The sequence below is a fragment of the Anas platyrhynchos genome, chromosome 14 (assembly GCF_047663525.1).
Source record: "Anas platyrhynchos isolate ZD024472 breed Pekin duck chromosome 14, IASCAAS_PekinDuck_T2T, whole genome shotgun sequence".
Taxonomy (NCBI): Eukaryota; Metazoa; Chordata; class Aves; order Anseriformes; family Anatidae; genus Anas; species Anas platyrhynchos.
The window spans coordinates 3,758,648-3,880,543 of record NC_092600.1 but is presented as its reverse complement, the minus strand read 5'-3'; the positions used below and the strand labels follow the sequence as shown (position 1 = coordinate 3,880,543).

Here is a 121,896-nt window from a genome sequence, read left to right as displayed (position 1 = left end):
AGGGGTTAATAAGGCAATTGTAAGCATGTAGCCTTTCACAGACTTCTGCTGAGATATGTTTAACAAGGATACAGCTGCTGTTGTATAAATGAAAATGAAAGAAAAGTTGTTGCACTCTGATATTTCTGACTCCTAGCATGACCCTGACCTGCAGAATCAACAGAATTCAGACTGTAAAGAACAGATGACAGTACAGACGACAGCTCTATTCTTCATATTTGTGATACAGTCACATGCATGCATGTGTGGCTTTGGATATGTGCTCAAAGTAATATAGTGAATAAGTATGGGTTTGAGCAGGTGCTTAAAGTTAAGTATACATTCAGTTGTGTTGAATGAGAGTCTAAGCTAACATGGAGAAATTTAAACTTTTTTTTAAACATATATCTGAAATTTGCTGAAGTTTATCATCACAATTTGATGTGGAACAGGACATACCACGTGAGGTGGGCTGGTTTATGTGGTAATTTCACTGGAGTGTATTAGGTGATGGGGATACTTGTGTCTCTGTAGCAAGGGTCAGATGGGAACAGCACTGATGGGGAAGGACAATAAATGTCATGGCCTTGGATAGACCCATATGGCTGGCATTAAATGGGAGATGGTGGAAATATCCTGGGAGGGGTTCCAGTGAACATGTCGGCTCTTACCATTCAGGAGAGAGTCCAGAAGGCTGCTTTACACAGGGATCCTGGGTACAGTCTGAAGCTGTTGTTCTGGTGGCCCTCCTCTGTCAGGGGAGAGAGGGGATTGATTGCATTGATTGTTTTGTTTGTTTGTTGGTTTCACTTTCTCCCTCCTCCCTTACTTCCCCCCATCACATACACACGCTTCCTTGGGCGGCCCCCCTAAGAGACAAGCTGTCTAAAGACAGAAAACCGATCTCAACCTGTGCCCGGGAGACGGAGAAGCAGAGGGGGTGGCACAGTCAAATGAGGCAGACGTGCAGCGTGTGAGAGGGAGAGACCCCAGCAGAGCCCCCCGCCCAGCTGGGCGGCCCAGAGGCAGCTCTGCCCTCTCCAGGAGGACTCTCTCGCCACGCCTCCTCTAGGGCAGCCCTTGGAAGGGCGCGAGGGCACTTGCTGAGCTCCGGACGAGGAGGGGGCTCCCTGAAAAAAAAACAAACAAAAAAAACCAACACACTGAATCCACACCTACAAGAGGAGGACGGCGTGGGAAGGGAGGGAGGGCGGGGAGGACAACGCAACCCACATGCCAACCTCGCAGCAGCAGGCTCTTCCACCGGGAAGCGAATCCACGGCTCTCCCGGGGAGCTCTGCCCCAGCCGCGCGGAGGGGATGAGGATGAGGAGCCGCCTTCATCGAGCCGCCGGCGGCTGCAGCAGCGTGGACAGCTCCCGCCCCGTCCGGCACGGCTGAGCTCTGCTCCAGCACCACGGACAGCTCCAGTTCAGCACCACGGACAGGTCCCTTTCAGCACCACGGACAGCGCGGCCATGGGGGGCCGCGCCCGCGCAGCGCCGCGCAGCGCCCCGTGCCTCTAGGGTGAAGCGGACCCGGCCCCGACGCGCACATGTAAGCTGCTGCACATAAGCCGAGAGGCTAGGAGCCCCCGGGCTCTGCCTCATCCAGAGCCGGCTCGATTTTCGGTTCGTCTGAGAAGCGCCCTGGCTCCAGTGCCGGCCCCTAGTTGTGCTCCGGGAAGTTTTGTTGGGGTTGGACATGTCTCGGTGCAGCTTGGTTTCCTACGAGCCTGGGTCTGGGCTGGTGCTGAGCGGGGTGGGTGGCTGTGGATAAAATCGGTTCGGCTTTCTAGCCTTGGAATTTGTGCAAATCTGTTTGGTCTTGGTGTACCTCGAAAGGGCTTGGTGTTTATTGCTGGCCACATGGTTTGGAGCCATGCTGTTGTCATCTCTTGTAGCTGGGTGATTTTTTTAAAAGGGTTTATTCTTCCTGGAAATAGTTTGACCAATACAAAAGGAGGAAAAATGACAGGTGTTAATTTTGGACATTGTATCATGCCTGTTTCAGCTTGCTGGGTCTGAGTGTCAGGAGTCTTTCTCTCTATATTTTTTTCCAGTCATATTAAGTATCAAGCAAATAAATATCAAGTAAAAAGGGTGCAGCAATAGGGGAAAATGAAATACACTGACAACTGAGATTTTCATTTCTTTTCAGACCCTTTTCTTTCTCTTTTTAATGGAAGAATTTGTTGAAATTCAGCATTACAGTGCCCCCTGCTTGCACAATTAGAAACAATTTTCGTTGCTGTCATCAGTAGTAAAAAATTATGAATGAACAGGTATTCCTCTGTTGTGTTCTGGGTGTGATCTAAGACTGACTTTTAAAGTGCTTCAACAGTGAAGATAAATCATTCCTAGTTCAACTAGCCAGATTTTTGTTTTAAAGGACAGATTCTCTTCATGATAGTTCATTTGGTGGCTAAAAATGTTAATGAATGGACAGCTGGAGGTAATGTAATAGTAGACTTGATTTTGATATATCTCATAAGAGGTATATTATACCTTTGCAATAATCAGTCATTTTCACTACTCTATATGAAGGAAAAATAAGGAAGGGGAAAAAAAAAAAAAAGTACACAGTAAATAGATTATAAAAACAAGAGGAAAATTAACACAAGAACCAAGGTGATTATTTCACAATCTCTTTTGATGTAAAAGACTTGTGTTGGTGAGTGACTTTGCTTTGGAAAGGGAAAGAACATGCTTATTTTTAGTTTGTGAGGAGAAAACAGCTAAGAAGTGGTGGGTGTTTTTGTTTATTTTGTTGTGGTTTATTATTATTATTATTATTATTATTATTATTATTATTTATTATTTTGGTTTCATTTTTGTTTTTCTGTGAAAGATGTCTGGTAAGAGTCAAATTCCATTTCCTTTTTTTTCAAGCCACAGGGAAGAGTTGGCTCCCTTCTACTAGACTTCAGAGAGGACATGAAAATTTACTTGTCAATAAAGCTTTAGTTCTCTCTCAATGTTTTGGGGGTATTAGCCTCAGACCTCATGCTTCATGACAAGAAGATTATGAGAGTGTTAGTGTGTGTCATTCATCTGTGTCCTTTAATGATGTGAAAGACTTTTTTTTTTTCTCTGCCTGAATGTATCTCACCATAGCATTTATCAAAGGGATTTCAGAAGGTGTGGCTTTGCTGTCTGCACCTGTACTTCCACAAGTAAAGAGGCCTCTTTTCAGAGACTGACCTTGAAATATCATTTTCCTTTATCTATAGGAGCTGTTGGGAATACAGCTTCCTGCAACTGCTTTGTAGGACTACTCTGCAAAGGAATGAATATCTGCAATATTTATTGGGTATGTGCACACCACCCACCCCCACAACCCCCAGCCTGAATAGAACTAAAATAGTCTATTAATTATCCTTGGATATGTATGCAGAATGACCAAGTTTTTAATAGTACTGTAACAGTTCTAGCTATCTCAAGACTAAATAGAAAGGTACTTCTGCATTTCAAAGCATAAAAAGCTTCAGAATAAACTGTTCTAAAACCACGCCAGCTATCCCAAATGATATTCAGCTGTATACATAGTAAGTCAGCAATAAGTAAAAAACAACACTTAAAACTTTTGTCTTAAAGGAAAATGTCCTGACTTAAAGTAAGACTTAGAGAGTTTATTTAAGATACTAGAGAAAATAAAGATCTCAGAAAGATCTGATAACATATGCCTACACAGCACTTGGAACTCCAGAGTACCCTGTTGCATATACTATAATAAATATTTGCAGTTTGCGTTCAGTCTGCGCTCCTCACCTGAAGTCTGGAGTCTCCTACAAAATATGTTGTCAATTTTTTAACCAAAAGGTACAACATCTTACTATTTTTGCTCAGAGCAATTTTATTTACTGTTTTAAATGTGTTAATTTCTATATATAGATTTGTGTCTATTTGTAGAGCTTTGTTCCCTTATTTTTATTTCATGGTTATAGCATGGCTTCAGTGATCAGATTTTCTTTGTGGAAGGGCTAATAGGGAAAAAATGTTCCATTTGATATATAATAGCTGTGGCAATTCCAAAGAGGCCTCAGGGATTCTACAGCCTTTCTGTGCCCAGATTCTTTTTATAAACATTGGTGTAAGTAGAAAGAAAAAGAACAAGTAAAATTTCATTCTGACAGTTTCTGAGGCTGCACAAGAACCAAGGGTTATGTTCTGAGAATGGCTTTCCAAAGCTAAAATTTACTTTTCACCATGACAGAGTCAATGTTTTATCAAACCCTCCCCTCATGGTTGTTTTACCAAGCGTGGCTCATAGTAATGGTTACTTACCCTAGTTTTCTGTAGTAGTTTCTAGACAAAGAGGCCAATTGAAAGGGAACAAGGGAGAATCCTGTCAGCCTCTCTTCACAAAAATGAAATTCAAAGACTAGTCAGAGTCCTTAAGTACCTAAAGGCACCTTTGTGAATGCCCTGCTCAATTTTCAGGCTTTTGGTCATTTTAAAGGTGACATCACTTGAGAATTCCAGAATTACTATAGACCCTAATACCCATTCATTTCAATACCTATTCAGACTTCAGATATATCTACTCAACCAGATATCATTCAGTCTGTCCTACATGCTTTTAAAGTTCTGGTTCAAAGCCCTGTTGTAAAAACTCCAATTTAACCTCTTAAGGTTATTGGAGGTTAAGGTGTCTTTGAACATTTTCTCCAAGCCTGATGTCGAGATGGAAGTTTTGCTGATCCAGAGTTGCTTTTGCTGTGTGGGAACATGCTGTATGGGAATATGCTGCGTGGGACCTGAGAGGTGACAAAAGACCCTACATGGTGTAGACTAGAGCACTGTGGAAGGGAGGACCAAGGAGAAAAAGCATTTTTTAGGGTAGGCTCAAAATGAAGCAGCCCAGTTTCTTCTCTGTGTTTCCCTTGTCCTACATGTATGGCACTCAACCAAGAGAGTTTTGTTGCCAGAGTAAGATTTTCAGCTTCAACAGTGTTTTCAAGTGACAACACACCAAGAACAAACCTCATGTTATGCCATGTTCCCATGTGAGATGTTGAGTGTCTCAGCTCCTAGTAACTTCAGTGCAAGTTCTAAGTATTTATTCTTAGTCACTTTAATTAAGAGCTGAGATACTCCCAGATGATGATTTGTTAAGAGCTAAATCACCTTTCAGAAATGGCTATTCTTCTTCACTTACCACAGGAGTCCAGATGTATTATGGCTCAGTTGGCTTTATAAAGCTGGATGCACATTGCTGTAAGCAGTATTTAGGCCCTGAAATTTTTGGTTTCCTTTTCCCAGAACATTTTCTCTCCAACAACACCGCATACATTGGCATTCTTTCCTAGAAAAACACAATATTTAATTGCAGTGCCTGATGAGTTTGATCGCTAGCTGTCTCAATAAAATATGCAAATGCAGAGTCATTTCAATGCAAACCACCTTTAAATAAAAATGGTAAGATAAATGCAATCAAGTTACAATTACTTTTTTAAGAGAGCACATTACACACATTCAGTAAATATAATTATTTCTGAAACTGCCTGCATATAACTGAAAAGCAGAGTAGAAAATGTGCCGAGTACAGTCATGACATTAGAGAAGACTTGGGTTTCCAAGATTCTCAGCTACTGCATATATTACTCTTTGCACTGCCACTTCTCTATCACGATTCAGTGTTCAGGTCAAAGAGTAATTATAACTTTATTTTCAGAACAAGAGTTGATAGCTGAGCATTTCTCATGAAATCATTCGAAGTTAAAAGTATAAATTTTTATTCTTCTCCTGCTCTCTAGAAAGACAATAAAGTGCAGTGCTGAGATATTGATCTTCCCTGCACATGAGCAAGACTGGGGGTCATAATTCCCCTGAGTTGAAGCCCTCTGATTTACGGTGCTCTTGCCCCTGTCTGTAAGCAGTGGAGATTAACTCTGTGCTGTGGGAAATCCCTGCAGAACATTTATTATAAGCACAATGTTGTATATTAATTATCTTTTTGGAGGGCAGGTATGCTATTCTGTTTCCTTTTTTTTTTTTTCTGACACAATTTCTGTTGCTAGAAACAGTGTTTGAAACCAGCATTGTCTCTGGATTGAAGAAAGTGAAATGAAGGTTCTTTTTTGAAGGAAAAGGATTAACTTCCAGCAGTTGTTTGAACCATTGCCAGATCATCCTTATAAGGTTCTTAACATTTTAAGATATTTCTTTTATTTCTTTTAACATCCAGGAAATCCCAAGACTGAAAATGTGTAAAGTGTTTTGGGGTACTGTATGTCCTCAATGAACAAAACCACAATTCAGATGGAAAGCATTTATTTATACGTAAAGATCTTGCTTGAACTCAGAAAGTCTTCAATTTTCTGTTTCTTAACCTTTACAGGTTTCTTAAGTGCTGTCCTGAATAGCTATGGACAAGGGCTCCAGTTTACACAAGCACTTTAGCATATGGTTCATAATAGTTCATTTTAAGCACACTAGTCTTCTTGACCTCACTGAGACTGGCTGTGAGATGAAAGCTAATTGCTGTTTGTAATATTTGGGCTCCACTGCAATCCATGGAACCTGTTTAGTCAACTTCAAAGAGGTCCCAGTTTTACTCCAGGCATTTTGCTGCTTTAGAGACCCCTGTCTTCTTCTCAATGTTAGGTATGTTAGTAGCACAGTATATTTTATTTTATTTTATTTTATTTTATTTTATTTTATTTTATTTTATTTTATTTTATTTTATTTTATTTTACCTTCTGCTGTTTTCTCCTGTAAAAAAATTTGTGCACTCTTGAGGATTAATTTATTTAACTCTTTGTCCTCCGTTATTCTGCCCCTCGTCTTTGTGTACTTCCTCAACTTTTATTAATACTGGAAGGGATTAATTTTAAGATTCATGTAGAATTTTATGTCCCAGTGGAGCATGGAATGTTACGTTCAGTTCCTTTCAGTTTTCAAGTTGTTCTACTGATGTATTAAAGCCTACGGGGAATGGTTCTTACTTAATTATGAACCTCATTTTCAACCTTGTATAGTCAGAAGAAAAAAAAAAAAAGCTTTATTAGGATTTGTTTGAATTTTAATGCAGCTGTTAAACAATACTGTAAAATTTATATATAAATATAAACCTCTCTTCAATACTAGTTTTCTCACCTGGATCAGCTGAAAAAAAAAAAAAAAGAGTTAAAATGACAGGTATATATGTGTATATCTTAATTCCATAAGAACAGCTATCTGAAGAATTTCTGTGTCTGGACACTGGTATTTGGGGGTTCATATATTCTCTCTCTCTCTCTCTTTTTTTTTTTTTTTTTTCAATCTTCCTTCCTTTGCTTTTTTCTTCTCCCAAAGAACACATTACTGAAAGTGATGTTTCTACTCCACTTTGTCTCTTTGTCTCTTGGTACCTTTTCTTCTCATCATTCATGACAGCACTTTAAAACTCCAGTAGTAATTTTTTTTTCAGAGCACCACATGAACTTTTCATTGAGTGAAGGTCAAAACTGAGTTGGAGAACAGATGGAGCATGGAAAGATGAACCTTTGCCACCCACTGAGCATTAACACCTGCTTATTTGTTACATCTGCCTGCTACAGCTTAGATGCTCCTGAAAATTTTACCCAAGTGATTTAGGACTTGCTATTGGACTGAGTGCAAATGCCATTTGTGAAAGTGTTTTTGTTTTTATCTTTTTACTCAAGCTGTGCATTCTTTGGGGGTGTCAATTAACATCATGTGTTTAGAGTCTAACAAAGGGATTTTGTTGAGATGTTATTGAAGTAAAATGTAAAGATTAACAGCAAGACAGCACTAAATGTAAAGTGTGAATTTTAAGAAGGTAGGGAGATTCAGGATCTCTTTTGATTTTGTACAATGGGGGAGTCTACATCCCCTTGGAGCCCAGTTGCACATAACAGTTTTCTCTGAAGATTTCAGTGGAGATGGAATAAGAGTAGTTTGTCTTCACCCGTCTACTCCAAGTGAAGGCTTCTCCACCACATAATCAGTGGGGAAACTAATGATCCTTTCTGATCAGTTCATTCTTTTATCTTGTTTGTAGTCTTGCTGTTTTTCAGTACTAACTCTCAGAAAACTGCTTATTGGGAAGAGACATGATCCTAGATCAGGAATTTTACCTGTGTTTTACAGTAGTGGGCCCTAGATTTGAGTACTTATATTTAGAGTAACTACCAACTGTATTTTAGCATGAAAATTTAAGCAGTCATACATTGAACTACTCTAGATCAGGAAACAGAAAAATGATATAATGTCACACTAAAGCAAGCAGTATTGGGTATTCTTGTTCAAATCTAGAAGGGTGTATGTCAGAAGAAAACTTGCCTGTTGTCCGGAAAACTGTTATTTATTCCACAGGTATCCTAAACAATTTTAAACATCTGTTTTATATCATAAAAATCCAGTAAGATCAAATAGTAATGAGGTATTTCTAACCTTACTTCAAGTTATGTGAAATTCTAAATCTCCAAGAATAAAACCAACATTCTTTTCTGTTCTTCTGCAGGTTGAGAAACACTAATTATAAAAACATGCATCGAAGGCACACAACCCTTCGGGAGAAGGGCCGGAGGCAGGCCATTCGGGGTCCAGCCTACATGTTCAATGAGAAAGGCACCAGCCTGACTGCAGAAGAGGAACGTTTTCTCGATTCTGCAGAATATGGCAACATTCCAGTTGTCCGAAAAATGCTGGAGGAATCCAAAACCTTGAACTTTAATTGTGTTGATTATATGGGACAAAATGCCCTACAGTTAGCTGTAGGGAATGAGCATCTGGAAGTGACGGAGCTCCTCCTCAAAAAGGAGAATCTAGCTCGAGTTGGGGATGCACTTTTGTTAGCCATCAGTAAAGGATATGTGCGCATAGTCGAAGCAATATTGAATCATCCAGCCTTTGCACAAGGGCAACGTCTCACACTCAGCCCCCTTGAGCAGGAACTGAGAGATGATGATTTTTATGCCTATGATGAAGATGGAACTAGGTTCTCCCATGACATTACCCCCATCATACTTGCTGCCCACTGCCAGGAGTATGAAATTGTTCACATCTTACTACTAAAAGGCGCACGGATTGAAAGGCCACATGACTATTTTTGCAAGTGCAACGAATGTATTGAGAAACAGAGGAAAGACTCCTTTAGTCACTCTCGATCAAGAATGAATGCCTACAAAGGATTAGCCAGTGCTGCTTATTTGTCTCTTTCCAGTGAAGACCCTGTCCTTACCGCTTTAGAATTAAGCAATGAATTGGCCAGACTAGCCAACATTGAAACTGAATTTAAGGTAATTTACTACCATGGCTTTATCCTTGGTTTGAATGTGTTCAGAGTACTGTATATTTCATATGTCTGATCAAGTCTTGGCTTGCAGTCTTGGGGGGAGGAAACAAGCAATAAAATCTGTCATATGCATTCTCCAGATAATAAATATTTAGGACTGAATATTGCTTATTTTAACAGAGCCCTCCTTACTTGGAATTTTTATTTTGTTTATTGTGATTACTTAGAATCTTTAGCTTGCAGCAGGAATAAAAATCAAATTATTTTATTCCAAAAATGAAGACCCATTTCCTGTAAGAAAGGTAAGTCTTTCTTAATTGATTTTTAATCTGTTTTAGAGACAAAGATCAACAGATTGTCTTAATTGATTAAGAATTCAGCATATCTAGTTGTGTTACAATGACAAAAAGTGTAAATTCAGCACTTTTGCTTTTCTGCAAAACAATTCAAATTGCGTGAATGATGAATTGATGACTGATGAATATCATGAAAAAGGAGGGGGGAAATGATAAAGAGGTTGTTATGGAGTTTATTATCGTGCCAAACATAACAGTGACACTTGCAGAACTCTTTGACATGTTCTTCAAGATTTGCATTATCATAACAAGTTTGTAAATATCCAATGTCATTTGCATTATTTCACTAAGTCATGTACATGGGATAAATAGTATTGTCTTCCTTTATAACATAAATTAATCATGGAAAAAATCATTTTCAGTGGCACAGTCATCAAGTTAAGACTGTTTTCTGACTTATAACTACTGTGCAGCTACACTCATGATCAATGACTCTGGGGTAATAGAGTCTATGTTGTGGGTAAACTGGGGCAGGATGCCTGTCAGGAATCCATTATTTTCAATTTAGTAAACTATTCAAGCGTTAAAGCATTCCTTTCAAGGTATACAGCTATATGCTCTCTAATTTAAGAGTGACAAGAAGCATGCTCTCAAGCTGTTACACTTGAAACTTTGTAGTAAGTCTGTAATAGGGGAGAAATACCCAAACCACAGACCTTTTTAGGCAACAAAATTAGGAAAGATCTTGCAAACTCTTTTTCGCCTTGTGAATCAGAATTGGAAAGACATAACATTTTAAAAGAAAGTTTTTACCCATGTAACATTCAGTCCTGGAAAAGCAGCTAACAACATTAATATCTCATTAATGTTCCAGCTTCTTTTTAGTAGGAAAGCATATCCTGTGTGAAGCATGAGAAGTCTCCGTATTGCATGTCTGTCATCTCTGAAAAGTGGCTTGTTGCAAAAAAACAAGTCTACCAGAATCCTTCCTTTTGTTCATAGAGCTGCCAACATAGTTGAGACTGGCACTGGCAGATACATGAATCCTCTGGGAGCAAACAAGATCTTGAGTGTTGAATAGTCTCATGGTGGTTAGCCTACAGCTCCCCAGGCTGACAAATAGAATAAATCAATAGAGGAAAATCATTAAAAATCCTTTGCCATTTTTTTTTTTTTTGTATTTCCAGGAAGGTTTTCCAATTTTCATTGCCTTATTAGAAGGTTCTGTATGTTAGTGAGGTACCTCAGCAGTAGTGCACTTCAAAATTTTCATATTCTTTTAATATATTTACATTTCCAGAAATAGGAAACATCTCAATATTATAATGTATTCTCATTGTAGGAAAAGAAATTAAGATGTATGTATTTATTCAAAAATATTTATTCTTATTAATATAATCATTGTGGTACAGAAAAGGGTATTAATACAGCAGTGTTTTTTTATTGTTTTTTTTTTTTTTTTACAGAAAATTATAGGATTTTATTTCTAGAAAATATAACATTTTCGGAAAATGTATTTAAGAAGTTCACAAATGGTGAAAAATTTATGAAACCAGACAAGTTCCAGAGGGCTTCTTTTGTGCTTTTAAAAAAATATTTTCCCCAACCTTTTACTTTTTTCTTTTCTTTTTTTTTTTTTTTTTTTTGAAGTTCTGTAATTACCATCAGCCCAGAGAACTCAACATTTCTCGTGCGGATATCTTCACAGCCAGGTGACTCTTCTAAGACTGAAATGTTAATAGCAGAGATAACAGAACCATTTTTATAGTTTCATTGATCCCCTTGGCAGATTAAATTTCTAGGAAAACATCTGCAGGAAGTGTCCTTGCAACTACTTTTAAGAGCAGCAGCAGGCTTACACGTAATATTACTCTACATGGCCTGAAAACTGACAGAAAGGCAGGATAGCAGCTGTGTTTATTTACTCTTTTCTTAAAGCTGTGACTGTGAACTCCTGGTTCTGATGGGATCCTACTCTACACCCAGGTCTGTGTTACAACCTTCCATGCTCCCAAAATAAACTACATTCTTCAAGATCAGGAGATGTCCTTGTGATGAAGACCATCAGCCAATTCATTCCATTTAGCAATCCAGGCAAATTAAATTACAGAATCACAAAGTAGGCTATGAAAATATCTCACCAATTGTAAGTGGTAAATAAGATCTCAGGTCCTGTTGATTAAAATGTTACTGAAAGCATGATCAAAAACACCACCTGGAAGACATATGGTGTGTGGTCTTTCTTTATCAATCCTACCAATGTTGTCAGTTCATTTACTATAGCATGTGTTTTGTTTCTAAATGATATGCCTCCTGCTGTTCTTTTGCCTGTTGTCCTTTCTTTATAAAATGCTGAGATCCAAAATTGACCATGTATTTGTGGAATGTCCAGGCTGATGGGCTGCAACTGGCTGCTGCCCTATTTTGAGGAACAATGGCTCTTGTGACAGCAAGTCAAGTGTGTAGATGCCTACAGAGATATGCCTGCTAGGAACTGCTTGTCGTTTCAGTGGGGCTGCAGTAATGTGAGACAGCTGAGGCTCAAAATACTAAATCCTCACGGTATCAAAAAAGAGTGGTAAAACAGCCCAGGAGTCTCAATGGCTTGTATCAGTTAGGGATGATCTGGTATCCCCACAATTAAACTCTTTTTCCAGTAACACCACCTTTTTTCTACCTAAATTTTTAACTTCACAAGAAGTACTTGACCTAAACATTTTATGAAAAATGACCTTATAAAGTTGTTCAGGATTTCTGGCTTTAGCTGTGTAAATGAGGAACTTGGATCAGATCCTGTACCACTTTTTATTTATTTATTTATTTTTTCTATATGGAATGTAAAAATAATGTGAAGTTCTAAGAAAACTTGGAAAGAAGAGCTGACTGAAAAGATGAATCTCTGCAGTCCTGAATGGGAAATATTTTGGCATAAAAACATATGGAGTTAGGAAAATAAATAATTATTTATACTATTGCTTTTTGAAATGAATGATAAGAAAATGGAAAAGAGCAGAAAACTTGTGGAGGCAAAATAGCTGGGAGAGGAAGCATTTTGTGAGAAGGGAAATAGCAACAAAAAAAATACTGAAAACCGTCCAGATGATAAACAATAAGATGCTACTTTGAAATTGGAAGGAAGATTATTTGCTGCCTATCCAAACTGAAGAAACCCTTAGACCTTTTTGCTCTCAGAACAGACTGATTGGAGACAGCCCCTGAGATTCATCTTCCATTAAAAAAAAAGACACTGTTGTGGGAACTTTCCTAATTAGCTTCATGAACACTCTTGCAAATCAATTGCTTAATTTTTCTACTCTGACCTGCTCTTCCTTGAGTGATCCTTTTATCCCTCCATAATCCCTTGCCTTGACATACTCTCTGGCAAGCATCTTACTTCAGATATGTTCAGAAACACCTTTTATTAGTCATATTTATTAATTCAGCAAGATGGTTTTTGAGACTTTAGTGTTTTTATGTGGAGTTACTTTAGATTTTCATTTAATTTTCCAGCATTTTTGTTCTTTTTATTATTTTTTTTTTCAGTCAGATGGGACCTGTGCTTTTAAAAAGACATCTTTTCACTTGTGCAGCCTTTTTGCTGCTTCTCTTTGTTGGGTTTTAAGAAGAGAAGACAGAAGAAACTTCTAAAATCTAGTCCCATAGGTGGAATATACTCACTCCCTTTTTCAACAATTTTATTTTTTCCTCCACAAATACAATTAATTTATCTAGTTCGTATTTTGAAAAGTAAGACTTGCCATTATAAATTCTTTCAAGTAAAAATGGTCACAATTCCCAAGTGATTGTTTCTTGCACCAGCTCTGTGCACACTGCAGTGGAATGGTTATTTCTCTTCCTGGGGATTCTCCGGCAACTGCTCCAAAGAGCATCTGCTCAGGAGTGAAAAACACTTCTCACTGCATCCCTTTCCTCTGCTGCCTCTTGTGACTCATTGCTAAATTTCCTATTGAGAGAACAGGCCAGCAGGTTATTCAGCTTTATCCAAAATTAATGCCTGATGACACTGACCTTTGATGTGGCTGGGCCAAAACATCCCTTTCAGATGCCTGTTGATCTGCAGTCTGTGTTGTAATTAGCTTGTTCTGTTGTCTCTGTGCTACATCAATTATCTTTGGCTCCTCTAAGGGAAATCCCTGCTGCCTTAGAGGCCATCTTGGTACCAAAGTCAAAAGGATGACTCACTTTATGATTTATTTTTTTACTCAAGTATGGCCCCTGAGAAAGAAGAAAAATCAATACAAAGCTAAATGCATTTATACTTCTAATACACAAGACTTGTACACTTCTGTAGAAATGATGAAAGCTCTTATGTTTTAAAGTATGCTTGTAACTTATAATCTTTTTTTTCAAGTTTTTTTTTTTGGGGGGGGGGCATTTAAACATTTCAAGGTCAGTCTTTAATGAGAACATTATTTGTTCTTAGAGGTGAGGTTAGGGATGTGGTTTGGTATTTTTTAACTTTAGAAAATAATTGTCCCTTTTCTTTTTCACTCTCACCTAAAAGCCCTTTAACCTTACTGCCTTGAAAACATATATTTAAAAGCTATTGGTCTTTTTTTTTTCTTTCTTTCTTTTTTCATTTTGCAGATGCATAAAAGGTATAACCAATTACTCAGCTCATAGTACAGGAAACAATCAAGTCCCAGTAAAGCAGAAAAAACAAATTTCCTATTATTAAAATTTTAACTTGTTCTTGGAAGAACGTAGGTATTAAAATAAGAGAGGAAATTAAAGACAGTCATGGGAATAACCTGAGAGAAGGAAAATATATTTAAGTCTTGTAGTGAAATTTGTGTTTCACTCACCAAGTGGGATTCTGCACATGAGGAATTCATTCTTCATGCTGTTCTTTATCAAACACCAATCCACTAATAATAGATTGTACACTGCATTTGTCTGAGCTAAATTAATTAACCACAGATATATTTTGCATTGATATATAGCAGGGACTGTGGAAAATTGATGCAGAGAAACCTTCTGACCTTAAAAACAAAGCAACAACAACAACAACAAATATTACTCTTTTATTGTTTTATTTAAATACTTATAAATTAAGAAGTATCCGAAGTATCCTTTTTTTTTTTTTTTTTGAGAGAGCTGTTATTTTAAGTGTTTAAGTGCTTTCTCTATGCCTGTTCTGTGATTAAATCATTTTCTGCCTGGCACATTGCCCAAGCAAAATGGTTTTAAAATGTTGCTTGAGAAGAAAATCTCCAAAGCTTTTCAGCATGGTTTAGAACCAATGCCAAAGCTGTGATGCCTGGAGCTGTCTTGAAAAAATAAATCTGTATCTGTGAATGTGAAGGTATGTTAGCATCTGTCTATGTCTATTCACAGTAAAGCAGAGTAATGGATGCTATGATTCATAGTAAAGGGTATAACTCAGCTATATACAACCCACATCTGCATCTGGAAAAAATAAGACTTATTCATGAAAGTTGTAACTCTAGCAGCAGTACTCACTGCTTACAAGGTCATTTAGCCTACTTTTTGGGTGGTTGAGTGACATTGTCAAAATCTCCCAGCTAATATTGGTAATAAATAAATAAATAAATAAATAAATAAATAAATCTTCTTTAAGAGTCGACTTTTGATAATAAGTAGAAGGGGAGAGTCATTTACTTTTGATATAGATCATCTCTGAATATTTTGTAGTCAGGGTAAAACATAATAATCTTGTAACAAGTTAAGCAGGAATTTAACATATTTTGATAGCAGGGTACAAATAATTTAGAACTAATTTCAAAATTTGATTGCATATAAAAACTTCAGCTTCTCACAATTGTATTAATTTCATATTTTGTAACAGGTTTAATGTGGGAGAAAAGCTCCAGTACTTAGTAAAATCATGGCTTATTTAACCATCCCATCCTCTTGGGATTTGTTGAAACCGGGATTTCATCCCCACCTTTTGAAAGAAATACGTAAAGTTCAACCAGTATGTCTGATCTACAGCTGCTTACTGCTCATAGGTTCCTCTCTTTGTACAAATGAGAAATAATCTGTCACATCTTGGATGGAGAGATCCATCACAGCAAACTAAGCAATCAGCAGTTGTTTTGCTTGATAGGATTTATGCTCCAGCCCAACCTTTACCAAGAGTCTGGGCTATCCCAGAGCAGTTTATTTTTGTCTCTCTGGTCTCTAGACAGGATGGGCGGGGTGAATTTCTCTGTGCTGTCCCTTGCTGCTCTGCCAGGGGACATGGGCTTGTGCAGGCAGATGGAGGTGGCTGCTGCTGCAGTGCTGAGCTGCTCAGGACTGGCTCAGCTGCATCCTCACTGCTGCTGCTGCGGAGAGGAGCACTCCTGTTTCCCTGCTGTTTTGCTGCCAGCTGCTAGTAGCACTGGGATAAATAGGGGGAATGATTTGGCCAGTTGCCTGGGTTTAGTTAACAGTGACGGAGTGTTTTCTTTTCTTACCCACTGAGTGTGCAAGGCCAAATGAGTCCTGGTGTTCAAAACTGGTGCATCTACTCGATGGAAATGCAGACGGGGCTCCTGCCACATGCAGCTGGCCATTTCTAGAGGAGACTTGTTGGCCCTTTCCATGCCAGGTCTCCAACAAAAAGCACAGAGTTTGCATGCCTTTGAGCTTGCCCTTACCAGCACACTCACCATTCATTTTAGAGAGTTTTCTAGGAGCACTTATGGAAATAAAATTGCACAGTAATGCAATTACCCTTTCTCCTCCCCTCAGCAATAAATGGTACCAAGAGGTATACTCTAGAGCACCAAAGATGAAGACATTTTTCAGAAAGATGAAATCAAATTATTGATGGGGAAAACAGATGGAAAATGATTCTACCACTATTGCAATATCTGAGTAACACAGTATTGGTAAGCTTTGTGTTTAATTGGAAACACCAAATGCCCAAGCTTTCAGCTAATACCAGTGCATTGGTTTTTAGGGACTAGTTAGGAGCCAAGCAGTTTGTGATGAACAAGATGACTGGTTTCCAAAGACTGCTGCTTATTATTCACATTGGCCAAGGATATCTACTGGAACTACAAAAGAGCATAATTAGGACTATTGCTCTGAATAGAATAATAACACTAGATCAGCAGATGGGAGAATAGAGTCAGGTACATTTATCCAAGGCACTGTAGGGAATTCATATTGTATTAATGAATGTAAACGAAGTAATACATTCTGAGCATCTCAAGTCCAACATCAAAGTGGATGCAGATGGGAAGTGATTTAGTTTATCGCTCATTGTGTTGTTAATTGTTGTTATTGTAGATAATTATAATGAACCCATCCTCACTGCATCTAGGCAGGCTATCCACTGGATTGTGGATAAACAGGAATGGTATACAAACAATTTTATATTACCACAAAATGGAGCTAGGTACTTTAGTGTCTATGGTTTTTGGCATTTACGTGATAAAAAATACCAATTTCCTGGAATACAATTTGTCGCAGAGAATTTTACACCAGTGCAGTGTAGAAATTGCTCTTTGCCGAGTGTGTCATTTCATTGTCACCATTCGATCATCAGGAACTGGACTCATTTCAGAACAGAGAAATGTAATTATACACTTTCTATATTCATACTTTTACTTAAAAAAAGTGCCACAGCATCATCTCTTAGTGTTCTAAGGGAGAGGATTGATGTCCATACAGCTCAGTGCTCTGCAGTTGGAAAGGTTTTCTGAAGTGCTCAGCTGCTGGTTAGATGCTGTGGGGACCAGTATTTCTTCCACCAGCACTTTGTACACTGGTGCTTGTTTCTAGTTTTCCAAGGAGCTGTTTTTGTTGGACATTGGGAGCTGTGGCTGTTGACTGTTTGAGACCTGAAAGACATACACTTGTTTTAGTAATCAAAGTAGTTGCATTGTGGCTCTCAATTAAGCCAGCATTACTTGCAGGCTCAATTAAAAGGAGTCTGCCTCCTTATATACTGGTGCAGCCTGTAATCAAAACTCTTCTGAGAGATGGGACTTAAGCTGAAAGTGACAAATTTAGGTCATCTTAGGAAAAAAAAAAAAAAAAAGAAAAAAAAAAGAGCATAAGTGTGTTAAGCAATTGATTGATTTAAATTTAAATCCATTATTTTTTCCATCTGGTTATGAGGAAACACAAGGGTTTTAAGCAGCTGATCTGAAATAAGCCATACAATTGAGGAAGAGTAGCTAATGCATTTAGTGCAAACTACCTAATCTGTCTCAAGTTGTATAGGAAATGTTGATTTCTGCCCGTGGAGCTGGTAACAGAAAGGTCAGGGAAGTAATAACCATGGGAAAATCCCACAGAGAAAAAGTATGGAAGGTGTGTGAAATGAGGAGTGTGGCCCAGAGGTAACTTTTACTTTTATATATCTACTGCATCTGATCTGCAGATGTGCTGCACATCCTCTTGTTGTGTGCAAGTGCTCTTGAAGAAAACAAAATAGGTGACAAAAATGTAAGTTAACCCCTGCACTGCACTGGGCTCCTGCTTTTATGAAATACTTATGGGGTAAGAAAAGGAATTATTTCTGCAAGATGACAGAATTAAGGTTGTGATAAACGTTCCTCTAATGCAAGGGATGCTTCCATTTTTTAAAAATAAGAAAAGACATTTCTCAGTGTCATATCCACACAGAAAGAGCAAGCAAATATTTGCGAATAATGCAGAAGGATAGAGCCTTGCACTGTATCATCATGGACTTGATTTTGCAGCTGGTATTAATGGATGTTAAGTTCTTCACCAATAGAATTAGCAGGATATTATTTTGAAATGAGTATTTTGTAATTAATAAAGAGAAGCTGTCAACAAGGCATAGGGAGACAGACCTTCACTGAATGTGTGCATCCCTGCACTTTGAATGCCAAAGCATTTAGCTAATACCCCTGTATAGCCTGTCCTGTTTATGTTACATCCAGGGCTGCTATCTTCTGAAAACAGGTGTTTCAGCATAAACATTCAAATGAGCTTGAGAAAATCTGCAGGAAGGTAAAAAACACCTTTTAATTAGTTGAGCAATCAAAAACACGTGGCTTACTTGTGATGTGGGTTTGAAAACCAGCTGAGATTTTATGAAAGAGAAGCATATCGAGAATCAAAGTTTTTCAGCTTTTTTCTTATGCTAAAAAGCTACTGTGCCAACTCTGAGATTTAAATACTCTAATTTAAAAAAAAATAAAAAATTGTCAACTAACATCATTTATGTTGTAAGTGTATTTAAATATCTAAAGAGACCTGGAATAAAGTGTTAGTTCTCTGCTGAATAAGATTGATTTTATTCTGTGCCCTGGCATGCAATGGAGATGTTCAGTGACAGTATTTGTCAGGATGAAGGTGACATTGTGTGAAAGGAGTGCAGGAGCAGGAGATGTTCTTCAGGTAACTTCTTAGATGCCTTTAAAAAAAAAAAAAAAAAAAGTATTATACTCTGTTCAGCGTGAGAACTTTAAATAAGTCAAATGATCTACCAATTTCAGTATTCACTTGTACAGGAAATATATAAAATTCTCTTATGCCAAGGAATCTAAAGTTTTGGCTAAAGAGTTAGGAATTGTCTTTTTTCTTTTCTTTTTTTTTTTTTTTTTTCTTCCCCATAGGATATTTGAAAAGATTATTGTATTTACTTCCTCAAATAATCCATTTGTACAATCCAAAGTAATTTTAGATTACAATTTATATATATGTGTGTGTGTGTGTGTGTTTTTAAGATCTTTGCATAAAACGAAAGCTTTTAGGATATAAAAGTGAAGTGTTTTCCATGTTCCTATATTTTTATTAATGGAAAGAGTGCATAAAATCTGATAGTTTAGGTCCTACAGAAGCTGTATATATTGATATAGTTGGTAGACATATAAGAGACATGGAGAAAAACAGTAGACATAAAGTGGGGAGGTTTCTGCTGCCTTTGACCATTTAAACTTTATAGTTCTTGGAATATTCAGTGATAAATTTACAGGATCTGTTTCTCATAGTTATCACTTTCAATAATGAACTTTATTCTGCATTCAGTTTTATGAACTGATAATAGATATAAATCGTACTGCATAATGAGATTTTTATTGAGAAAAAGTAGAAGGAAACAGCCTTCTGTTGAACATAATTTATATTTAGTGACATCTGGTGTAACATCAATAATCTATTATTGCAGAAGCTTACTCAATGTTATTCATCTGGATGTTATAAAAGCACAGTCATAAATTTTAAGGGATTTCCTAAGTCCACCACAGAAATCCTTATCACTGTCTTGGCTAGCTTCTTTAATGGTCTGGTGTATCTGTCGGAAAAAACTGCAAGATGACTGCAAGATGAATTGCAGTCAGTGGGTTGTTTTCATACAGCTCCATCCCCTTGTTGAAGGGAGATATCTCAGAGATCAGCTTCAGCAATGCATATGAGGAGATGAATTGCAGCTAGAAAGCCTGATCTATAGAGAAAAAAAGAGGTAAAAAAAAAAAAAAAAACAACTGTGATGAATCAGTCAGTAAAGCTGCCATTGAAATCCCTGTAATAATGCAAGGGATGATATTTTCATGGCTCATTGGAAGGCACGCAATTTTTGGTCCCCACTCAAAGCATACTGTTGTTTTCTGGACTTCTTTTGCCAAAAATAACATGAACACAACACTGTCTGCTTTGTCCTTGGGCTCTTTTACTGCATGCATCTCTTGCTGTCTTCTGACACTCCCTTGCAGGACTTAAAAGCACTTTGCCTTGAGGCACTGCCCCTCTGCACTGCCACACAGCGACCTGGCACTCCTCAGAGAGCAATGCAAGTGCCATGCTTAGCTTGGCTCCATTTAGAAAGGACCAAATTGTTTGGAAAACAACACAGGCACATTTTTGAAATGTCAAACTCTTGTATTTGAACAGCTTGTTTATTATATTATGCTCTTTGGGGGTGAAAAAGTCAAGGTCTGGATCGTTTCAAAATGAACCAGTGGCATCTGTTGCTATCTCCAGACAGACTTAGCAACATGCACCTGAGTAGTGAAATGTTTAAAATGAGCACTTGGCTTTATTTTCAGAGATATGCCCATTGAATGTGACACAGCACACTCAAAGCTCTAAAAAATCACTGATGTGCTGCCACTTAAGAAATAAGAGAACATAAACCAATGAGATGTTGTTCTTTCTGGAAGATTAACTCTATAGCCTTGGCATCATCTGTGCATACAGGCATTCAGTCTGGAAATAATAGAAATGCACTTGGCTGTATTCAAAGATACCAGCAGTTACATGCATAGTCAACAGAGCTCTGAGGAAGGGTTTTCAGTGCCCCTGAGAAGACAACATGGTTACAGGAGCAGGAGCAGTGCTAGGACCTTTCATAGCAACTCCTCTCATCTCCCTTCCTCCCACAGGCCTTGTGCTTTTTTTCCTTCTGAAGCATATGGCCAGTCATAGACAGTGTAAATACCCAGAAGGAAATTGGTCCAACAGCTTCTAAACTGGCTCTTGCATTTTTCATGTGAAATCTAATTGGTAAATATTTATAAGCACTTTGAGTATTTGACATGATTGTTATTTAAAATCTTCATTTCAAATCTGGCATGTAATATTGCTGGCTTCCCCCCTCCTTTCTCTTACCTTTTTTTTCTTTCTACATTCATTTTTATCTGAGGCAGTTTTACAGATTTATTTAACATTTTATTTCCTTTCTGCTGCTTCTCCTCAAAAAGATAATCTCATCAATGCAGTATTTCCCTCCGTGATATATGTGTATGTGTGATGCGGACTAAATGCAAAGAGCCAAGAGCTTCAAGGAGATATCAAGAGTCTCTGTGCTACATGCCTACAGCTTTTATGTGCACTGCAAATTTAATGTTAGGCAGAAATGCCAGATTTACTGCCAAAGAGATACCTCACAGACAAGGTTGGATATAACAGGTCTGTGCCATGCAGTTAACCTATGAATACACTGAGAGCACACAGAGGTTTTCTGGTGCCACGATAGCCCCAGTCACAGGTGCTGGACGTGCATGGTCATGAGTTGTAGACATCCTGGATTTGTGTGGAAACCCTCATATTCCAGAAAGCCAGGTTTATAAGACAGGCAATATAAGATGGACATTATATATACATATATACATATATATGTGTATATATATATATAGTATATAGACCAACCATCCTCTCTGCTCCCCTTTTTATTTGCTGACTTTTGTTTGGACATGAAATGTGTATTGATAAGCAACATTAGGCTGTATTTTTTAATAGAAAAAAGGGTGTAGGTGAAATCATCCTGAGCCAGATACATTGTTGTATATTCAAATGGGTACTCTTCTCTGATATTATCTTTCTTGACCTGACCTTGTAGATTTAGCAGAGGCTAACAGAACAATTAGTGGTTGTGGTGCCTGCCCTGCTTTTTATACATGCTATTTGGAAGAAATTAGAGTGAATTTAATGAAATGCCCTAAATGGTAATGTATGGACTGATTTTCATGAATGGTGCAGGCTGTATTTTACTCATGTATTGTGCACTATCCTGTGGCTCTGTGGCCCATTTACAGCAGCAACTGTGTACTGAGTAGTCTACAACAATTACCACCAAAAAAAATAAACATAATAATTTAAAAAAAAAAAAAGCTGATTGACAAAAAAGACAGTTTCAAGCACATTGCTTGAAAGCATTCATAGAACTAGAGCCTAAAGTGTGCTCTTGAAGCTGGGACTGGGAAGGTAGAAGGCTTGAAAGCAATTTGAGGGACATGGGGGATTTTCATAATTGTATACAAAGTTGTTTGATCCTCTTTGTTTCTGAACCATTGGCACCACTTCAGTTTCTCATCTGCACTGATGGGTTCAGCAAATCTCAGACCTGCTTGCTGCACGTCACAGCATTGACACCAAATTTCTCAACTTGCCATCCAAAAAGCACTTGCAGTGCTGGCATTTCAGAGGTAGGCTCCTCTGGATGAGGATGTTCCTCTTCAATCTTTGATGAGGATTGCTTTTGAAATAGTTATTTTTTCATTAACTAACCAAGACAGGTGACTGGTCTTACTTTTGCCATTTCACTTAACTTTTTTACTCAGACTGTATCCCTCCGACCTGAAACAGCCCTTTTCTGTAGAAGTATGGGTGGTTTTGAACAGATGTAGAGATATGACAGACTTCATTTAGAACATAATCAACAGATAATAATACGGTACTCAGAGAAATTGCAGTGAATGACAAGTACCATTAGCCTTTTCAAAACAGCAAAATCAGACATTTTTAACTCCACATGAACAACAGTGTCAGGAGGAGCAGGAAATGACTGATTTGGATTTTTTTTTTATTATGTTCTAGTTTTAAAAAATTATATTGTAACATTCCCAAGTGTTATCCAGATTTTTCTCTGATCACTGTCTCTATAGGAAATAAAATACTGTGTTATCTGAAGCAGATTGGCACTCTTGTGCCCTTGGTTGCATCCTTCATCTCCCTCCCTGAGGCTTGCCAGCACTCAGGCTGTGAGGATGAGGCCCCAGCATCCCTCATATATGATTTGTGGTTTTCATTACTGTAAAGATTAGTCTGCTTTATGAAACTCCTACTTTTCAGACTTTTCTAATGTGGTGGTTAATCAGAATACTCAGGAAGCGTTGGGTTATAGTCACTGCCTGGGTACAAAACCTGTCTTTTGCATTGCTGCCCAGAGAACTGAGCTGGGTTTCCTCTTGGCTCTACCACCCTTCACAAAGCCATGCCTGGGGCTGGGGACTTTCATCCTTCTCAAAAGCCCATCTCAGCACTCCTTGTGCAGTATCTCAGATGCCCCCAAATGTGTGAACTGCAGGCGGTTGATGCAGCACTGGCATATACACGGATACCATGTGCATACACTTGTAAATCTAGTTTTCTGTCAGATTTTACCCTTTCCTGTGACTCATAACTCAGTATTTTATACACAGGTAGGGCATTTCTGCTTGCGTCATCAAAGCTTTCTGTGCAAGCCTGGGTCAAGAGATGTTTGCCTGGCAGTGTCCTTCTAATCTCAGTTTTTACTAAAGATACAGCCAACAAACTGCTTGCAAAGGGAAAGACACTGACCTCAGGAGAATCACTGAGTGCTGTGTTCTCATCATCAAATGGAGTAAGATTTCTATGCTGACAGTGAGCATCAGGGAAGCAAGAAAAAAAAAATACAATTTTTTTTGTATAAGAGATCTAGTCAGAAGTCACACCACTTGCAGAGATCCTTGATGGAGTTTGCCAGCTGGGAGTATGCCATTTATATCTGCACTTTCCTGGTTGCTAACTAAACTAATTTCCTTAAAAAAAGCAGAAAAGGAAAATTAATCGGAGCTAATGCATACTAGTTGTTCAGATGATGTGGAAATGGTGATGAGAATTACCTAAAATGTGCTGGCTAAGAGATAAGCTTCTGAACTTTCTAAACAGTGTATAAATAGGGAATATTATTACAGCTTAGCAAAGTTTTCACCCTGTTTCTTTTCAATCTGCTGGGCTAATTAAGTGTCTGCATTACCTGGGGCAGTTAGACATTTCATTTCCAGCCTACATCTATTTTTAGATCTATCTATATTTGTTGCTTTTCATGATTCCTGCAGTTATTTCCTTGCCAAAGTGTTTGGTCATCTATTCTCTCAGTGAACAGGCAAGTTTTCTACATACTGAAACATATCTTGGCAGGGTGAAGATTAAAGCACAGAAATGATTAGAGAGGAGTGCTTTGAATCCACACAGTGCAATCTGTCTTTCATTTACATTTCAGACTCTAATTCACACTGTATTTGATAACATTCATTCTACAAACCCTATCTCCACATAATACTTAGGTATTAGATTTAGATGTAAATGTACAATCATTTTCTGCCTGACCTTGAAGACACCTTAAATCTTACTGTCCTAATCTGGCCTTTCGATAGATGTCTTGATGTCAAGGTTACCTCTATGGGCAGGTTCCTGCCCTACAAGAGAAAAAAAATGTGCTTGTGATTATATTAGATCCCCTTTAAATGAAGGAGGAAAAGGGAAACCTTTTCCAGATTTCAAAATTTGGGGCAGATAGGATGTAAACACACGTTTCCCCTCACACAAGATGTCACCACAAAAATACAGGCTATTGTCCAGCTCCTCTCACCAGCCCATTCTCCCAAACACCTATCAGAACTGGCAGCTTCCCATTTCTGCAAGAATGCTCCCATCTCTGAAGCACTTTTGTGCTACCTGTAACTACCGAATTTGTTTGTATTGGGTGAAACAGCTCTTCCATGCTGCAAGAGAGCTGCCTTGGGACAGAATTCCTGTTCTCAAAAGGAGGCCAGGGCTGGGGAACCCTGGAACAGGAACCCTGTTTCCTCCATCACTTCCTTAATGGGCTAATGTGAATCCAAGTTCTGTTGGCAAATCCTTGTGCATGAAACTGGGAAGTAAACTTGATGCTGGTGATTTCCCTAGTCTGAAGACCCCTCAAAGTGGCTGCTGTACAGATAAACACTCATGCATTTAAAAAGGTAGTGTAACAACATCATATTGTGACCTGGGAAAAAATAAAAGCCATAAAAAAATAATCAAACCAACTTTGTTAAGAAAGCATTTATTACCAAGAACATCTCAATTCTAAAGAACAACAACAGCAACAAAAAAATACATTCAAAGACATTTAGTCACCTCTAAGCATAACACCATCTTCTAGCCACTGCTGTGCTGCCCAACTAATATTTGCACAGTGCTTTGAGATCTTTGCCCAACAAGGAAGGCCAACATGTTGCTATGTGTAAATGTAAGAATTAATAATTTAGAAAATATAAGAGTACAAAGCCAGGTTACTCTTATCATTTCATCAAAGTCAGGTTTAACTATCCTCTCTTTTGGCTGTTTGCTTAATTAGATAAGCTGCTGAATTTAATTAACTCATCAAACCTAATTTGAAAAGATCTCTCAAGTCAGTAAGAGCTTGTCTTATGCTTATTATTTCTATTTGTTGCATTGAGTCTTTAATATCACCATTTTGTCAGGATATTAATGGTAGCCTTAATTGTGTTCTAATTTACTGCATTTACTCAGATGGTGGCATTTTCCTCATTTTTAAGTGTCAGCATGTGAAAATCAATCACAATTTAAGGCAGTAAAATTACTCTTCCAGTCAGCTATCAAGTCAGCTACGTACCATCTCTTTTCCCACAAGTGTAATTTGGGTTTGCAAGGTGAAATTATTTCATAGGAAATCATGTTGAGTTTCTGAGGTCCTATTTCCTGGAGAAGAGTTATGACAGAAATTACCCTCTGGATACTCTTCTGGGACAGTTTTGTCAAATTGTTAGGTAATACATTTGAAACTGAAATTGATGTTACAACCATATCATTTATTTGAACACATCTGGGTGTGATGCTGCAGTTAGATGTAGCAATCTGTTTCTCAAAAGTTATTAAAGAAAATTATTAGTAAAGGATCTAAATAGTAAAATTTGATATAAATTCAAACCCAGTAGGAAGACCTTGTGATATTTCTAGAAGATAGTCATGTAAAAAGAAGAGGTTGTATGATTGATAAAATAAAAATTCCTTTTTACATTATTTGTTTATTTTTATTTATTTTTGTTAATTTATTATTTATTACACAGAGGGTTTTTTTTTTTTTGGTAATGCAAAATATGCTGCTGATAAGACCATTGCTGATTAATTGTGGAAGGATTTCATATATATATTTCATATATATTTCCAAAAGGTTAGCTGTATGTTGGCTGAAATCAAGTGCTTTCTTACTATTCCAGCCAGCAGGTTTTGCAAAAGTAATCTTTCTCACAGTTGCTCGCTCTGGCTTTTTCTGTTGGTTTATTTGAGGCATGCTCTTAAGTGCACAGCTGAATATCTTGTGTTTCTCTCTTTTGCCTTAGAATGACTATAGGAAGCTATCTATGCAATGCAAGGACTTTGTAGTGGGGGTACTGGACCTCTGCAGAGACACTGAAGAAGTAGAAGCAATCCTGAATGGAGATGTGAACATACATCTCTGCCCTGATCACCATCGGCCAAGTCTGAGCAGAATTAAACTGGCTATTAAATACGAGGTCAAAAAGGTAAGCTATTTATTTGATTGTCTGCTAGATATGTATTCACATTTAAATTATGATTCTTTGAAGTCACCTGGAAAATAATAATTGAAAGATGGATTTCAGTGGAACCAGAACTGTCCCTCAGGTTTTAGCATTTTATGGCATGATTTGCTCACATACTTTTATGTGCAGAGGGATATTTGCAAAGGACATGTTATAGAAGGTGCAACATTTCTGTTAATGTGATAGACATGGATATATAGATGAGGTCTGAGAAGTCTTCAGCAGGGATCAGGGTGTGTTGCTGTAGCAGACTGTGAGGGTATTGCTTCCTTCACTGCAACTTACAGGGAGGTGAGTGTTGAACCTACCAGATGCTGCGGCAGCTTTAGCCTAAAATTATAAAAGTGAAGGATATAAATCAGCTGCTCACTGGTCCCAGACTATCTGTCTTTCCTTCAAACTAGATCTCTGTTTAGACTGGGGATGACTTTATAGCCTGATTGAAGTTAGCAGACCAAGTCTCTGGTTGCCTCAGTCTTCTCTCAAATGCTCCCTGATCACTTTGCTTTGATCCGCAGCTCCGGTTAGTTACTCTCCAAAAGCACTTGCAACCATCAAAAATGTTCCCTTTTCTGTAATGTTACTGAACTAACATATACAAAAAGTACCAATTTCTTCACAGTCAAGACCCTTTATAGCAGTCCACAGGAAAGTGGAATTTGAATTAAATATATATGTATATATAACTTGAGGATTTTTGATCAGAGTTAGATTAAAATCTTAAAAAAATTAATCTGATGAACTCATTCTTTATTTTTTGGAAACTTGTTAAAACAGATAAAGATTGCTTAAAAGTGATAGTTTTGCAACTTCCACTCCCCTAAAACTCCCATCCATATTCTAAGTGTGCAGATTTCCATCAAATCTAGTAAATAGAAGGGACATATATATTGTAAATTTATTGGGGAAAAAAAAAAGACTTCTAGAAGTTTTATAAAAATAATAATAATAATTTTATGGAATTATGTTCTGTGAGTGGAAAATTTGATTCTGGCAAATCCTGGGTCTGCATGGTCCCAATTAATTGCTTCTTCAACATGCATTGATGGGAACTGGGCTCCTGCAACAGATCTGGAAGAGTGTTCCAAATTTGTGTGCTAACATCTGCTCTCTCTCCCCCTTGCAAACCCATCACCTGCTCCAGTTTTCCTCTTGACTTTGTTACTGTGCTGGCCGGAGAAGGTCTTTTCCTATTACGAAAGCCATTAGTTAGAGAATCTTAAAACTTATTTCAAATGAATTGCTTTCACGCAGGAGCTCATGGTAAGGAGTGAGATATTTCCTCTTAGGGTGTTGTCTGTCTGCATCGTTCCATCACTAAAACTGAGCATAACATCTCAGGCTGTGCTTAGTAAGATGCTTTTCAACAAGCTGGGTCAAATTCAGCTATTAAAGCTGTTGCTTTGGTGACAGGGGACCAAACTTGTTCTGATGCTCATGAACTCGCCTAAAAGACACTCACAGCACATCATCAAGGAGCAGCCCCCAGTTACCCACGGTCCGACAGTTACCACAAAGCTGGTCAGAACATCAAGCCCTTTCAATGTATGAAGTTTTCTATACCATTTTCCTTGTTTATTCTTCTAAATATTTGTGTCATACTTTAGACACCAAGATCGTTAGCCAGGGCTGAATTCTACAGTGCTGCTTTGAGCACATTTGTCCTAAGAGCCTGTTTCAAAGGAACATTTCCTCCATTTCTTGCATTTTATAGTAGTGTATCATTTCTTAACGCATGGCCACTAATCTAAAGCATCTGTGGTAGGTCATATGCAGTTGGTCTCTTTATATATAAATAACTTCCCATGCCCAGGAAAGCTGATTATCCTTTCTGGATCAGAAACTTGTTGTTCACAGATAATAACTGTTAAACTAATTACAAAACATAAACATGAGCATTAGTCAATCTCATGGTGACTCTCAGCTTAGCATTTTTCAGAATAGTCATTTCAGCAGGCAGTATATGTCTGTGTAAGATGAGCGTTTAACTGCTAACTCGAAAATAAGATAGTTTCATTTGTGGGAGGCAGAGATACAGATGAATATTCAGATAAATGGCTTTGGTTATTGGCAGTGACTTATGATAATAGACTGATATTTATTACACATACTTGCTGAACAAAGAAATTGTGTTATGATAACACAGAAATGATTTCCTGAAGAGGCAATAGAATTCAGATACAAATTTTGTAACCATTGGAGAGGCATTTAGGCTTAAGTATACAAAACCTGTGCTGTAAAATCTATTTCATTTTATGAAAAATCATATAATAGAGAAGGGTAAGATGGAGAGTGAATTATAATACAAATTTACTAAATTCTTGGACTGATGCTGTAAATTTCAAGTCACATTTCCTAAGCTAATGCAATGACTCACAGGCATCATCTGGCCCTCCAAGTGTGAAATGCAGACAGAGGTGCTCTGGGTGACTTCCACCTACAGCACGCAGACCCCCAGACCTCATCAACTTGTCTGACAGCACTGCCTGCCCTGGCCAAGTCTGGGTGCTGAGACAGGGCTGTCTGCAACTCACCCAGAAACAGCCCCAGAGAAGTCTGATTGAGGAAAACAAAAAATAAATGTTGTTCAATGTTATGTGGTGGGGTTTATTATTAAGTTAATCTCTGGATTAAATATTTGCATTTTCAAATGAAATTTTAAGAAATATTTTATTATTTTTTTTAATTTATCTCTACCACTAGCTTCTTATTTCACATTTTCTTATGGCTTTGAACTGAATAGGAGGTCAGAGCTGCTTAGCCATCACACCCTGATGGTGCAGGAAATATCTTGAATGCTAAAAGGAGGACAGAAGCCTCCTTACCTCCTCCATCTTGTAAACCTGCAGCTGGAAACTTCAACACTCAACTCATTCAAGAAAGCATCAGAAGCTCCAGACATTGGAGCTCTGTCTGTCTCTCCTTTTTTTTTTTTTTTTTTTTTTTTTTTTTCTGACAAACAACCTCCTAGCATATATGGCACACTGGCTAGAAAGCAAGTTTAACTCTGTAACATAATTGAAATACTTTATATTGAAGGTCACTGAAGAATTAAGAGACTCTGCTTGTACATATTTCACAGCAAGGAAAAGCCAAAACTACAATAGTTTAAAAGCCGTCCTTAAAAACCATATTACTCTAATTCTATACCTGAAAGAACTAAATCATTTTGTACCCCAGGATTCTTGGAAAACTGCGCTCAAATGTCCTCTGTTCAAGTTTTTCAGAGTTATTGCTCCCTTCAAATTAGGTATCTTAATGAGTCATGATTCCTTGAAAATTATTACAATCAGAACAGTTTGTCAGGAGTGAGGTAAACAATTTGCAAACATTTGGGCATGTATTAAATTCTGGATGCTTTTCAAGAAATGGACTTTTAGCCCATGTTCTGGAACTGTTGCAAATTTACTGTTGTCACCCCAAAGCATAATTATTTAATTATGCTTTGCATGTGCATACCCCAGTCAAGGACAGATTTCTTTCTCCTCCAGCTGTACAGGGCTGCTGGCAAAGGGAGGAGAAAGGCTGGGTGCTGGACAAGCAGCAGAGCCCTTTGTGTTGCTGCTGTGCACATGAGTCCTTTGGGCTGCCATGGCTCCCAGCCCTCTCCTACGCTGCATGAGAGCAAACCCCGTGGAAGAGTCCAGCAGCTACTCATGGAAATGGCAAAATTAAAAAGTAGCATTAAGGTGAAACAGTAATTATTTAGATTGGCTGTTTCAGATGGATTATAACCAAAAGTTTGAGATGCTGAATTTGAGTTCTGGTTCCAATGAAAGAAAATAAAATTACTCTCAACAACCAAGCCAGTTTCTCTTCTACGCTTTTTCATGTGGGCTCTACAAGAACCAGATTAGCCCCAAACTAAGTGAATTCCAGCAGAATTTTGATACCTTAAAAGTTCATCTGCACTGAAGCACCGGGCCATTCCCCATCTCCATAGCTGGTTAGCAATAGGCTCATAAGATCTAAGTGAGAGTTAACTTCATGTTCTTGATTGGAAATTGCACAAAAGTGTTGTTTGTTTGTTTTTTTTGATTTTGTTTTTTCTTTTATTGAAACAATTGAAGAATTCCAGTCAGGTACTGGAAATATAAAGGTGAGTCAAGTTTCCCTTGTGTGTGAATTAATTTCTAATTAAGCCAGGGTGTGATTTTTGCTAGTGAGAAGTATAGCTATAGAAGCTGGGATAGCACTCTCTTGGACTCTTCCCTTAGACCACCAATAGTGTAGAAACATGGTTTATGGATGGAGCCCAAGAAAACCATTTTACTAGTGTACATCAGCTTTACAGAGCACTCTGTGCTTTCTGTTCTCATTTTTGTCCATGTTGCTATGCTCCTTTCTTGTCATCCTTTAATACTGGCAGGGGGCTTCCATGTTGACATTTACCTTTCTGTCTAAAGCTGTTGTTTCTCTGTAGGAGGTGACATTCATTCTCTTCTTCCCCAAAGTCAGACTCATTGTTGCTGTATTCTTTTAAATGCAAATGTTGAGTGCCCATCTCTATTTTCTCAGCAGTTCAGTTCATATTTATCACAAAGCCAGAGCACCTCTCTCTTTCACGAGTTTTAAATTAATTAACAGTAAGACACACAAATTGGGTTTAAAAAAAAATTAATAAGAGTTAAACAGAACACCAGATGGCTGTTTAAATCCTATTTAATGGAGAGCTGGAACAGGAACTTTTCTCATAAATGTATTATTAATAATTAACATATGGAGGATGCTCCAAACAGAATACTCATGGCTGCATTAGATTATAATTTTTTCACTGCCTTGGTCACGCGACTCAGGTACTCAAGGACATGAGCAGTCCTAGCTATTGTACACTGCTGCAACAACCTGTGCTCCCCGTTCGCTTGCTCAGAAGATGCAGTTTCACCTTGCACAATGTCTTGTACACAAACTGCCTTCCAGGGTGCTCCTCCCCATTGAGTGGGGCACCAGCTGCAGTATTTCCATGCTGCAGGGAAGCCTCAGGTTTGGAATGGGCAAAAGAGGCAGCCCTTGCTCCTGTTGAGGGGCCAGGTCTTCCTCTCAAAGTGTGTGATACCAACCACTTCCCCAAGCACAGGCTGGAGCAGAGCTCAGCTAGCAAGCTGGACTGGGAAAGCTCAGGGTTTGCAAGAGGGACACAAGGAAATATGTTGGAGAATGGATGGCAGAGGAAGCGCAGGGCCAACAAAAAGTACTGCAGCTCCTCTCTTCAGAGAGCAATGAGCATATCTGTGCCATGCACCATCGTGGGCGAGTTCTGAGTGCTCTTAGTTTGCAGTTATCCTGCAAATTCCTGCAAGGCTGTGCCCTGGGGAGCACGCTGCAGGGCAGAGGTGGAGAGGGCACACCACCCACAGCCTCGCTCACAGCCTGTGTGCTCTTCTTAACACCAATGGAAATTGGCATTTCAGTAACCCAAATGAAGAGTTTCACCTCCACAGCTTTCAGAGCTGTCTAGGTCACAGAAAATGTCTCTTGTGGCTGTTTGTCCCTCTTTGGAACAGGATGAAAGTTAGGAGTTTCCCATGGGATGAGCACTGATTTTCTGTACTCCTATGGCTGTAAAGTGCACAGATGAAAGCTTGAAGCAGGACAGGGCTGGGCTCTGTTTTACCATCCAAATGTGAGGTCTCAAGGAGAACTCCCTGAGAAAAAAAGCTTTAAGAAATTGGCTTTTTGTTTTTGTTTTCTGCAATTCCTCGTCTATTTTTTTCAACTCTTTGGTTTCAGGAATGTTTAACTGAGGTCATTCATTAATGGTTGGGACTGTGGTGGGGAATGAAAAGTGCCTCTTGCCTCCATCACTGGAGCCAGCTGATACTGTATAAATGTCATTAGTTTCTACATGAACAGTCCTGTGTTCAATAGTTTCTATGTGACTAGGGTAAACACCCAGGTTATTGTGGACTCTTAAGTTTATCCATGTAACTACTCTTTTTATATTTTTATTTGTGTATTAATTATTTTTTTTAGAGATAGGAAAGGGAAGAAGTTATCTCCCTTCCTCACAGAAGCAGTTTCTATGTCTGAGTATTTCATTAGCAAGGTTCCTTCCTCCCACTAAAATTCATGGCTCTGATGATTTTCTTTTGCCCAGATGTTTTAATTTCTTTTCTATTCCAAGATGAATCTCATTTTGTTATTTCCTGCCCATACATACATCCTCTCAAGACTTGAATGAATCATTTCTCCATCCTGAGTGGTGTTTGCAATATTCCCAATTTACTGTAATATGCAGACTTAATTACTTTCATTTGCAAAGTGTCACAGGGTCTTAGATGTTCATCAAGACATTGACAAGAGAGCAGAGGAATACATCGAATCTTTTGCATGTATCTCCATCATAGACAAAAGGACTTAAAAATATCTTTATTAATATTAAAAACCTCTTAGAAAAGAACAATTTATATTGTCTGCTATAAACCTGACCTTAGGTGCCCCCAATTTGGGCTTCATCTATCTCCCCATAGGCAGTAGGCATGTAAATGTGTATTTGGGATGGAAAATCAGATGGGGATGGATACCAACCCTCAGGAAAAGAATAAGATTCAATATTTCAAATTGAAGAAATTTTCCTAAGTGGTTTTTAAATTTGGATGTTTCCATGGGTAGTTACCTAAGCTGCATCTATCCTATTCTTGTCATACACCTGTAGATGGCTACATTTAATAATTTTGGGAAGACTGCCTACCTCATAGTGAGGAGTCTTATCTTACAAGCAAGTCTTGTAGCCTTGGGAGTGGAGTTCTCTATACCGCGAAGGCATGCTCAGAGTATGAGCAACAGCCCAGCCTTTCTTCATCACGCAGCCAAGGAAAAGAAGTTGGCACATTTGCTGGGGAGAGGAAGAGGCAAGGAACTTGTTTTTTGGTAGCTTTTTATTGTGGCATATTTTCAGATGAATAATTAAATAATAAGGATTTCCAAGGGGATTTGATTCTGCAGAGATATGAAAAACCTGGAGGCTGGGATTGCTAATTCATTTGCTTGTTTTCAGATAAATAATTCAATGATAAGACTTATTCATACATGTAAAAAGACATACTAGACATTAGCAACAAATCTCGTCTTAAAACATGCAACTCATTAGATTGTGAAACTGGAGTTTTCTCAGGAGCCAACCACCATATTCACTACTCTAGAGAAAAATGCCTAGCACTAAAAAAGAGCCCCCATTCTTGTCTCAACAAATTATTAAGAAAATTCAGACAGAACAACATTTAAACTGAAATAATTAAAGATTTTTTGTAAACATTTTCTAGTTATGTATCTAAAATTTATCAGACTAAATTTTACATAACATGAATTGAAAATATGAGAGAACATCAACAATTAAAAAAAAAAAAAAAGAAGAAGAAGAAGAATCCATTACTAAAAGGATTATTAACTTTGTGTTTTCACTTGGCACTAGAGAGCATTTCTGTCAATAGGCAAATTGCATTTGAAATGGTCCTGGCAGCTTTATTTACCCCATTATTTTTGTTTTATATTAGGCTAATCTGTTTTTATTTGAGTTTATTCTGTGCCTGTTTAATATGTTGTTCCCATTTCATATTTTGTGCCTAGTCAAATCCTGTTTCTATTCGCATTGCTCATTCACATGGGACCAGGCTGCCTCCTTTAAAGCTCTGCACTGCATGGGTAGTTTAGGCAATTACACCAGCATTGGGATGCTGGGCTGACCTTTGTCGCTTTAGCCCTAGCTTCTTGTCACTTTTACGAAGTGAGATCCCAACCCTGTTAATGTGCTCGCTGATTTAGCAGAACATCTATCCCAAACAACATGCATGCTTTTATAGAGCAGACTGAGTCACAGGAAAGCTATATGGTTGCAGACAGTATCTATGCTAAAGTTTGAAGTGTACAAAACCAACATTTTGTACTAGAGAACTCAGGTTAACCAGCAAGTGGATCCAGATATTAGATAAAACTGCACAGGTGTCTTGGGATCTGACGCAAGCATGTATTTCCCCATTGCCAAATTGCTCCAATAAGAAAGATTTCTTAGTTAAGAAATGCACATGTGAGAGATTTTACAAAAGGCTTAGTTTATTACTAAAAGTGTAATAAATACCTTTAAAAAAAATAATAATAATAAATAACTCAGAGATCAAGGTAGCACAATTAGTTTTTATTTTGTCCTGATAATTTCAGGTCATCTGGGTTCTGAATGCAAATAAAATCTTTTCCCCTTTACCACAAAGTTTATAAATGCTGATGTTTAACTCCAGATAGCAGGTCTGAATATTCACCAAGGCTGTCATAAAGATCATCTACAGGATGAGCAAGAACCTCATGAATATTTGTGCGATGACATTAGACAGTCAAATGAACCCCAGGGAGAGAGGAAAAGCTGCAGAAATCCTCAGGGCAGGGACATTTCCTTGCTTCATGTTTTCTGTGTGTCTCTCCAGCAACTGCAACAGCCCAGGGGACCCTTCCTCATGCATGGTTTATTGTTATGCTGTGGTCAGATCCCACTGAAGCTGGTTTGATCTGCTGAATTTTCTTTCATCTAAGTTGAACAGGGATCCATTAAACTCTTTTTTGCTCCCCTGGATGAAGGAATTTGGGCCAGCTGATGTGCTTTCCCTTGTAAGGCTACTCTGGTGCAAAGGGTTTTAAAAACTGGGCCTGTGGCCATGGATAGCATTTAACTGTAATTGAAGCAGATCTTATTTGTGAAGAGGTCACAGTCCCACAGCATGGATATTTGGGTTGGAACTTCACTTATTTTTTTTAAATTAATAAGTAAAGGGATAATGATTTGAGTCCAAGTACTTTTCTATTTCTTTCTTAAAATTTCTACAGTGTTCCTTGCACTCCTTATCAGGCCCAACAGAAAGTGGAGAGTCAAGCTCCCACAATATTTACCCTCTGACAACCATGTTTGTTGCAGTTTAGCAACACAAGCACTGCTGAAGGCAGATTTTTTTTTTCCCTACTCTGGATCATGAAATAAATATGTCCTATCTTGTTTTGTTAAGGTATCTCAAAATAGTTTATTCAAAACAAAGCGCTCTCTGTTCATTTGGAAGTTCAGAGAACACAGAGTACAAGGTGAGATTAAGAAAAGGCTTAACTGTATATATGTATTGGCCTTTTCCTCTACTGTGTATTTCTTAGAAAGCTTCAGTAATTTTCACCGTGCTCTTTCATCTCCTGTTCTGCATTGGTGAAAAAGCACTGCAAGTATTGGGGGTCTTTTACTAGATCAAAAGCTGTTTTCCTTTTTTCTTTTTTTCTTTTTATTTCCAAGATTTTTGAAAAAAAAAAAAAAAAAAGAAATGCTTCAGTTCAGACAAAAGCTTTTATTCAGCATAAATGCAGATATTTAGGTCCCAAACCTTAAAAATGCTTTAACTATCAAATGAATCCTCAGAAGTAATAAGTGCTTTGAAAGCAATATATATATATATTTGTTTTTAATTTCTTTAAGTTATGTGCATGTGGGCACCTGTTTAACCCTTTGATTCAGCTCATCCTCTTTGGTGAAATGGCAGTAAATTTGTTACCCTTCAGGGAAGCAGCAGTAATATCCTGCTTTCTAAGCTTCATCCACCTCTACCTATGTTTCTGATACTCCCAGAATATCTCCAGCAGCCCACTGAAAAAGGATGATTTCATATCTCCTTTGATGAAGGATTTGGTGCAAGAAACATGACATGTTCTACACAGAGGTGGAGGAGGGCAAGTCTTGCTTTCCAGCCCTCTCTGCCTCTGTTTTTGCTGCTGCCTGGATCAGGGCTGGCCTCCACCCTGCTGGAAGCAGCAGAACAGCAACTCTGTGAGGTATAACAAGAAATTCTCTAATAACAGTAAGGTACTTTCATCATCTCAGAGCACATGATGCATGTGGTTCAGGTCCCACCTGGGTTTTGGTATGAGTGGATTCCAGCTGCACCATTGTTTCTTAGTTCCCTGCTGACATCCCTGGCAAAACAGGAGAAGCCGCGTGTAAACACCATGCTATGCTCACCTCATTTTCCCTTGTACACGGTGGCACAGAGAGGCAAGGTGGTACAGAGGCACAGGGTGATTATGTTTGACTCAAATGAGTCACAGGATTACTTCTGGTGTTTTCTCTCGGATCTCCAGTGTTGGAAGCATCATGCAGCCAAGTCAGGGTTCCCATGAGCAGGTGCTGCAGTTTTAAGCCTGTTAGGGAAGGTTTGCAGAAGCAACAAACTACATCAAAAGACAAACGTTTAATAACTCAGAAAACTGGTTCAAAGGAGATGAACACAGTTACATGATTGAAAGAAAAATGGCCCACCTCTGCCTCTTGCAGTGTCTGCTGACATTCCAAATGTTCTCCTGCAAATCTGTTGATGCGGCTTCTTTTCTAGCTCTCACTTGCTGATTAAACACACCACTGCTCCTCTGAATTGCAGCAGGATGTGAAAGCAGGATGTTGAAGTGTCTGGTTTGCATTGTTGGTTCTGGCATGAAGTTCTTGAACTGTTTGCACTGCCCCACTGAGGAGTTTTTCCTTCCTGCCTCAGCCCTAGGCTATTTAGCATCATGTGCCTGAGCGGAGCAGATAAACCTATCTGAGTGGTTAATTTTTTTGCCTTGATGGTGGATTTCTGCACTCATAAGTTAATTACAATTATTTCAGTAATAAAAACATGTTTGTTTGTGTTTTTTTCCCCCGTGTGATTAATTCCAATCACCTGAGGCCAATCTCTGCCTTATACCTATCTTGCCGTAAGTTTTCTTATTCCTGCTGATAGATTTGCAGCATTTTTTCTGAGATAGATATTTTTCCTGTTTGATGTCTCAACATGGGCTGGTGCTCTCAAGAATTTCCTATCTTTCTGTCACCTGCTTAGTTTAAACTGCTGTAGTTTATCCAGTACTTGGATGATGGAGAGATGCCCTTCACTTAAGGGCTGTGGTGGGTGGTGCTGAATGGAGTGTTTGCAGGGTGCCTAACCACTGCCAGCTCAGGCACCAGCAGTGTTAATACTGACCAGCAGAAGTATCTGGGTCCTCATCACAGGTCTCTGTATAATATACTAGAAAAAAAAAAAAAAAAGAAAAAAAAAAAAAGGACAGAAATTCCTCTATTTTACAGTGTTCTGGATCTGAAGGAACTTTATAGGGATATAAAGATTTTTTATTGTCTGTGTAGTGAAACTCATGCATTTTAGAACACAGATGCTGAGGAAATAGTCTTGCTCTCTGTCATGAGAGCTGTAAAGTGCTTTCCCACAACACGTATGCATGATAAGCTACAAGAATGAGCTGTCATGCATCAGATTAGACAGCAATGTGGAAAAGATATCATCCAATGAGTTATATACAGTCATCTCTAAAACATCCTCTTTATTTCTCTGTGCAAAACAGTTCTTTTGGACTCTCAATTCACACTAAAGGCTTTGAGATTTTTTTCCATGTTTTATTCAAAGCCACATCTCATCCAGAGCTTGCTTACCTGTGGCACAGAACATTGACTTTTGGAGCTGTCAATGTGGCTGTGTCTTTCAGCAGCTCTCAAAAATGTCACGCCGGTAAATTTGTTATTTAAGCTGTCTTTTCACATTGGCATGTGATTTTTTATTTATTTTTTTAAGCCTTTTTAACTTAAAAAATACATGTAACTGATAGGCTGGAGAGAAGTGTTATATTTTAGTAAATCATATAGGCATATATGGCATAAGGAAAAAAATGTGACCATCTACCAGCATGTGTATGGCATGGGATCAGAAAAGCTGCTGCAGCCACTTCTGAAACCAGAAACATTGGAAAGCAGTCTGCTTGAGCTCACAGATCCTGATGGATCATCCTTATTAGCTTGGAGGACTTCTGACCAGGAGGTAAAGCACTTAATGTTTTTAAATGGCCACTTTTTGTGACCCTTGCAGTCCTCCCTACTGCTAGTGCTTCCACTTCAACTAAAGAACCTATCAAATTCCTTCACTCGGAAAGTTTTATTCAGTGAGAGGTAGTCATTTTTTCCTTTTCTTTTTCTTTTTGAGAAACATAGCTCCCCTACCACGAAGCTTATCAAATTCATCTGAAGAAGTGTATTTTAAATGGTCATTAATGTGCTGTTAAAGAGGAAATGCAGTATTCCACAGCCATCTTAATTGCTGTGCAACTGTATTTCATTCAGCACTAGCAATGAACTGGTCATTAAAAATCAAGTAACTGTTTTGTTATTATACAATCATCTAGAAAATAGTCCATTAGATTTCTGATGTGATCATCTTTGCAAAGACAATGAAGATGAAAACGCGGTTGGAATTTTCTGGTTGATGAAATTTGGATGAACAGTGTTTTTTCTAAGATGTCTGGACTGACAGATTTTTGGGGACAGCTGAAATACCTCCATCCGGTTGCAGGGAAAAGGGCTGGAGTGTGGCAACAGCTGGCAGACCTGGTGCATGTCCACAATACAACGCACCCCTGTGTGGGGCCACAAAAGTCACAGAAGCCTCCAGTAGCCTCCAGAGGCCCCAGTAGCCTCCACAGAGGCCCCAGTAGCCTCCTCTTTTCTCCTATTTCTGTGTTCTTCCAACCTCTCTCTCCCTCAAGAAAGTTTTTCTTTTTGAAATAGTGGAGGGTTTTATATTTCCCTTCTAAGAACTTTTACTCACCCATCAAACTCATAAATGAAACAATCAGTTCTCCAAATGTAATCAGCTGCATTAGCAACATATTTATTTTTCATCTTTTCTTCCAGTTATTTTCCTTTTAATTATCTTTCTTTGTTATTAAAAACAGTCATATGCTAAATTCAATCACTCTGAAGAATAATATGAAATAGAGAAGCTTAATCTTTTATTATAAAAATCTTCCAAGGGATCCAGTGGGGCTGTCATTTTCCCATTAAGAAATTGCCCTTTTCGGTTGTTTGCTTCTTGCCTTTTCTTCTTCCTCTGAACAATAAGCTGATGAAGAATCTCAGTTGCAGGATACAAAACATGTACTTTCTGTACCAGAGCACTTCCTTCTGCTTCTAAATTTGTCTTTTTGCCTGAGCAGTAAAGAATGAACCATCATTTTTGAAAGATAATTTGAGATAAAGTATTTAAAGTTGTTCACTGCAAAATATCAGCCAGACATCTTATGGGTTACAAGAGAAGAATAGTGCAGAATGGTTCATTTAAGGTCAATATGTAATGAATAAAAACAATACAATTTTAGGGCTGTGTTGAGCTACTACTTCAATAGCCTATGTCTTTAGCAATTTAACAGAGTTTTTTTTTTTTTGAGTTTGACACTGAAGTGCCTCTCTTTCTTTTCTGAATCATGATGTGGACTGTCAGCTGCAGACCCTGACCCCACAGAGTTGCTTTGTCCATCCTGACCACTGACAGATGTTGGGTTTGCAATCTTCTGTTTGTGACACCAAAAGCTGTGTTGGACTACAAAGACATGACATTCCACTGGGCACATTCAGCAGGCTGCTCACCAAAATCTGATTCTCTTCAGACAATGCTACTGATGCTTCTTTTTCTCTTACAGTTTGTTGCTCACCCCAACTGCCAGCAGCAATTACTCACCATGTGGTATGAAAACCTCTCAGGCTTACGGCAGCAGTCTATAGCTGTGAAGTTTCTGGCTGTCTTCGGGGTCTCCATTGGCCTGCCCTTCCTTGCCATAGCCTACTGGATTGCTCCCTGCAGCAAGGTACAAACTCTTTAAGTGCATATTGTTGATGGTGATTTCTATTCAGGGCCTGGAATGACGTCACAGATGTTTCTGTGCCACTGTTGGGAGGTGATTTGTGATTATCTTCTAAAATTGCCTCAGAGGAGGGCTACCTTGAAGGGTTGCTTGATAGACACAAATAGACCTGTTAGGCATGGTCTCAGGTTCATCTTCAAAATTAATGAAAGTGGTGGTTGTGGAGGAAGGAGCATTGAGATAACAGGTGAGAATAAGAAATAAGAACGATAACAAATAGAAAGGGGATGACAACATTGGAGTGGGGTGACGAAAGAATAGAACTGCCAAAATGGGGAATAACTAATGGAAGGGTTTTGTTCCCCTTAAGTTCACTCTGCTGTTTAGACTCTCATTACTTTTCTGTACTTTGTGTAACAGATTTGTCCATTTTTCAAGGTTCCTATCATCCTTTTCTTCCTCCTTTCTGATCTTATATTTTCAGTTAGTGGAGCATTATTATGGCACATGTGCCTGAAACTCTGGCCAGCCATGGTGGACAGCTTAGTGCTGGAGACTAGACTTAATCATACAATCTTTACAGATTTGAGGGAAAAGATGATGAAACTTGGAAAACTTCCCTTTGCCTAAATATGGCCATGCTATATCTCACAGCATCAAATGGAGCAGGAGAGTTTTGCCAAGGCTTAGAGGTCACAGAACCAAACATTAGTTTGTGTAAAAGCCTGAGTTGTCTGTGGTTTGAACTCGGTAAGTAGGTTTCCATCTCGAGGGAAACTGCTCAAACGAGTTGAGATAAATAGGTATGTGGCAGAGTGATGAAAATCTTTCTCACTACTCTTGGTAAAAGAAATATAGATAGATAGAGAGAGAAAAAATGGTGGGAGGGGAGAAGTTCATTTTATGTTCAGCAACACCATCTATTACAAGATAAAGTGTCCTCAGCAAGAGGGTTATCAAAGGTACTTAAATCTGATAGAAATGACTCCTGGCATTGGTAATATTACTCAGTCTTGAAAGCAACTTTTTCCATTTCTGTCCAAAACTCAGCAAGGAATTATTTCTAACTTTGTCAAGCCCAAGAAAGTATAGATCCACTGACTGTTATTAAGGAAACCCTATAATTTCAAAAGATTCATCTGGTAGTATAACCAGGCAAACCTTTTGAAAACAGTCTTCTTAGAATATCTGAGATAATAAAACATGTTTAAGTCTTGGTGTCCTTCAAAATATCTCCAAGACAAGTACTTTCTCTTAGAGTGCTTGAAAATGTAACTTCATTTTCTCAAGATATGTACCAACACAAAAGCCCACAGTTCTAATGAATACTGGATAAGACTCCAGGGTTTCTCATGGAGAAGTGCATGTGAAACCAGGGCTGCACTGTGGTTGGTTTTGGTTAGGCCACAGTGGGAATTTGTGTGTGAAAGTACTGTTGACTGCTTTATGTCAGAATTCAGTCTAGGAGGGATTTATGAAACTCTTTAATTTCCTTCACATCTGCTGAATGTCCTGTGAGCTGGCACACCAGCCAACAACTACATTTGTGGTGTATTCTCAGCATTACAAGGCTTGTGTTTGAATAGAGTAATAGGTAAGGAGTACAGTTAGAGTAGAAATAAGCAGAGAATTTAAATGAAAAACATTAAAAAAAAAAAAAGCCAGAAAATGAGTCAAAGTCTTGAAGTAAATTACTTTTACAGGAGAAACAATAAATAATTGAAAAAGTTATTTGGTTTTAATTTAATGAGGTAGCCGTGTTAAAAATAAGATGGAGACAGCACAATCCCTTGGACTTTTCAGTGACTGTGATTTTATTCCACTAAACCTTTCATGCATTCTCAATTTTCAGTGTCAATTTTTTCTTCATACCACTTTAGATTTTGAAAAACCATATGTAACTTTCTATCCTAAAGTCAAATTGTAAGTTCTTTCGTCAATTGTCTTTCAGTGCATGGTTTGCCATTGATCAGAACAATGTAGTCTTGATTTTTGATTGGGGCCTTTGATATAAATAACCGAATATTGGCATAATGAATGCATTTTCCCCCTGTGAACTGAAAACTCACCCAAAATCATCATTATTAAGTTCAAGGGCTGAGGGTTGATGCATGAGCATACCATTACTGCAATTTTACACAGGCAGCTATCCTATGACAGGAAGATGATACTGAGAGATGCGTGTGTGATTCTCTAGACAGTCCATGTTTCCCCTGGTCACTTTTTATAAGTTTTTGTTTGTTTGTTTGTTTTTGTCTTTAAGTCACTAAAACAATTGTAATTTTACACAACTGGGTGAGAATTAAGTATTTTTTCCCTAGTAACAATCAACTAAAGATATTTAACTTAAATCAGTCCTGACCTAAAAGGCACATGCTCTAGCAAAGGAGTTGCCTGGCAGTGCCAGGACAGCTTCTGCAGACTCCAGGGAAACCAGGGGACAGACCCTAGGTGATAAAGCCACTTTCCTGGGCCTTTTTCACTGCTTTCATCTGATGTTATATTTTGTAATTATTTATGATATTATTCTGAAGATATTTGAGTCAATCTCTAGTTCTGTTTTTAACCCGATAGGCTGAAGATTTAGTGAGTATGGCTTAAAGTGCTTTGTCTGGAGTTTTAGCTCTCACCAGATTTTTTGCACAGGGCTAGGGCTGTGTTCAAGTTTTACTGTCAGGCACCCGTTTCTCAGCTCAGACAGTGACACAAAATACATAAATAAATAAATAAAATAAAATAAATAAACCTCTGTAATGAGAAATCCTGCTTATAAAAGCTGTACTGACCAATATTGCTGTGCATTCCATTCTTAAGATGCACCAATCAAAATCTACAATTTCATATAGAATAATTTATATCTCAGAACAATTTGTTTACTTGAATTTGAGTAAATATATTTTCAAGCCTTTACTCTCTAATTGAAAATCTTCTTTAATGAAGCTCTGTGGTCTATTATATACAATAGCAAATATTATTCCCAAAAACTTAGTAAGTAGAGTTAACCAGTTTGCAACTGAACTCTTCTTTTACATTCAGTTGCACAGCATTATGTTTATTAAAAGCAATTTTAGTGTCAGTTTTTCATTCACTGGATAGATGAAGTGTTAGCACAAAACTTGTGGAGTGGAAGCCTAACCTATCCTGAAATGTCTGTGTTGACTTACCCATCTCATGGAGATTGAGACTCTGAAACAAACTGCTGGTTTATATGCTGTTCTCCAGAACATTTTACTGGTGATCAATAGAGAAGACAAGAGTTAGGATGGAAAAATTGCACAGTCTGCTGCTCAAAAATGTAATGACAAGAGCAAGCATGTCTGTTTGGCCTGCCTGCAGAGTTTTACAAAGTGTCACCTTTCTTCTCTAGTCCATTGAAGTCCATTCAAATGCTACAGAAGTAACAGAGATAATTGATAAGCAGCTTTCATTATCTGGGTTGTTCTTCAGCTTTATTGTAGCCATGCTGGGGATTTACAAGCCATAGCTTCCACTGGGACGGAATCAGTATCGTTTATGCACTGGAACTATAATGGTTTAGTTCACCTACATTCTACAGCAATCTTTGTCAAGCTTCTGCTATGAACACACTATTGAAAATAGTAGTTTTTTCTTTTTCTTTTTGACATTTCTATCTTTATTTGTTCCTATATCTTGGAGTTGAGATTAATTTACATTAGGAAAACTTTGTTTCACTATCACATTTTTTTTGTATTTTCTTTTTTATGTGTTTTTATGCTTCTTCTGATACAGATAGGATATTAAGTCTTGAAATGAGCTATTCTCTTAAGAATTAATCTTTGTATTCACATTCTGTCCGCATTTTTGTCATCCTAACAGTGGCAGGCAGGCACTTCCCTGCAGTCCCATTCTGATGAAAGATCAAATTTTGATTTAATAAAGTAATTGAGAAATTGGTACATACAAGTAGTTACACACCTTGAGTTTAACTGTGTCGTGTTGCTTGGAAAAAATATCGTGTTGTCATAAAACATTAGACTGACTGGAAGAATTGATGCTTCATTAATTTTCACAGCATAATTTAAACTGCAAGAAAGAACATCTGGTAATAGCAAAAAAATAATTTGGAAAAATCTAAAACTCATTGCATTCAAGATATAGAATTCATTTCTGAATTTTTGTTAAAATTTGATCCTTTTTACCTTGGACAAATGGTTAAAATTTTATAGGAAAAAACTTTCAGAGTGTAGTTGGAAAATAAATAAATAGATAAATAAATAAATAATCTGATGTCTTGTGTACATTTCATTTCAGTTGGGACGGACCCTCCGAAGTCCTTTCATGAAGTTTGTGGCACATGCTGTTTCTTTCACAATCTTCCTTGGACTGTTAGTAGTAAATGCTTCAGATCGGTTTGAAGGAGTAAAAAATCTTCCCAATGAAACCATCACGGATCATCCAAAACAAATATTTAGAGTCAAAACAACACAGTTCTCATGGACAGAATTGCTGATCATGAAGTGGGTATTGGGTAAGCAAAACCAAAATATCTACAAGTCCTCCAGGGAAATTAAACATGACTAGGAATAGTGTGATAGACAGTGATATGCCAAAGAGAGAAATAAATAAATAAAATGAAATGAATAATGATTAGCAAATTGTCACTTTTCTACTTTTTAATTTTCCATATTGAATGTTATAGATGATATTTGTTTGCCCTACTTGTTTAATCATTGCGTCTTAAAGAATGTAGTAATCTATGTAGTCATAGTAACCTACAGCTTCTCTGTAGGACATTGCTCTATCTAAAGTGAGTAAAAAAAATGTGTTGTTTGGGACATGAATGACTAGCCTGTTTTATTACCCTCACATAAAATCCTATTGTAACTCACTGAACCTCAGTTTCCTCATCTGTAAAATAGGAATATTATTGTTATTAGATATATGTAAAGCTCTCTGAGATCTAGTGATGAAAATTACTGGGTAAATAAGGGCAAAAATTATAAATTTTATGAAATTTATAGTATGAAATATTTTCTATTTTCTATTTTTATGTTTTATTTACCAATGAAGTTATCCAAAAATTCTAAGTTATGGATTCATTTGGATGAACGGCTCAAGTGCAAAACTATGTCACATGCTAAAAAACTTCTTGGGAGTTTTAGGAAGACTCAGATGTATTCATTTTTCTGTAGGCACAATTAATTCCCGGCAGATCAGCTACTTTGAACCACTAATCTAAACAAGCTCAGAAGGATTTATTGGGATATTGAGTCTATCAACTCTGCAGAATCTTTATGTATCTCTTCTATATCTATTTTTATTCATCACCATGATTTTGATTATTTTGTTGCAGAAGGACAAATAATTCCATGGTTCTATAAGCACTGATGGCATTAAACTGCTCTGAAAAATAGGATAGGACTGCTCTATCTGATGACTTCCTGGCCACCATTTCTTTGTTCCCAGTCCCCACAATAAGCAGAATCCCATACAGGATATTAGACAAGAAAAAAAAATGAATAGATGTCAGACTGGATAGAGTAAGTCTGTAAGAGATATTTTAAAAATGATATTAAAGCAGTTGGACAAGATGATTAGATTTTAGCCTAGGTATTCTTTTCTTATAGGCAGTAGGTATCTGCCTGCCTGGTGAGTTCCTGAAAGATGAAGAAGAAAACATTTCATTTAAAGCAAGGGTTTTCACTTTCCTGGCAGAAGAAAGGTGATTCATTGTACAGACTTCTGAATATAATGAGATTTTCTAATGACTGCCTACATCTGCACTGACAGTCTTCTCTGGCCATTTTACCTATCTGTCTTCATGCATAATATTTCAGCAATACTATGGAGAAATTCTAGTGTACACAGCCAGTGGACAGCTGTCCTGGGGGTTCAGGCACTTGCTTTGGTCCTGTATGTGACCCTCAAATTTAAGAACTGTCAAAACATGAAGGGTCATGAACTGCCCAAACTTTTGGTGCAAAAATATTATAGATATTGGAAATATACATGTGTAAGTGTAAATATAATTAAATAAAAATAAAAGTTATAGATAAATATCACAGGCAAACATAGCAAGACGTGCTTTCCAAAGAGACAAATGTAAGTAGATAGGAAGTATATGCTGACGTGTAAGAAAACTCTTAGGTACTAAATATGCATAGATGTATTTAATCTTGCTTGGCAACATCTGCAGCTGCCCTCTTCAGTCTCAAGAGCATAGGTGTGTTACCTAGATTGCAGTTCACAGTACAATTAAAAAGTGAAATTTTATTTATTCTCAGCTCATAAATTCCTTCCTCCTGTTTCTGTACTTTCTCTTTTCTCCTTTATACTATGACAGCAATGATGAATGCTGATGACACCTTACTTGTTCCAACCATAGAAGATGATTTTTGATCAATTAGTTTACAGGTCCCTGCTCTTGGTTCCTTTTGGGGGAGAAAAATTGGATGTCTGAGTTATTTGGCTGTCAACCATAAAATAATGATGCATGTTCAGAATAGCATTATTTGAGAATAATGTGACACATTAACATAATATACTGTGGCCATGAGTGAGTACAACCTGTAATAGCACGCCCTACAGTTAATCTTCCTGGAGGTATGAAAATTGACCCACATATATATACTGTAAGAGAAAACTACCAGTGCAAGAATTTCAAGCTACAGTTAGGCAAAAAGCTCACATTGCCATGTCTGGTTCCTAACTGTCTGTAATGGAAGTAAGTGGAGTAAGCCCAGCAGAGGCAACAAATTTCAGCCAGGCAAACGTTTCATCCTGCTTACAAGTCTATATCAGTGCCTTTATTTTCCATTAGCCTGCAGTTCTGAAATTGATATAAAGCATTGTTGGATCAGCCAGGTAGTGTTGGTAGCCCATTTAACATCCCTGTGAACAGCCAGATAAGGAATAGCATTTTAGATGAGAAAATGCTGGTTTGGTCTCACTCCTCTTTGTTACAAATGAGAGTTCAAGGGCTGCTGCTGACAGCCCTGTCAGCACAGAGAAATATGGCAATGCTGTTGTACAAGAACTTGCCCCTTGGTCCATAGCCTTGCAGTGCTGGGCACAGCAATTTAGATTTATGCACCTGCGGCTCATCATCCCTTGGCTACCTTTCTCCCCTTGCATCCCAGTTTTCCCATTTCTTCTGTGAGGAAGGCTGGGATTTTCTGCGTGAGTGATAGGCTCAAAATGTTCACTGAAAGCAGAGAGATTTCATTTTGAGAGACAAATTCCCCCAAAAGCAGCAGAGGAAGCAGTTAAGCTCTGGGTGGACGCAATCTGAGCACCACTGCCTCTGCTAATCCTATGGCCTTTGGCAGATTGAGAAGGGCTCAAAGTAGGTTCTCCAACACCGGCTGCTCATGATTTATGTATCAGGCCAGTGGATATAAAAATCTGACAAACTGTTCCTCTTTGTGCACAGGTGGTGAACAGCACTTCTTGCATGCTTCCATTTTTCTCCTAGACAGGCTGTGCCTGTAGCTTGACTCTCCCCTGCTGACACCAGAAGAGCTCGTCAAGGTGACATTTCCAGTTATCCTCACTGTGGGATAGCAGGCACGAGAGACCTCCAGAAACTGGAGAGCAGAAGTTGCTCATATCACCTCTCTGTGCATCAAAGTCAGGGAAACAACCTCCCCCAGAGCCATCGATGGGCCTCAGAAACACCATTACTGAGGTGCCAGCACACCCTGCAAAGTCTGCTTTACCCAGCTGCCTGCCCTTATCTCTGTTCTCATGTCTCGTCTTATGTCTGATCCCCTGATTTTTAGCAGCTTTCTCTCTCCTCAATATTTTTATTTTAGGAGCTTTGAATTACTCCTCCACAGTGTATATACAATTACCCAGCAGCACTGACCACATAATCACTGTAACATATCTACTTGTCCTGAATAGACATTTTTCCATATGTATGGATAAAAAATGACTGTCACGTAGTTGGCAAAAAGAATGATGTAAATTATAGGCCAATAGTGTGATACTTTCACAGAGTGATTCTAATTTTAGTCAGTCTACTCGATTTTAGACACGTCTTACTTCATTAACGTGTGACTTAGGTATATTAAGTGACCGAGATTAGAAATAAATTTGGGTGGGAGAGTTAATATTTAAACCAGGAAAGACATTTATGGGCATTAGTGAAGAAGTGCTGTGTTTGGCAATGACGTGCAAGTAATATCTCCTGAAGTACTTTGGTACTTTTTATACTGTGTGCACACGTAATGTGCAGCCTAATGTTTCACGGCTATCACTTCTGGGACTTTTTTTTTTTTTAAGATAGAAATGTGTTTCTTTAATATTTCATCCTCACTCCAGGACAGTTCCTGAGAAACCAATTCTTTCACCTTCTGCCTTAGGCTATTTATTATTAAATCTCATCGTGGTGAGTGATGGCTGGGGATGAAGTTCTTGCTTTTACTCAGCTGTGCACCTGTGGACACGAGCAGAAGAGCTGGGAGGCTCCTCTCTGCCCTCCCCCTGCTCACCACTCAGCAGACCACAGGCTTTCTCTCAAGACAGACACATAGGAGCTGTAATCTATATCACGGCACAGCTCCTGAAATCTGCCTGGAGATCCCAGGGCTCCTAGGTCACAGGCTAGCAGTGCCTTAGAAAGCTAGTTTAGTTTTCCTTTGCCTTTCAAAGCCTTCCCAGGGCACGGGGAACATGCTGCTGCTCTGCATTCCTCCAGCCTCCGGCTAGATTCACACTGTCTTGTTTCCTTCCCTATAACCAACCTCTGGCTGTGCCCCGTGGGACACCGTGTGCTTCCAGGAGTCTCTGAAGTAGCCAAGCAAATGCATTTACACGCCACACCATGAGAGCTTCCAGCAAAGAAGAGTTCATATAAAGGACAAGGTTGCAGGAGGCCGCATGGCAATTGGCAGGCCCTGCTCCTGCTTGATTAAAAGTGAATTTTGCTGCTGCCATGGAAACAGGATTGGAGGAAATATTTATAATTATCAGTGGGTAAATTACTGTGACATTTTATCCAGTCAGAAGCAAGATTTTGGCCCCAGATCGTTGCTGTGATTGAGAATCAGGCAAACTGGTGAATCTGACCTGAATCATTTAGCTCCAGTTTGCCCAGTGAATTTGCCTGTCCTCCTTAGCACTACCCAGTAGAAGACGGATGTCAAAATATATGAATTTTCTGGCTTTGGCATTTGGTTTTATCTGTAACTTTATCATTAGGAGGGTTCTAAGTTCAGGTTAAACTCAGGATATTTGAAGTGGTAAAGCAGACTTTAGTGTTTGGAAATTCATTATTAATTAATAGACAAAACTTCATGAGAAGTTCTGCAGTGGCAGACCTCCTGGCTTCTCTTTTCTCTAATCAGGTGGTATTTCCTGCTAGATCAGAGTTCTTTTCACAAAGCTGTTTCCATTTTCAAAATGGACTCACCCTCTAGGTTAGGAGAGAAGAAAAGCTCTTGCAGAGCAAGCAACACCACCCTCAGTGGCCCAATTTAGCATGAAGATTTTAGAGGGAAGAGAGGAAATCTATGTTTTTATCCTAGTAGATCAGCTGTAGTTGCCTTCAGTATTTGAAAACCATGCTTTTACTGACAACATCAGAAACTTATTTTAGTTTTTAATAATATAGTGAAATTTTAGCCTCACATGCTTAAAAGATTATTTTATTATTTTTATTTATTTATTATTTTTTTAAGGTGACATATGAAGTATTATCTTGAGAGATTCAGTTTAACTGTAGATTTTTATTTTATTTGCTTTGGTCTTAGAAGCCACCAGTAGCCAGGCAATGGGCTGTCTGAATCCAAAAAGTACTTTCTGTTTATGTTGGTTAAACGCACTCTGGCCTTTCCGCAGGCATGATATGGTCAGAGTGTAAGGAGATTTGGGAAGAAGGTCCACGAGAATATGTGTTGCATCTCTGGAACCTGCTGGACTTTGGGATGCTGTCCATCTTCGTGGCATCATTCACTGCCAGGTTCATGGCTTTTCTCAAAGCCACTGAAGCACAACAGTACGTAGATCAGTACGTTCAAGACGATGACCTCAATAATGTCACCCTTCCCCCTGAAGTTGCTTACTTTACTTATGGTAAGATGCTTTTTGCTATCTAATGCTTCCTGTTCTTTCAGGCTTGTGTGTGGAACTGATGAAATCAGTTTTTGTGGTATTTATTTATAAAGGTTATTTTCAAATTAAGATAAATTTTTCTTCTGAGATTTGCCCATTCCAGTCATCTTCATAAACAGCCCAAAGGAATCAAGAACTGAACCTCATTGAGTCTCTTATAAGGCTAAGTCAACCACATCTTTGCAAAATAGTTTGAGCAACAAATTATCAGGAACTGTGAGTGAGCAGGATATAATTTAAATTAAAGATGAATGAACCTGCCTCATTTTCCAAATGCAACAGAGGGGACATGAAGAAAAAAAAAAAAGTAAATAAGATCTGGAGCTGCATTTCCAACTGGTGGTGTGCTATGCATCTCTGCTAAAACCAATACCTGTGTAATAGACACAGAAACACAAAGTACACCTATAAACTGCTTCTTCTAGAGAAAATCTCTATTTTGGAGATCCTATATCATCTGTAAGTTCTAACATTTGAAAATGCAAGCAATAGTATAGCCTTGACATTATTTTTGATGGCTGAAATGGTTCTTTGATATTCACAAATGAATAGAGCTTTGTGCCTTATATGTAGGGGCTGGACTCAATGCACAACTCTGCAAGCATGAGATGTAACCCTGGGCAAAATCTCTGGGGACTGTATTCATGGAAGGCTGCAGAATCTAGAGATCTGGGCCCAGAGGAAAACCCTTAGCTCCCTAGGTTTGCAAGACAATGTTCTAGCAATGTGCTTGGGGCTGGAAAAGCAGACCCAGGCTGTCAGATTTCATCCATTGTAGGCTTGCACCATGCAGCACCAGAAACGTGCCTTGACCCCACACCAGGGTGCACAGCCACAGGTTTGGTGGTGGGATGAGCTGGCACTGGCTCTGGCTCATCCTCCTGCTTGGTGTGGTCCCCCTGCAGGTAAGCATCCCTCTCCCTGCCTGGGCAAGCAAGAGGCTTCTGAACTTACACTGTGGTTTGCCTCTCTCTGGTTTGCTGCTGACCCATTTAAAGTCAGTTCATGCTACAGAGATGCAAAAGGTCTAGAACAGAATGTCACAACCAGATTCTGTGAATTCCTCCATCTGCTTCTTGTCCTTGGGTTCAGATTACTGAAAATAATGCCTGAGTTTACTGCTGTGTCCTTAAAGATGTCCTGTGTTTTAGCTCTGAGTCAATATTTTTGTCGAGTTGCTCAGCTGATGCAATGACACTTATAAGCTACATTAATATAAATTTTCACATTTTCAGTAGATTAAACAAATGATGCATATCTGCTATCAACAAGAAGATTTTCAAAGTAGAAATATTAGAATGATTACATTGCCAGAATTGGTTTTAATTTAAAGATAACACAAAGATAATACACTTGATGGCTATATCTGCTTTATCTGAACAAATCCAAGCCTCCTTGCATAATGGTAGGGAGAGAAGTCTCAGCCTCCCTAATGTTTTCTTATATTCCTTATACTGACACAGTGCCATGTATCCAAAGCTATGGTTGAGCTCCACTGTGTTGTAGTTTTGGTTTTCCATCTCAAGGGCTTCAGCTAGAAAAGGGACAGCACAGTTGTTGTTCAGCTAGGATACTGAAAATACCAAATTTATTTAAACCCATGTTATTTATTTGCTATGTGACTTTGGTAAATTCCAGTGACTTTTTCATTTCTCATCTTTTCCATGTGAAAAATACAACTATATCTTACCTATCCTCGTAAAGCATGCTTAGGACTTCAATAACCAGTTGCTTCCAACCTTATTTTTTTTCACCTGGCCAAAACCAAGATTCTGCCTTCAAAAGGGGTCATTTGTCATCATAACTTCCATCTGCCTCTTTTCATTACTAATACCTAATGTACGTGTATTGTTTTAGCCAGGAACAAGTGGCTTCCCTCGGATCCTCAGATCATTTCAGAAGGACTGTATGCAATAGCTGTGGTACTCAGCTTCTCCCGCATTGCTTACATTCTTCCAGCCAACGAAAGCTTCGGCCCCCTGCAGATCTCTCTGGGGAGGACTGTGAAGGATATCTTCAAGTTCATGGTCATCTTCATCATGGTGTTCCTGGCCTTCATGATTGGAATGTTCAACCTTTACTCTTACTACCTTGGTGCGAAATACAACCCAGCGTTTACAACGTGAGTACCTAAGGAAAAGTGGCTGCTCTTGCAGGGCTGAGTCCATCCTGGTCCATTGCTGCTGCTAAGTCTGCTCAGATAGCCAGGGTGCTGCCAAACACTCTTCTGTGGTAGTTCTGTAAAGACCATGTAAGGTGCTCGGCTGAAAACAGAGAAGTGTCTGTATAGCAGGTGATTCTGTGTGCAAACATAAGTCCATCTCCTAAACATGCTTAAATATATCTTTGTGTTCTTATTCCTCCTTCTGTGAGCCCAACAATTTTAATTCTCCCTTCATCATCAGCTGCTCCCTTCCTATTTCTGCCAGGGCTGCCCACATTCCTCTTTGGCCCTGATTCTTTAGGTTCAATCATCTCTCTGTGCAACCAACACACTCATTCAACTCTATTTAATCTCCTCCACCAAAAAAAAAAAACACAAAAAAACAAAAACCAAAACAAAACTTTTAATCTCAACCAGATATGAGCCCAAAACATACCTGCATGGCTCTGCAGAACCAGTGTTTGCAGGGTTAGAGCTTCCAAATGTATATGATATTACTAGGGTTACAAAGAAGGCTGGAAATGATACAACTAATGGGTTTTATACACCACCACCTCCCCCTCCCTCTATCCCCCCCACAACACTTTTTATTTGTATAAGCACTTTATTTCCTTGGAAATAATTAATGGCATTTTATAAGAATTCTGCCATTTTGTAATTTTTCAGAGATTGTATACTCTGCTCATTTGAGAGCTATCTAAAGTTTCTCTTCTAGCTGCGTGGGGAAGTCAGATCCAGACTTTGGCTGGGAAACTCGTACCACAGCCTCCAGTCCTGGCAGATAGCTCAAGGCCTGAGCTTGGGGAGATGGGTAGTTCAGAAATGTTTATTTCTGGAAATCAAAATAACAGATCAGGAAAACATTCTGTGAGATGATCAGGAAATTTTCAGTTTCTCTGTTTCTCTATTAATAGTGCAGGGCAGCAACCTCCCTCCTGTGTGCTGGCCATCCTGCAACTTACTGCAGTGCCGCCATGGGAGGGTTCAGAGGTGGGAACATCCCAGTGATCTGCTGTATCTGCAGGAATGTCCCCTGTGCCCAGAGGAAAGCCTCCTCCCTTGCACCAGCAGAACACCGCAGCAGGCAGCTTTACATGCACACGAAATCACTGTGACTGCCCTGGGGACGCAGTGGGGACTTCCCTTCCCATATGCCAACCTGTGAGGGAGGAGGAAAGCTGGGTGTGATGTTTTCCCCTTGCTATGATCTGCCTTCAAGGCAACCGTGCCACACTGGAAATACCTGAGCTGCAGAGCAGGCAGCAGCTGGCATTTGATGTGTCATTTCTCTAACGTGTCACACAGCGAGCTGGGGGCTTAGCTTGTAGCTCCTCTAGGAGAAATGACCTTTTCAGCATAATTTCTCCTGCAAGTGGCTGTTTCCTTCCAAATGCTCAGGAGCCAGTTTTACCGCCCTGCTCTTTTGTGCAACATGTACTTTGTACCCTAATGTTTAAATTTTCTGATTGAGCCAAATATGCCTTCCGAACCTTTCTTGTAACCTCAGGATACATTTTAATGGAAGGATTTATGAGGCTAGACGCAATTACATTTATCTGTGCTTGGTAGTAAGGTAGAAGAAAATTGAGTGTGTGGGATGTGACTTGCTGCTTATTTGAAAAGGAGATGTCCTTGAAGCACGAGAGGTAATGAGAAGTTGAGTCGATACCATCCCTGGTTGCCTCAGTTATAGTCCTCAGTACAAGTCTCAGGCACATTACAGGAGCACAGCATTAACAAATACCAGTCTCCAGTGCAATGGTGGTAACTGTCCGATTAACACATGTGACCCAAGTGGGTCTTCCAGGAATTACCGTCTATTGATAGAAATAATGAGTAAACATTGACCAAAATGAGGACTGCTCACTGGACTAGAGATGTCTTAAATGCCAAGGGATGTCTGGGCTGGGGAGAGTCTTGTCAAAAGGTAGTGCTCTTCTTCATTAACTTCAGCCTTGTGATTACCTATCCTACCCTGGAGGGACTTCATTTTGTTATGAAGCAAATTTTCCATAAACATGAATTTTCCTTTTAAGAATTTGGGAAAGATTTAAAATAGACTTACTGGCTTCTGGTTACTTAAGCACACGGGAGTGTCAAATGATAATGAGTGAAAATGAGATTCTTCATCGTATGAAACAAAGACTGTCAATTAACATTCATCCTAAAAATCCTTCTCAGATATCTCATTCAAGAAACCAGAATCCTTGAGACGTACAGTCCCAAACAATTTTAGTAAGCTATTAACAACATTTTGTTGGCAGACAGGCAGCTACCAATTCCAGCAACATTTCCTCCTCTGTTTATCCTGAGCTGCCTGTGGGCTTTGCAGAATGCTGTGGTCTCCTTCTGCCATTAACTTGTTTGTGAAAAGAAGGAAGATTTCACTATTAGAGTAGAATAAATAACTCAAATATTGTCAAAATTCACTGAGGCATAGAGTAATGTGTACTTTGCTGTACTCGCAACAACTCTGTGGCTTCAGTGACTTCACTGAATACATTTCTTGGCAGACATGGTGAGAATTCTTATGAGGATAGGTGAAATTTTACAGAAAGCAAGTTTTGTACTAAAAAATTTGTCTATTTTAATATGGGTCCTGAATCAGATATCACTTGCCTAACCGGGACAGAAGAAGGCCCTCTGGATTTGCTCATTAATTAGATTGTGGCCGGTTCCACAGTGAGCAGACAAAGAGCTACTCACTGAAATAACTTTGCATTGAACATTTGAGAAAACCATGGCTTACCAGGACAGTAAGAAGGCAGAAAAAAAAAAAGTGTGTCTAGATATCACTGAGAGGGAATTGCTTTCTTAGTTCTAATAATAATAATCCGTGAATGTTTGGTGTAACTTACCATGCTGTTGCACTTTCAAAATCATGTGCTGAGTTTTGCTTTTGATGCCTTCTACAGGGCAGTCACGTAGCACCCCAGTGGCCTCTGAACTATGTTATCATGCACTTTCTGTCATTTCTAAGATCTTAATGTTCTTGACACAAAGGAAATAAAAACGTGGTGTACTTTACTTCACACTGTTAAATACAGAGATTATTTAGCTAACCATAGTATACTTTGAAAAATTTTTGAAGTTCTTCATTGCTGAAAAGTAGACAATTTTCATGACTCTTGCAGCCGACCCTAGTGATGTTTATCTGTTTATTGTATGCTGTGTACAGAACACAGCTCTCAAAACAGCCTGTAATTAAGAACATGCTATGCAAACAAAATTGAAATGGAGGCAAGACTGATTGTGTTCATCTTGCTTTCTGCATCACAAATCAGGCTGAAGGCTACAGCACAAGGTTTTCTGTCTGCTTCTCCCTGAAGGGAAGTGTGACTCACTGTTCAGTGCCAATGTTACTTAGAAGCTTGAAGGCTTTTTTCTTCTCACTCTTCTTTGTCAAAATGTGATATTTTTTGCAGATTGTATTACCTCCATTGCTTTTCTGGCAGTGTTAAAGCTTTACCAATCAATTTAAGGAATAACTTAATCTAAAAGGATGCTTTAAGCTTTCTTAAAGAGGAGGACACAAGAGTGACGTGAAATTATGGCCTTGCTGCTATCTTTTTCGATGAACAGCACACTGCTGTTTACAGAAGCAAGGAAAACTTGCAACTAGGTGATCACCTCTGGTCTGTATTCTTCCTCTACGCAAAATCTGTGTTTAATTTCCACAGGGCTATGTCTATTGAAACAAAAATCCCTTTGCTCTTTCCTCACTGCCATAGTTGGCCCTGACCACAGTAGTGAGAGCACAGCATACCCAGCTCAGCAGGGAGCATCAGTCAATCTGCCACTGCCAGCTCCTCCTGCTGTCAGGAGCTGTCGGCCTGGGCAGGACTCCTGACCTCCTTTGTTCCTTCATTTGTCTGCTTCTAGGAAGGATAACCCCTCCCGATGTTGCAGGAGGGGGGTAAATTGCTTAGTTGGCAATGATGAGACACATCAACATCTTGGAAACTTCAGGAACTTGGCTCCAAACATCCTTGTCTCGTGTTTCAGTGAGACATTCTCAAAAAGGAGAAGAAAAAAAAAATTGTTCCCTGTAACCTCTGCCAAACCTCCTGCAATTTGACAGTAGATTAAAAGGGAGAGAGAAAGCCACCCAGCCTTTTCAGAGGGTAGGGACGAACTAGTACAAGGTCTCCTTAGAAATATTTTTCCCCACGAGTGGGAGAGCTGTGTCTGTCTGTAGGCATTGCTGAGCAGTTTTGGGGTGCTGCAGGACAGGTTCACCTCTCACAGCACCTCCCCCTGCTGTGGGCGCTGTTCCCACACATGGCACTGGGAATAAGGACTGTGGACATTTGCAGAGGAGCATGGTGGCTGTGCTGGAGCCGATGCTTGCCTGGGGCAGTCAGGGCCACATACAGGCAGTAATTAACTTTTCAAGGAGAACCTGGCACCACTCCAGAGCAAAGGTTAATGCCTGAGCTGCAGAGAAGGAGCAGAGATGGCGTGTTGTATTAAAAATCCACCGGCAGGGTGGAAAACTAAGGGAACTTTTCCAAATTAAAAAAGGAAGGTTAATAGCAGGGTGCAGCTGGGATCAAGGCTACTGGTTATGTTTTTTTATTAGTTTGATAAGTGACTTGGATGATAGGTTTCAAAGCCAAAGGTTTTTGGTGTTGTACGCATTCTTTATCTAAAAATACAACATTTAATATAATAAGTGCAAACCAGATTGCTACTATAAAAGTGAAGGGTCTCTAACATAATAATGTGAGCTGCCCTTTCCTGCACTTGAGGGCAGGAGACAAATATATCTCTGCACAGTGTCCCAGCCTTATGAAAGCAGCAAGGAGTGAACACAACAGCACACTCTGAGTAACGTGGAGACTGAATAGAAAGCCACATTTTTAAATGATGTTGTGCAACATCTCTCTGACACATTGCTCAGGGTTATCCCCACATGTAAATGCAGTTATACTGGCGGAGAATGGTACCTAATTATTTACTGCAGTCTTACTAATGCTACATGCAAATGGAAGTGGGAATGCCATGAGTTGTGATGAGACATAAGTACTAGTCTGCTGTGGCAGAAAGGAATTGCCCAGTGCTCTGCACCAGCCTTTCAAAGGGTTGAAATTAATTTGTTTTGCTTGCATGTATAGTGTAATTGATACTGGAGTAGATGTAAAGCTTATTGTTGCCTTAGGACATGTTGTAGTTTGTGTCTATAATCTGTTTTTATAAACATGTAGCAAAATTAAGCTGCCATCCTTATATTAATAATAATAATTTAAAAGAAATCAAAATCATTTGTTAATGGCATTGTTTTCTCAGAAGACATTACCTCCTGGGAGGCCAGGGCAGAGCGGAGGTAATTGCTTGTTAATATTCTAAGGATTATTCAATAAAGGCATATTTGCTTCTAACTTAAACTAAGCAAAGAGCTTCCAAAATGTACCAGTTTCCCTCATTCCTTCATTTCTAGTTATGGCTGCTCCCCTTCTGCCTGTTATAGCTTTGGCTCCCTCCAGGTCTCCTTTTGGCCTGTAAGTTCAGCTGCAGACTTCCCATCTCTTTGTCATCCCTTCCTTTTTTCCCATCCTTCAGCTTTTTATTTTCATCTAGTTCCTACTTTCAAGCAAGGGTAACAATAAAATTAAAGTGCCTCTCTGTAACATCTTTTACTACTCCTTAATTTCAAATTCTTTAGGAACTTAAATTTTTTACTACACATCTTTGGGCATCTGATTTGTTTACAACCTCAATGCAGGAAGAGAAGAAAATCAGACCAGGGGATGACTTTACTTGCATAGTGTGCTGGTTATGTTAATGCCACAAAACAGAACTTTTCACTGACTCCTTCTGTGTAAAAGGTCTCTTTTGCCCTGGAAATTGTATATGAGGCAGTCAACATAGATTCCTTCTCCCCTTTCCTAGATAATCGCTGTCTATCTTCTCTGGATGAGAAATGAGTGACTGAGCAGAAGTACTGGGCCCTACACAAAATGTTTCAAACAGCAAGTGGCCCATGGAGAAGGAGTCCTTAATAGGGACTCAAAGGCCAAATGACAAGTAACACATCTGAGAAGAACAGATGGAGCAAACAAAGGGGCACTGTCACTTCAGAGTATTTATTAGAAATCATATTTCTTTATCAGATCAGGAAATATGATCTGGCGTGTCCCTGGGTGATAGATAGTGGCTTGTAATAACTGTGACAAGGAATCATATTTATATTGCTGGATTACCCCTTTTACTATTAGGGTTTGGCCAGTCCAACCTGGTGCCGACTCTATAGAGTGATCATTTGCTTTATTTTTTAGGGTAGAAGAAAGTTTTAAAACCTTATTCTGGTCAATATTTGGCTTATCTGAAGTGATATCTGTGGTGCTGAAGTATGATCATAAATTCATTGAGAATATTGGATACGTACTCTATGGAGTATATAACGTGACCATGGTGGTGGTGCTGCTTAATATGCTAATAGCCATGATCAACAACTCCTATCAGGAAATTGAGGTAAGATAAGAAACTGCACTACAAACTCAGTGTACATAATTATTATTGACAATGAAAATGTGAAAAGAACAAGGAAGCTGCAGTTTATTCCGTATGCATGATTAGAGGGTTGTTGAAACACAAATCCTACACTGTGCAAGAGTCAAGGCTGAGTCTGACCCCAAATTAGGGCTGAATTAATAATTAACAATGAATCATTCGTATAACAACTTCAACTTCCTTGTTTTTAATGACCATCTGTGAGCAAACCCAATTTCCATTACATGTATTTAATGAAAGCAGTTTGCAGTATTTTTTACTCCCTGTGTTAATTATGATAATTTATCCACGTGTATTACCTTAGCTGTGCTGTTTGCTTAAGAAAGACCAAAGAATATCTCATGTTTGCCTTTTTTGTTGTTGTTTGTCAGTTTATTTTCTGTCTGCTCTGTAATGGTTAAACACAATAGCCCACCTAGGTCTGAAACTCATGGATGCATATATAAAATTATGTATTTTTCAAATACCTGGCACACAATCTTTATATATATGTAGGTGGAGGAGGAGTCCCTGGACCTACAAAACTTAATGGCATGAGCAAAAGGCAACATTGAAAGGATATGAATACAACCCTTAAGGAAGGTGTTTGCAGGTTTTACCCAGCTTTGTTCAGTAGTATTAATATTAGCAGGCTGGATTTGTTAAATGCTTTGGACATAAACAAATCCCTGCTCATGTAAATAGTGACAGATAAAAAAGATTAATATTTGGACAATGTTTATGCCGATTCACCTCTTTTGATGTGAATTTGTTAAATGTCAAGTTTCTGTAGTTGACTTTGTATTAATTATTTGTTCTAATCTTCCCTCAGAACCTAACACTGGAAAAGGCCGGAGTAAAAAACCTTTTCTCACTGTAATGTCTAATTCTTCCATGTACTGTAGTGCAAATATAGCTCTATCTTTTGTGCTGCAACTAAGTCTAAATGTCAGAGAGACCTTACATATGTGCTCTGCCCCAGAAGCTTTCCTATGTGCAGAAAGCAGTCATTTCCCCAAAGATTTCTAATCACATAAGATCAAGTGTTTCCTGAATCCTCTTCTACAGAAACAAGAGTTATTTCTGAAGGGGTCTCAGCCTATTAATGCATATAGTAAGTAGAGATGCCCTTGCAAGTTTACTAAAGAAAAATCTTAAGAAATATCTTACTAGATAGTCTATATTAATTTTCTAGTTTGAGCTATGTGATCACCAGTTTCCTAGAAAAAGGCCTTACCATCCTTTTTGGCTGCTTGGAATTCTATAAAACTTTGTTAAAGAATATTATAACTATCAGCAAGTAAAACAAATGTGAGCTACTCATTCCAGATCCTCCTGCTTGAGAACTGGGAGAAACCTAGTAAATCTCATACTAATTCCTTTAAATCCTCAGCAACAGGGAGATTAAGGAAAAACAAAGTCATTCTACTGACGAGACAAAGTCCCTTTCGCCAATGTATTTTTCTGACAACAGCAATGTCAATAAAGACAGAGGATGTCAATTACTGAGGAATTAAATTCCATTACAGTCAGTGGGGACATGCATTACTTTTAGCTGCAGATATAAGGCCACATTTTTATGCTTTCCATTGAATATCACTCTTCAGCTACTTCTGTTTTTCTTCTGTTTATCCCTCAAGTATTAGCGCTTCCTGGCTACATTGCATTTATGGAAAAAAAAAAAAAATTCTTCTGCCAGCTGGAAACCAGAACTACTTCCATCAGTATCTCTTTAGCAGAAAAGCATTAAAAATGTTAATAAGTGATTTCTATTGTAATTCAGCTTTAGGTTGTTGTGAGGTTCAACCGCAAAGAATGAGAAGGCCAAACAGCAGATGTGAATACTGCTCCATTGGCAGACATTTTTATATCTATGACAGAATTAAGCTCAATTGTGTTCTGCCAGTTTTTGACTGGGTTTCAGAGGTACGGGGTAATCACAGGTTATTAATTTTAGCATGACACAGATGTACATGAGTATGGGGAATTGGCAGACCCACACTTCTATTGATGCTGCTGGCCTCCACATAAGCCGCGATGAAAACAGCTGTAGAGCAGCTGTATCTCCTCCATTCCTTTGTCTGCTAGCTGGTCCTGATACTTGGGTCTGGCCATCCTCCCATATAAATGCCAAGCAGATCCATAAAGAGTGTGCTGACCTTGCCCTTGTACTTGGAAGTGATCCTGATCCATCCCAACAATTCATAAAGGAGATTCACAGGCACAGTGATTGATTTTTTTTTTCTCCACCTGCTTAAGTGGCAGAAGGTGAATGGCAGGTCTATCTATCTGGGGACATTATGATGCTGAAAGCAAATGGGACTAACGAGAAAATAAGCTGATGATAGAAGTCAGGGACTTAAGTCTCCTTTATGGGGGATTTTTTGGCCAATGCAGTGATAACGGTTACCTGGTAATTAGTATTGCAGTTAATCAGAGGCAGCCTTCATTATTGTTCAGTCTAGTATTTGGAGAGCTTGTACTCTTTGTTTATTCATTTATTTGGTCAAATTTTCCTTAGTTTGAGATCACCACAGAGAAGCCTAAGAAGACATGTTGTGTCAGGTGTCTTGTTTTGGCAAAAACAAGACTGATTCTGGTAATATCTTACCTGTATGTTTGTCCTTATGATAGCTAAATTCTTTCCTATGTACTAATTATGTATTTGTGTGTTCTTTTCTCTTCCCTTCCCAAGGAGGATGCAGATGTGGAGTGGAAGTTTGCACGTGCGAAGCTCTGGCTATCCTACTTTGACGAAGGAAGGACTTTACCTGCTCCTTTTAATCTAGTGCCAAGCCCTAAATCATTTTATTATCTCATACTGAGAATAAAAATGTGCCTCATAAAACTTTGCAAATCTAAGGCCAAAAACTGTGAAAATGATCTTGAGATGGGGATGCTGAATTCAAAACAACGGGTATGTTGCATCTTTACTTTTCACTTTCTTTGTGTAATGGATCCACACCTGCCAGAGACCTTCAGGAGAGGGTTGCATGGTTCACAGGTAGACCAGGGACAGAGCAACCTCTTACCCAGAATTGTCATTGCATGTTATTTGTATTGTATTAGCACCTAGAGGGTCCTCCCAGGCTCATTATACAGGGCACCGTTTGGACACCAGTGAAAGAGCAGCTCTTCTAAACGGAGGCACTTTGCAGAGCCAAATAAGCAAGGTCAAAGACCAAGGGAAAAAGCAGATGCATAAATCAGATCCTAGATCTGGCTCCTAACATACTCAGCAGGCCTTTATGCCTCTTCAAAACATCCTCTGGCCTTTAAGTGATTTCCGAATTTTACTGCCATTACATTAATAGCATTTACTGCCATTCCAGGTTTGGGAACAAGTTTCCAAGTAGGGATTAATAACACCTCCTAAATACCTACAGCTGTAATTAGCAAGTTCTCTATTTGCATCTGTCTAGTGATGCGTAGCTACTAATGGGCAGATCCTGCCTCTTCCATCTCGTTTTTTGGTCATTTAAAATAGAAATGTGCTTTGTAAGCGCCAGCTGCATGGTGACACGCTTTTCCCATCAAAAGTGAGTGTCTGCATGACAAACCAAGAGAGCTGCAAGAATATGCTTAATGTCCAGACCCTTCCCAACAGAATTAGTTTTGTTCCTCCCCTAGGGAAATGCCAAAGAAATTAGAGAAAATGATGTTACCCATGGAAATTTTTATCCGCAATGTACAAAGCATGCCTGGGACAGAGTGTTCCTAGTGTATACATTTGTAACACACCCAAACCTACTCACAGGACAAATCCACCTGCAACATTTCTGCATTACACAGGAGAAGAAAAAGTCCAAAACATTCACAGGAGCTCAGCTGCAGCTGCTTGGCTGCAGTCATCAAACTCAGTGGATTAAAAGATGTGAGGAGACAGCTTTGCTAATTTAATTTTCTCAGCTCAGGTTGGATTTGAAACAAGAGAACAATACTGAGAATTGATTCCTGGGGGAAAAGAAAAGCCCTCCAAAATGTGTTGTCTCATTTCTTACGGTCACTGCATGTGAGAGGCTGGTGTGGCTCCTCAGCACATTGCTATTCTAACAATCTGCTTTCAGAAGTGAGCAGCCTACCCCCATTTTTAATCTTGCAGAAGTAAAGAAAGGGAACAAGTTACACCAGAAAAAAGAAAGAGAGCTTGGAAAAGGTTCTGCAGTTTGCCTTTGTGTAGCCTGCTTTGGGCTTTGTTTGGATCTGTTGGTTTTCCTTAGAGGAGCATGCAGCCTGGCAGGATGATGACTCTTGGTGAGCCACCTGGCTCCAGGCAAAGCCCACACCTGGGACAAGATCAAGCTCATATGAACCGTAGAGAACTGCATATGTATTGGGCCTGCTCCATGTTTTCATATAATTTAACTGAATTCCTTATTTGTGAACAGTTTTTAAGGTAGACAACATGTGGCAGCATTTTAGTTCATAAACTCATTTAACACTAATAATGATTACTGAAGGACCCACTAGAACAGTGAATTCTTGAAATTAAAGAAATATTTTTTCCTCTATCTCAAATAATGATTTAGAAAGATAATATTTTCAAAACATTATTTTAATCAAACTACAAAATGTCTGCTTAGTCTGGATTTCTTCCGCTTCAGAGCATAAACCAAAGTAATACAATTTTCTCTAAGATTCTTCTTCCCCAAGCCATATAAGTGAAAGTGTCTGGCTTGTCCTTTCTTGTGGAATTCATGCAGAACTCACAGTTTCCATGGCTTTGACATAAGCAATGACAACTCCCAGTCATTTCTTGCTTGCCTGTTGATTTTTTTTTTCACAGATCATCTCTATATTACCATGGCACACCTGGTGAATGAGAAAGAAAAACCAACCAAACAAAAACCAACAACAAAAAACAGGAACACCATTATTTCACAGGATCTCTGGGCCTGTCAGGGATGAAAAGTCCATAACTAAGGCCTTCCCTGTACATACATTTGCATGCAGTCACAAGGGTTTTTGATACCCACCAGCTCCTTTGGGTCTACGATATGACTTAATTCCTTTGAGAAAATTTTTTTCTTTAGCACTTGGACCAAAAAATTCATAGGTGAATAATAATGTCAAAGAAATTTGTTACAAATATTCTCTGTGCTGTAAAAAACTCCTTAGAAGCTACTAGAGTGCAAAATTAATAGCTCCAATGTCATCTGATTTAAAAAATAAAATCTGTTTTAAAAAAGGAGTATTTTTTCAGCTAAACGAGTAGCAAATTGTACTGTTGTAAAAAAACTGCTGAAAATCAATTCGGTTTCTGAATGTTTTCATAGGTGCATCGACTTGTCCTCTATAAACCTATTTATTTTTATTCTATTTTTTAAATTGTGTTCTACTTTGATAATCACTAATCCAAGACAAATATATTTTGTTTCTCTTAGCACCTTCTTGTCCAAATATTGAGTGAGCATGCCATTTTTGTCTAGACAATTTAGAATCTTTTTTTTTTTTTTCTGTAATTTGTGTTTTTCAACCTTTTCTGCTTTTCAAAAGTTCACTTTTTAGACCTGAATGTGCTGGCTTTTATCCTACCCATAGATCAAACCATTTCCTACTGTTTCTATAAGGCTCTGTTTACTTTGGGGCTGCCTGGGTATGAGAAGCTATCATTGATTTAATCTATCATGATGTTTTATAATTTCAGAAAGTTCGCTTTCAGTCTAGCACTCGAAACTCAGAAAATTATTCGGGGAAGAATGCTTATAACAAGCCCACGAGATATCAGGTAATCACAGCATGAAAGCAAGAGCCAGGGAAGAGATCTGTCACTGAAGAGCTCTGCAGGGGTTGTATTCACTCTGGTCCAGCTGCTGCCAGCCTGTGATGAGCTGCGCTGTGGCCACAGGACAGCGCTGGGGCACCTCACGTTCACAGTGCTCGGAGAAAAGTGCAGCATATCATCCATGGCAATAGACATGGTGTTAATGTATGTCACGCTAATTAATTCCACTCAAGGGTGTATAATTTAATACAAGAGATATCATTCGAGCTTTAATCTCCCGGTCTTGCATTGTCAGCATTTCATTTTGTCATGACACCGTGTCACGTCTCCAGCCTTTTCATTATCATTTGCATGTGCTTTCTCTGGCAGTAACTTGTTCTGCAGAGCTAAACCTGCAATGTGGTATGGTTCAAACACACCCGCGACTGTAGCAGTGGCACAGGGCACCTCAGCCATTGCACGAACTAGCACAGCTCTCTGTCTTGGTTGGAGCATTCGTGCCAGCATAAATATTATTTCTTGTGCAAGCATGTAATAGGATAACACAATAAGCAGAAGGCAACCCATGGGATTTGATGAATCCCGAAAGAAATCTGATGGGAACTGTTATGTCTGAAGGAACTAACATTGAAGAGAGTTGAGAAAAATAATATTTTAATGGGGTGTGATGTGCAATGGCAATTCTAGGACTTGTTTGTCATGTACTGGTGTGGCGTCCAGCACAATGTGTTCCTAGTCCGTACAACATACCAGTAATAACATTTTCCTGGTCTTAAAAGTTGTCTAGGCTTTTGTGCCAAGATAGTAGGTGTCTTTAAGACACCTACTACAGTTAGAAACAGAATTCATTTGTTCTGGCATCTGGAGTTAGTTGGCTTTACACCATCTAAGGCGAAGGGAAGAGAGATGATTGTCGTGCTCAAACTGGCACTTGAGTATTTCTGACATTTTTCTGTACATTCAGACCCATAGGTAATAGAAAGATGTGTCAGCCTCTGCTGGACTCATTCTCTTCCTGCACCTATTATTTCTAAATGAGAACACCTAATGTTTGTGGTAAATTAAGCCCTTACTTCCAAGGTTGAAAAAGCCAAAAGCAGCTGTGAAAAGTATTTGTGTTTTCAAAGAGAGAGATAACTACATGTTATTTTACTTTCCTAATGGCCCTACTAGGTTTCTCTTCAAATAATCTTAGAAAGTTTCCATTGCTGCAGAAAGAAATTTTCCAAATAATACAAGAAAGGTGTAACAATCTTGATTATCTAAATACAAAGAAGAACAAACTTTGATAGTCTGGCCAGCAAGCTTTCTTCTGCAAATGGGAAAACCTTTGAAGTAGTGGCTTAGCTCTGAACTGTTTTCTTTAGTGAAATTTATCAAGTGATGTATCTGCGTTTTGTGCACCTGACGTACATGTATGTACGTGCAGTGCTCTTGAGGGATACCAAAAAAAGACAGCTTGGCATTCATTACCAAGAGTCTGTCTTGAAGTTTTATTCAGGATTTTCTTGCAGTAACCAGGTTTATTTTTCTAAGAGGTTATTTCATTTAGTGTAGCAATAAGGAACAGTACCAGGGAGAAGCAAGACTTGGAAGCCACAGGGGCAAAAATGAATTAATTTCCTAAACCTAATGGCAGAAATATCTATTAAGTGACTAAGTAGCCTCTTGTTAAAAATGGTCACATTTTTAATATTTTGTTTCTGTAGACAAATCTGAGTACATCGTGTATTTGATAAATTAGGCAGGTACCCTTAAACTTTTGGCTTTCATCACAGACAGCAGTTAATATGGTTAGTACACACATTTGAGTAGTGGCCATCCACAGTACCATCTATATGGAAACTGGAGTAGATAGATATTGGTCCAGGTAATAATAGCATCCATTGTTTATGTTGATTCCTTGTTTTATTCTAAATTTCCTCTGTCATCTGTTCTGAAAAAAATAAATAAAAATTCTTTTTGGATCCAGAATTTCCCTACTTTCCCCAAACATTACTTCATTTATGTTTCCCCAGGTGGCAACCCTACCTCCCTCTGGATTCTACTACCTTGGCCATCTTCAACACACCGTACGTGCACTGTGCCTCATCTCTGTTGACTTAATTGACTCACCTGCTTAGCCAGATGCCTCTCTGAGACAAGGACAGAGAGTCCTAAACATCCCGCATTCCATGACTACATGACCTTTATATAAATGACTGGATCCTCCTTTGATATTCACATGCCTTTAGTACCATTATAATTCAGAGCTGGCTACTAAGAAAAAAGAGCAGGTGTATTCATAGAATTGTAGGCTGGTTTGCATTGGCAGGGACCTCAAAGCCCATCCAGTTCCACCCCCTGCCCTGGGCAGGGACCTACCCCCAGCCCAGGCTGCCCAAGCCCCATCCAGCCTGGCTTTGGGTGCTGTCAGGGACAGGGCACCCACAGCTTCTCTGGGCAGCCTGTTCAGTGCCTCCGCACCCTCATAGTAAAGAATTTCTTCCTTATATCTAATATGATTTACTCTAATCTGATTCCTTAATTCATGTTCCATAATCTTTGCAGTGTTTTCAGTGATATTTAAGACAGTCCTGATTGCTCTGGGAATATATGAGCTCACACTGAGAGATATTTTTCCTTTAATAACGTCCATCTAATCAAAAAAAAATAGAAAAATAAAATAAAAGATGTTTTCTATCTTTTTTCTATCTTTTCTTGGATGTTTGCTGAGGCCTCTGTTGTTTACAGAGCATGCAGAAAGCTTTGAGGGCACAGAAATCTTCATTGAACCTATCACTCTTTTGTCTCAAAGAATGCGATTTGAATACTACCTCTTTCTGGCAGTGGTTAAATCAAAATAGGAGAGTAAAAGGCTATCCTATTATACTCTGCTTCAAGAAGCTGCTCCCAACATGACAGCATGTGCTGCCTTATCTGCCTGAGGACCTCCAAGACTGAGTTGTGGTGATCAAGCACTTGGGTACCCAAAGAAGTAGTGTAAATATCTGATAACCAAATTTAGGTATATCTGTTGGGACACCTAAATCATCATCTCTGATAGAGCAATGATTTCACATTTCTCACACTGGTGTCACTGGCAATGATGCAGGCCTTCAGCTGTAGCCCACTGTGTAGATCGACTGCCAAAGTTACTTTCCTTTTACAGAAATGTAACATGCATTTTTGGAACAATATCACATTGCAAGGTTGTATTCATAAACGTTTCCTACAATTTCCATATTCTCTGTTCCATACTAACAGTCATTGCCCATGTTATAAATCTGCATGGTGCTATTTTTACCCTGTGTATGTCCCTTAAAATCTGCCATTTTACTCTTGCCAAGCTCTTCATTTTTGTTCAAACTCTCTTTCTCTGTCCCTCATTGTCTGTTTTCTCTCCATAAGCCTGAATTCCGAAGCAGAGTCTTTGTGTTTAACCTTGGGTCAGATGTTCAGCTCATCATCATGAGTGGCTTTGTTAACAACATTAATTAACCACTTAATCCTTCCAGTAAATTATATTTTATTGATATATTAAATAGCAACATGCTAAAAAATGATCTGGATCCCATTTCTTAAATTGCTACTGCATCATCTGTGTTTTCATCCTGTCCATTTGTGTGCATCCCACAAACACCCCAAAGTATCTTTATGTGTACTCATTATGCAATTGCTGTCAATCAACTATTTTAATACAGAGTTCATAATATAAAGTAGAGAATAAATGAAAAGTCAGTAATAAAATTCCCTTTGTTTCCTCTGAGGCCAGGCTTCATCCTTAGAGAAATCAGGCACTTGAATTGCTCATAATAAGTCTAGAATTAAGGAGGTGTGGATAAGCTCATGTTAAGATAAGTGTTTCTGTTCTCTTTTCAGAAAATAATGAAACGTTTGATTAAGCGGTATGTACTGAAGGCTCAGGTTGACCGAGAAAATGATGAAGTCAATGAAGGCAAGTGGATTTTTATTATTGCCACAAATTAGAGCGTGTAATGTTATTGCTACTGATACCTCCAGTAAGAGGATTGTGCTTTGTTAACACCCTCTGTGAAGAGAGAGCATGCTCAGGCTCACACAAAGGCAAACAATGGTGACTCTGAGCCACCTTAATGCTCTGAAATATTCCTTAGCAGAACACGTGTATCGTAGGATCTGTCTACACTTAGTCCTGCTCTGCCCCACACCTCTACCTATCCTTGCTTTACAACATCCAGGGTACAGCCAATACCTGGCCTTTTCTTGAGGTCTAAATACAGCAGTTTCTGACTGTGCTGCCTGTACTTAGCCCACAGACTTTTTGGAACTGGATAAAGATGTGCACTGCCATGGTGTCATATAGGAATTTTAAGTAGATGGAAAAGAAACTCCTCGTAATACCTTCTCTCTGCTACCCTTCTGTAAATGTCCAGTATGGATGGGGATCTATACATGGAGAGGGAACAGACTTTAGAAGAAAGATGAACTTTCCATATGCACTTGCTATTGCAGTTGGTACCACTGCTGCAAGTATGGGTTATTTACTGTAAAGCCAAATATGAAGGGCATGAACCCAGCAACATCATATAGAGTGTCACACACACTGTTGACCAAGCACACCTAAATGCTCTCTCATGTCTTAAAACCATAGGGATGACTCCTTTGATTCAATATTGCTAACAAGAATATTTTCCTCCCTTTAGGAGAACTTAAAGAGATTAAGCAAGATATTTCTAGTCTCCGATATGAACTCTTGGAGGAAAAGTCACAAGCTACCAATGAGCTGGCAAGACTAATACAGCAGTTGAGTGACAAATTTGGGAAGAATTTAAATAAGGACATTTGATAGTGGACACAGAGAAAAACAACTGGTTTTCTAAACATTTTTCAGTCTCAACCAGCATCTTAGGAGGGCAAAAGCAGTGCAAAAGATGGGTGCCACACACTCAACTTTTGTGAACTAGCAAGTATTGGTAGGAGCACCTCACATTACTCCTGTGTTTGGTGAATTACCAGTTAAAACTTTTAAGACACAAAAGTGACTTACTGGTAAAAATATATGCTCTTTGACATCAGAAACAAATGCACCATAGGGAAGGCACCTTTAGTTAAAAGCAAAAAAAAAAAAAACAAAAACAAAAACATATCTTCACCTGCCTGAGTCCAGTGAAGGGACTATGCTTGTTTATACCAACTCAGACTGACCTGATCAGAAGTGGGTGAAGTCTGAAGAAAAACTGTGCCAAGCAAATGCTCCTTGCAAATTTTTTAAAAAATCCTAACCTTGGGTGTGTACTCTCCTTTTATGTTTACATGGGCATCCATGAAGATAACTTTGAACAGCACTGTGGTTAATGACAAACAAATGAGAAATCATCTGCTGAAATGACCGAGGCCAAATGTCTCAGGTGGAGGTCATCTACTTTTTAGGCCGAATGACAGAGTTGGAAAAATAAACAAAGCTTGTTGGGTAAAGCATCCTTTCATCCCTCTGCTAGAACCTGATAAAGGGATTCCCAGCCAAAAATTCCTCTCTGCCTTTTCCAGCTCTATTATCTATCCCACTAATGGATATGGTCTCTTCGTACACACCTAGCCTCTCTTTTATCCTCAGATGATCCCAGCGATATGAAACTCACTTCCCAGTAATATCCACAGCAGAAATAATATATATTGTGCTAATGTGTTCAGTACAAGGAAGAGCATTAATCCAACAGCAACACAACTCTGCTCTACTTATGGATTTCAGAGGTCAGCAAGCCATAGAGTGAGATAAATCATAAAGAACATACCCAGTAGTTTCAAACATTTAAAACAATACGAAAAGGCTTCAATTCCACCAAGGACAACGTGAAAATAATAATAATAATAATTAAAAGAACAAGAAAAAAAAAAAGAGAGAAAAAAAAAATTGTCGGAGAAATGATTGTCTTGAGTTATGAGTTTGGCTCTTTCAGAGGACCAGGAAGGAATTAAAACTGCTTTAAAGGCTGCAGTAATACAAATAATCAGACTGCATTTTTATGAATGGTAAAAATAAGTCGATGCAAAGCAACTACAGACTTCGATTGCTTGGGTTTTTACATTTAGCTACGTGATTTCAACTATTTAAAGCACACCTTACTACTTGGGAACCACTGAACGGACCTGTTTGTTTACAAGATACACCTATAAGATGACCATTGCATTTAGATATCAGCTAAGAAAAACAAGCAGAACCAGAAGGTGACCTGTGATCAGTTCTTAAGTGCCAGATGAGAACACAGATAGCCTAATAGAATAATAGTTATATTTGTATAAAAACATTAAAAAAGAAAACAAAATAAAAAGTGTACTGTACGTAGATCTGTTTAGAGAAAAAGCAAAATACTGTATTTTTACCTTTAATAAGATTATCTTGTATACTGTAATATTTTTACCTAAAAATGGGAAAAAATAAAATTACCTCATAATATTTTGTTGTACACTGGGTGAAATATTTGCCTGATCATTTGAATATCCAATACATGGACATTTTATTGTTTTAATGTGATGGGTGAACAACAAAACTGTTGTATGAAGCAATTTTGTCATAGATTTTCTGAAGCCTGAAGTAGTCAAAAACAAAATTTTAACTAAAATACATTTCAAGGGAATAAACTAGGGAATGAGAAGTTCTGCGACCAACTATATTCTCCAAAAGTGACTCTGTATTTGTGGTACTTAATTTGAAATTATTCTTTACTTATTAACACATTTGCAAAATTTTGTTCTAAGAACAGAAATTCAGTTCAGGTGGCTACACACATATATTGATGGTGCTGAGTGTGCAATCAAAAATTAAATAAGTAACATTTTTGCAGTGACTTTTAGCTGAGATATAGCTGAAACTGCGTTTGCCTCTGCATTACCCCATCTGTATGAAAGGTACTTTCCAATGCTGCAGCACAGGATAGCATTTCCCAGAGCCGTGGCTGGAAATGTGGTAAATCTGTTAGTTTTGCATGGTAGCTCTTACAATGTAGTGTCAGGATGATACATTTAGATGACAGCATTCATAAGCAAGTACTAAATGCCAGTGTAAGACAGTCACTGCGTATAATAATATTTGCAGGAATAGTAACTCACTGGCCTGTCTTTTCTTACCTAAATCAGAAAATGGTGCTGATTTCAAATATTATTCTTTCCCCAGAAGAAGAAAGAATATCTTCCCTGGTAATTTTTCTCCCTTCCAACCACTGTACAAACTCATTTCAGTTTTGGAAAACCAGCTCTGTTGCATCAGCCTTGTCTTCAAGATTTGTCTCATTACAGCTCTACACCTGGCTCTTGCTCAAAGCATTACTTTACCCTTCCCATTCAGTGTTTTAACATTTCCTAGGAATGTAAGCAGAATTCTTCAATGTAGAGCAAATAATAACCATAATTTGCATTTCTCATCGTACTGCATGCAAAATCACATGAAAAAAGGTAAGTGGAAATGCAGTGAGACATTTACACTTTGCATATTTAGATGTAACTCAACAAAAGGTCTGTCCTAACATCCAGCAACGCCAACAGGAACGTTATTCTGCTGCCCAGTATTGCAGTCAGTGCACATTCTGGTCACACGTACCGTGAAGAGCTTTGCTGAATTACATGGGCCTATGCAGAAACACGGCCATGCCCCACCAGCTACCACCTGCTGCCCTGGTACCATCAGGATAAGTCCTGCCACAGCGTGTCACCATGCTGCTCTGCATGCAGAAATACATCTATGAAAGAGCATAATATTTTCTAGAACTTCAAAAGGAGACTAAAAGGTATACAGGAAAAATACAGCTTAAAAAATATGCTTCTTCCCTTTTTACATTTACATTCCATGAACTATCAAGGCACAGAGCTTTCTTATATAAATATTCATGACAAGCAAAATCCCACTTCTTCAGAGCACTTTTCTCATCTGGTCCCAGAAACACTCACAAGGAAGCTGCACACTATGTATTAATGTGCTATCAGCAGAAATTACGTTAAATTCACTGCATAGTTTATTCTCCAAGCTCTGTTTACAATAAATTAAAGTTAAGAAGCCTTAATAAAAGATCCCTGAGAGAACTCAGAGAGTTTGAAGAGGAAAAATCAGAATAGCTGGAACTAGACCTGGGATGTGCAGGGCCACTGCGCCGTCTCCCATCACCAGTGGGCATAGCTGGTGCCAGAACTCCTCTGATGGCTTAAATTTGATCCAGTCTGTAACAGTTCTTACATGTGGCTTTGAAATATAGAATTTATATTTCTTGGACAAATTCAAAATGTAAAGGGATTTTGCCCAAACTATTTGTAGATAGAGAGTTGTGACATTTTATAAGCAATATGTTAGAGGGGTGGTCAGGAAAAGATTAAATAAGGGTGACTACTCTCCAAGTGATCTTCCTAATTGTGCAAACCCAGCAGGCCAATCAAACTAGAAGTTAAACAAACTGAAGAAGAATGGAACAAAGCCTTTTACTAGCCAGTAGCAATTTATTGACTGCCCAAGTGTTCAGACAATTGCTTCTTGTCTTGCAAAGACAAAACCTTTCAGCTGATGCTACCAGAAAGGGGGCAAAAGCAGAAAGCATTAACATGCCTTTAATTAGGAGAACTGCAAAGCCTTAAGCCATGAACTGCTCCTGTCCAGAGATGCAAATCTTAAAACAAAGGAGCTGCCCGAGGGTATCTGGCATCTTGGCACTGCTCTCAGCAGCATGGGACGGGCTTTGCAGGGCACAGGCTGGGGGTGATGCTTCATACACAGCTTTGCCCTCAGGGCTGGACTAATGCTGCCCACAACTTTACAGCGAACTGCTGCTGTCCCTTGTCCCCAGAAAATACAACTTAAAAGTAAACAAAAAACAAGAGCAGTGGCATGAATAACAGTTTAGGAGACTGCCTGCATTCCAATCAGCCCTCACAACACATTAAATTGTCAGAGATAGGCTTTATTTCTAATTATCTGTAAGAGAAATGCCTTTCCAGCAGGCCAGAAGAAGCTGGCCTAATTAAAAGATGGAAGAGATTAAGGATCGTTCAGCAAGGACAACCCGTGAGACATCCCTCTGCCACAACCCTCAGGCTGGTGGCATCTCTCCCTGCACCACAGGCTGGGACAGGGCTCCAGAGCTGCGTGGGGCAGGACCAGGCCACAAAGCAGCTCCATGGCCTCTCAGGCCATGCAGGCACCTGGCGAGCAGGACTCTCCTTCATTCATTTGGCCTGCATTTGCCTCCCTGCTCACCAACAGGGAAACAACAACCCTGACTTTGTAGCCAAGGCTGCAGGTTCTGCAAGATGTCTCTCAGATGGGGCCCTAAAGAACTTAATTTTTAGCTAAAGGGGAAAGAGGGGAAGCAGGTATGACACCCCTAGCTTCCTGTGAGGAAAGGGAGGCACAGGGAAATTCAGGGATTTGCCTTAATGAGCTGGAAGTCAGGGTGCAAACCAGGTTTCTGGATAATTGAATCCTATTTGGAGCAATATTTACACATTAATTCTGCCCTCTCTCACTCCCTGATCTGCACATTTGTAGGGCACGTGCCATGTACAAGGGACAAGCTCTGCCAATGCCCAGTGAAAGCAGCACAAGGAAGGACACCAAGAAAAAAGACTCACTGCCTCAGTAGCAATATATCATTTGGGGATGTGATTCTCTAAATCTCTGGGAGGTTTTAATGGCTTCATATGACACTGAGATAAGTCTTCACTACAGTTTAATTTAAATAAATCCATACAGAAAGGGAGATAATAGCCAAGGGGGCAAAATAACTAAACTGCTTGTAGAGTTTGTAATGGCTTTAACAGCAAGGAAAAGTGTATCCACTTAAGGTCATTTGAGAGAGATATTTAACACAAATTTGCAGCATGACAAAGAGGATTTGGAAGGGCTTTAAAGGTTATTGAATAGCTAACGAGCTTGTTAATTTTTAGCTAATATTTACTATAATGCAGACTAATATGCAATTCCCATACTAATGATTAATTATACTGCTGCAAGGATTTAATTAAAGCTTACACAGCAGGAGGGACTGGGGGCCTGGTGCTGAGCTGAATTTCCCTGCTGCAGCCACTGGTTCTGAGAGTGGGCAATTACTCCCCACGTACTGAGGAGGCAGGAGACTGATGGTCAAGATCTTCCAGAGGATGAAGGTCATTCAAAGAGGTGGCACATGGACTTCGTAGCAAATTGCATCTGAAAACAAATAAACTGATCCCCAAAAGAAACCCATACCTGTAGCCCTGTGTCTAAGAGCATTCTGTTCTCCCACAGACTCACAGAATGGGCAGGGTTGGAAGGGACCCCAGAAGATCATCCAGTCCAACCCCTCATATTGCTCTGTCACCCTCCCAGTTAAAAAGAGCCTCCTCATATTGAGCCTGAACCTCCTGTGCTTCAGTTTGTGCCCATTGCCTCTCATCCTGTCACTGCCCTCCTCTGAACTCACTCCAGTACCTCCATGTCCCTCTGGTACTGGGGAGCCCAGGATTTTCTGATTGTTTTTGGTTTTTGTTTTTTTTTATTAACACATAAGAAAAGACTTGTGGGGTTCATGTTCTGCAGCTCTTCCTAAGGGGAAAATGAGGAGGAGGGAAAAGTACAACCTGAGGTATGAGAGGAAATGAGAGGAAGGAATGTTACAGTGGGTGTCAGGAGGTGCCAGTTAAAATAACAGCCACAACCTGCAATAACCCCAAAATCCCTTATACCCCCAGGTAGCCTGGTGGTCTGAGAGGAGAGGAACTATTTACCATAATTTCAGGAGCTTTTTTCTGCCTTTAATGTGAAAAGACTCACAGTGGCGCAGCTGATGCACGACTCGTGCCCTGGCTGCTGCTTGCACTCGGGGCCAGCAGGCTGTGCTCACGAACAAGCAATCTGCAGCTCTGCCTCTGAGGCTCCAACGTAAAGCCAGATCGACAGCAGAAAAATCCTCTTTCTGCAGGTTTTTTCTTTTTCTTTTTTTTTTTTTTTTTTTCCAACTCGTTACAGCAACCTGCCTACATGCTTTAACAACACACAAAGCCACATGAATGTAGCTCTTATTAAACTGTGTCATTAAATGAAGGAAATGTGGAAACGCCGCTTTCTTGTTAGATAACATTTCTTCATCTGATTTCAGTGCACGCTCAGAGAGGTTTTTTTTCTTTGTACAGTCTTAATTTTTCTGGTAAATATCTACCCTGCTCCCAGGGGACTACATCTTTCAGTGTCTCACACTTATTCACACCTGCCCAAAGATAAAAAAATCTCTGTAAGCAAAATTCACCCTTTGGCTTGATTTTGTGTTACAGACCTACTGTGTCCAAATCACCACCTGCTGCTTCCCCAAAGTGGAGATTCAGCTACTTACACTTATTTTAAAACAGTATGATTAGATTCTTCTCCAACCCATACCTACACAAGTCAAAATTAAATTGTCTGGAACTTGAAAACAAAGTCGTGTTTCTGCTATCATCTCATATAATAAGTAGGGTTTTCTTGACCCATCCTTCAAATTTTAATGGTATTAACAAAATGGGGAACATATGTACATCTGAGGTACATAATGAAGACATATTAGACAAGTAGATTTAAATTAAACATTAGGAAGAAATTATTTATTATAAGGGTGGTGAGGCACTGAACAGGCTGCCCAGAGGAGTTGTGGGCACCCCATCCCTGGCAGTGCCCAAAGGCTTTGGGATGGGGCTTTGAGCAGCTTGGCTGGTGGAAGGGATCCCTGCCCAGGGATTGGAATTAGATGACCCTCAAGGTCCTTTGCAACTCAAACTATGCTATGATAATATGATTCTAAGTACAAAAATACTTGTGAGCAACACAAGTGACAGCAGTGGGCCAGCCCCTGACCCCCTGTAATAGTCTTCCTTGGATGCTTTCCAAATTCTAATAGGAAATCCCTCCAGCATGTATCCTTCCTGGGGCTAGAATTCAGCCTTTAGCCACTACTCGTTCTAGGCACTTAGTCTGTACTTGGTTAGAGACACTACTTCAGCAACAAACTAAACTTCCAGAAATACAGTTTATTTCTTGCTTTTCTTCTTGCAATGATGAGTCAGAAATCTTTGCATTGTGACAGCTTAAACAAGTGAATTTTATGCTCCCAGGTGCAAATAAGAGTCAGACAAAAGCTCAGGGGTGAAATCTACCCCTCCTGCACCAAAATCAGTTTAACCTCGTTCGTGACTTTTGGGTCTCCAAGATGCACTGTCAGTAAATATGGACTCCTCTGAGATCTGGATGAAAGGCAGGAGTGACACAGAATTATTGGGATGACATCCACCAGACTTTCTTTGACTTGAATAAGAATTTTACTGCAGAAAAGTTGAGTTGTGTTAGGTAAGGGATTAAAATAAATAAATAAATAAATAAATAAAAGTTAAAAATAAATAAATTTAAAATCCCACCATAACTGTACCAGTGAATATCAAAGAAACCAAAACAAGCCTATCAGCAGCTCTGAGTGTCCATCCCACTACTTCACGTGCTCCCGCAGCCTTGTTGTTCTCCAGCAGCAGTAGTGCAGGGACCTGGAGCCACCCCAGCGCCACGGGTGCACCCGTGTATTGGGCACATACACAGGATAAACCACAGCTTTCATCTTCTTTGGGCAGAGGACTGTGGTTCAGAAATATATTGTTATCATCTAAGTCAACCCTTGAAGTCAACCTGTTCCAGCAACTCGCTTTGAAAATACCACCCACGTTCTATAAAAAATCAGATTTGAGATGCAGCCCACAGAGATTAATGAGGGTTTGAATTTATTCCTCAAGAGCTTCTGATAGTTTTATTTCTCCGCTGTGCCACTATAATCTTCCTATACATGAAAGTTGCTCACATTCTTCCAGCTAGGGAAAGGACTTGATTAAACAGCAAATAAAAATTGCATTCGGGAAAGCAAAATAAAATAAAATAAAATAAAATTGTAAAGCGATTACTCAGCCTGTATTTCAGCACAAAGTTTGCTACGAAAATTGGTGTGTAGTGGACAAACAGAGTTCCAGGTGATATTTTTCCCAGCTGGAGCTTTGGAGGTTTGCAGTCGGGCCCTGTGCAGGGCACACCACTCACGGCAGCCCCAGTAACACCCAGCACTGTGGGGGGTGCCTGCAGAAAGCTTTTGACTTGAGGTTTGAGGAGTGAAGTCGGGAAACATAAAGCACTGGAGGGAGCCAGCAAGACCCTTCCAGTAATCCTCAGCTGCATAGACCTTGTGACAATTCCTCGCCATTCAGGCAGTAAATGCTGTTGAAAGCCATCCTACTGAGTGTGCCATGAAAAGCAATCAAGCACACCTTTCTGCACTCACCAGCCCCTTCGCTGTGAGCGCTCACCAGGCTTGTTAGTTAGGGAGGAGTGGGCTGGAAAACATCTCTGTGAATTTATATTTTATTCTATTACTTTACTCACGTACGCAGCCCTAGCAGAACACCTGTCTTTTGCCTTCCTCTGTTAGTGTCTCTTTTCAACTTTTTTTTTTCCAAGTTTGCATTGGAAATCCTGGGGCAAGTGGGGGGAAGAAACCCAGTATTGCCTAAGCTGATTAAAAAAAAATAAATAAATAGTCTGTCCTCTCCACCTCCTCTCTAAAAGAAAGGAGAGAACATTTATTTTCACTAAGCACTATATATTTACTGCTATTTATTTTTGAGTGATTCCAGTCCTATACTGCTGTAAGAGAGTAATCACATTCTTCTTCTCTTACATGTTGCATGTTAGACACCCTGAAATAGCTCTCAGGACTGTCCCATGAGCCAGGACCAGAACGACAGCATGAATCACCACTGTCTGATACTTGTGATATTCCTGCCTCTGAGTGTGTATCTGTTTGAGTGGCATTATGCATAATTCAGCACAATTCTACAAGTTCCTTTGTTAACACACTCAAAATACGCATTACTCAGCTTGACGACGAGGTTTTCACTTACAGCCATCTGGATGTTTTATTTTAGAAAGAGATTTGGAAGAACAGTGCTTTATTCATAGTTTGTACGAGCAAACATGAGGGCTGCAGGGACGGAGCTCCTCACTGTGACTTGCCTTTCTCCCATTAACCTCCAGCCTCAGCTTTACCTTAGTACTTCCCACATTTTTTGAAAAAAGAAGGTAAAACTTACCATTAACTTTGACACGTTCTTATCATCAGACTTTGAAAGGAAACACCATAAAAGTCACCACAAACCCACCCATGACCATTGACGTTTGCACACCACTAGCACAGGTCAACCTGCACCAGGCTGCAGCTGGATAGCACAATTACACTTAATGCAATTAATGTTCAGATGAGACTTGCCTGTCACTAGCGGGAGGAGAAAGGGAATGGTGCTCAATAACACCCAGGGGCAGCCTCTGAGACCTTGTACCTGCAGCTCAGTGTGCAAGGTGGCTGGAAAGCATCATTTGATTTCGGGAATGCTGCCACTGATGGGTCCACCTCTGATACATCAGTGAAAGCTGGCCCTGATTCAGCAGAGCTCAGAGAGCTGAGAAGGGCCATGCTGGTCTTGTGCAGCTGCCTTGCTGTGGTCAGGAAAGGTGCACAGACAAGGAACAAGCTCAGGGAACCACCGACGTAAGCCTGAGAGGCTGCAGACCTCCCTCAATGTATGAAGTGTGAGGCACTGTCAATTTAAGTGGGGCTCTTCTACACCTCAGACAGACCCCACAGTGCCTAAATGATAGCCTGGAGCATTCTCAGCCCAGTAAATCACACATAGAATGAACATGAGCAGGTGGCTCTGTCACAGATTTGATACCTCATCCTATGGTTTCTTTCCTCCAAAGGAAAGATCACCATATTATCTGTGAGGTAAATGTGTTTTTCTTTGGTGAAGAGGTCCCCATCAGTCTTTGGAAAGGCAGGAATATGCCCAGCAGCCATGGCTGAATGTGTTGAAATCATCACAAAAGGGCACTGAAAGAGTTTTATCATAAAAGTGCTCCTAGTCATTGTCAATATGTGGCCAACTTAGCACCTACAAGGTATTTCCTGGCCCATAAGGTACTGCAGGACTATTTGCAGTGGCCTTTACCCAGAAGAGGCTGTCGTGACTGGGGGGTGTTTCCCATCCCTTAACCACTGAAGGCTTTGGGGACTGGCTTTGCTTTCCTGTGAGAATCGGAGCCAATGTTACTGGTTTAGAAGTGTTTCCATCTGTAATTACTACACAATTGGATGAAGCAAGAGTGCTTTGATCACACGTTCATTATATCTCCCCTGCTTTGAGGATAACTTTGCAGAGTGACAGCATCTGTTTTAATCCCCAGGTGGTGCCAATAAATACAAGAACTGGTAGTTTAATACAAAGCTATCTGTGGTCTCATATTCCTTTCATAGCTAATTATAGAACAAATCTACAAAATATAGCAATGATCCTACAGCTGCAAACTACCCATTAAAGCAACACAAGATGTGTAAAAGATGCCTGTTAGCACCCTCCAAGCCAGTGAATCATCTAATGCCCTCCCATCTGCACAGAGGATTGCAGATTTCATTTATTTCTCCAGTACCTGTCAGAGCAGAAATAGAAGTGAGTTTTAATGGGGTATCAAAAATCTTTGCTGCCAGGACCAGGATGAAGCCTCCTAAATTGTCGGATTTCACAGCAGAAGCTGCATGACACTTCTGCAGGTCTTTCATAATCCTGCCATGTCAGAAAGTTATAGAGCTGCTTGCAGTTTGATCTGTAAAGCAATTGCTAGTTGGAAAAAATAAGCAAGGCCGTCACCCATTATTTTTCACAAAGAACATTACTGGAAAAAAATAACAAGATAGGGAATAGATTTGTATTGCTGAAACGTGGATATTCCCTCAACATAAATTGCAAGTGTCAGCTAGACACACCAGTTTCTTTCCCGCTGTGGGTTTTTAATAAAAGAAACAAGCAAATAAGTAGGGTTGATACCATGAGTCTGCAAAGGCGTCTGTAATCTCAAGCGAGGCAATTTTACCTACGGTGCTTGCTGTGTGGTCCCCAGGGATGTGTTCTTAGCTGGCATTAATTGGCATGGAAAAATCAATGCAGCCGTGTGTATAAGCCACGGTTGCTGCCTAGGTCTTTCTTTTCCATTCCCTTCACTTCCTCAGAGGTGTTGTATGTGGACAAATTGCTTCCTGGGATGATATGTGCTAACTCCACAGTCCCTCCAGTAAACTCATTTTTCTTTAATCCCCTCTGGTGCGGAGGCTCATGAAGGCAGTTGTGATTCCTGGATCTCTGCCCTTGGCAAACCTGTGATTAATACCATTCCTTGGTCTTAAAGACTTGGGATTTTAAGAATGTGGTGGGCGAAAACTTGAATTTGCCAGGCCACAGGAGTCTGAAATATTTTCAGTGCCACATGTTTCCCCCGTGGCATCAGATTATCCTCATTCCTACATTATTTTATCCAGACTTAGCATTTCAAAAAAGAGTGCTTTAGGGGTCCCTTGTAACCTCTTTTTGCAGTACACAGAGAAACACACTCATGATTTTCGCTGCTCTTTCCCTTGATGCTCCATCCCTTTTTGGCTGAGCGATCCTGCTGATACTTCTCTTATGTAAACCTGCAGAGTTTACTTTTCTTTTTTTATTTCTACTCGCTTCTTCTTGTTTCTTGTTGGTATTTGTTTTTCTCTGGTGCTGGAGTGAGCATCCCAGAGTGGGCAGGCTGGAAGTCTTGCAGTCTCAGCTGCAGGGTAAAGAGGCAGAAAGACAATCCCCAGGAACAGACATGCCACAGCAGACAAAAAAATAAGTATTCTAGGAGGCACGTTACATTGATCCCAGCAAACCTGCAGCATAAACCAGAATTGTGACCAACCTGTGCGTGGTTAAGAAGGAGCTAATCTCCCCCTGTATTACCTCTAAGGGGCTTCTTCTCCAGACCAGTGTCTGAGGGATTTGCTGGACAAAGACCACAGTGCAATAAGCAATCTGAATAGGACAGCAATAAAATCATCACACAGATTACAGCTGTGGGAAGGTGAGCAGTAACGGTGGTGTAGCCAGGCTGATGCAACACTATAAGCAAGAGTTTCTGAGTGTCTGGAGGAAGGACTTCCAACTCAAAACCTCACGTTTTCCCAGCTTTATCATATCGGCTTCTGAAAACCACCGCCTTTCCCCACAGATCTGTGGCCAGTTGTGGACAACCTTGTGAGCAGCTTGCCTAAGAAAGCTGCTCCTGACTTTCTTACTGCGAGGTCTCCCTGTAGGCCAAGGACCAGGCCACAGATGGCCCAGGCTGTGTGTTCCCTGAGAGCAGGGGGACAGGCTCAAGGAACGAAGGATTTATGAGTTATCAGCAGGCTTGTTTGGAAACAAACCCTCATCCACCTCTGGAACAGCACCCAGCTGTGGGAAGTGGAGCTGAACGGCTGCGCTGATCCTGCCCGGGGAGGATTTTGCCTCCATGGGAGATTTATTGCTGTCCCCACGCAGACACGGGGCAGGTGACAGCACTGCTCAGGCACTTCCCACTCTGCCCTCCAGACCCATGGAGCCGGGAGGAACACGTCCAGCCTCGTCCCTCTGACACCACCAAGGGAAGGACAAAGTGAATCTGACTTAATGGCACTTCCCCAAAAGAAAGTGCTTGTATCATTGAGGATTTAAATTATTCTGTCATATATTGCTTCTGGCATGAACTGTTGGCATGGAGACTGATGCAAAATGTAGTACAACATAAATAAAATATTAATGGCACAGGAGAAACTGGAAGTGATTTAAAGAGATACTGAGCTGCCAACTGAGCTACGGTTTGGAGTTTGTCATACGAACAACAGGGAAAATTATGATTAGAGCTATAAAGGGCAACAGGGAACACTCTAACTCTGCCAAAGCCTCCTGGCCTTCAGAAAGACTCAGAAAAGTCTGGCCTGGCACAGCAATGAAGTGAGGAACTTCCTAAAACTGCTTTTCCCTTTTTTTTTTTTTTTTTTTTTTTTTTTTTTTTTTTTTTTTCATGCAGAAATGAAAGGAGGGGTCCAGCAGGGACAGGCTGTGGGATATTGCTGAGAAGAGCACAGGCAACTTCACAGCACACATCGAGATGAGCAAAATGCTGTCACTCCTCCTGCCTCATGGTCTTGAGATACCTTGGCAGGAAAATCAATACCCAGAGAGGAGAGAAAGCAGCACGGACTTGGGCGAGGGCTGGGCTGAGGTGCCAAGAGCTGGCAGCTGAGAAGCACGGCCGGTTTTTATTAGCACAGACGTAAGCCTAGAGGTTCAGCATCAGTTCTTGTATGTTGAAACATGAACTTTTCACGGGCTCAGGTGACTGCAAAGCTGCTAACAAGGCGTACTAACAGTAGGATAGTTGACAGAGAGGCAGAAGTTACCAGAAAATTTCCTAAGCCAGCACAAGCAATGCATGTCTCACAGCCAGACCAGCCCCACTGCAATAGCAGGCCTCAGTGGGACTGCATCGTTGGATGGGGAGGCAGAATTTCATCTAAAAGCAGCATATTTTTTAATTTAGTAATGCCTAAAAGAATGGGACTTGAGTCCTCACTACTTACACCCCTTTTCTCTTTGTGAGTCTTTGTGATCCACACCCCTTGCTCCAGAAACTTTCTGGCTCCTTGCTGTGTGTAAACAACATTAAAAATAAATACATTTTCTGAAGCTTGATAATTTTCCATTTACATAAATTATGAGAATTATTCCCAAGGAGTGTGAATTGGAAGAGAAATACTGAGTGGTTAGGGAATAACAGAAGCCTATCTGGTCTAAATATCCATGAGATAGCCGGAGATGAAAGATTCCCAAATACAGTGCAAAATATTAGTCACAATTTAAAAGCTTTATCTCCAAGCAAAAAATTTGTCCCAAATAAGAATTCTAAATGCAGAATTTCTTATAGAGAGCTTATAGCATTTCCTACTGAATGCTCTGTGCATCGCAGAGCAACACCATAAAGTGCTGCTGGGTGAAGATATTAACATGGGGGACAATGGAAACTGCAGCATAATCGCTGGTGATTTGCATACGTTCATTAACTTGCTATTCAAAATGAACCAGACACAACTGAGAGATCCACATTCTCCGGAGCCACAGGGCTCTGTTTGCAGATGCAAATAAATCAAGTCTGTGTTTGTGCACAGAGATGTTTACTTGTGCAAAAACTTGTCATAGTGCCCTTTGCACAAATTTGTATGACTGCATTTAAAATATTTTAAGCATAACCTCTAAAAGGGATTATGAAAACTTCTTTTACAGGCAAATAAATTGCTGGGAATAATATTTCAAGATAATATACAAGGAACAAAATAAGTTCACAAATTTTATTTTTTTTATTCAGTGAATGAGGGTGAATGTTTGGACTAGTCCACAGCTGTATTAGTTTATTGCGCAGTATCTAGAAAGTTGCATGAGGTGCTTATTGACTCATGGGATGTGGGGAAACACGGGAGAATGGTGTGGAAGTGCTCATTAAAGTGTTTAGCACATGCACCCATTGTGCTTGTTTTCCTTCTATTGTCTCTCGGGCAAGCCAGGAGGCTGGGCTGTTCTCAGGGAGAGGATGTCCGAAGTCAACATCAAAACCATTTTCCTGGGAAGTGGATGCTGAGTTTATAAACAGAAGCGCTCTCAGCCAGGGCCAAGCATCCCCTTTGCCTGGTTAACGTCACCTCCTGCCGTACCTGCTGGGGCTGGGCTTCTGTAAAGGGCTTTGTTCTGCACAAGTGATGCTTTACCCATTACTCTGTACCTTCTCCATATAACTCCTCTCTGAGGATGATGTATTCTGGACGGATACAGTCTTTATGCAGAAAGGACTACTCTGCAATTATCGCTTCACCACAGAAGAAAATAGACAAAGACAACCAAGATGTTTTATTCAGAGCATCCATCACTGCAACAGCAATCAAAAAATCATGAAAAAAAACCTGCCCAGTGAAAACAAATACCCACTTGTATATTTTTTTTTCTAATGGTGCCATGGCCCCTAACCTAACTGTGCTTCTAAAAAAATGTCCTTGTTGCACAGTGCCCAGCCTTTTTCCCCCTTTCTATCATGTCCCCATAGTCTGCCATCTCCCTGTGCCCCTTCCCTGTTCACACCCTATAGAGCAGTTCCGTGCATGGTAAGCTCCTAACCACCCACCTACGGCTGGGATCTCGAGACACTCAGATCACTCTTGTTGGTGTTATTATCATGCTATCATGTTGCATTATATTTCCATTACTATAGCTTCAGATGTTCCTTTATCTCCATTAAGTGCTAGCAAAATCATTTGTGAAGGCATTTGCAATTAGTCAAGTAATTATAAACACATTTATGGCAATTCATCAGCATTAGGTAGCTCAGGAAAAGCAAATTTCCAGGCAGGTGGGTCTCAACAGCTCTAGCATTTTCTCACTGTATAAGGTGAAGGTGATTAGAGATGGATACAGTGGCAGTGGGAGGAATGATCCCAGCTGTATTCCCAGCCTGGTCCCTTTTCCTCCAACCTCACTGGAAACTGAGGAGAGCCAACACAGAGGGCAGCCCCTGCACTGCTGTCCTTGGGAGCTCGTAAAGCCCTGCGATGTATTTTCCTAGCCCAGCAGCTTTTCCTCATTTTATCAACTGTTTAGTAACATCAAGCGAAAGGAAGGCCTTTCACCAACCTTATCAGAAACTGTTCCCTAATCCGTCTGCTGAGCAAATCTCAGACTCACCAGCACCAGAAAACCCTCAGGAGTCAGTGGCTGTCTCCTTCCCAAACCACATCGAGTGCTGCTCACTGCAGAACTGCAGCTGTAAACCAATTTTAAATGATGGCTAAGTCACCTTAAAAGCACCCGCATGCTTCATCAGGCTTTTCCACAGGAGACTTGCTTGGGGGAATTTAAGAAGTTATTTGCATCCCTTCCTGCCACCCCAGCTGCTGCTGTCACCTCTGCCAGCAGAGGTTGTCCCCACCGCCAGCCTGGAGATGCAGACACCACCTGCACGTCCCAGCCGCCCCCAGGCCAGCCCAGCCCACGGGCTACCTGCCACTAATTGTACCAGTGAAGGCTGTTAAAACAAGCCCTCTGATTTTGTGCAGGAATGGTAGCTCTTATGTAGTTTTTGATGCCGTTGGCTATGACAGCGGTTGCCATCAGCCAAAAAGCTGTAACGAGCATCAAGTGGAGACAGCTTCTGCACTGCTTCAGCACGATCGCAGGAGAGCTCCTGGCTAGACCCTTGAGATGTTTCTCACTGAGCAGCCAAAAGCAGAAGGGCTCGGATGCATTCCTTGCCTCTCATTTGTTTTTGGCTGACCCAATAACACACAAAGGGAACTGATTTGTCTCTTGAATGCCAGATTTTGCAATGATGGCAATACGCAAATGTGTTTCATTTCTCTCCCACTCAGGAAAACAAAATGAAATACAAAAACACAAGAACAAAAGAAAATTATGCATGCTTGCTGAATCTGGTAGCGAGCAAGCAATATCAGCTGTGAAGTGTCCAAGAGTGCCCAATACAAATTCTCTGAGAGTGATCAACAGCTTCAGAGGTTCATAAATGTTAATCTGCTTAGCTGAGCTGCTACAAGCTTGGCTCAGCTTTTAAGCCTTGCTTTAAGCTACCAAACAACTATACCTGGTGAGCTGTAGTCATCCCAGCACACCTTTTTGAGTCAGAAGAATTTAGTTTTTCTATTGCAGAAGATGATAGTTCTGCTTTGTAGGTGTAATGTTTGTATGCAAGGAGAAGTCAGAGCCTCAGATGAACCTCAACTTCATTTCACTTCTCGCACCATCTGAGCTACATGGGCTTGTTTTCTTTAATGAGAGCACACTGGCACTTTGTAGATACAACTTTTTTTTTTTTTTTTTTTTTTTTTAACAGTAGAACGAATTGTTCACACCTTTAATTAAACACGCTTGTATAGTCTGTGGCTCACTTCAGATGTTCGTCTTGCTGGTGATTGCTACCCTAGTCTTTTCACACACCATTTCCCTGGGTGATTGCAGCCTATTTTCCAAAGAAAATTTAAACGTCTCCTTGACACATGCAACAAAATTCCTTTAGGCAAATAGAAAAAACTTCCAACACCACTTTGTTACTACTCGCAGGTGAAAGCCAATCTTTTTTTCCTTGCTGGTCTGTGTGCATTGTGGGTGAAAGCTCTGAACTTCTCAGCACTGCAGGTGCACTCCCCATGTCCAGTCTCCCTTCACAGGGTCAGTGTTTCCTTGCTAAAAGTGCAGGGCAGCAGCCCTGCAGTGCCCCCCAGGACCAGAGAGCATCCCCAGGGGAGCAGGGCAGCGTCCTGCCTTCCCCAGGTGTGGGTCAGTCCCACCCGAGCTCCCTCAGTCCCCGAGCGCAACATTTTTGGCAGCGGAGGCGCAGACGACGGCTCCTCACGCACTGCTTTAGTCATCAAGCAGGGATTGTTTCCGTCTCCGTGTACCCACCAGGAATAGCTACAGGAACATGCTGGCAGCATCCTGTTGTTCCTGAGTGAGAACGGCCCCACAGGAGCTTTCCCGTGTTACCTCACACCTTTTTTATCCGGAGCATCTGTCTGTCCTTGCTGGCCTGAACAGACAGCCCTGGTTACGTTGGACTGGCAGTGGGCACAGGGCTCAACCACATGGTAATTTTGGCTCCCCACAGACAGCCCTGTGTTTTGGGGCACCCTGTTCTCCAGGTGCATGTGGGTGCAGAGGGTGACCGCTCCCAGACATGCAAAAGCCCACAGACAAATTCAATTCAATGATGAGGAGCATAAATGCACCACCACACATGCAGGAGCTGCTGTTGCTAATAGAAACATGCTCCGTGTCTACAGAGGCAGTCTCCTCGGTAACTGATGCCACCACACGGCCTCATCCTGTGCAGTGCTGGCTGCTTAATGGGAGCAGAGAACCACATAGTGCTGGGCATCTCACCCTGCATGGCCCCATTAAAAACAGGCAGTGTTCAGAGTTGTTTCAAAAGTGGATTTTGATTTCCCTGTGGTGCTAAACAGCTACAGGAGGGAGGAAAATATTCCCCCCATGAACATGACATTCAGCCAAATGCTCTAATATAAGAATAGTCAGGAGTCTGCAGCACTCAAGCAATGTCACGCGTTTAATCTGGTGTTTGAATATACCACGGTCACTCTTTGCTACTCTTGGTCTTTAGCTTCCACATCAGAGAGAAGAAACTCCCAAGAAATTAAATAATGTTAAGGGATTTACCTAAGCATTTATCAAACAGTACATGGGCCTCACAGTTTGGGCTCTCCCTGTGTCCATACTCACCTGGGACTCCTATGGGATCCTCGAGGGCTTTTCTACAGCAGTGGAAAATTATGGAAACATCCTGCTCAAGGTGGATGCATTCACAACATGGGATTCCCAAGGTTTCAGGAACCAAAATGAGAAAGAAAATGCAAGTGTACAACAAAGTTCATGTCATATTGCGTCTGAGAATAGGGACAAAGGAAAAGAACTGAGTGATGTCCAGGGGTAAAGCCTGGTAAAGGGAGTGGAAATGAACTGCGACCCTGTAACAACTCTTCATGATACTCTTGGCAGTTGAGTTCAGTGCAGAGAAACACCTTCACCTTCAGCCCTGCCATACAGGAGCAGAGGTTCATCTCTGGCTGCCCACAAGTACGATACCTGCTATTTGTCCAGCCATAATGGCCTAAGGGACACACATCTAATCGAGCTCTTACCAACTTTCAACTCTTATTTCACTTTGAAGCCCGCTCTTCCTATTCACATGCACTGGGATATTGAAAAGCTCTCCTAGTTTTCCACTCACATCTGATCATCTGAAAAAAGATTTTATCTCTGCCTACAGACCTTGTGTTGCCTGCACATGGTGTAGTGCTGATAACCCTTGGAAGGGAATTGGACATTATCACACCCAAACCGATGATATCAGCACTTTAACTGGTCTGAAGGGAAGATTTCCCTCTGATTTCTATAGGTGGAGCATTAAGCACTAAGAAAATCTGTGATTTTACTGAGTTGCTTTCGTTTTCTCTCTAAAAAGAAGGTGTGACAAGCTGGTACATTTTCCTCCCTCCACCCTCAAATCTGCCTGACACCTCCTAGAAAAGAGCAGCCAATCTTTATACTGATGGGAACTAAACTGAGAGAAAAAAGCTTTGGATAAATGGGGGCTTGCACCTCCTAAGGTGATGGGAGAAGGCAAAAAGCCAATATCTGCTGAAATCCTGATATCTGCTGCTGAACAAACACAGCAGGACAAGAGCAGCACACGTTGCCCTGGGCCCTGCGTGTGGTCACTACGTGCATGATGTTGGCCAGTTTGCTGGCCAAGCAGAAATCTCCAAGCCTGGCCCTCAGCTGGCCACCTCCTGTGTCAACTGGCAAGGCAGCAGGAAGGACATCTTACCATGGGGTCCCTTCTCATGGGCCCTTGGGGCTGAATGCTGCTGTGGGACACAGGCCGACAGTGGGGGGTCATGGGATGCTCCAGGGGTCATCTCCCCATCTCGCCCCAAAAAGCAACAGCCCCACTAATGCCACTATCACCAGGTGCTTCTGCAGCCTGTCCTGGGAAACCCCCATGTCTCCAGGTTCCTGAGAAACGCCCATGTCTCCAGGTTCGTATCTCCGTAGGTAGCCCTAGCAGTCACTCAGCTGTCTTTTGCCACCCTCCCTCCCAATCAGTCATGCTTTGTCTGTCTTTGGTTTTGTTCTGCTCCTCTTTCTGTTCTCTCCCCACTGTCTGTTCTCTCTCTAATTCCTGACATTGATTTGTTTCTCTTCCAGCATTGAGACTAATCTGAGCTTTTCAACACTTTCTGTTCCTCCTCAGCCTTTATTCTGCTCTCTCCCCCTCCCCGTTCCTCCTCATGTCAGCCTCAAGCACAGACCAGGCCATGGAAGGCAATCTGCTCAGAAATCCGTTCCAAATGGTGTTTTCCTTCTTGGAAAGAATCCTCCCCTCAAAATAATGAAAGTTTCTTTTAATTAGAGAGGCCACTGGCCCATCATTAAAATTACCTTCTGCTGACAGGATGCACTTAGCCGACTGCTGATTTGCTCAGTCAACAAGGCTGCTGGATTCGTTCATTAATTCCAGCAGAGAAAAAAAAAAAAAGGAAAAAAAAAAAAAAAGGCACAACAGACTTGGTTCTGCACTTAAACAGCACCTGTAATTACAACAGCACATCTGTAGGTAAGGCTAAGGCAGCGTGCTTCTGCAACCTGTGATTTTCCAGCTTCTAACCTGGCTTTTCAGGACCAGCTGAACCAAAACTTCTGCTCTTTGCTCCTCAGCAGGTCTCTCTCATCTGCAGCAGCACTCCAGAGAGGCAGGAATGCATGTCTAAGCCCCAAAGACTTTGCAGGACAATCAACTTGTTTCATTTTTGCATCTTCTCTTAATGCCAGTAATTCCTTGGTTTCCCTATGATGGTTTTCAGACTGTCCAGGAGGGAGGTTTTTTGGCTAAATTTGGGTGTCAGCTCTTACACTGATAGCCCAGCTAACTCCCATAAATATCAACACATTGCATTTTCTCCTTGGCTGGACAAATACACTGCTATAGTAATCCAACGGCTGGGGGGCACCTGGGGTGTCTCACCTTTGGCTCCTTCTGGCAGGGCTGGGCTTCCCGGAGAGGCACGGAGGAATGGTTAATGCAGGTTCCTGATGTTCCTCAGGAGATATCCATCAATGCCTCTATCTGTGAGGGGATGGAAGGAAACAATATTCATTGATCCTGTCTGATTCAAGAGGAGACATTGCCAAAACCCCATGGGTTTTCGAGCTGGGCACAGCCCTGACCTTGGAGGTGCTGGGATGAGCTCTGGTAGCGGGGCCAACCTGCCCCAGGCACTGGGTCCTGTCTTGCTTTGGGATGCACCCAGCCAATGAACCAGGCTGCTTTGGGATCCATCAGTAAGGCTCTGCTGCATCACCCCAAGCAGCTGTCCTGGCCAAAACACTCCCAAGCAACCCCCCTGGGAGCAGCTCTCCCAGACGTTTGCAGCACATCGGCGCGTCAAGCAGGAGACACCTCCTTCCTTAGGGCTGCGGCAAGCTCTCAGCATGCCGCAGCAAACCTGCTCAAAAGAGGTTTACTAACCAGTCTAATGAATTGGTGAAGGCAGACTTAAACAGATACCTCTTTTTTTTTTTTTTTCTCAAGTTTCTTTTAAATGACAAACGCACTATCTCCTGAATTAATATTTCTCCTTGTGTAAGAGATGAAGGCTGGATCTGAGACATCAGCCAGCCTTTTGTTGGCTGGGATCCCCAGGGGCTGAGACAGGCTCATTTCTAAATTCCCACTGCCACGCAATAGCAGTATTATTTTGCTGGTTGTTCATAACTTACATCTGAGTAGCGTGGCTACGGAAGGAGAACATGGGCCTGTAGTGCAGTAAGTATTGTAAAACGTACGCAGATTTGTCACTGCAGGCTTTTCTCACAATCAATATGATGGCACCAAGTGCCAATTATCTGTTACAAATTAATCCTTTGAAAGCAAATGCCGTGATGGCATGTTGATGTGAATGCTACACGCTGTCCCACGGGGATAGTGCCACGTGTCACCTTGCAGGGGTATGGCTGTGACGGGTGTCCTTGGCTGTGGCAGGCCTGTGAGAGACCTGTCACAGCTGGAGCAGGCACCACACGATGAATTATCTTTCTTCTGGTAAACACACGGGCACACACACACAAAAAAACAGAAACACAGATATATTATATAAAATAAATGACAGCATTGGACCCGAGGATATGTTGCTGACTCCTTGGTATAATGAAAGCAGAAAGCAATTTATTTATTCCTGCAGGAGAAGGGTATTTAACAAAATTACAATTTAAACATTATTTATAGGGTAACCTTGTCTCCAAAACCTTTTACAGTGGAAATAAATTAGGGATCATCCATCATGAACCAAAGCTGCCATTCCAGTCTCCTCCAGCATGGTTTCATAGCAGGCTGCGCAGTTCCCCAGGAGCCGAGCACCTGGAGCTGATCCGATGTCCGCTGCCCGCAGCCGTGCTGGGTTAATGCACCAGCCCAAGTCAGCACCTTGGTAGGAAGTCTGGAGATGCCTGCTTCAGGTAATCAAAGTCCGATCCCCAGGGCTCATCTCCACCAAGGAGTCAGAGCTCACTGCCAGGATGTGAATTCTCAGCACCACAAGCATTGGCATTAAAGTCCTATGGTCCCCAGTAAGATTAATTTCTTCCAGTTCAGCCCAACCCAGCTGGCCTGAGCTCAGCGACACCCAGGCGGTTTCGGAGAGGAACAAAGGTGCTGCTGTGGCAATGAACACACAAAGCAGCAACTCAGCAGTGTTGGCTCTGCCTGCTCCTTCAGACATGCCAGATGGGTCTTTGGACATATTTCCATTTAAAGGCGGGCGAGTCATCCTCCCTCACTTCCTACCCACTATCTTATTTTAAGTAATGAATCACATGTTTTATTTTTTCTTCTTTTTCCTTTGTGAAGCTGAAAACACAGATCCAGCTTTTCTAGTCCTTTGACATTCCAGACTTCTGCAACGCCAGCAGCAAATAACCTCTGCCACTACTAAACATTATTCTACCATTGCTAAGTGTCATTTGTCATAGAGAACATCACTCTTCTGATTTCTTAAAATATTCCCCATGGTGATAGACTTCTGTTTTTCCCCAGTTAGCAAACTCATTTCCGATGTTCAGAAATAAGGGGAATGCTCCACTCTGAAATTTCAGGATGAACTGAATGTCACAGCCATGATTTCCCAAGCAATGGCTGAAGTAAGAAGACCACGTACTATATTGGGGTGTTTTGTCTCACAGAAAGATTATTTTATATACTGAATAGAATGTGAGACTTTGGACACTTTTTGTGTGAGAAAATGTCAGGAAAAAGCAAAGTAGTAAGCAAACCCGCCCCAGAGACAATTGATTGCATGTCACCAGTGCCTTACACGTGATGTCCTTCAGCTGACAACTGTGTCATTAACAGCTGGGCATGCTACATCTGCTCCAAGGTGCCCACACATGCCAGATTGACAGTTCGTCGGTTGTGTTCTTTATTGCTATTGGGCCTGTGAGAGATAATAACAGGGAATCAATTAGCAGACAGATCATTTAAATCATATGCAGCTGCTGTGGACAAACACCCCCAAGTGTTTCTCAGCCTGTGGCACCAGCGTTTTGTCACCCCAAGGCAGGCAGCAGGTGTTTTAAGAGGAGTCAGAGGCAATGAAAAACAAGGACAATTTGGGCAAGAGGTTGCTCCATCACACAGAGCCATTGCATTTGGCCCATCCCACAGAAAAGGGATTTGTTGAACCTGCACCCAGCTTCCAGGAGACATGTCAACCCCAAATGTGATGTTTTTAATTCTTCCCTGTAGTTAAAAACCCTTCTGGTTTGGGGGGAAGAGGAGTTTCTGGCTCAACACTGTCAATCAAGTGCCTTTTACAGGCAGTGAATAATTTCCAACATAAAAATAACAAAAATAACAAACACACACACAAAAAAAAGACTCATGAAGAAAAAACAGAAGGTAGGAAACCTAGCAAAATAATTACCCACTGAGCCAGCCTGGAAGCTGCTTGCTTCACAAGCTTGCTCAGACTTCATGCAAGTACCCAAGACTTTTATCTTGTAACAGGTAAAATAATCAATGCCTACCCACTTTTAAAATTTAGTGACAATAATGAATTGGTGAATATTTATAGGAAAAGCCATGGCACATTAGGTATTCCAAAGAACTCAGGTAAGCGCCACATTCTTTAATACAGTTTTAGAGGGAAGGCTTTAAGAAGCTTTATCAGCATAAAACATATTTTGAAATTCATGGAAATTAATAATTGGCAGAGAAAAGTCAAATCCATCTAAGTGCAATGACTTAACCCTGCTGGACAGTATTTTTTACTAACTACAATGGTTTATCTGTAAGTTGAGAAAGGAAAATTCTCTTCTGTTGTTGAATGTAATGGAACAAAGCAGGAACCCTCTCCAGCTGGCGGGGACTTTATGGAAATAAAATAAGGAGGAAAGTTCTATAAAATAAGGCCCATTCTCCAAAATAAAACCAATTAACCTGGAGTAAATTGAGGAAACTGAGTCAGAGAGATTTCCTTATGACTGAGCTAGACACTGGGTTTCAGTCTGGTCTGAGCCTCCAGCTCCTGAGTGAGTATTTTCTTTGGCCCCAGGCCCTATGGATCTGGCATGAATTTCCCCTCTGAATCCTTTTCTCTGAGCTATTTGTGCCATTTTCACACCCGTTCGGTGTTTGACGCCAACCTATAGCTCTGTATACTGATGGCAGAGCCCAGGGTTTGGATTCTCCTCCTGGAGGCTCTGGGTGGCCGCAGGGACAGGGCGCAGGGTAGCACAGCCCTGTGCTGCTACATGTTGTTGAATTTGTTCAATTAAATGTATGAATTAAACACTGGGAGAAGTGTGGCAAAGCTCTGTGTAGTTTAATTTATACCCTGACATTTGTTGAGCTTAAACCTGCCATTCTTGCAAAGAGTGGTCAGACCCCTTGTACAGCAACAGATGGATTTAGTAGAAACTTCCTCACGCTTGGGTCTCAGGAGAATTTTGTGCTTTACAGAATTGCTTGGGATGCATCTTTCAGCAGCTACAAGCCAGCTTCTGGTAGCAATCATTCCTTCACAGAGAATTCACTTTCTTGTTATCAACTGCATCCCTGTTAGCAAATAGAAATGAGGCTCCCTGCCAGTCAAACCAAACAATTTCTGCTTAAGCCAGGTACATGTCTTCAAGCTGTCTCCTACCAAGGACTGCAAACAAATCTCTCTTATTTATTCTAAATTCAGTTTATCCTCTCTGTGGCTAGTTTCTTGCCCATTTGCTGTTCTTTGCTGAAATACGAGATCAGGGGCATTGGCCGCTTACCCTGTTGCAATAAATGAGTCCTTCCTGGTTCCCCACTAAGAGGAATCCATCTTTGCAGAGTCCTTCCCTTCTCTGGGGCTTATCACATGCTGAATTTTTGGGTTCTACACTGGAAGAAGACACTGCATCAAAGTAAAACTGATCACCAAGACTTGTAGGGTTTCAAGTGAAAGCCATGCAGACCATGTAACGACGTAGGGCTTGGTTCTTTGGGTTAGAATGGGTGAAGATTTGTTGCTCACTAAAATCTAAGATCAAACTTAAACTCCTCCAGCCTGTCTTTACCACTAAAATGAATGTTTCCCCCTTGACAAACTGAAACCACTATATCCATCTCCCAAGGTTTTCTCTGTGATCTACTCAGCCTATGGTCATTTCTACTTGATATGTATAATTTGCCTGGTTACAGAACTGCCCTCAGAGACACGCTGTCCACCTGTCATTATCTTCCACAGGCTCCAACACTGAACCGACAATGCAATTTTTCATAGAAATACTCCTTCCTTCCCAACCTGAACTGCTTGGGGCAAAGAGTGGTGTGTTTTTTTCCTGTGCTGTGCCTGACACAGCAGGGGCCAGATTTGCAGTTAAGAAGCATATAATAGGATCTCCAGCATAATGTGGCATAATGAGTGATAACAAGCGGAGAGGTAAATGATGTCATTTGGTGCACGCTGTCCCTGTGGTTCCCTATTGTAAGCTCTTTATTGAACAGTCTTGTCCTCACGATTTCCTACAGATCTAAATGATTGTCTCTATCATTACACCTGTCTCGGTGCCTATTTAACACTTTTTCACAGCTCTTCTTTCTTGCTCCTTGTTCTCAGCCTGCTCCTGTTGGAGCATGCTTGGGTCCTGTGCTCCTGTTTGTCCCTTTTTATTATCATTTCCCTTGCTGCTTCACTGCCTGGCTTTGTAAGCCATGTGGTCAATCCATGCCTCCATGCCATGGTCAATCCATGCCATGGTCACCAGAAGTGACCCTCACAACATCCCTTCAGCTTCCTCCACTGCTAAATAATTTATATATATATATATATATTTTTTTTTTTTTCATATCACACCACTGCCAGCTCTTCCTTGGCTCTCATTAGCAGCTACTCAGGCTCCATTTGAAATACTCCTTCCAGCCCAAAATATGAAAAGAGAAGGCAGCTTTGATCTGCCCTGCACCTCACAACTGATGCCTCTGCCCCCAGACCCACCAGCGAAAGGACTGAGGACCTTCACATCCTTTTTGCTTATCCCTCATCTTGGGTTTTAGCTAGCATAGTTCTCAGCCCTCTTCCCATCTGTGCCACCTCCCTCTACTTCCATCTTCAGTCCTCACCTTTCAAAACAAGCAGCAGAAGCTAATACAAAGCTGCTTGCTTATATTCCTATTAATCATCTTCCCCTCATCCCATCTGCCACCTCTCTCTTTCAGCCTGGCCCACCCAGTTCCCAAATTTACAGCATTCACAGCGTAAGAGTTAATCAAATCCAATCTCTCAGCAAAATCTGTAGCATCTGCTGCTCTGTATTTGGTTTCCAGCAAGGGCTGCTCAGTCTCAGCCAGATCTCCATTGTTTGTACCATGGTTCCCATTAGATAAAATAAAGAATGTAATTAATTAATTGGTACTCAATCTTGAGAGTTCCACATGGATCACTAGAAATAATCAAAATAGCTCTACTCTAAGTGAAAATATCTTTTGACTGTTTTTTTTCCATTCGATTTATTATTTTCATGGTAGCAGTAGGCAGAAGCCCCAGCTAACCCCAGGACCTCATCACTGCAGGCTTGATCTGAAGCAGATGAGAGCTGCAGTCCACACCAGACAAATAAATCGAGGCAAATGAGCAGGAAAAGGTTGGCCATAGCTTATTCCACATGTGCACTTGGATAACGCTTGCACGAGTGTGGTTTTCTAACAGAAAAAAAGAAAAAGAAAAAAGAAAAAAAAAAAAAGGTCAGAATCAGTACTTTCACCTCTACCAGGCCTACCTATTTTAAAACAAAATTTCCCAACAGTTATTTGATGTCAAAGAAGAGATTTTTAACTTCATAACCACAATGTGTGATTCACCCCAGATACTGCAGGCACAATAACAACCAGTGCTGGAAGCCAGAGCAGGGCTGAAGGGCAAAGTCCCAAGAGCCAGAGAGTCGCCTCCTATACAAAATCCCCCCGTGCTTCCTGTGTTTCTCTGCAACTTTCCCCCTTAGGGAACACCTTCTCCTGTATGGCATGTGTTTGTAGGTTCCCCTCCTGGATTTCAGAGGAGATGTGTGAGCCCTTCTTGCACTAACATCATTGCTTTACTGACATCAACCCAGCAAAACAGTGGGCCTGGGGACACCAATGGTAAACCTGTTATCCACCAGCCCAACCCTGCTTCTACCTTCTTTTGGAGTGTGATACCTCAGGCGTTCACTTATTTGACATTCATTATTTTATTCTGGAGTCCAGCTGCTTTAGATATACCCCTCATTTCTTTTCTTTGCAGTGCAGACCATTTAGATGTATGCGTAGCTCTGAAACAAAGCGCCCATTTCTTCCTGCGCAGATAAGCCTGGTGAGCTCTGCTGATGGTAATTCATGAGCCTGCAGTTCTCAGAAGTGGGGATGTAAAGGGAGAGGGTTGGGGTATGTTTAATAAAAATACATCTTATAATGTTTACTGACCAAAGTGGCATTCGACAGATGCTCCATCTTCAGCTATGTTTAAATTATTCCCTAAGCAAACAATACAAACTGCACACTTTGTCTTACCCAATGCAAAGATAAACAGAACACGCAAAATATATGGTCCTGGTATAGGATCCCATACAAAGATCACTGATTTCTCCTGTGCTTAAATATTTTCTGCACAATGTTTGCTTAGTAATTTATTTCTCCATTGGCCACTACAAATTAAATGTCAAAAACTGTTTATCTTACGAATTTTCAAGACTAATAGTGAGTCTCCCATTTCAGCTTAAATAATATTGCCGGTGAGATACATCTTGATGGATTGCCTAAATAAAGTCAGCTATGGAGATAAAGAAAAACCACGAGCTGCTTTCTTTCCCTCTTTTTGTTAGTTTACTAGAGAGAAATGGGAATAATGTGATAAGTACTATTCTCCTCAAAACTTCTGAAATGGTCCAGTGCTTTACAGAGGAATTAAAAATCAGCACCTGGAATGGATTAAACCAGAGCAGCTTTGCTGCTTTCAGGTCCCTGTGATGAGAAGCCCTCCACATCAGCCCTAGAGCCTGGAATAAGACTGCAGCTAACAGTCTGTGCGTGCACTTAGTGGCAATGTTTCCCAGTAATTAAATTATTTGCTCACTAGTTGTAAATGGGCTGAGACTGACAAAGACCTTTCATACACATGTAACCACCATATGTTAATTTGCAAACAAGTTATACCAATTTATTTCTCATGAAGCTTAAAAGGCAATTTAGAAACATCCTGGCACCGCTGCCAAGAGCTTCCTATCATATTTGCTGCAAAAGTACAAGTTGGGCTGTTCTCTTCCTTTCTTGAATCTCAAACACAAAGCATTTAAAGTAGCTCTGCAAAGCCCAAGAGCTGTCACCTACCTGCTGCCAGCAGGTCCTGCTGATTGCCCTGGGCTTGCATCCCACCGCCTGGATGAAAACATGAAGTTAGTCAGGGAAGCTTTGATACTTAACCTTTGTGTCTCTCTAACAATGTCCCTTCTCACTAAAAAATATTTAAAGAAAAGCAAGACAAAAGAATAAAACATCAGGGAGCTAATGTGTCTGATTCATGGTCATGTTTCTCCAGATTCAGGTAATTCCTCTCAAAACTCTGCTTTAGAAATGCAGAAAAACTCAATACAGAGACCAGCAGTACCTCCAGGGAAATGGACTGAGGAACTGAGTTCTCAAGGACAGTGAAAAAAAAATGCCAGCAGATGCCTAACCCTTCTTAGGTCCCGCACTAGGTCTAGTGCATCCTAAGCACTAGAGATGCTTGGGGAAGCAAGGAGGTGAAGCTGCCAGGGTGACCTATGTGGCACAGGGATTGAGGGGATATTCTGGACTCACCTTGCAGGGGGTGGAGGGAAGGGCAGGCAGCACGCACCAAGGCTCATTCCTTGTTTGCAGGTCACCAGTGCCCAGGGGTAAATAAATAATGCTTTGGTTGCTGCTTAGCTCTGCCTTTCCTGCTGGAGAAGTCAAAATGCACTGCAGGTCCTGCGGGGCTTTCAGCGAGGGGCAAGGCAGTACACAGGAGGAGGTGAATGAGTGCGAGATGAGATGCCCTCAGGGGCAAAAGGGACCAACACCGGAGCTAGTTGGATAACTGGGATGCTTCTCTGGCTCTTCATGTGTACAAACCCTTGTGGTGAGGGTGGACCCATGGCAGAGACTGCAACAGATGGACATTTATGATTAATGAGCTTTCTGTCTGAGGACTTAAAAAAATCTTTGAACAGCAAAAGGGGCAGGAAGGATGGCAGGGACACCTTCCTGAGGAAGAACAGTACAGTACAAAGCAACTTTGTTTTCACGTCAACAGAGGCAGAGAATTATCCAGCTCGAGGGTCCCACCGTACCTGTGGGTATTTCCAAAGGAGCTGAAGAAATCTGGCCTAATTTCTTTCTACAGCCAGGGGATTACTTGTTCTGACTTTGCAGCAGGGATGAAACAGCTGTGTACAGAAGTATTTTCTCTACATTTCCAAATGTTCTCGCTAACTCTCCGCTGCCATTCGAGGGCTGCATACTGAACCTTTCAGGTACATTGCTGCCCAACTGTCCACACTCTAAATGACCCATAGGTCAGGATGGTGTTACAGGGGGTAGTAAAGCTGGCAGGATCCAGTTTAGCACCTCATGAGCCTTATGATAAATGCTTTTAATAAGGGTTAGACAGAGGCTCTGTACAACACTGCACATAGATTACCTGAAGCAGGAGCTGGGAGGGGACAGGAGATGGGACATCCTGGAGGGTTTGTGTTTGAGGCAGCTCTGGGATAGTTCACACAGGCTCTTGCATCAGTAGAAATGCGGGGAAAAGAATTTGGTTATAAAAGCACCAAACCAAAGCAAGAAATGCACCATATGTTACCTGAGCTGACTCCTGTCTCTTATTTTAGCCTTTTAGTAAACAAAACAAAACAAAACAAAACAAAGCAACTTAATTTATTAAAAGAACCTGAAGATGAGGAATTCAGCAATAATAAATGATAAACAGAAAACAAGTAACCTGCTTGGAGTTAAGTACAATAACTACAATCCAAATAACAGCACTAAAAGGGAGGTAAGAAAAACATGGCAGATCCCACATGTTCTCCAGGAGCTACATGCATAAAATTGTTCCTTTGTTTACATAAATAGCCTTGCCAAAATTTTTGCCATTTTTCAAATACAAACTGTGGTCACCCAACACAGTTTCTTATTCCTGTGACTTGGTCATAACGAGAGGAACTGCTCTGACTCTGCCTTCCATCGACCCACAGCAGCTATGCGATTCCAGCTGCCAAACATCACTTGGAGTTAGAAGATTTTATTGTTGAGGAAATACAAACATATACATGGCTGGTTCATTAGGACTCACAAGCTGGAAAATGCTTTCAAAACGCCCTGAATAGAAATATAGATTAGGAGAAGAAATGGCATAAAATGCCTCTTTGAACAATGCTGTCAATGAACCCAGTAGAATAAATACTTCTATGATATGTTTGTTTGTGAAAGAGACTGCGAAAGTCATTATTCTGCAAAATTCTTCTGCAAGAAGGTATTACATAGAGGTATGAACACAGGCCCCAGAATAGGAGCAACCCAGATTATCTTGAATATCAAAATGTGCAATTGTGCAGTGCCTGCAAAGGAAGTAGGGATAACTTGTTATTGCATAACTATAGCCTCATTATCATCATGACTCATTTATTATTTTTACAGCATAGCTTCTTCTAGTGTCAGACCCTCAGTTATCTCCAAATAAGAGGCTTATATTCAAGTTCTTGTAAATCAAACTTGGAACAAAGAAAATTTTGCAAAATACATTTTGTTGACCTTTTGCTGGTGCCTCTGTGTAGTCTGTCCTAGCCAAATCCCTACGTGCCTTCTTGGACAAACAACCGAGCTCCTTCCCCCAAAATTACACACTCGTTTTGCAGATTCTTTGTTTTTAGTTATTCCATTAGAAAGCAGAAACAACAACGTAAGACTTAGCTGAACAGTGACCCCAAAACATGAGAAACTTGCAACCTCTTCTCATAGTCTATGAACTGAAAAAGGGTTCAGTTACTTGGCTAACAGAAATATTTACCCAGCTCTAGGGAGAACACTCAGCTGAGGACCCACTGATTGTTATCTAGTAAATCCTCTGGTGATAGCTTAATATGGAATTTGGATGCAAAAGCATAGCTGAATTTCAACAAAAACAAAACAGAACAGAAAAAAAACATTGAAAACCACTTCCTTCTGGCCTAGAGATATTTTCCTTGTTTATAGTATAATATTCTCTCAGTGTATACAAGATTACTCATATTTTATGTGTTTGTAGACATAGGTCCCAACACATACACAGGTATTGTGTGCACTGCTGAGATGTAGAAGAAAAATCTCTGAGATTTTGGCATCCTGGGAGAAGTTTTACCCAGCTCCCAAATGTCACATGGCAGTTAAAATGGAACTATACTCATGTTTTTATTCAAATAACTACTCTAAAATTACAAAAGATAACTACTACCTTTCAGCATGAATAAACTTGAATACATACTAAAAATAATCTTGCATTAACTCCTGAAGTGACTGCCTTCTGGAAGGTGTAAATGGGTAGAGTTTGCTGTTACATGCTTTACATAACCATATGTCAAAAAAATCAATAGAATGAAAATTGCATATCCAAAAAGGGGATAAGTGGATGTGCAGCATTTTGAGAGGCATTTAAACACACACACACACACACACACACACAATTTAACTCTCAAATCTTCCAGCTAAGCCCAAGCTTTATGACACAATTTTTATTTTTTTTTCTCTGATCAGATGGCATCAAAATTTTAGGGAAAGACAAAGAGGTCTTTTAGGGGTTAAAATATGTTCCTCTTCCCCTTAATTACAACAGTTTTCACCCAGGAGAGCAAGTAACCTTGGTGAAATCAGTGCGCTTATTTGTGGAGTAAGGCAAGCAGAATCTGACCACTAGTGACACATGAACTCCAGTGGCAGATTGCGGTTTGAACTATAACCCAGTTCCAGGATCCTTTTAAAATCTTTTGGACTTTTTTTTTTCTTCATATCACACCTGCCTTTTCTTTCCCCCAGCCAGCTGTATGATAAAGGAGCTGAAGCTCCTGCAAGTTCAGAGAGTATTTATTTATTACATGCCACTTATTTCTTTTGTATTAAGTTCTCTCAACACAAATTGTGGCAACAGGAAGAAGTTCAGAGCATTGAAGGAGAGATGTACTCCATACCTAACGCTGTGGTAGTTTCTTGGGTGTTCCCTGAGGAAGAGGAGAGCTGGCTTGCTTTTCTTTCTCAGAACTCAGAAGCAAACTTTCATTGTTGAATCACACATTATTTTCAAAAAGTACAGCTGCTGAGATTCAACAGGAGAATATTTGAAACTGTGAATAATAAAATATTTATTGAAAACAGTACAGCAGAGTAGAGCCTTTTATTCCTAGAAGATACCGTGCAGACAGCTTCTTCCTACATGCAAGGATTAGTTCTGTAGATCCAAGTAAAGCAGTATTGCGAAAAGGCAAAGTGTAATACAAAATGAAATCATAAGTACTAAGAGTCTGAGAATTGTTGCAAAGGGTGACTTCAGATCATTTACAACATAGAAGCCTACACCTTATTGTAACAGAATACTTGATGATTTGGAGAGGGGGGAGGGGTATATAGTTTTAAAAATGCTCTAAAAATAACTTGACCTTAACCATGCCATTTCTGTACACCTCTTTAATTCCAATGGCACACATTTATTTATTTATTTATTTATTTATTTATTTATTTTTAATAACGGTATATATCATTTCACAATATTTCTACACCCCAGAGATATAGGCAGTGGTATCCGAACTTTCAAGGGCTTTCCCTGACAGAGGGAAACGGCTGTGATCCAACCTCCTGAGCGTCACAGGTGATGACATCCAGCCTTCTGTATGAGATAAGATGGATGTTAAGTTTGGTGCAAAATCACACCCTGAAAGGCATCCAGTTGTAACTAAACATAAACAAGACCTAAGGACCATTTTCTTAGTAGTATGTTCCAGTTGCTAATTCCCCAGCTTTTAAGGATTTGCAATTTGGACAAGGCCATTAGCTCTTGCAGGTACTTCTTCTGGCAGGTGGAGAAGCCCTTCAGTATGCAGCACGTCTCCCATGAAGGTGTACCTAGAATCATCTCCTAAGCTTCTTTTTGCTAACGAACCAGATCAAGCTCTGAAACATTTTTCTAGCTGACAAAACATTTATTTAGCTTCTGACTGTAATGATTCTTTGTGGCATTAAAACCTAATCATCTGCACCAAATAATAAGCCCGAGCATTGTCTCAGCAGGTGATAATGGTATGTCTATGTGCTATGATCAGTACCTTTGGTTATGAGTCACAAACACAAAACCTGATGGACAAACTCAGCTTTTACATGTGGGAGCTGCGACGTTTAACTAAGACAAGTACCATAATATCTCCAGTACAAAAATCCAAGGGATGATGCCTTTGCGGTTTAACAAACTTGAATTTAACAAGCTGTTAAATTGTTAAACAATGTAAAGGGTTGTGCAGCATTGGAATAGGCTGCCCAGGGCAGTGGTTGAGTCACCATCATGGGAAGTCTTCAGGAAACACGTAGACGCAGAACGTAGTACCATGATTTAATGGTGGATTTTAGTAGTAGGTTAAATACTGGACTAGATGATCTTAAAGGTCTTTTCCAACCTGAATGATTCTATGATAAGTAGATTGTATGCATTAGTTGAAGAGCCAAAAAAACATGATCATACAGTTAAGGACCTTTATCACTGGGAGCAGTCACTTGCCATTACCATCCAATTCTCTCTACTCGCATGTTTTAACAAAGCAGTATGAGTTTATCTCTTACAAAATATAGACTGGATAATTATCATATGTTCCATATGTTGTAGGTCATTCCCACAGCTGCTGATGCTTAATCTGTTGTCTCCTGTTTCTCCATGAAGAGGCATCCTACCAAGTTTTGATGCACATCATATGTTGTATAGAGGAAAAGGATTCCTTTACTATAGTAAAAATTAAAATAAATAAATAAATAAATAAGAATAAAAGAGAGAGGGGGGGGGAAAAAAATTGAACAGCACAGCAAAACATTTTAATTGAGCTAATCCAAAAATAAGCGCAGTCAAAAAAAAGTACCAAATTCTCTCCTGAGATGGCAAAATTCATCCAGCTCTGAATTCGTGGGGTGTACGTTGGAACAGAGATAAGAAATGATACAAACAGAAACAGTATGAGAAGGGAGGGCATTTACTGGAGAAGTGATAAGCAGCACAGTGCCTGCCAGACTGCTTCGTGAGGAAACCGTTGCAGGATCCTTCGGCACTGACTGCGACTTCACAATTTCAAACCCGAGGTGACGAATTCCTGGGGCTTCGACAGCCTCATGTTTGGGGGAAGGTAACGAGAGCATTTTGTCAGCAAAGTAGGTCACGGCTCAGTGGGAGAGGCACGTTGTCACATTAAATTGTGAAGATTCATAGCTTCCAAGAGGGTTTCTTTTTTTTTTCTTTCCCTGACGTTATTTCATTTAGCAAAGTAGAATCCATATTTTAAGCAAAACAAGATGGTTGCAATTTATGGGTCAGCCCATTGTTCTTGCAATGGCTTTGTGAAAGAAGAAAGATTGCACTGTCTTGCTACAAAAGACGGTGATTTTGGTAAGTAAGCTCAATTGTCTGAACAATATTCTGCAAATGAGTGTAAAAAATTATATCAGAGAATAAAGTATGAGTCATGCAGAATTACTCAATAAGAAGCAGTAAGTCAGCTTTCATAGGATTTGGGTAATGTGGATATCTCTTGAAATTACGCCTAACTACAGCAACAGTCATGATGGAAACAAGACCCAGAAAGTGATAAAAATATCCAGTAGTTTCAAGAGTAATAAGTGGAAAACTTCAGGTGACAAAACAAAACAAAACTTGGCCAGCTCATATTTTGGACAGCTCGCATGATGTGAGTGAGCACAGAAAAAGTGAGCACAGAAATTACCCAAAGAGGACTGAAGAACTGTGGAGCTTTGCCCCTATCCCGTCGGGAACAAGAGACTAATGACAGGAGTGATTGAGGCTGGATTTTGACACTTGAAAGTACATAGAGTAGGTGTAGAAAAGATTTCAGTTATGCACACAGATGGAAGAAGTAGATCACTGGAGAACTGAAGTGTGACAGTATTACGACAGATAAAGTAATTTATTTTATAGAAAAATGATTATACAGTTGAGAGTCTTTTTTTTTTTCTTTCCCAGCAGAGTGAAAAGGAGAGCGTATCTGCTTTTCTTTCACATGATCCACAAGATGTGTCATGTGCTTCTGATGGTGTCAGAGAGAAAGAAAATGGTTTAGTGAGTGGGCGCACATTTGGATTTCTACCTGATTGACAACGTGCAAGTCAGGGAATTGGCCCAGCATCAATGAGTGTCTAATTAATTTTGGCAGTAAATGCCACCAACACTGATGGAAAATGGTCATGGAGCAGTTTCAGAATCGATACATGATCTTATATTTAAAGAGCCACCATTGAAATTAATAATAAATTTACAAATTTCCTGTCCCAGGCTTCCTCTTGTAGCATCTGGAGCTTCTTCTAGGCTTAGGAGTGATTTTTTTTCCAGTGTTTCTCAAGGGTCCATTCAATGTAGTGATGAAAATAAAAAACAAAATGCTGGGGGTTGCCCTCTGGGAGATACCCAGATCTCAGTGCGAACGTCCTCCCAGATCTGGGAAAATATGTTGTTTGGCTCTGAATTTCACAATTTTGTATCACTTTCCAGCAGTCACACTATGCATAGATCAGAAAATATTCCGCATTAGAGTACTAATGCTTCTCTCTTTTGCACCAAATGAAAGCACAAATAAAGCCGGATGGATTTCAGTTTTCTAAATCAGAATGATTTGTAACTTGGCACACCAAGGGCAAACACTCTCTTGTAGCCAATCCAGGAGTTTCACATAAATAAAACATCTGATCTGAAATTTTACTAGAAAAAGATGGAAGAAAAATCTTTATAGGTAAGAATTACCTCGAGGTGGCTCAAAATTATTTCAGGAATTAGTTGCCTTTGAATTGGCAATGATATTTAGCCACCAGGTAAGCAATTCCTTCTTTTATAAAGTAAGAGCTCAAAGGTATTTGTATTTTTAAAATGGAGGGGAGAATACTTGTTCAAAAAAATTTTTTTCCTGCTAATCTTCCATAATGTTATCTGTAAAACACATGCAGACAGCACAAAGCTATCAGAGCCCTTCACATTCTTTTGTATATTCTTCCTCCGCACACCTCTGTGAGATAGAGAAATTAGGAGCAGAACAAATCATCAAAAGAAATGTATGTGCCTAAATTCCCTTCATTTCAGTAGTCTACATATTCGCTGAGGATCTAAGTCCAGAGACAGCAGATGGTCGTTTTTCTCAGATATTTAGGCACCTACACATGCAAATAGGTGCCCAGGGGTATTTTCAAGCAAGTCCAAACACTTCGCTCTCTAAATAACCATTAAGAATATCGGTGCAACGTTTTCATCCTACAAGATTTTTCTTAAATATCAAAGGGAAAAAAGCCTCTGTGGAAATTTGTCAGAAATTGAAAGGATGTGTGCCTCCGGGCTAGAAATAGGGCGCCAGATAGATTTGTGATGTTGTAGCCAGATGGCAATATGAGACAGGGCAACGCAATGGCAGTGGCTCTAGGAATAACCTGGCACTGAAAGAATTAAAAATCTAGGTAAAACTGCTTTTAAGACATGCTGGAAGTTCAGCTGAAATCTCCCCTATAAATGTTAAGCCATGAGTCCTGAACTACAAACAGAAAAGACCAAGGCAGCTCAGAGGGGAGAAGACCAGACAAAATAACTTCTAAAGAAAAATATCAATGTTTACCCCCCCCTCCCATGAGCTTGGAGTGCGTATACTCTTAACTCCGGCTGTGCTGGGTTGTACTAAGCTGCATTTGCTTTTTGTGAGCCTTCCTTTCACAAACTCAAGTTGCCACAGGGTGCTGCACAAAGGGAACATCTGCACCTTATGGCCACTACAAAGAGTTTGGTGTCGCCTGCCTTGGCACATAGTGAGCGTCCCAGCCTAGGGAGGAGGCCAGAGGTACAGCATCAAGGAGCTTCCCAACCGGTCACAGTATATATTAAAATAAATATGTCTTTTTCACTTGTGAACAACATGCTTAACATTCCTGCGCTCTCACATAAGTACTGGAAAACAAGACCAAAGGCAACCCTCAGCTTCAGAGGTGTTTGCTGGGGACAAGGAGGAGTAGGGCATTACTTTTATTCTTCAGAAGGATGTGCGCTTTTAAAGCTGCTCCTGCAAGAGACAGTTTTAAACAGAGATTTTTTTTTAGCCTCCTGATAGTTCAGCAAATTAGTTTACAGCAGAATACAAAGGGAGATTAGCTTGGGGAACAATTGGAGGTTTAAAATGAAACAAAAAAGTTACAGGGAAAAGTCTCTTAACTATAATTCATATTTCTGTCTCAAAGGGAATTAACAGAATTTTATGACTTTGATCTTCTGAAAAATGGGTTTCCTAACTATATTAGTCATTTTTCTCAATTTTAGATATGGATTCGATGAGAGATAAAACCTCAGCAATTTAAAAGGGACAGTTCCGCCTATATATGTCACAATTTCCCTGCTAAAAAACTCAAAAGTTCAGTTAAAGAGATTTTATGGCAGACAATCTGTTATAATTAATGAGTATTCATAATTAATGGCTGGCCTGATGTAGCCTTTGAGAATGATCACAACCTTTCTCTCTCCTTAAAAATTTAGCAACGGGTTAAATGATAGCAAGAGTTGGATAATTCCACCATTAATCAAAGTTAATAGCTTGCAGTTCGCACAGACTGCACTAACTGTACTAATTATTATAAAGCATGAATTTTAATAACAGTACTGTGCTGTATTTCTCACAAGCATAGGTTCAAAACTAATTAAATACAACTGGAATGTATTTGCCTCCATATAGGCAAGGCACATGACTGAGGAACATCATCTTACTGCCTCATCTCCAAAAGGAATAACTTGATAACACCACCTTCCTCTGCAAAGTTAAATGTCAGGTGAAGTTTTATTTTACCAACTGCAGTATAAGAGATGCAAATATTTCAAGGGTCTAAGATTTGAGGTATTTCTGTTGGCTTTATATTTCACGCACTTTTCCTTTTATGACCGCTGTTATCAATGTGAAAAAGATAATATTGTTATCCTAAATAATTTTGGTTACTGAGCTTGTCAAATGCATTTCCGTGAAGTTATAGCAATGGAATAAAAACCAATTTGTTTGCTCCATGAGCAGATATTCCAGGAGCAACAAGATTTTAGATGATTAAAGTAATCTCTGTTACAGGCTGATGGATTTTCTTTTTAGTGTATTCCGTAAGCATATTTGTCCACCCGTCTTTGCTGCATTTTGCATTTTACGTCTTTGGGGCATTTTCCAGCTCCCCTGGGTGCTGGTCAGTGGACACCAGGCTGCCCTGTGCTTGAGTGCTGCACAGAGGAGCCACTGCCCTACAACGAAGCACCTCTCCCTGCTGCTCTTTGAAAGCTGCTCAGCATTGCCACATGGAAAACAGAATTTAAAGCACCCCTGCCATTGTATTAGAAGCTTAATGGCCAGGGCCACCTGGACGTGGGTGAGGACATGGAGGTTTTGTTCCCAGCAGAGCCTGTATGGTGCCACTGGGGGTGGCTGCCCAGCTCTGCTGCTTCCCTTCCTCATTTTGAGCTGCAGCTTCCCAAAGCAAGGGCTGTGCCCAGCTCAGTGCAGCCCTGACCCGTTTCACAGCTGGGGACAGCTAGCTTTCCTTGACTAATAATAATTACAGTTTTAGGCAATGATGCTGAGAGCCAACAACACCCACCCAGGGAGCCACCAGAGTAAAGGAAGAGGGTGAGGAGCCAGGCCTGACATGGCTAAGCCCTGCGGACAGGAAAACCGAGATGAATTCGAGTGCTTTCTTTCCCCTCCAGCAGACCTTGCTCGCTGGGCTCTGCTCTCACAGACCTCCGTTTCCACCTCTGCCTAGCAGGCGGGCTGTCCTCTTTCTCCTGGGTTATAAAAACCCATTAATAACCTAAACCAAACCTCACTTCCCGTAAAGGCCTGACCAGGAACCACCCACAGAAACAAGGAGATGTTTGTCCTAGGTTTAACTCATAAATCTGGAACATGAGGAAAGGGCCTGATTTCATCTGATTCAAAGCTGGGCCTGCTGCAGGCCAGGACATTTCATAGCCACTTATAAAATTAACCTAAATACGGAACTCTGATAATGTACATCCAGTTCTTCTCCAGGATTCACAAAAGGTGGCACAAACAGACATAGAAACCTGACCTACAGGGCTAGGAGACTTTCTCCTGCTTTTTGGGCAAATACATCCAGTGAACAACACAAACATTTCAGCTCTGCTGTAAGATTTGAAACTACAACTTCACCCTCAAATCCTCCATCAGTCCTTCTCTTGTACATGTGTAGGTCTTTCAGGGAAGGGAAGAAGGAAAGGGGTTGTTTTTCTTCCTGATTTCATCAAAAAGAAAATAAAAAATGAAACAAATCCTTTTGTTCTGCCACTGTCCGGGTGACTTCAGTGAGGGAGACAAGAGTTCAGCTGACAGAAACCACGGGTATGGAGTGGACGAGGCAGCCCCGTCCCTGCCGCTGCCAGAGATGCTCTCGGTGTGCTGCAGAAGGCTTCTTCTTAACTCTGAGAAGATCTCAGAGCTACAAAGAACCATCAATGTGATCTGTTGAGTCAGACCGTTATGAATGATAAATTAGAAATTATAAAACTGTTCTTCTTTATCAAGCAGCACACAAACAATTAAACATCAGCGCTCTTCCCTGGCCTGCTGAGGAACACTGTGTTCACTTTTCTTTTCATTTTTCGCAGTCAGAGATTGAAATGTGCCTTAAAGCAGTAGCCACACAGAGTTTGGTACTTGCCAAACTAAAGTTAATCTAAACCTCTGAGGTTTATGCCTGCTCTGAGAAGGCCGATGTGCTGCTTTTACATTCAATTTCATTCCTGCCTCCAAAGGGCACCCAAGAACCCATGGGTGAGCACCATTTGTGTGAACAATATTTCTCAGAGCTGACACTGTAAGCAGGCTTAGCTCACACCACGACCAACAATAAATAGATGACCCTGAGCAATCCATTTGCTTTACTACCTTACACAAGCAGAGAAGCACGCACACCACAAGCCCTAACAGTGCTCAGAGGGAGGATTTCCTACGTGGGGCAGGGGAGCTGTGCTAGCTGGTTTGTTACTCCCTTTTTCCTGCATCAGAGCACCTTGCCACCTTCTGTGATCAGTGCTCAGGACCTCTGCAGGGTGAGGAAGTATTATCAAGCCCATTTTTCAACCTGGGATGTGGGCTGCAAAATGGACCACTTGTACAGAACCTGATCAGAGCAGTAAGAGGCTTGGCATGTGTGCAGGGAGTCAGCCCCTTGGCTGTAAAGGAAACTTTCATATTTCTCTCTGGGGATAACCCAGCTTTCATAGCTCACCCTCACTACTTAGGGTTGTCTCCTCTCAAAATTTAGTCATCGAGGACCTTAAAAAAACAAACCATAAATCAATAACTCGAGAAGAAAGAGAAACCCCATCTACCCAACCTGTCATTTACTGCCTGACAGAAACTGCCACAGCTTCCCATCACTGACAGATCATGCCCAGATGTCTGCAAAAAAGGAGGAACCGTTTCTGACACCAGACAAGCAAGAAGCAATGAATAAAAACAAGCTCCAATAATAAAACACCCCGTGATGATCTGTGAAGCTTCCCTAGCAATCCGTGTCTCATTCCAAAAACCTAATGCTCGCAAGAGTAAGGTAGGGAAAAATACGGTGATGCCAGAGAAAGGGGGTTTCTAGCTGGGAGTTCAACACTTTCTCAAAAGCTGGTGGGCACACGCCAGTCCTGCCTGATCAGAATTTCCTACATGAAGCCAATAATATGGTTAAATGTGAAGTTTTACAGCATATCAGTGGGACACGGAGGAGGAGGGCTACATGCAGGTGGGACGTGCTTTCTGCAGCAGCCTGGAGAGAGGCTTGTTCTATTCCATTTGAGAAGAGACATGTATAGGAAAGAGGTGAAAAGTGCTGTTCACCACAGCCTCCCCAAATACACTGCTGATCCCCGAAGGATGTATTCAGGATGGGGTGGGTGTTGCCTTTTACTCATCTCGCAGGTTGGTAAGGGATCTTTGGCACTGAAAGATGAATTCAGAACTAAAACCAATGAGAAGTAATGCGTTGTCCCTTCTTTTCTCAACTGCCTTTTGCACCCAGCTCAGCTCACAAAATGGTGTCTCATGACTAGCAGTCAGTTCTTTGAGGAAAAGAAGTACAAAAGACAACCTTTGTCTGCAATTGCACCTTTTGGTTTTACTTCCAAAACACCCACATGCTGCATGCACAAACTCTGATACTGCATTTCCTGGAACATCACTGGACAGCCATCCACACAGTCATGGCTGCACCAAACAGCAGCAGTTGTGCTTCTGTATGCAGCCAGCTGGCTATTGCAGGGACAAAACCACTTCTTTTCAGGACAGAAAGAACCCTCATTGCTACCACACAAGTCCACAAACCCTTGGGATGGGATGGCAGGGAGGGTTCACCCAACAGCCTGAGTTATTTCTCCGTACCTGCTAGAGCAGTGGCAAAACTCACCTGGCTGGCAGGAGGAGCAGGGTGCTTATCCCCATCCTCTGATGGAGCGTGGCTTGCTCTATCACACGGCTCCTCACAATCCAGGGATGAATGAAGGATTTGGGCTGAGCCATGATATGATGCACACAAGCTCCCATCTTCTCTGGACCCACAGACTTCTTTGGACACCTTCTAAATGTTTCTGTTTCAGCTGGTGAAAACACATCACGAGAAACATAATATTAGAGCTCGATTTTAAATATGAGACACAAGTTCCTAAAACAAAATAAATAATAAAATTAAAAAAAAATATCCAGGCTTCTCAGCACTTGGACCAATTTCTTCAGGCATCCAGATCTGTATTTAAGCAATGAAAGCAACATCCCCTCATTAAGTGTCTGGTGATTAGCTTTAAGACCCTGCCTTTGAACATATAGTCCTCAATATTTGATTCTCAGGCACTTGGAAATAAGTGTTTTACTTCAGAGGGATTAAAAAAGGAAACAACCTCTGTATATTATTTTTATTTCCTCTCCTCTTTAAGTTTTTAAGGCTGCTTCTAAGTGACACTGGAAAATTACAGCCCATGATTTGTGATTTCTGGTCTGCTAACAGAAACAATCCCCCCGACTGCCGCTTACTCCTCAGAGCAGAAGAATCGTAACGCAGATTGTAAATGGTTGCATTACCGAGAAAGATAATGCCTCTTTCCACTCTCATTTCCCTCGGTTGATATTTATCATGGTAGGGGTTGCGTAAGCGTGGAGGAGACAGATCATGCATTATTTACCGCTTTGGAAACGGGGAAAGGCTCCAGCCTTCCACCGCACAACCAAACCCCAAGCACCGGTCAGCCTCTAAGATTTGCATCCTGTTTGTTTGCAGCTTGGCTGAGTGTTTGTTAAAGCAAACACGATGGCCCAGGCCACCCAGAGAGCTCCAGCAAACGGTGCTGAGGTTCACAGACACTGGTTTCCCTTCTTTGAGCCCTAGGGATTTGATGCCAGGATTTGTATCAGGCTACAGCAAGACTGGGCCAAGCTTAGGCCGCAGCTGCCACCGCATCACCATGACCGTAAATAAATGGCCTGGGCTCAGCCAGAGGGACAACATCCAGGTGGGACACCCCAGGCTGAGCACCCAGAATGGGTGAGCAGCCCCTCAAGGGGCTGAGCAAGGGGCCGAGGGGCTGAGCAACCCCTCAAAGTTCCCCCCTTTACTTGGGCAGAACTGACTGCAGCAGGAGGAGCTGCTGGGCATGGGCACCCAAATGAAGAATTCGGGTCTCTCACAACACACCAATGGTGCTCAGCCCTGTCTGCATGACAGCAACGGCCTCCTGGGCCCCAGGATTCATCCCAGTGATGCCATCAAGGATGAGGACGCTGGCCCAGCTTCCAAGCATACCAGGAAGCCCCAGCACTGAAGGGTTTATTGCTGCTAAACTCCAGCCACCACCAGAGCCTCGATGCGTGTCCTCACTGCATCACTTCCAGTGCACATTAAAACCTTACCAAAACAAGTCATTATCTGCTGGAAACCTTAAACAAAGAGAAATAGAAAACAAGCAACAACAACAACAAAGGTACTAAGTAAGAAGTAAGTTAATGAGGAAAAATTACAAGGAACTGAGGACTTTAAATGAGCTTCTAAATTAAGGAAAACAGAGGGAAAGGATCAACTCTTATTTTTTGCAATTAAAGTATTATTTATGGCAATTTAGTTTTTTTGAGATTAAGCCCGGATATGGTGCTGTTGAAAACACATTTGATTTACTCCCAGGGCTTCTCATCTGTTTCTCTATCAGCCTCAGACAGACAGCCAAAAAACAGGAGGAGTTTTACACACTCCAGAGCCTGCACGCACACAGGGCGCTTGTAAAACACCAGAGGATTTATTCCAGCACCGGCTGCCAGGTGCTTGGACCGTGACCATTAGCAACAGTCCTCAGCCCAAAGCGATGGCACTGGTGCTGCACGATTGCATCCTCAGGGCACAAAACAAATCTTTCAAGAGCACGAGATAACATTTTGTTGGAGCAGAAGGGAAAATATTTGGGCTCTGTGTCTGCGTGTGCAACCTGCATGCAAACAGGAGGGAAAAGGGAGGTTCAGAGCCCTCCTGGCAGTGCCACCTGCCCCTGGGAACACCTCTGGTGGCTCCCAGGAGTGTCCCCTGATGTGCCACTTATGTGCATCCATTGCAGCATTTTCCCCCATTATTGCAGAATTGGTACCATTTGCAGACAAGCCTTTTTAATAAACTTTGTGCTAAAGTGGAACATGTAGACTCTCCTTGCTATTTATAGCGCTCAGCCCCCAGCTGCCTTTCTGCTTTTCCTACGGACTAACAAACTCAACAAAATAAATAAGCAAAGAAAGGACGCAAAGTTTGGTTAAACTGGACAGAAGTTCAGAGAGGAAGAGGGGAGGGTGCTGGGAAGACATCCAGACCTCCAGCCATCCACGTCCCGCTGCTGCTCCAAACCTCCCTGACTGCAAGGAGACATGATAGGTAAAACAGTTGCAAACTATATTAGCTTTTTTATGACTCTGTTGACTTTTCCAGCCCCTGTGCTGGCTGCCTGCCTCTCTGTCCTGTTCTTTGAACCCATGCAGAGTAAATATGTGTAACCACGGTTGCTCTGCAGGCAGGAGAAATGTCCCCAGGAGGAGCCATGCCTCCTGCTCTGGTGTTAAACAGCCAGGGAAAAGAACCTGGGCTCTTTGGAGAGCAGCATGTGGGAGTCAGCTCACTTTGGCTGAAAAGGGGAAAAAAATGAAAAAATAAAATAAAATAATAAAATAAAATAAAATAAAATAAAATAAAATAAAATAAAATAAAATAAAATAAAATAATCAGCAGAAACTGTAGAGGAACATCTCCATTTGAATTCAATTCTTGACCCAAGGCTTGGAGGCAAACACACGGGTAGTGGCAGGTCCAGGAGCAGAAGGATGTGGGCACGAGGCCACAGGGACACGGGAGCCACCCCCTGCCTCAGAGACAGGCTGGAAGTCCACAGGGCTCCCCCAGGCACTCACAGCTTGTCAGAAAGTCAGGAAGATGCTGCACGAGGCCTTGAGGAGCTCTGCCTTCGAGCAGAGACTTTGTTTTCTTTGATTTAAGTCTGCTTGACCTGGGGATTTCTCCTCTTTTCATTCCCTCTCTTGTGGCGGAAACATTTATTATGCTAATTGAAATGTTTAACCTCCCTGGACCGTCAGCTGCAATGGCTCATCATAAGCAGCATTAACGTTTGCTGGGACCGGTACCCTGGGGATGGAGAGCGTGTTTGACACTTTCTTTTGTCAAGTTCCCTAAGCACTCCTCTCTTGCCATCCCCCCTTTGCCCCCTTCCCAAGTGGCACTGAGCTAACCCGAAGTATTAACCGGGCTTATCTGATGCACGGGAGTGAGAGTGCGAGAGGGAGCTGGCGAGCAGCCAGCAGCTAATAGCAGCATAAAAGCAATTTGATGAAAAAAAAAAAAAAATTAACATGCTAATTGTCAGGCTGGAGAGCGTGCTGGGGCCCAAGAGGAAAAAAAAAAAAAAAAAAAAAGAAGAAAAAAGGCATTTTCTATCTATGCCAGAGAGAGCAATTTTAACAATAGAGGTCTGAAGAAGAAAGAGATTTTGAAGCAATTTTCTTTCTGTCCCATCCTCTGTTACCCTCCCCCAGCTCAGAACCTCTCAGCAGAGCCCCCGGGCTCTCGCAAGGCTTTATCGGCGGATCTCTTCCCTTAGCATCATGTCACTGCCAGACACGGCGGACTTCAGAGCCCGCCGGCACCCCCGTGCAATTCCTCCCTTCCCCCGGTAGCAAGTGACGCCGCAGCGGAGCCTCTGTCGGGAGGAAAAGTCCCGTTTGACACAATTCTGCACAGTCCCACTTCGCAGCGCTGTGAGGCAAGGGCAGAGAAGAGGTTTCCAAACTGCTCCCCCTCCAATTTCTGGGGAGGCTTTTTGCTCTTTCTTTTTTAAACAAAGGGACCTTGGTCTTGGATTTTTTTTTTAAATTTATTTTTATTTTTTGTCTCTCAAAGCAGCCAAAAGGAATGCCTGGAAGGCTAAAGCAGCAAGCCCAGCCTCTGAACGTTGGCTACCCGGTGTGCCGCTAACTGGGATTAAGAAAGTCCACCAATGCTTCCCAGCACCGGGATTTCAGCAGCGAGGAGGATCCCGGGGGAGAAACCGGCGACCGTGAACCCAGCGGGATGCCAAAGCGGCAGCTGCCTCTCTCTGCAGATCCCATTTAACCCCGGATTTGTGTGCATCCCACTTCAGAAAAGCACCTGGAAGCCCACCGTGCCTGCCCCTTGACCGAGAGCGAGCGGCGCCCACCGAAGCCCCGCTGCCCCCCGAGCACTCCCATGCACGCCCCACGGCCCCGGAGCCCCCACGCTGCAGGACTGAGGTACCCGCACCGGTTTTCCTTCCTAGCCGGGGATGAATGCTGTAACTAGGAGCCACGGAGATTTAAAAGAAACTCCCTAAGCCGTGCGAGGGAATTAATTTGCTTTTGCTCCTAGACAAAATGCGGCTCGCTCCCAGCCTTTTACGAGCAGCAGTGTTATTCCCTTCCTATGCCAAAGAGTGACCGTGTGTGCTCTCCTTCTTTACTTCTGCCGTGGAGGAAATTTAAGCAAGAACATGTATAGTGAATTGCTAAATTCAACCAGTGCCACCGAAGCTCACCTCATCATTCAGACCAACACGCCCTACCTAAGCAGCACCCAGAGACCCGTGAGCTCCTCGGCGCTGTACATGTCGACAGCCAGGGTGTTAAAAGAAGGGGAAATAAATAAGCCCGACCTGGTGACTTACATCATTCTGTTTTTCTTTCTGCTCTTGACTGTGACGCTCATTGTGCTCTTCATAAACTGCCAGCTGAAAAATTCTTTTTTTGCTACTCTTCCTTACGACAGATCCCTCCGAGAAGCAAGGAGCCCGTGGAGGACACAAGCTGTCTGACACGAGAGAGAAACAATGTCTTACCACAGTAGCAGGAACCAGAAACCCTGTGCAATAAGACATTTATTTTTTATTTTTTTTTCCATATGTCAGTGAGTGGATTCAACCCTCTTTAAAATAATAGGCTGCATCGCAGGGAAAGATTGCTGAAAAAAATGCCGTATGTAAATCAGAATAGCTGTAAATAAAAAGCTCAACTATGAACTAAAGAGGTGATGCTTTAGCAAATTTATATGGTTTCATGATTAAAAAAAATAATTATAAATTGCCCCTCGATTCCAGTTTAAGCTCTATATGTATGCAAATGTCATCATCACCCCATTCAGTGCCCATACAAGGATATTTGCATTAACAACAATCCCTGATTTGTGCATCTGGTGGAGCTTGTTACCCACGTTTATGAAGCCATAGCATTGAATGTAAAACACGGTGTATTTACCTAACGGCTCCACACCGAGCATGAGAGTTTACTTTCCAGACCTGTTTCTCTCAACTGCTTCTGAAAATGTTTGGTAATGTAATGGGAGTCATGCCTGGCAGCGGGAGAAAACTAAAAAGGTTTATTTAGGTTTTTGAGCATGATTCTGCTGAGGGTGTTTTTTTGATGTTTTACTGCATCTTCAAGGAGGTTTTAAGTTACTACCAGTTATGTGAACCACTAAATAAATATCTAGGTAACTTGTTTTCAACTTTCTTAAGCTACAAAGGAAATTATTCACCACGGCACGAAACCAGAAAAAAATCAGGATGGAGAGAAGGAAGGAGAGAAAATAAACATCATTAATCGTATATAAACTAATGAAAGGAGAGAACAGAGTGCTCTGAGTTCAGTACAAAAAGCAGATAACTTCTGAAACCACAAAGCAGTTTTATAGGAGCAGTTGCTTTCGTGCATGGTATCTCCACTCCTTGCTCTTTCTAAAAGTCTACAACAATTAAAATCATGCTTTATCAGTAGGGCAACAGCATGATTGATTCAACATTCGTTACTGGTAACACACTGTTTTAGATTAATTAGCAATCTGGTTTTCTACTAAAAGCTCTACTTCTGCTTCACCCTGTTAGCAGACGTGATATTTTATAGATGACATTTTTTAATAAACTTGCACTTACAGTGCCATGCAGCACGAATCCCAGAACAGTATTCATGTTTCCCACAGTGGGCAAAGGGCTTTTCAAAAAATAAAATAAAACAAAACCGCAGTGTCTCAACATATGGCTGAATTGCAGATAGCCAGAAACTCTCTTAAAACAATTTTTTACTCCGTTTTTTTTTCTAGTGAATCACCTATCAAAGGAAAGGAGTTCAGGCGGTGTTAGAAGCTGTGCCCCTCAATGCATTGTTAACATGCAGAATACAGCAGAAGTGCTGTGTGTACATATGTACATAATGTATGTAATCCAAACGAGATTGTACAGTGCAATTATACATACAGACAGGCTTCACTCACATACAAAATGCGGATACCTGGGAGTCTGTTCGTAAACTCTTTTACACAGAAAGAAATTGCACAGTTGGTATACTTCCATGTCATTGTCTTGGTTACCATGTTTTATGATGCTCAAAAAAGTTAGTCTACTCTACAGCAGGCTTAAATATTTTATTCCTTGACAGGTGGCTGATTTTAATCTCATCTGAACCAAACTTAACTGGTGTAATTCCAAATAATTACTCTAATGTTGAAAGAGAGAATAAATTTGAGTGTGTTTATCTCAGCCCATTTTGAATAAATTGAGTTTTTATCAAATCAGGCATTTTCTTATTTATTTTTAAGTAATGACAGCTTGTTTTCAGCCACCAGCCATAATGAGCTTGGTCTAAGAATTTCTGCTGGCATAAGCCTCAGAACCTGGTGAAGCACATGTTGCATTGCACCATAGAGTACTTTTCCTTTTACTAAAATGTTCTAGAACCAGAATAATCCCATCCCCACCCACCTCCCAGCCTGATAGTTGGAGTAGCACCCCCAGAAGAAGCTGCTGTGCTCAGGGTGCTGATGCCCTGGGCAAGCTTTTAGGTGCACAGCCTGCGGTACTTTCCTCGATACCCAGAGCCACTGCAGAAGCTCTGCTGATGCTATTTTAACCTATGCATGAAATACATGGTAAGAAAACATCAGATATTTTCTCTTTTACCAGGTCTCAAATTCAAGCTGACCATAAAATCCACTTCCCAACCACTGGCATGCCAGGATAGGCACCAACAAGCGTTTGTTCACTTATTGTTACCAGTTTATTGAGTGCATGCTACCCACAGGGTCCCTAAGGTACCCTTCAACCCGTCCCCTCGCCTTCTGCCTGTCCCATGCTTGCCCTGACCCAAACACAGCATTCACTGGGGCTTTACAGCGAGCCCCTCTTCCCCACGTGCCTTTCAAAGAAGCCTCTCCGTGTCCCTGTGCTCAGCTCCTCTGCGAGGCAGACTGGAAGGTGACGAGCTCCCACGGGAAGGACAAGTGACACGCCCCAAGTCCAGGGCACACTGCTCTGGGAAGCAACGTGGGCCCAGGCCAGAGAGGCTCTTCCTTTTGTGTTTTGCTTCTGAGGGATCAGTGGCTCCCATAAGGCTGGGAGAGGATCCGTACCCTTCAATACTCAGCCGCACGCTCTGCTGCACCAGGACCTGCGCTGACGGAGGTTGCGCCGCTTCTTCCTCTGACCAGGGAACTATTTCCACCCAGCAGAAGTGACACCTTTTGCATCTGAAGCTGCACTGCCTATAGATTATTATTCTTATTAGTTTTCAGTCTCCTGGTTTTAACCCTTTAGCCCACGGATGGCTTTGAACCTGGTTGCCTGAGCTGGTGGCACAGACACGCTCTGAGATGCGCTCCCCACCAGGCTGAGCAGACACCACCAGCACAGTACTCCCCTGCCTGAGCACCTGCTACTGTGCCTTAAAATGCCAGCTGGGGCAAGCCAGCAGGATCCATCCTTCCTGCTTTTCCTACGTGCAAAGGGGTTGGGGTGGGCATTCACCTCCTGTTCTTCCCTTTCCCCCAAGCACTAACAAGAGGTTGAGCATTTTCTACACCATGCCCGATGGCCATCGGGGCTAACACCTGGAAAGGACTCATCAGCAGGACACACAAAGCGGTCATAAAAGCAAGGGCAACAGGCAAAGAATAACATTTGTAAGCTAAATATTTAATTTCTATTCAGGACACCTCAGGTTGGTGCTGAAGCACTGCTGTCTGCATGGCCGCACCATCCACGTGGTGTCAAACCACAGAGCCCCAGGAATTTGTAACGGCACTTGCTCTAACGAGCCTGCTTCTGGTAACATCTTAAAAAGAAATGAAGAGCCCTTATCCCTGGACACCACTTGAGAACAGGAATCACCACAACGAGGGCTGCTCCACGGCTCAGCTCTCAGTAAGAGGAGGAAGGAGGGAGCCTGGCACCGGCACGAAGCCATCAGCAAACACCGAGAGCAGCGAGTAGTCAGTCACTTTGGAGTTACACCCTGCAGAGGGGTTTTCTGGCCTTCTGAGCTCACAAAGAGGAGTGTCAATGAATAACTGGGTAGGGCACAATCCCGACTGCCTGGGGACAAGCGGTCCCACTGGCTCAGCCGTGTACGTGGCAGCACAAGGCCTAACCCGATGCCAGCAGGTGGGTGCAGGAGAGTTTGGTTCAGCTCTGCTCTGACCATAGCCTGTGTTCTCCTAACCCTTCTGAAAAGTGGGAGCTTTTTCCACCTGGTATTTGGATCATTTAAAACTTCAGAGAATAAATCAGATGGAGAAGAGGAAAGGAAGGCCCATGGGGCTGTGCTCGCCGTGCAGCAGTTTGCTCTCTTCCTAGCCTGAGCTCTCCAGGCCCCGAGCAAATACACAAACTCTAAACTGAAGCAGAAAAGTTCTGTTTAAATCCATTAATCCATATAGAAAGTCTCCTGGGCAGCGAGTTACACTGCCATGTTTTTGCCAGTTCTTTTTCTCCCCTTTCTCATTTTCACCCTCCTGGCAACATCGCATGCCCCCTGTGTGGCCGAGCCTTTGCCCAGGGAGCGAGCATGGTACCCCACCGAATAACCTCTGTGGACACAACCTGTTCACTCCTAATTTCCAGGACCGAGACACTAATCTCTTACAGAAAACTAAAGATTTCTTTATCCAGACTTCTTTCAGAGCAAGACTGTTCAGAGACTTGGAATCTCTCCGGTCTCAGGACACAGGGCCCTGTTTGGCTCTCAGAGAAGTTTCTTTGCTGTCTTGCATTGTCCCTAAAATCTCTCTGCTCCCACTAACTCACCCACACTGCTCCGAGCTTTCTCGAGAGGCTGATGGGTTTGCTGAGAGTCAGCTCGAGATTCAGACTTCAGAAAATGCCATTTCACAGGAATTTCACTGGATTATACAACACTTTTGTATTTAGTCCTGGAAATAACAGTGCTCTTTACAACAGCAGATGTACGACTTCAAAAAAAGAAGGGGAAAAGCTTGTTTGTACAGAAGAAAACACACCTGTCCTTAGAACAAAAGAGCTGTCAATTTTAAAAGTTTTTCTTTTTTAATGTTTTATGGAAGAAAGGAGGAGACAGCAGTTACCTGCCTTTTTTTTTTTTTTTTTAACAGAACTTATCAAGCAGGGATCAGCTACTCTGCACGTACAGCTGCTCTGCCTTATCAGCAGTTTCCCCATCACATACATTGAAGGGAAACACTGGGGCTAGCGAACAAAATATGTTGGATATAGGAGAACTGAAGATTGCACTTCTCATACGATTTATTTTAATAGATCTGTCTTCACTTCTTGTGATACAACAAATACTTTAGTGTCCTAGAGCAGAGATGTTGGTGCAGAACTGCCTGCTGCAGGACTGCCCAGCCACCAGCTCTAGATCTGGTGTAACCATCTCACCCAGAAAACAGGATGCAGGACAGCTGCGATGCTGCTTTCTTGCCTTCTTTAGAGCAGCTGATTATCAACACAGCACAACTTTAAGGTAGTGGGGAAAAAAATAAAAGTTTGGTGCCTGGCACACTCTGCTGGGCTCTGGATTTCCTGCCTCCATTTTTTTTAATGAACTTTTAGATTTTATTTATTTTCTTGGTCATTTCAGTTTCAATGTTATGCGCTGGCTAGAGCTGCAATAAATTCCTTTTAACCGGACCCCAGATACCCCACAGCAGCATTTACCAGCCAGCACCACCGCAGCCTCAGACACACCTTGGGAAGCGGAGAACTTGAGGACTCAGAGGACTGCAAGCCAGACCTGCCCTTGTGCTCGCACCCAACTAGAGCCTAAAAAAATGTTGTTTACAGAAGTATTCGTACAGCACACTTGACCAGGTGGCCCTATAAGGCAGTTAACAAGAACAATATATTCAAAAAGAATTTGACGCAAACTGCCTGGAAATTGTAAAATGCTGCAGCACCCATCACATGGGCATTTTATGCATTTGCACTTGGGCCAAGTTTTCTTTCACTAAGGCTTGCTCCCTATTTTTAAATGCAAAAGCACCACGAGAAGGCAATCAGCTGAGGCTTCTTTCTTACCAGTGATCTTCAGGTCTAGTCCTTACGTGCTGGATTCCAAAAGTCTCTGAATGGTTTTAGAGGAAAATATTGATAAATACAAAAATATAGGACTGAGGAAA

General features: G+C 40.8%; 2 protein-coding genes across 8 annotated transcripts; both read left to right on the top strand.

Moving 5' to 3' along the window:
* Nucleotides 1-950: 950 nt before the first annotated feature.
* On the top strand, nucleotides 951-71,067 carry TRPC7 (transient receptor potential cation channel subfamily C member 7). 4 transcript variants are annotated; one of them, XM_072023342.1, is made up of 13 exons: nucleotides 951-1,535; nucleotides 8,448-9,225; nucleotides 26,335-26,517; nucleotides 40,033-40,197; nucleotides 44,467-44,683; nucleotides 49,999-50,232; nucleotides 52,231-52,393; nucleotides 58,714-58,909; nucleotides 61,623-61,844; nucleotides 64,575-64,655; nucleotides 66,671-66,724; nucleotides 68,514-68,589; nucleotides 69,317-71,067. In XM_072023342.1, coding segments are annotated over exons 1-13 (2,514 nt in total). In that variant the 5' UTR covers nucleotides 951-1,533; the 3' UTR covers nucleotides 69,460-71,067. The 4 variants fall into 4 exon arrangements, with proteins under 4 accessions (XP_071879443.1, XP_071879441.1, XP_027324420.1 ...); XM_072023340.1 differs by having other exon boundaries at nucleotides 954-1,535; nucleotides 52,129-52,393; XM_072023341.1 differs by lacking the exon at nucleotides 951-1,535 and adding an exon at nucleotides 3,195-3,290 and having other exon boundaries at nucleotides 52,129-52,393.
* Nucleotides 71,068-114,884: 43,817 nt separating this feature from the next.
* Nucleotides 114,885-116,290, top strand: SMIM32 (small integral membrane protein 32). 4 transcript variants are annotated; one of them, XM_072044645.1, is made up of 3 exons: nucleotides 114,885-115,225; nucleotides 115,363-115,733; nucleotides 115,849-116,290. In XM_072044645.1, exons 2-3 carry the CDS (start codon nucleotides 115,690-115,692, stop codon nucleotides 116,288-116,290), a joined length of 486 nt encoding a protein of 161 aa, XP_071900746.1. In that variant the 5' UTR covers nucleotides 114,885-115,225; nucleotides 115,363-115,689. The 4 variants fall into 4 exon arrangements, with proteins under 4 accessions (XP_071900746.1, XP_071900745.1, XP_071900744.1 ...); XM_072044644.1 differs by having other exon boundaries at nucleotides 114,885-115,242; XM_072044643.1 differs by having other exon boundaries at nucleotides 114,885-115,733.
* The last annotated feature ends 5,606 nt before the right edge of the window (nucleotides 116,291-121,896 follow it).

Coding starts and splice junctions, on each gene's coding strand:
- SMIM32 (XM_072044645.1), top strand. CDS start 115,690: ATGCACGCCCCACGGCCCCGGAGCCCCCACGCTGCAGGACTGAG. Junction 115,734..115,848: donor CCCCACGCTGCAGGACTGAG/GTACCCGCACCG, acceptor TTTTGCTCCTAG/ACAAAATGCGGCTCGCTCCC.
- TRPC7 (XM_072023340.1), top strand. Junction 26,518..40,032: donor TTAAATACGAGGTCAAAAAG/GTAAGCTATTTA, acceptor TTTCTCTTACAG/TTTGTTGCTCACCCCAACTG. Junction 44,684..49,998: donor GATCATGAAGTGGGTATTGG/GTAAGCAAAACC, acceptor GCCTTTCCGCAG/GCATGATATGGTCAGAGTGT.